This window comes from Arvicola amphibius, chromosome 13, assembly GCF_903992535.2.
Source record: "Arvicola amphibius chromosome 13, mArvAmp1.2, whole genome shotgun sequence".
NCBI lineage: Eukaryota > Metazoa > Chordata > Mammalia > Rodentia > Cricetidae > Arvicola > Arvicola amphibius.
In genome coordinates this window covers 57,134,252-57,256,147 of record NC_052059.1, presented here as the reverse complement: position 1 = coordinate 57,256,147, position 121,896 = coordinate 57,134,252, and the positions used below count along the sequence as shown (strand labels likewise).

The 121,896-nt window shown below is 40.6% G+C and overlaps 2 protein-coding genes across 9 annotated transcripts; both read right to left on the bottom strand.

The window, feature by feature from the left end:
- Positions 1-1,119: 1,119 nt before the first annotated feature.
- Positions 1,120-58,664, bottom strand: Pspc1 (paraspeckle component 1). The gene is given in 12 exon segments (XM_038310069.1): positions 1,120-3,617; positions 3,619-3,642; positions 5,658-5,716; positions 5,719-5,826; positions 8,954-8,978; positions 8,980-9,011; positions 29,742-29,851; positions 40,650-40,734; positions 44,979-45,175; positions 47,698-47,793; positions 53,027-53,328; positions 58,106-58,664. Coding segments are annotated over 12 exon segments (1,569 nt in total). The 5' UTR covers positions 58,475-58,664; the 3' UTR covers positions 1,120-3,455.
- Positions 58,665-69,389: 10,725 nt separating this feature from the next.
- Positions 69,390-86,563, bottom strand: Zmym5 (zinc finger MYM-type containing 5). Of its 8 annotated transcripts, none has more exons than XM_038310642.1 (9): positions 86,420-86,563; positions 85,388-85,443; positions 83,036-83,235; positions 80,812-81,269; positions 80,539-80,629; positions 75,453-75,735; positions 73,327-73,489; positions 72,387-72,593; positions 69,390-70,881 (listed from the first exon to the last, which is right to left on the bottom strand). In XM_038310642.1, the coding sequence occupies exons 4-9, from the start codon at positions 81,190-81,192 to the stop codon at positions 70,144-70,146; spliced, it is 1,863 nt and encodes a 620-aa protein (XP_038166570.1). In that variant the 5' UTR covers positions 81,193-81,269; positions 83,036-83,235; positions 85,388-85,443; positions 86,420-86,563; the 3' UTR covers positions 69,390-70,143. The 8 variants fall into 8 exon arrangements, with proteins under 8 accessions (XP_038166570.1, XP_038166571.1, XP_038166572.1 ...); XM_038310643.1 differs by lacking the exon at positions 86,420-86,563 and adding an exon at positions 86,215-86,244; XM_038310644.1 differs by lacking the exon at positions 86,420-86,563 and adding an exon at positions 85,740-86,045.
- Positions 86,564-121,896: the final 35,333 nt, after the last annotated feature.

Below are 121,896 nucleotides of genomic sequence, written 5' to 3'. Positions count from 1 at the left end.
TCCTTCCACCATGTGGATTCTCGGGCTGGAACTTAAGCCGTGAGGCTTGGTAGCAAGTGCATTTATCCAGTGAGCCATCTGCCAGTCTTAAGATTACATTTTACTACCAAAGAAGCCCTAATGAATTAGTATCCAGAGGACATTTAACCACCACTTGATTCTTCAGGAAGCCTTCTCCATTTACCCTAAAAGACACACCCCACATATCTGCATCGACAGAAGAGTTTACTGTATTCCAACTGGTCTCGTAAGCAGCTGCAAAACAGTCTAAATGGAGTTGTGAGAAGAATTCTGAGTGCTTGTGAGGAAGAAGAAGAAAAAAAAAAAGAAACAAGAGTCTTGTGACCTCTATGGAAAAACCGTATTTCTGTCATGTGGAGCTTGTCTGCCGCAAGCTACTTGTGACAGGACACTTTAATCATGTGATCCTCTTAACCCTCAGATACAAACTGTCTGATCCTCTGACAATGGCTATTGCATGAGACTTTAGTTCCCCTCATTTATCAGCTCAAATGCCCAGGTCCGCCGGCTCTAGAATGGTAAACAAAGGATAAAGAGTTTTGATTTTGGGCTAGTGTCATCTGACACTGCATTTCAGTACCTTTAAAGCTTCGACCATACATCTGATCATATTTCTTCACAAAATCTCATCCGTTTGATAACACAGTTGCATCCTTTTCCTCGTTTAAAATCTACACTGTAACTGTCAATTTAGCTTCGTATTATTAGTCACTCACAGTGATACTTTTATATAAAACTTACAATCAAATAAAAATAAGTTACTCTAGTATTCAAAGATATTTCAGAATAAACTTTAAGCTACAATTTAGTGTTTGAGAAACAAGAGCCAAACAAAGCCTGGCCCCTGTCCATATATCGTATTGCTAGTAAATACCAATCACAGCTAACATAATGCCCCAAATACACTGATATCTAAAAAAAAAAAATTGGTATTTTACTGAATGTTTGGTGCTGAGATAGATTATAGAAATACCCAAAAACATCAAAAAATAATATTTACAAAATACAGATAATCCAAGCTTTTTTAAAAAAAAATATCATCTGTCAAGAAAATTGTGTTTACTTACAAAATAAAAGCAAGAAATTCCAAAACAATGATAAAATTGGATGTTCCTTTATTTTATACGAACTACAATTAGCATACGCATCCTGAACTCTGCAAGACCTTAAACTTGATTATTTCAAGACAAAAAAATAAGACTGTAGTATTCTAAGATTAAAATAATATTATGTTAACTTTTACTGAAAGAATTATGATAGCATACATGACAACTTCACACTAAATCAGAAAGTTGAAACTATTTTCTATACTGTATTTTTCCTACCAGCTTTAAGCAAATCACCAGTGGTATGCTAATTAATGAGGCAAATGGAATGAGACAGCAGTGACACCAAAAGCACTGACAACTGGGTAACAAGGAGTTCATGGGTTGTTCCACTTGACTGTCACTCAGAGGCTGACTCTTCTGGGGAACCTTCTAAGTACTGGAACAGGGTTTTCTTGATGTAGGAAAGGAAGTCTGTGTAGACTTTTCTTGGAGCTACAGTTGAGCCTGAACACTAAGTTCTCTCAGGAGACTAGGACCACTCAAATGTTCTTCAATAAATTACACAATTTCACAGCCTTGGACAAAGGCAGCTTGGTTATTAACAACAAATGATTAAGCATCTTGGAATTTAACTCAGAATTAAATCAAATACTGGAGGAGAGATAGTATCAGACAGTTAAAATATTAAAACAAATCAATTAAAATTGCAATTAAGAACTCATTAATTCCCAAATTAATGATAGAAGTTAAAACAAGTTCCACTTCCTATCACCTTATACTTATGAAAACTGTAATGGAAATTAGAGTGGCTATTATTTTACAATCTCAAATTTATTATTTTCAAATAATTGCTAAACACAAAACTTCTGAATATTCCAAGCATTTAGAAAATACCCCTCTGCTGTGTCTGAAAAGAATAAAAACACGAAACAACAAAATGAAATATTATTTGGTACAAAAGGTTACATCTTAGTCATGCTTTACAACCAATTGCTTTTATGTAAGATTTAGATTGACTGAAGTCATCTTTCCATGACATACCTTCCATCAAAAGGAGGCAGGAACTATTACATAAATACCACCTACTCCAGAGCATGCTACTCTGCAGACAGGTGTTCTGTAAATGGACAACATACGAATACACAGAAATTTTATGTGTGAAAAAACAGCTATGATCATTAGCTGGTCAACTGGATATGTTAAATATGAGAATCTACATGTATATATGAAAATTTAAATACTATGGAATGAAAACAACAATATGGCATCAGTTTCTCCCAAGTACTGAAAATGAAAATTCAAAAATGGACTTTCCTAGAAGAATCTACTCAGATGCTACTGAGCCTACCAAAGGTGGGAGGGAACATGAACCAGCATTTGAACAGTACTAACATCAGACAGGATTACTGGGCAGGATTAACACAAGGAAGTATTTCCAACACAGCAGAGTCACGCTACCTTTTAAAATACTTCTAGAAAACAAGAAGAAATGCTTCAGTGGCTAAGCTAACTGTTGGAGAATAAGAGAAACCCCACTTTCACTGACATTCTAGTGATGGTGTCTGTTTGTGGTTGACTGGTCAGTTTAAAGGTTAACACTAACTCGTTCAAGTGACAATAGGGGAAATATAGGTGCTGATACTAAATAAATGATGGCACAAGATTAAAACCAGGAATTATTTTATAATCAAGAGAGATTTACCTTCAAACATTTTTGTTCAAGATTCAAAAGATTTATTTGGAAAAATCAGCACAAAACAAAGAGATCCTTAATAACCTTTCTCAGAATATATGAATAGTCAGAATCTATATGAAATGTAAGCAACAACTTCCCTAATTTTACACAGTTGGATGGTTTATACAATCTGAAGCCCCCATGCCTCCCACCCACAGATACACTACAACACTACACTATTGATCCCCACTGACATCAGCTTTCACTAACAGTCTGACTTCGGGGTTATTGGAACAAACAAAAAAGCAAATCATTTCCACTTTTAAAAAGGATTAGCTAAAGCAACCACAGCAAGTTTTATAAAGTCATGAGGGAATACCACTAAGAACATTTTTAAATAGGCAAAATCATTCTCTTTATTGATATTAAGTAACTAACATAGATTTAATGATAATGTGGCATAGTTATTCTTAGCTATGATCACAACACATTTCAACATTCACAATGATGGGCATCTTTATCACTAACCTAATCTACAAAGCTTATAAAAAAAAAAAAAAACAAAAAAAAAAACACCTCAAGCTTTACAAAAGAAAAAATTCAATCTACGTATGTTAACAATAAAACCATTTTTTTTCCAGGTAACAGATAACGTGTGAAGGCATACCATTGAAAGTGTTTTTTCTAAACAGCCGGGAATGAAAGAATATTTAGTATCTCCGACGCTTATTAGGGCCTTCAAAGTTGCCCCCTTGACTTCCTCTACCAAAACTACCAGGACCTCCACTCACAGGACCTACACCACTCATTGGTGCCTGTGGAGTTTCAGAACCTGTTCTATTTCCCATAGGCGAACCCATCTGGGATGGAGGGTCCTTGAGGAAACCTATCATTGTGCTATAATGACATATAGTAAAGTCCATTTGGAACACGCCAAATATAAGTGACAAGAAAAATTGGCAAAATCCCAAGTGGGTGATGTCAGGAAGTTCAGCAGAAAGTCCAGCAGAGTCAGGATCAAACATAGAAGGAAGAAAGGAGCAATTTTAATTAGTTCCTGTTTTTAAAAAATAAATAATAATAAGCAGCATCTGAAGATTTACAAGTTGCTAAGCTATGCCCCATTTGGTGAAAAGAACTGATTCTGACATAAGCAAATGCCTCCTTATGCCCAATCACACTGCTCTGATCCCTTTTTAAAAAGTTTATGCTACATGAAACTATGATGTAAAAAAAATATATATATATATTATCATTTTTGCTCTAAGATGGAGTATCTGTTTGTAGCCCAGGCTGGCCTCTAACTCATGATTCTGCCTCCACCTTTACCTCCCAGGTGCTGGGACTATAATATAAATATGTGCCATCTGTCCTGGCAAGAAAGATACTTTTTAAAAAGAAATCAGAGATGTAAAACTGAGGAGCAGCATCATACTATTTTAAAAGTAAACACTATAAAATTGAAAATCAATGCTTTTAAAACACAAAGCATTAACATGAACATCAGAAAAAACTGGGACTTAATATGGAGACATATGAAGTACTTTCCTTTAAAGACTAGTATTAAGGAAATAAGATTAAGTTTCAAGAACTGTTTAAATAACAAATTATTAAGAACACATTAAACATCTGAATCATTTAGTCCGTGAAAATTTATAATAGTTAATCTCAGGTGATGAACAGAATTTTGTCTAAAAAAAAAAAAGAAAGAAAACAACCACCAAAGATGACATTTAAATTAAATTTACAATTTTAAGTAATGTGTAGGAATATAGGTCGGTTATGTCTATGTTATTGCTAACGATTAAATACTAAAGAGAAATTTAACCAACATACTTCAAGTTTCAGGAGTTACATTGCAAAAATGCTGCCTCTCCTAAATGCATCAACTGCTTTATGTGCCATCTGTCTGTCCTAGATACTATGACCCTGCTTTTTTTTTACCTCCTTGTACAATAAATTTTAAAATGATATCAAGAAAACCACTGCATGCTTCATTTCTGCAATGCACAATGTATTCCCTTTTAGTCCCTTCTGATCACCACAGAAGTAGAATGATGGCATGTCTAAGTTAAATGCTAGTGCATCTTCCTTCTTAGCCACCAATGGAACTCTAACTTTTGCTTTGGTAATCCAAACACCAAACACCCTTTTTGAAATCTAGTCACCAATTTTATTTTTCAGAACAACTATCAACAGGCATTATATGAGGAAACATTTTCCTACCAGAAAGCCTCAGAAACGGTAAGAGGCACCTTTCCTGCTAATTGGTATGCAAAGATGACAGAAATTATATCTGAGAAATCAATTTTCATGTTTTACCCATACAAAGATATCTTCACACTCTTGGATCAAGACCAAAAAACATCTGTATTTTTAGTTTACTAATAAAAGCAATTAATACTTTTATGAAAAGAAGATAACAGTGTACCTTTAGAAAGCTTTAGAAAAATAAAGTTTTAGTGTTAACTATTTTCCAGTGAAGAAAAATGGTCTGAAATAAATTCCATTATGTTTTCATAAAACTAAAATCTGTCATTTCATACATAGTAGTTTTGTTTCCAAAGGTAAATAGTCTACATAGAAAAAGCACAATATAAACTCTTAGCATTACATTCATACAGTCAAAGGCGGATGTCAATTTAAAAAGTACTGAAGAACAACTGCAGTGGCAACTATATTCTATACTGAGGTAGCAAAGTAAGTAGTGATGACAATACTAACATAGCATCTGGCCACGTAAACTGTCTCAAATAAACAAAAGTTTAACAAAGTTGCTTTCTCTTCGTTGGCTGTACACCTGTACTGCCAAAAGCAATGATGTCTGGTTATAGTAAGTGTGAAGTTACCTTTGGGGTAGAAAAATGTTTAGTTATAAAATGAAATCAAAAGTAATTTTAGTGATACGTTACCACTGTGCCATTATCGGGTATCATTGGAGTTCCCATATTTGCAGCTCCTTCTGGTCCATGGCAGGACCAGGGCCCATTGGTGGGCCAGGTATAGTTCCTCTGTTGTTCATATTCATACCCATCATTGGAGGAGGCCCTTGGGTACCAGCAGGTGCTGGGCTAAATGCATCTATGCAAAACAATCTACACTTAGAGCTGTCCTATCTTAGTTTAGTGAACATTAACAACTTTATAACTCATAAAAACAAAACTATCATAAAAATAATTTTCCCTTCCTTGAGAATGGAACACTAAACCATCAACAATACAGCATCATATACACAGTAAAATTTTCTTTATTAAAACAAACCTATAAGAAATAAGTAAAGCCAATGTCAATTTTTTAGAGCAATTGAGACTAAGATATGCAACAAAGTTTCAAAAATCAGAACTATTAAGTGTAGTTTAATTAAAAAAATGACTCTTAATAATTTTACATTCCACCAGCCTTAATAAATAGTGTTGGTACTCAAAAACCAAATACAGCTAAAATATTAGCATTTCAAACAATGAATCTTAAGAAGGAAAATTAGTCCAGGGAATTACACAATATTAGCTATAAAAAAAATCCTTGGCTTTTACAAAATTGTTAAAACTTAACCAAAAAATGGTTTTTCAATTTTATATTAAAATAATAAACAAAAAATCTTACTCTCTGGCCCAAACCAGGTTTTAAAACATCCAAACAGACAAAATGATTAGGCAGTACTTCTAAAAAGTGAAATTCTGAAAAGAGGCATAATCAGACTTCTAATTTGGTCATTAAGATATCCACCTGAGTTATATTACAATACTGTCTGAGCTGTACTCCAACACGTATGGTAGTCTGAAATAAAACATTTTAAGGGATGATTTTTTTTTTAAATCTTAAAACTCCAAAACTAAAAACTAATGCCAAAATCAAGGTTTTTCTTCTACTATTTCAATACATAGCCAGTTTTCAGATATTCAGAACTGACTTTCTTAAGAACACAGTAAGTCCATGGCACAGTACCTAAAGCAGCTGAACACTGCAGTGTCAAGACTAAGGAGCAGGAGAAAGAAGGAAGTCACACTCCTTGCCAATCCATGGTGTCACATGCTATTGCTCTTTGAACTCTAATCCAAGAAACAACCAATTTCAAAGGCAACAAGTTCCTTAATCCCAACATATTCTTTCTAATTAATCAACAATTAAAGTTAACCAATTTCTACTTCCTCATTATGGTTACAAACATGCATATAACAGAAAAGAAAGGCAGATGGCAACATCTACAAGCCCTCTAGTTCAATTTTTCCTGAAAAGAACAGGTTAAAGGCCTTTGTTTTCCCCTCATTTTTTTTAAAAGGGAGGGTAGATGGGTGACAAAGTCTTGTGTGTAGCCTAGGGGTTTTGTTGTCACATACTCCTGCCTCAGCCTCTTTGATGCCAGAATTATAGGTATGAGACCCCACGGCCAGCTCCCTTCTTTTTATTAGTATTATGAGAGTTCAGACAGTTAATGATACAAGTCGGAACATGTAAAGTAATACTCCCAGCTATCAGTGACGTGGACCTATTTTCAGTCTTGTATCTCCTACCTGTACAAACCTAAGAATGTTGGCATTATTTGGTATGTCCACTTGTAATACAGCAAAAATGATGATGCCACACTATCAACAGCAATAGGATTTGTGTGGTGCAAATACAGGGCCTTGAGCACAACACTGAGCTACAACCCTAGCCCATTTATGAAACTTGATTGTACTATGACAGTTTTAACAACTCAACAATTCAACAAGATGGGAACTGCAATAAACCATCAAGTCTAACACTGACTGAAGATTAAAGAAATAAACCAAACTTTAGGAGAGTTAAGTGCCTAAAAGGCATATTATGATTTCCTAATAAATGTTGCAAAATTTCTGTATTTTTTCTGAATTAAAGTAATATAAAAGGGTATTCTATCATAAAGGTGTTAAGCAAAAGAATGTTTTCAGATCTCTCTGCGCTACCAAAAAATGCTTAAAATTTCACAAGTTAAAGTTTGATTCTGAGGTAAATGACAATAATTCTTTGAAATTGAACTTCATAAACTTCTTACTCTTCTTAAAAAATGCCATTTATTACCTTATGCATTACCCATAATTTACTATGAAAAAAATAACTGAGTCATATCACTATTGTATACAAAGCTTCAACTCAGAAATCCCGTTATGCTAATGATTCCACGTGTCCACACACTAACTGCATAGATAGATTCATGGGGCAACGCCACGTTTCATGCTTCCTTTGCATACCATAGTTGCTAAGTCACATGCTGAAGGCCAAGAAAGTGACCAAAAAGGACAGTAATAAACTAGATAATCTAGATATCCTAGATTATCTGACTAAGAGTAAAAGAACTAGAAATTACAAGTATTTTTTTTCATGGCTAACTTCAGAAAATATTGATACAATTCCTTATTTAAGTTTTATCTCATATGCTATAAATCTTAAGGATATATTAGTTGGTAATGCATTATATGTTGATAGTATAATTGTTAAAACAGCATGCACATATGAATTATACAAGTTTCAATTTCATGATGCTTCTATGGGACAATTTAATATAGAAATTATGTAAAATGTAATTCATTGGCCAATGATTAAAGTATACCACTTGAAATTTTAAGTTTTACTAATAAGAGTCATGATATCTATACACTTTTCCCTTGCCTTTATTATGATACTATTTCTGACAGCTACACCTTAGTGAAAATTTTAATATCACTACTTTCTTAACAATTTTGCAACTCCTCTAAAGACATGTAAGGCATCTTATTTCCTCAACAAGCCATAGAAGACTGTGAAGAAATACTGTAGCCAAGAAAAACATTTAAAACATTTTGTAAACTAAATAAAAAGGTTCAGTCTCAAACAAAAGTACAAATTTAAAATAGGAACCTCTAAAATCAACTGAAAATACAACTTAGAAACTGTCAATTTCCAAGGGAAAATGGCATTGGTTTGTACAATATGATAGCATTGTATGTAAGCAAAATGGTTAGGACTGTTGCACCCTGCATCAAACCTAGTGTAGAGGCTTCTTTCATGGAATATATCAAATTGTATTTTTCAGCTATAAAATATTCTTCCTAGACACTTTTTAATCCATTTATTAAATATAAGAAATATCACCCTTCATAATTGGTTCCATGTTTCAGGTTCTCAGCATACAAATACCATGAACAGCATATAGTCCCAAAAGAATTACAAGTAAGTTAAATTACATCAGTCTTTTGCTTCAAATCCCTACCTCCCATGTTTATTGCTCCTCGGGGGACCCATATCACCCATTCTCATTTTCCTGTTCTCTCTGTAAGTAAACATAGTTGTCAGAGTCAACCTATCGATCTTATGACTTGAACATTCCCATCTAAATCAAACAGAAAAGAGTGAGTTGGGATATCACTTTCCATAAAAAATTCTGAAATTTTCCAACATTATTTACTTAACAAGACTACTAGAAAAGAGGAAACAAAAGGGAAAAGTAAAAAAAAAAAAAAAAAAAAAAAAAAAAAAAAAAAAAAAAAAAAACAAAAAAACAAAAAAAACAAAACAACAGAAAAACTCCAAGCATCCAAGGCTTAATAAGCATTAAGTGCTTAGAATATCACTTGATACAGGAAGACCAGGTTACAATGAACCAGACTACATAAAATCTGCTAGCATTTTAATGCTGTCACTCCAAAGAAACTTTCATCAAAGAAACACCTAGCATGAATAACGCCAATTATATTTAACTTCCAGGTTACAAAATTCTTTAGGTTATAGGCAGTTTTTATTATATAAAACTTATGAAAGATCCATGAGTTTTTATTCAATTAGTCAGGCATTATTCCACCTCTGGTCTATATATACACCCTAAGTCTTCAGTCTATACTAGCAGTTATAAAGAGATTTATGTAATATTGCTTTCCTTTAAATAAAGCACTGGTTTTATTTAAAACATGAATAAACTGTTTTCTCATTTTCCAAGTTCTGAAATGATGCATTGTAGAATTATAACACAAGAGTCAGGTCATATAAATTAACATTTGAAACTTCATTACATAGCTACTTCATAAGAATTATTTACTACCAGTTACTTCAAAATTAAGCCAGTGAAATTAATCAGTAACAATAAAATTGCAACACCACTTTAACCAAAATATTAAATGCTGAAACCATGAAAAGTACTCTGGCACAAAAGTATCAATGAGTGTTTCAATTCAATCCATGGCTGAATGAACAATTATTCTTGGGAAAAGTAACTGTTGTTAAACCTAAATGCTTAATGATGATATAATACTGGAGAAAACAGCATATAAAATCAAGGGTCTAAAATGCTATAATGGAAAAATAAATGGCATTAAGTAGTAAGTAACCTCTTTAAAGACATCCCAGAGTGATAGGGTGTAGCACTCAGTAGCAGAACACCTTTCTACCAAACAGAGTCCGAGGTACGATCCCCTAGCACAGGTATGAGGAGGGAAAAGTCCTGCCCGCCTAGAATCTAAGAAATAAATATTTTAATAAAGCAATGTGAAATGAACAAAGCTACAATACAGCCAAAAGGAATGTTTTACCATATTATTTAGAAAATATAAATACAACTTCCTAAGAAATATGGTTTTTCTTCTCATAAAATTTATGTGTTAACAGATACTATCACTAACATATGAAAAGGCAAGAATAAGTAAGGCTGGACATGTAGAACATGCCTTTTGACCCAGCACTCTCATAAGGCAGAGGGAGAAAGGTATCTATCTGTGAGGTGCAGGTGAGTCACGTCTATGTGAAATTCTGTCTCAAAAATGAAAAACGCAAGATCATAAGATCAAAATGATGACCAATCAGATGTTATACAGAAAAAACTTTAAACACGTTAAGTATTTATTAGTTAAGTTTCCTTCTCGTGGCTTCAGGAGACTGTTATGTTCCAAATCTATTGTCACAAACCTCTACTGAAATACAACAGCACAGTAGCATAATAACCTGAAGTGAGACTCAGGGTACTGTCTATTCACACCAACCTAAAGAACTGACAACTGTGTGCTAACCCAAAACGCAAGAGACCCTTCTCCTATAAAAAATTTCTTTTAATAATGTTGGAGATGAAATTCAGGGTCTCAAGTAGGATAAGCAAGAACTGAGCAATAGCCTCAGGCATGAATAGCTTTTAATGTATTTTAAAACAGATAAAAGTTAACATTTTCTTAGATATTAGTGATGTTTTAACTTTGTCCTAAGTATTCATTATAGTGTAAATTGAAAAACCGTAATCAACATCTCAACAGTCTTTTAATGGTGACTAGAAAAATGGTCCAATGTTAAGAGCAATTGCTACTCTTCTAATGACCTAAGTTCAGTTTCCAGCACCCAAATCAGGTAGCTCATAACCATCTCTAACTTAAGCAGCAAGGGATCTGGTGCTCCTTTCTGGTCTCCAAGGTACCTATATATATATGGCACACATATATACACATAAATTTAAAAAGAAAAAAATCTTTAAATTCATGAGGTATAGAGAGATGACTCAGCAGTTAAAGAGCATACAAATGGATGGCTCACACTGTTAGTAATTCTAATTTTAGGAAAACTGGAAGCCTCATCTGGTCCCTGTAGGCACCTGCACATGTGTGGTGCACATTAATTCATGTAGGCAGGCAGAGGCGCACATGCGCACGCACGCGCACGCGCGCGCGCGCACGCGCACACACACACACACACACACACACACACACACGGAAATCTTCAAGATTTTCATGCAATAAAATAAAACTACAATGAAAACTCAAGTTTTAAAATAGATTCAACCCTATCAGGCAGAATGATCTTTGTGTGTGTATACATGTGTATCATATGCAATGTTCAAATGGCACATCAAGACCCAACTGGTGTGCTTTCTTGATTCCTTTCCATCTTTTTTTTTTTTTTTTTAATTTGGGGGTGAGGAAAAGACAGAGTTTCACTGTGTGAACCTGGTTGTCCTAGAATTTGCGATTAGAAGAGACTGGCCTCAGACTCACAAAAATGCCAACTACCTGTCTCCTGAATGCTGAGATCAACAGTGCACGACATCATGCAAAGCCTTCCACCACTGTTTTTTTTGAAACCCTGGCTGGCCTGGAACTTACTATGTAACCTTAGCTGGCCTCAACCTTCTAGGAATCAGTCTGCCTCCTGAATGCCTGGGATTAAAAGCACACACCATAGCACTAGGCCCAGCGTTTTATTTTGAGGCAGAATCTCTCACTGAACCTCAAGTTCATCAAGTGTGAGAGGTTTGGAGTCTCAGAAACTGAGCCCCAATGTTCATCATGTACACAGACACCAAGGTTGGAATTACAGGCTTACATAACTATTTATGACTGCAACGCCTGGCTTTGTAGATGGGTTCTGTGGTCTTGTGCTTGGAGAGCATGCACTTACCAACTGAGCCACTCCCAGGGCTATTTCTACAACCATTGAATTGTAGCAGAAGATATAACAGATACAGAGCTAGTAAATAACTTGCTCAAGGCAATACAAAGGCAAATACAAAAAAAATACAAAAAAATTTTATGAAAATGACAGATTTGTCATAAAATTCTGCTAACAGAATTCTTAAAATTTTGCTATTACAAGATGCCGCCATTCAATAATCCCAACAGTAAAAACCCTAACTAAAATTAACTTAAACTGTAAGACATTGTCTTTCCATAAAAGAATTATAAATTAACAGATGACAAAATAAGAAGCAAAGTACAACTGTTTTCCAAAGCCAAGTACTGAAAGAAGTAATCCCACGGTAGCAGAAAAGTACTTTCAAAAAGTACCCATTCAGAAAACATACAAAGTAACATTAACATTGAAAGTTCTAATACTAAATTTATAATACTGAATTTTATCAAGCATTTTCACAATATCAACATTTATGACGTTCCAATATGGCAAAAACTATGGTTATAAGAAAATCCTGGTGTTTCAACACAATCAGGGGAATTGAGCCCACTGTGTACTCATAACTACTGTATTAATGACATACATCTAACTTAAAGTATGATTATGAAGATCTAAATGAAGCAGCAAAAAAAAAAATCAACTAACTTTATTAAACCCATCATAGACTTTATTACTACCCTGTATAACTGAACAGAACACACAGACAGCCTTCTGCTACATTATAAAAGAGTATGATTGGGGCTGGAGAGATGGCTCAGAGATTAAGAGTATTGCCTGCTCTTCCAAAGGTCCTGAGTTCAATTCCCAGCAACAACCACATGGTGGCTCACAACCATCTGTAATGAGGTCTGGTGCCCTCTTCTGGCCTGCAGGCATATACACAGACAATATTGTATATGTAATAAATAAATAAATATATAAAAAAGAGTATGATTATTTCAAAAATAGTTTCTGTGATTGTGTCACACAATAAACAAACCACTTTGAACACAAAGTAACATTTTTACCTAACTTCAACATCTGATTGCTGACATATTGAGAAATAAAGTTTCTGTGTAAAAGAGAGTAAAAATTAGATGATTTGCTTAAAAGACCTATAATTTTTTACATGATGCCTATATTTTTTTTTTCATGGCGGAAAGTTCTACTCCAAGTTCAAGGCAGACCAACAGGCTTTAGTTCAAAAGCATTTCTAAGATACTGCCATCAAAGTATTATCCATGTAAGAAATTCGTTTTGTTTTGTTTGGTTTTTTGCTGGTGGGGGAAGGGGTAGGTGGCAGGGAGAAAATAAAAGTCTCCCTGTATAGCGCTGGCCAGCTGCTAGGAATAAAGGTATATATAAGCACATTTGACTTCATGGATAGTTTTGCAATTCATGAAATACAAAAGCAAGCATGGGAAGATAACTATTTGATATGTCAGAACATTAAACAAATTTACAAATTTACCATTTACTCTACACTTTACAGAGTTATTCAACATTAAAGACAGAGTGGAAATAAGACTCCATTCCTTAAGTAGCCATGTAAAATTTTTAATTTACTCTATACTATCTCTTTGTGTGTCATGTGTGTGCATGCCCACAGAAGTCAGAAAAGGATGTTATGGGTGGCTGTGAGCCACCTGATAAGGGTGCTGGGAGTCAAGCATGGGGCCTTGGGAAGAGCAGCAACTAAGCACTGGACCATTCATCTCTACAACTGCAACATGTTCTAAATCATTGCTGTAATTTGTAAAATGGCAACTACAAATAAAACTAAAAAACTCCTCAAGTCTTGAGTAAATTTTAATTAGTATAAAGGGACCTAGACGTCATAAAGATTAATAACCCACTGCTTTGTTGCTGTATATCTTTGTTTTGAAATAAGGTCTCATTTAGAAGAGCTGAACTGGACCTTACTAAGTAGCCGAGGCTGGTCATGAATTCCAGACACTCATACCTTCAATTCTTGAGTGATGCAGTACAGGCATATGCCACTAATCTAGCTTTAAAAAAACTTTCTTTTGAGAGTAGATATTTATTTATTACTATTTTATCCAGAGAGAAGTGTGTTTCCTACATAAATATCTATGCACTACTAGCTTGCCTGGTACCTGCAGAGGTCATAAAGGGGCATAAGATGAACTGAAACTGGAGTTACAGACAATTGTGAACCACCACGTGGGTACTGAGAATCAACACCTGGTACTCTCCGGGAGCTGTCAATGCTCTTAATTGCTCAGCCATCTCTTAAGCTCCTATTTTATCTTTTACCATGTATATATCACATGAGTGTGAGTTACAGGTGGTTCTGAGTCACCTGACATGGGTGCCAGGAATCAAACTCTGGTCCATTGGAAGAGTAACTCATACTCTTAAATGTTAGCCCATCTCCCTAGACCCAAGAGAACTTTATTTTTATTATTATGCTTTCAGTGTTCAGTCTGCATGTATGCCTGCAAGCCAGAAGAGGACACCAGATCTCACTACAGATGGCTTTGAGCCACCATGTGGTTGCTGGGAATTGAACTCAAGAGCTCTGAAAGAGCAGACAGTGCTCCTAACAACTGGGCCATCTTTACAGTCCTCTCCCCCGCGAAGAGAATTCTTTAAAGTTCTAATCATCCTTCCTACCTATAAAAACATATAAAGTAGAAAAAAAAGTCTACACCAACATATATTAGTCTATTCCCAAAGCATGGTAAATATGTTGCTATTGGCACCTAATACCACTTTTCCTTTAATATGTAAGACAGAAGTATGATTTTAAATATACATTTCACATACTCAAATGGTGTGGTTGTTTGTGGATTTTACAATTACTCTGCATACATTGAGTGTGTATGTACTTATAAAACAAAGGACTTGCAAAAAACTGGTTCTTTTCTTCCATCAAGTATCCAGGATCAAGGGCCAGGCTTGACAGCAAGCCCCTTTACATACTGAACCATAATACTTACTGAGTGCTGAGTATTGCTAGCTTGGTGTGTTTTATCTTAAGACAATGTAATTTAGAGGAATCATAGAATTTGCAGGACAAAAGTTAAGTATTTTTTTCCTTTGAATGCAATCTCAATGGCCATAATCAACAATCTTAAGAAGTTTCTAAGAATTGTCTAGGGATCAACTTGCGACACTTTTAAACATTTGAACACATGCAACATAGAAAGAAAAGATAGTTCTGATAGTTAACAAGATCCAATCTTATCCATAAATATTTCTAAACCTAAATTTATAATGTCAATCATACCTACAATTTCTTTTCTCTGCTTTAGTAAGGAAATTTGTGTAACAGGGTACTAACCAGTCAAACTTCCATGAAAAAACAGTAAATATTGTCAGTAAGCAAAAGTGTTAGCTAAAATACTCTTCCTAGGCACAAAGAATAGCACAAAAACTATCATCATGTAAGCTATCAACCAAACAAAAATAGGAAAGGTTTTGCAGAGATTGACTGTTGCCAACCTAATCAACATAGGAAAAGCTAGAAAAACCTGGCACTCTCCAGTCTCTTCTCTCGCCAGTTTGCTTTTCAAGCTAGCCTCAGCCTGGCCCAGATTAAATCAATTAAATCCCATTAAATCAAGCTTCCAGCGTCAGTCTCACAAGTGCAGGGGTTACAGGCTCAAGTCATCATCCCTAGCTAGTTTAACACTTTTAATTTATATCATTGAAAATGACATCCAAAATTCCATATAATGCACAATTAGAGAAGGAGTAAATACACGGCGAAATGTAAACTCCCAAAATATAACTGTGACTTTCTGCCTTCAATTTGAATACATGCATTCTAAAATACTCGTACTACAGGTAGTGGTCCTGAGTTGTTTTTCCTCTCTCTCTCTTTTTTTTCTTTTTTGCTTTGTTTTCTTAAAGGAACCGGAGTTACAGACAGTAGTGAACTTCCATGTAGGTGCTGGGAACTGAATCCAAGTGTACCGGAAGAAAAGCCAATGCTAATAGCTACTAAGCCATGTCTCCAGCCTCAGTAGTCCTCAGTTTATCATTATTAAATGAAATTCTAGCACATTATCATTATAGAATCAAAATTTAAAAGAAAGAGGCCGGAAAGATGATTCTGTTGTTAAGAGCACTGGCTGCTCTTACCAAGGACATAGGTTTAATTACCAGGACCCACTATGGCTCATACCATCCATAGGGGATCCAATGCCCTCTTCTGGCCTCCCCAGGCACCAGGCACACCAGACATACATGCTGGCAAAAGATTCATACACATAAAACAAAAATTATAAAAGACAAAAAAAGAGGAGGAAAAGGAGGACAACAAAAGGATTCAAATAGTAAGAGAATGAGAAACAGAGAAAAAGTATTCAAGTATTCAAAGTCCAATAATCAGTGACATTACTAAATGTTAGTATAGATGAGAAGCAACTGGAGGAATCATCGGTCATTATTGGAGAGAAAGCAAAATAGCATAAACACTGTGAAAGAAGGTCTACTGGTGACAACTCTTACTCTTACCATAGGATTCAAATCACCTCCCTGCATTTAGCCAAGGGAGTTGCAAACAAAACTGTCCATTAATGTTAACAGCAGCTAAACCTTGAAATCAACAAAAATTTCTTCAAATAAATTATGTTAAATCTAGAAAAGAATTATTGCTCAACACTAAAAAGAAATGACCTGTTAAATTTTTAAGATCCAGAGAAATTTTAAATCTTAAATGAGGAACAACAAAACATGAGCACACTAAAAAGATCAGAAAGTGTAAAGGATAAGGAGGAAAAACTAAAAACAAAGCAAAGGTGTATGTATAGGTAGGTAGGGGTGTGTGTGTGTGTGTGTGTGTGTACACGTGTGTGTACGTGCACGCACACGCGCGCACGCAAAAATACTCTGTCCAATATCAGAATGGTAAAAGTCATACATTTTTCAAAACCCTCATAATCATAACACATGGAATGAACCCTAAACTAGTGGCTATAATTGTTATTGATGTGGCAAGTTGTGCTCACCAAACATCCCATGCTAGTACGGAGATAGTGGAAGGATACAATAGAGAGGCATGAGGGAAACCTCCATGCCTTCCCATCAGTGTGGCTAGGAATTTAAAACTACTTTTAAGAATCTAACAAAAAAAGGAAGAAAGCAAAGAGGGAAAATCAGAGAGAGAGAGACGAGCAAAAGTTGGATAGGAAACCTACCCTCCAAAATAAAATTTTAATAATTATCAAGTTTATTCTATTACTCATAAAAATAAAAATATTGCTTTGTCCAATCAGAAATTCAAGTAACAACAAGCACAGAGATTACTTAAAACATAAGAGCTTTCACTCAATAATAGATTTTTAAGCTTTAAAATGCAGCAAAATAGTTATTTTTTAATACATTGTATATTTCTGAGACTGAATTGCATATAACCATATAAAATCAATCTAATAGGTATCAGCAGACAAGAGGGAATACACATTTTACATAAACTAATATATGAACACATATATTGCATTGAGAATATTTCAATGCACTTAACATGATATATATTCATGACATAATTTTCAACTGTCATACCAAATTCACTGAAAAAAAAATCTGTTTTGTTTCCTGAGATAGGGTGTTCATGAAAAATCTTCATCTTCCTTTCTGATCCTAACTACTGGGATTACATACATGTGCCACTGAAAAGAGGCTTTTGGTTGCTAGACTATATCAGCAATACTTAATAATTCTTCAAATTTAATTTTTTAATACCAAACTACTAAGGATATGATGCCAGGTGAAATTATGAAAGATGAACTAAAGAACAAAACATAAACTGTACAAGAGACAATGTGAAATTGGTCCCATGGAAAGGCAGTAATGGAAGAACGCAGCATACAGTCCAATGTTATGAAGAATTATACATATACTTCATGAAGGAGAAAATCTTTATCTGTTTGCTGTTTAAATCATGCCAATAGTTTCATAGAAGCACAAATACATTTTTTTCTAAGTAGGTAGCTCAAAGTAACAGATTTTAAAATTTTAGATTTTTAAGTACTAAATAAAAAATCAGTTATATCAAATTTGAAGTTGCAAAAGACAAGTTTAAAATGCAGAAGACATAAGACAAAAAGCAAACTTACCAAAACACTTTGTTCTTTCAAATTATTCAAGGTCTTTGAAAACACAAGTATAATTATCAATAATATAACTTAAGCATATCACCAGTAGAGTATGTTTACAAATCAAGGTTTGAAGTGCCAGCCAGCAGTGAATATTAAAATGCTCATTTATCTAGTTGAATTTAGAATTCTTAACATTTGGGTAATACTACATAGCTTTATGCTGTCAGTATTAAAGCTAAAAACACTTAAGAATATAATTACCAAGTAAAATAATTCCTGCAAAATGGCTCTACACTAAAGTCACAGAGCAGAAGTAACAAGCTTCTTCAAATGTTACTAATTGAAACACTTACTAAATTAAAGTATTAATTATGTTACAGATATTAACAGCATTTCCAAAGCATGTTTAGCCCAACCATTTTTTTCTAATGCTGTCTCTCGTCTCCACTTACTCAAAAAAGGTAAATATTTGTTTAAAAAGATCTTACCAGATGAATCAAAAATTATTAAGACTTACCATTTCAAATGAAAAGACATACAGTACACCTACAACACAGTAGAATAACAAACCAATTTTATCAGTGAAAATTTTAAAGAAAACCGTGAAAATAAACTCTTCCAATAGAGAGAATGCTTCTCTAAACCAGGAAGAACACGTTAGCTATACCTCTTAAAGGTCCTTCCCTGTATACATACTCTGTACCAAAATTTCTCTAGCACAGGAAATAATGGGAATTTTCCCCACCTAAATGAAAAAAATCTTTCTTTCTGTAATGGAAACCAGTCTTCAAGTAAGGTGAACAGAATCGTCACATTAAAAAGTTAGGTATGCTGAAAATCAAGCACACAGATAAAAAAAGTTGACTGACAGTTTTTTAAAAAATTATTTATTATGTAATTCCATTATGAAAACCAATGAGTCCAGTAGCTTTATCTCAGTGCCATTCTGTGTTTTTGTAACAATTTACAAAGGACTTAATCTAAGAGACAATACACAAAGGCACGGTGACTCATAAAGTACAGCTAAAACTATGATTGCAGATTATCTACCTAACTACTTACTTACCTACCTTTTTTTAAACAATTTTATTTTCTTTTATTTATTTTTTGCTTTTTTTAATTTATTGGGGTTTCTTTTGAGCTATATATTTTTCTATGCTCCCTTCCTTTCCTACCCTTCTACCCTCTCCCATGATCCCCACACTCCCAATTTACTCAGTAGATTTATTCAGGAGATCTTGTCTTTTTCTACTTCCCATCCTACCTATCTTTTAATCTACAACATCTCCCCATGTAGTACATACCCCCACAGTGGCCTCAAATCTGTGATCCTCTTGCCTTACCATAAGAGTACTAGGGCTACAAGCTTGAGACCCTATGGCCAACACTGGTATGTGCACATAGGGAACATAAACACAAAAGAACTATTTGATTCTTTCAGGTTACATCTAACTAACTATAATACAAATGAACAAACCCTAACCTCTAAAGACTCAGCATAACAGCAAACAAAAACATTTTAAAACTTAGAATCTAAATTGTAGGCACTAAAAAACAAAAGAAGAAGGCTGGGTTGAACAATCAGAGGTAACATACAAACTGTGTTCATACAGAATTTATACTATAGACAAACTCCAGGAATATGAGAGAGCGGGGGACGAGAGAGAATATGCATGTCTAAAACACCAAGTTGTACCTTGATACGAGGGAGAATAACATATAAATAAGATATTTAATAACTTCCATTAGATGTGTTCGGGGAAAAAACTTTTATATATGAATCATAGAGCAAACAACTCCATGTTCATTAGGCTGGCCATGTGATTCTTCTAACAAAGCTAATTTTGTATCTTCTATTTTTAAAAGTAATTTAATGCTGGGCGCGATGGTACATGCCTTTAACTCCAACATTTGGGAGGAACAAGCAAGCAGGTCTCCAAGTTTGAGGACAGCTAAGACTCTCTCTATGTATGTATGTATGTATGTATGTATGTGTGTGTATATATACACATATATATGTATATATATATGTATACACATATATGTATATATATAATTTGTGGAAACGTGTAAGTAATTAGCTATTAAATCAATATTTTAGCATAATTAAAGAATTAACTATCTAAATAAAAATGATCAATATGTTTTACTGGATGTTTTCCTGCAAGTACACCACATGTATGCAGTGCCCTTGGAGACCACAAGAGAGGCATTGGAACCCCTGATACTGAGTTACAGGCAGGGCAGGTAGCCTACCATATAGGTGTCGAAAAATTAAGATCTAATTTAGAAGAGCAGCCAATGCTCTTAACAGCTGAGACATCTCTCTTGCCCCCGACCAATACTTTCAGTCAGATATATCTAATCATCAAAATCTTAAAGAACATTTTCAATAACATCAGCATATACAAAAGCTTAGACTAGCGGTATTTTTATTTAATTCAGCAAGTCTGTTTCAATATGTACCCCAAGATACAGGTGGCATACTAATTAACAACCTAGACTCTGTTCTTTTGTTATGTACACAATAAAAACAATTCCTGAAAATACTGTATATCCTCCCTAATATTTACAAGTCTTTTGCTTATAGAAAGAACCAATTAAATAAGTGAAAGCGTAAAAAAACCAAACTGGTCTAGCAGTGGTGGTGCACGCCTTTGATACCAGCAACCAGGAGGCAGAAGCAGGCGGATCTCTGTGAGATCGAGGCCAGCCTGATGTACAAGAGCTAGTTCTAGTATAGGCTTCAAAGCTACAGAGAAACCCTGTCTAGAAAAACAAACAAAAAATTGTCTATTTAATTGGAAGTATGGGTACCATGGAAGAGGGTAGGAGGGGAAGGGAGAGGAAGGGAGTTGAGTGAAGAAAAATATATAGCTCAATAAAACAATTTTTAAAAAAGCCAAACTGGTTACAAATACAACATTACATTAAGACCATTACAATCACTGTATCATTTGTTTATAGAGTCTTATCAATATGTTCAAGTCTGTTGACTAGCTGACCTGTAAGTCAGATCAAAGTCCAAACCTTCCAGTACCATCCCTTCAACTGTTCCCACAGAATGAAAAGCCATGGAAACTAATAGTAGTACATTCCTCTCAATGGTCAGCTGTTTGACTCCTTTCCAATCCTCTAAAAAAGGAAAACCTTTTATTGCAAGCCAATCAAATTAACTCATTAAATAATTTAGAAGGAAAGAGGAATAGCCATGTAGAAAAATACAAAATTACAACTTATTTAAACATGCATACATCATTTTCAGAAAACAAATGTGTACCTACCAACCATATCATTAATAAGAAACAAAAGGTGTCATTTCTCCTTGTTAGCTCCGATTAATGACTTTTATTATTCCCAAACCTCCTGTTTTGGTAAGCACATGTTTTCATCACCAGGGCAAATCAATTTTATAAATAAATCTGGAGGTAATGGAAAATATCCATACAAAATACAAAAAAAAAAGACTGACATGGAGGCATCAACACAGCAAAGTTAACACTAAAGATTAAGAAGAAGCAACATCAGAAGAAAAATTGTTTAAACCTCTACTGACAAAAACTAAAAAAAAAAAATTTGGAAACCCGAAAGATAGCGTTTGGCAGTATCACGTTAGCCGTTGCTTCGTTAAGTCTTGCACTGACTTATAAATAAGACTATCATGAGCCTAATTTGGATTCCTCAGGAACCTTGGAGCTTACGATATGAGCAGATCTGCTCAATAGGCCTTCTAAAAGCACTGGAAAGGAAACATAAATTAATTAATTTGCATTGTAATTTACAGACTGTTGAGTTTGGATAATCTGAGCCTTTTCTTTAAGATTCCCCCAATTACCATACTGACTTTAGATTAGGAATCAGCAAACAGTGGCCAAGTAATAAATATTCTAGGCCTTGCTCGCCATCCACTCCTGATGTAATATGAACATTGTTCACATCTAGTCACCTTAGACTCTGTAGGGCAAAGCAGATGTTAACAAAACTAACCAAAGTGTTTCAATTCATTTACAAAAGCAGAAAGCATGCAGATGAACCTGACCTTTCTCTAATCTGCTGACCCCTAGTGCAGATGAAATCACTAAAAATCTTAAAGTACCATTACTTGAGATCATATCTCCTGCATATATACAGTAAGCAAAGACCAATTCATGGTTGGCATCCAATTCAAAAAGCACTATTCATAGAGAACGCTGTACTATTTAAGTTGGTATATATGAATTCCCCAACTCTGCATGTTTCCTCAGACCCATTTACTGCTTAAAAACTTGAACTATACTAACCAGTGATTTCAACATATTTAAGTACGCTTAAGCATCACTAAAAAAAGTTGTCCAACATTTTAAAATCAGAGCTGTTCGTTCCATCATAACCTGATTCAGAATATTGAATGGATCTCAAATACTATTCAATAATTTCATGGAGGTATCACACATTGTTACCTACTAATTTAAGCAAAACTATATTTCCAAGTACACAATGGCAGAATCTTCTCTAATCAGACAAACATAAAATTATTCCTAAGTAAAAAAAATGTAAGGATTTACTAGGCAAAGTGGCATGCACACTCTTAATCCCGAAATAAGGGAGGAAGAGAAGTTGGGAGATCTCCTCTGAGTTGAAGACCCGCTGTCCTAAATAGCAAGTTCCTGGCCAGTCCAAGCTATACAGAGCAAGACCCTGTCTCTAAAAGAAACAAAAACACAACCAAAAAAAAGGTATAGGGAATCACTCTGTATATCAAGTACTCGGTAGAACTATGAACCTTAAGAATGTTATACAGACTGTCACTAAACTATTTCTAGGCTAGCTTTGAATTTGTATCCACCAGTTTCATCCTCTCAAATTACTGGAGGTATAGACCCCGAGCCAGCACTTATAAGGTCACTGTGGGAATATTTATTTGTAACTGTGCACAGTTGTATTTGTTGTGACTGGGTGTAATGAAAAGCTGAACGGGGGGCTGGAGAGATGGCTCGGAGGTTAAGAACACTGGCTGATCTTCAAAAGGTCCTGAGTTTGAGTCCCAGAAACCACATGGTGGCTCACACCTCCCTATGAGATCTTGTGTTCTCTTCTTGGCCTGCAGGCAGACATGCAGGCAGAACACTGTATGCATAATAAATAAATCATAAAAAAGAGGGAAAGCGTGTAATAATTTTTAAAATAAATAAACAAAACAAACAAACAAACGAGTCAGCCAAGACCAGGCCAGGAGAGAAAGAAAAAGAAAGGAGAATCTAGGCACAAGAGGTAAGACAATATGGAGATATAGCATGAATAATAAAAACCTAGAGACAGATACTGGGGTGCAACCTGAATATCAGAAAAGCAAAGCAACCAGTCACTGGCTCTTACCTCTACCTCAAAGTGAAATGAAAGATCCTGCCCTCCTGGAATCCTCAGATTGAGAGACTGAGGGTGAGACCTGTCACCTCCCATTTTATATTACTCTCTAGTGCGGGGATTAAAGGTGTGCACCACCACCTCCCAGCCTCTATGGCTAACTAGTGTGGCTGCTGGGATTAAAGGTGTGTGCAACCACTGCCTGGCCTGTATGGCTGACTAGTGTGGCTGCTTTGCACTGATCTTCAGGCAAGCTTTATTAATGAAACATAAACAATATATGGAGAGGAAACAGGAAGTACAAGATGGAAAGGAGGTAACACCTCATGAGAGAACGTAGATTCATATAAACTGGGTTAATTTAGGTTATAAGAGCTAGTCTAAGCTATAAGTTGAGCTTTCAAAATTATTAAGTCTTTATGTCATTATCTGGGGGCTGGCTGGCAGAACAGAGAAAGACACGTTACAAGGTAATACTCATAATTTTAAAGAGTTCTTCCTAGCTTGCCAGGCGTGCCTTTAATCCTAGCACTCAGGAGGCAGAGGCAGGAGGATCTCTTGATTTTGAGACCAGCCTGGTCTACAGAGTGAGTTCCAGGATAACCAGGACTAGTTTCTAAAACCCTGTCTCCAGAAATCAAAGAGTTCTTTCTAAGTGATTTGAAAAATAACGTTCGTGAATAAATATTAAATCATTGGCTGGCTATATTTTCCTCTTCCAACAACTGTTTGGACGTGTGGTTTTTTCGGTGTTAGAGACATGCTTGCCACTCAATTATAAACAGTCTATCCCTGGGTTTTACTCCCCTTTTTTTGAGTCACAGTTTATGTAGCCTAGGTTGGTCTCCAACCTAGTATATAGCCAATAAAAACCTTGAAATTCTGACCCTCCTGCATCCACCTCGCCAGTGTTCAGATTACAAACCTGTACCATCATGCAGGTTTGCAGTGTGGGATGGAACTCAGAGCTTCATGCATGTTAAGTGCGCTCTTGGCTTAGCTTCATTCTCAGCCCTATTTCAAGCCTTGATACGGGTGTTACAATGGAAGTCCAATGTTAAAGAAACACAGCTTGAATAAATAGTTGACATAGCATATACTATTTCCAAGTTCACTGTGTGCATGTATCGTCAATTCCAGGGAAATGATGGTATATGTCTATAATCCCAGCACTCCAGAGGCAAATGGATCTCTGAATTCCAGGCCAGCTTGATCTACAAAGATCCAGGACAATCAGAGCCACATAGTAAAACCTTGTCTCAAAAAAACAAAAAAACCAAGTAATGTATATATTTAACTCTGAAATGCTATCCCTTTCGTTAACGAAAACCAAGCATTAATATTTCATTGTTAGAAAAAAGAACTTCATATTTAAGTCTGATCCTATATAAATTATTTCAGAAAATAAGACTTATGATATCCTACACTACTTGACAGCTTAATTTTCTTAACTTACAGCATATGAAATGACCAAATGTTTAAAATCACAAAACCATTATAAAAAATAATCTCATAAAATTCCCACTGATTCTGAAATATGGAATGTATAAATACTGTACATCTATCATATTTTAACCTAAATACTCTTCACACCATGGTCAAATACATTCTAAACTGATAAATTAACATATATATATACACACACACACGTGTGTGTGTGTGTGTGTGTGTGTGTGTGTGTGTTGGCTGTAGAGATGGATCATTAGTTAAGAACACTGGACGCTCTTTCAAAAGATCTGGGCTCAACTAGACAGTAGTAGTGCACGCCTTTAATCCCAGCACTCAGGAGGCAGAGGCAGGTGGATTCCTGAGTTTGAGGCCTGCCTGATCAACAAAGTGAGTCCCAGGACAGCCAGGATATTATGCAAAGAAACACTGTCTCAAAAACAAAAAACAACAACAACAAAAGCTGGGCTCAATTCCTAGCACCCATATAGTAGCACCCATATGGTAGCTCCAAACTCCAGGGAATCTGAAGTCATCTCCTGACCTCCATAGGCACCAGGTAGTCACATGGCACACATAATACATTCAGGCAAACACAAGTACATGCGAAATTTAAAAATTTAAATGTATACATATACATGTTCGCTCTTTTTCTCTCATACACACACATACACACACCAGATGCTGAAAAGAAAGACTATTACAAGACTGAAACTATCATAGTTAATTATAGTAACATAGCTATTCTATTATCAAAGAGTGACAGTTTCTAAGCAGAAATTAAGTACAAAATAAGAATGACAATTTATGTTAACTATATCCCCAGAATTCCAAAAGACATGTATGACAAAAAAATAATTATTTTAAGGCTGACTTATCATATATCTAAATATGTTTAAGTTCTGTCTTCCATCCTATGCTACACTATTACTTAGGGGTTGTTGGCACATGCCATTAATCCCAGCACTCGGAGACAGAAGTAGGTGTATCTTTGAGTTTGTGGCCAGCCTGATCTACAGAGTTCCAGGACAGCCAAGGCTATACAGAGAGACCCTGTCTCGAAAAAGAAAAGAAAAACAGAATTACAAATATTCCAACCTATGGTTCAACATAATTCAAGTATTTTACATGAATCAGAATTAGTCCTCAAGTATATTTCTTCCATTTTATTCCTTTTCTTGTTCATCCATTATGTATCTGTGTACATGTTTATATACTTGGAAAAACCACTTTTGGGAGCTGGTTCTAACCTACTGTGTAGTCAGTCTAGAGAATGTAATTAAGGTCATTCGACTCCAAAGCAAATGCCAGTTTTACTTGCTGAGCCATCTCATCAAGCCAGCTTTCTTCTTTTTCATTATTTTTATTTATTTATTTGCTTACTTATTTTGTGATAGGGTTTCTTCTGTATAGCCCTAGCTGTCCTGGAACTAGGTAGATCAGCTGCCTTTGCATCCAGAGTGCTGATATTAAAGGCATACGCTACCACTACCTAGCCTACAACTTTTTACTTTATGTTTTTTTTGAGACAGGCTAGTCTTGAAGTTGCAGTAACTATCATGTTTTGACCTACAAAGTGCTTGGAATATAGGTATTATGCCACTATCTCCAACTTTCAACAACATGGGCATGCGTGTGTGCGTGCACCCCTGCTCATGGGATACCATGGGAAGGCCAGAAGTTGTTGGGGAAATGTCTTCCCCAATTACTTCTAAAACCTAGTTTATGAGACAAGCTCTTTCACTGAACCTGGTGCTCACCTAGCCAGCAACCCCTGGAGATCCTGCAGGGATTACAAACATGCCTGGTCATGCATCAGATTTTAAGTTCTCATGCTTGCACAGTCAATATCTTACTCTCTGAGTCACCTCCCCAACACCACAGTCCTTTTGTGTTTTTTGTCCACATGTCACAGAGCATGTGTGGAGGTCAGAGGACAACTTCTGAAAGGTGGTCATGTCCTTTCAGTGTGGGGCCCAGTAAACTTAGGTCTTCAGGCTTGGCAGCAAGTGCTTTGACACAATGACCCATCTAAAAGTACTACTCCCCAAAATCTTTCAAAAACACAAGTAGCATGTTTGTCTTTAAGGTTTGGTAGGATAAAAAGGGACAGTGGTCAAAGACTATAATTTGCTATTCTAATCAGACTTTTGTTATATGGCTGTAAGTATACAAAACATACTTTTATTAATAATTTGAAAAGTAAATGTTTAAATTAAACTAGAATTAAATCCAATTCTAGTCTAGTAAATAATCTTGTGAAGTAATAATCTACTTTAGAAATGACAATAAAACCAGCATGAGTATTTTATGACTAATTCACCTATTCCCAAAGTTCACTAGATAGCTATAAAATTTTAGACTAATTTAAAAGATTTCTGAAAGAAAATGATTTTTTTCTTATGAATTTAGGAGCTGAAGAGATGGCTCAGCAATTAAGAATACTTGCAGTTTTTCCTGAGAAGCAGGGTTCATATCCCAACAAATATGTCAGCAAGTTCACAACAGCCTACAAGTCCAGCTGCAGAGAATGCTAACCTGCACACACACTCTACTGTCACACAGAAACATACACCTACTTTTTTTTCCTTTTTGGAAAAAAAAACAAAAAAACAAAAACAAAAATTTACATGGCCAGCATGATGGCTCATCAAGTAAAAGCTCATGTACAACAGACAACTGAAGTAGGTTCCATATGGTGAAAGGGAAGAGCCAGCTCCCAAAAGCTGTCCCCTGATCTCCATACCTGGCTACCCACATTAACTCATAACACCCCACACACACATAAATTTTACCCTTCCAAAACTTAAGGAATTCATAATTCAATTTTAAAATAGTTTCCAAATTAATTCTACAAGCAGAAAAGTAAAATTGAAACTAGTCATTCATCATTAATATCTATGTAGATATTATATTAACATATATTAATTTCCACTAAGCAAAAAATGTAACTACTTCAAAAAGTATGCAACTGCATTAATGATGCAACCAACTTATGTTTAAAAATAAGAAAATTCTTTAAAAGCTTAGAAATGTAATATTTTACTTCTTTCTAGTCCACTAGAATGACATTATTAATAGCAGCACAAATGATTATGTTCATTATAAAACATGTAAAGTTCATGTCAGGAAAAACACCAACAAAGTTAGTATATAACTATTTTATTATGAAAGAACCCTTTAGTAAATATTCAGGTAAATAAAAAAAGTAGGTATAATTTTTTAATCCTCAGTGGAAATTCGAAGTTTATCAGATATGGCTTACACATGATGATTATTTGAAGAGTGATAACAAATATTAGTCTGGAAATATGCTAAATTCTACTTCCTTTTACATTAATACACAGCATCTTCACATTGTTAAGACCAATAAATTTATGTTGAAAACTACTGAGACTGCAGTTTAAAATAAGTCATTAAATGCTTAGTATCCAAGAAGCAAAAGATAACTGAAAGATAAAGCTACAAATTAATAAATAAAAATTCAAAAGGCTTTCAAATTTTTTCATTGGTTAATTTGGTGATAGAACAATTACAGGCATTTATCTAACTGAATTTAAATGGTACGTAATTTCCATGCAAAGAATACTTAGGTGATAGTACACTTCCTGTTACTATAAGATTCCTTTTACTATGTGTTTCTTCATTCTATTAAAAAGCAAAAAGAAAAAAAAAATCATTCCCAGATACAAAAGAATGAGAACAGAGATTTGAAAAAAAGCACCAAAGACGTAATATTTTCAGACTCAGAAACTAATTAAGTTTTAGTTCTTCAAGTCTCTGGCTTTTGACAAGAGAAGAAAAATAACAGTGGATATTTTTCAGAATTCAAGTAAACAGTGAAACTCCTGCTTAATTATCATTAAGAACTTAAGAGAATTTAGTATTTTTGAAGTATTCATGGAGCCACCTTTATTGTGAAATAACAAACAAAAAACATGAGCCCGGCGAGAAGTCATTTGCTTAGAGCAAGCCTGAAGACCTGAGTTTGATCCACAGAATACATATAAGGTATAAGAAGGTTGTCCTCTGACCTCCAAACACAACCACAGCACAAGCTCCCAAGTCCTAATAAATAATTTTTAAAAATTTAAGCCTGGACTACTGTGAAGGAAATTCAGGAACAGAAGAGTTGTGTCGAATAACCTATAACCAGAAAAAGCCCATAGAGAGTTGCTCTAGTCTACATAGCGGTGCACAGTGTGAAAAGGAAGGAAGAAAGGAGGAGGAAAGCTCCTACAAATTGTAGCTAATGGGAATACATCAGACAACATGAAAGGCCCACTCTACAGATCCACTTATAAGACCTTTTCAGAAGTGGGCTTAATAGTAACAGAATGATTAACAAAATCGAATAATGCTAAGTATTTTATACAAAATAATTCAGAAAATGTACAAGAGAAAAAGTTCAGCTGTGTTTAGAGGTATTATGGTGGACACTGCATATATCTAAAACTTTCAAAAATAAATTCTTGAAATGGTACAGTGCAAACATCAGGTAGAGATGATGCCTGTATCAAGGTGTCTTATTGAAGAGCATGTATTCTTACCAATCAATTAAAACAGAAGAACTATAACAGCCATTTTATTAAGTTATAAATATTACTTCAATGAATGTACTACTTAAAAGACATTACAAAATCACTTGTTTAACAACCATAAAAAAGTCAAGAATCGGAAAGTATACTATTAAATACTACAAAATCTAAAAAACTTCTAAATGCACACCATCCTACTAATAAAACATACTAATAAAATCATGTTAATTAAGCAGTCTTCTACTTACATTTTCCATATAGTTTGGTTTAAAGCCTTCCTGCTGTCTCCTCAACTCCTCTTGCTCTCTGTGTCGGATCATTTCTTCTTCACGACGACGATGCTCCTCCTCATGTCTGCAAACATTTTTTAAAATTTCAGCACTATGACATTTGAGCCACTAGATTCTTGATTCATTGAAGAAAAAATAATTTGAATAAATTCTGAAAATTACATTATGTATGACAAGTTTGTGACTAAGGACATCCTAGATTTCACCTTCTAGTTTGTTACAAGCCTCCAAATCAAGAACAACTGAAAATCAGAGTCACAACATGTACCTATGCTTCTATCAAGGAACTCCAGCCAACTTGGTGGCAAAGCTCTGTGATCTCATCAGTGGACCACTGAGACATAGGATCACAGGATTGAGTCTAGCATGGACTAGCATGGAGCTGTCTGAAATAGATCAAGGACAAGAGATGTAGCTAAGTGATAGAAGACTTGTCTAGCATGGACAAAGAATGAACTGAGAGGGGTTCAATCTAATCCAACACTAGGAGAAGGTAAAAGTGAGGAGAAAAAAAGAAAACTCTGTATCTATAACCTACATAGCAAAATTCACAGACATTCACAGATGAAAAAAGGGAAACAATGGGAATAAAAGGGAAGCAAGGGTTAAATATGGACAAATTATACTACATACAGGTGAAAACGTCATAATGAATTGTAATATATAATTAATATGTGCTAATAAACTTTTAAATAAGGAAACTATAAGAACATTACCACAAAAAACCAACACAAAAATTCAATTATACATAGGGGGCATTATAAAGCCTTTTCTCTATGTTCATCAGCCCACTAAAGAAACTCCCTGGAATAGTCAATACAAAACCTACAGATCAGTCGTTTTCTGTCTTAGATAGTTTGAGGCCACAGTAGCAAAGCAGTTGAACTACACACCAAGACCTAACATAGTTACTATTTTGTCCCTTTCAAGAAACATTTATGACAGGCAGCAGAGGCACACACCTTTAATCCCAGAACCTGGGAGACAAGAGGCAGGTGGGTCTATCTAAATTCAAGGCCAAGCTCCAGGACAGCCAGGGCTGTTACATAGAGAAACTATTTCTTGAAAAAACAAAAAAGAAAAAGGAAGGAAGATTTGCTGTGTCTATAAAGATAACTCAGCAGTTAAGAGCATCAGCTGCTCTTACAGAAGACCAAATTCAGTTCCCAAAATCTACATGGCAGCTCACAACCATTTGTAACTCCAGTTCCAGAGGATCCTTCTGACCTCCAAGGGGCACCAGGTATACATGTGGCTCGCTCACATACATACATACATACATACATACACACACACACACACACACACACACACACACAAACACATACATACATACAGGCAAAATACTAAAACACATAAAATTATACACACAGACACACACACACACCAAACAGGGTTTCTTTATGTAGCCATGGCTGTCCTTGAACTTGCTCTATAGACCAAATTGGCCTCAAACTCACAAAGATTCACCAGCCTCTGCCTACTGAGTGCTGGCACCACCACCACTCAGTTAAAAAATATTTTTTGAAAGAAAAATGTTCACTGACACTTTCTAAAAGAAAGTAAACTTCACTATTTTGTATGTATATAATATTAAAATAATAATTAAGCTACAAAATGATTAAAACAATAAACAGATGATAATACTAAAGTAATATTCTCTCATGGTATTGGCATTAAATCAGGTCAAATTGAAATATTTGTCACACACACAAACAAGAAAAACACTACTTTAAGCCAGGCAGTAGTGGCACATGCCTTTAATTTCAGCACTTGGGAGGCAGAGACAAACAGATCTCTATGAATTTGAGGCCAGCTTGGACTAGAGTGAGTTCCAGGACAGGCTCCAAAGCTACAGAGAAACCCTGTCTTGAAAAACCAAAAAACGGTAATTTAAGTAGTGGATTAAGCAGTAAAAATACACAAGTCATTAATCTAAGCATCAGGAGACAGTGGAAGGCATCTCTCTCTAAATTCAAGGCCAGCCTGATCTACAAATCAAGTTCTAGGCCAGCCAGGGCTACACAGTGAGAACCTGTTCCCAGAAAAGTAAAATACATGTTCCTATAGTATATTGCCAATTTTTATAGTACTCTTTTTAAATCACCTTTCTATATTAAGAATCTCAGCAAAATTCTCAAAATGCAACATACTACTGCATGGTTTATGTACAATTTTACCACAAAAATGCATGTTTACTGGGGGCTGGAGAGATGGCTCAGAGGTTAAGAGCACTGACTGTTCTTCCAGAGGTCCTGAGTTCAATTCCCAGCAACCACATGGTGGCTCACAGCCATCTTTAATGGGATCTGGTGCCCTCTTCTGGCATGCAAGCATACATGGAAGGAATGTTGTATACATAATAAATAAATAAATAAAATATAAAAAAAAATGCATGTTTACTAAAGTATTTCTTCCACTACCAGAAGGAAAACTCGGGAGTTCATGGCAAATTTCTGGGGCTAGAAAGATGGCTCAGCAGTTAAGAGCATTTCCTGCTTTTGCAAAAGATATGAGTTCAGTTCTCAGCATCCATATCGAATGGAACACAACTGCCTATACCTCCAGCTAAAGAAAATCCAATGTCCTCTTCTGGCCTCACCAGGCAATCATAAACATACTCATATTCACTCTTTCCCTCCATATCTACACACACACACACACACACACACACACGGGGAGGGAGAGGGAGAGAAGGGGAGAGAGAGAGAGAGAGAGAGAGAGAGGGAGAGAGAGAGAGAGAGAGAGAGAGAGAGAGAGAGAGAGAGAGAGAGAGAGAGAGAGAGAAGGTAGAGGAAGGAGGAGGAGGAGAAAGAAAGCTAGGCTGATACAAACCTATAATCTCAGCACTAAGTAGAGAGAGGAAGGTTTCAAGAGTTAGAGAATAGCCTGGGATACATAGTAACCTCAAAACTAGCCTGGATTCAAAGCTAGACCTTGACAACAAAGCAAGCAAGCTATAGTAACAAAGTCAGACAAATGGGTTAACTTCTTATTACTGACATATTAAGTTTTACTGTCAAAATAATACTTTCAGCTTGACAGGATGGTACTATAGTTAAAGAGCTTGTTATTCAAACACAAAGACTCCAAATTCTAATCCACAGAACTAAGGAAAAACTGAACAAGGTGGCATGAGTCTATAATCCTAGTGCTCCTACAGTAACATGAGAGGCAGAGACAAGAGCATCCCCAGTAACAACAAAAGAGATTCTGTCCTAAAAAAGATGGACGGTATGGATAGACACTCACAATTGTCCTCTGACCTCCACAAACACACCATGGCTGGAGAGAAGTGTCAGCAGCTAAGAGCACACTGACTGCTGTTTCAGAGGTCCTGAGTTCAATTCCCAGCACCCACACAGCAGTTCACAACCATCTGCAACTGTAGTCCCATGGGATCTGATGCCCTCTTCTAGTGTGCAGATATACACACAGATGAAACACCCATATACATAAAATACATACATAAGTAAAATCTTTTTTATAAAAAAGTACACTGACATATATCTATCTCCCCACTCACAAACCCAAACACACTTTTTTATATTTTGTTTTGCATTCTTTCTTTTTTATTTTTCTTTCTTTTTTATTTATTTTTCTTTCTTTTCTTTTTCCTAGTCTGGATTTCTCTGTGTAGCCCTGGCTATCGTGGAACTCTTCTTTGTAGACAAGGCTGGCCTCAAACTCTGCCTCTGCCTCCCAAGTACTGCACTTTTAGGACAGCCAGACTGACCATACATTCATGACACAGTAGCCTCAGTTTCCGGAGTGCTGCAATTACAGGCAGAAGCCATATGCCCCAATTAAAATTTCCCATATTAAACGACTGTAAGAGCCAAAGGCAGAGACAGTCTCTGTGCATTCAAGGCCAGCCTGCTCTGCATAGTGAGTTCCAGGATAGCCAAGGGTATGACAGAAAAACCCTGACTCAAAAAAATCAAAGACAACAGGAGCAAGGGTATTTTAATAGCATTTTTTTCTAATTTTAAAATGTCAAGACCAGGGGGCCAAAGAAATGGCCTAGTGGGTCAGATTAAAATTACTTAACACCAAGTCCATGCAAGGCTGAAAACCTAAGGTTCAATTCCTATAACACACACAAGGGTGGAAGGAAAGACCCAGCCTTAGAAAGCTATCATCTAGCAGCCACAGGACACATGTTTACACACCTACAACTTCCTACCTACCCATCCACCCCCTTTCTCTTCTCTGGAACAATTTTTTTTTAATTCAAAGCTAGGCATGATAGTACATACTATAATCACAGCACTCAGGAAAATCAGGCAGGGGGACTGAAACCAGCCTAGGTTCACAGCAAGACAGTCTTTTAAAAAAAAAAAAAAAAAACAGAATGAAGAAAAATATAGTAAAATATGACTTCCATTCCTTGTGAAATCTGGAGCGGCACCCCATATAATCAAACACATGAATTTTCTACAGTGAAATAAATATTTATACCCATTGAAAAGAACAAAGGTATCCCATAATTACATGAGCTCAGGTCACTCCTTTCCACAAAGCTTATGTCGGACTCTGCCAAAAATGATGTAAGGGGTTGGAGAGACAGCTCAGGCTGCTATTCCAGAGAACCTTGGTCTAACTGGTGATTGCCAGCTCACAACCATCTGTAATTCCAATTTCAGAGGATGCAAATGCCCTCTTCTGGCTCCTTGAGCACAGAGCATGTATGTGATGCACAGACATAAATACATAAATGTAAAGATTTTTAAAAAAAAATAAAGAATATATTTTAAAAGTTTGGTTTGGGAGCTGATAATGTGGTATACCTAGAGTTAGTAGAGTGCTCTCGCCTAGCATGTATGAAACCCTGTGTTTGGTGCCCAGCACTTCATAGATGTGCCATGGTACTTGAGTGTACCCCTAGTACTGGGGAGGTGGAAGCAAGAGGATTAGAACTTCAGGGTCACAAAAAAAGGAAGAAAAAAAAACAGTACTCAGGAGGCAGAGGCAGCCTGGTCTACAGAGTTAGTTCCAAGACAGCCAGGGATATTACAGACAAAACCAAAACCCCCACCCCCGTCCCGGCGCCGCCACAAAAAAAAAAAAAGGATTTCAAGGTCACCCTGGCATAAATGAAAACCCATGTCTGCATAATCAAGCTTGGTGGCACATGCCTTTAATCCCAGCACTCATGAGAAGGCAAAGGCAGGCAGATCTCTGTGATTATCTACATTGCAAATTCCAAGGTAGCCAAGGGATACTACATAGTGAGACCATTTCAAAATATTAAAAAATAGAAAAGTGTTGATGTGATGCCTCAACCGGTAAAGTGACTATTTTACCAAGTATGAGGACCTGAGGTCAGATCTCCAACACTCTCAAACAGATGGACACACTGGTGTACATCTGTAGCCCCAACAATGAGGGAAGGTGCATGTGGAGAACAGAGGATGAATGACATCAGGTGTCTTCCTTCCTTAATATCTCTCAATTCTTTCTGCTGAGAGGCAGGGACTCTTGACTAATACAGAATTCATTTATTCAGACAGCATAGCCAACTTGCCACACTGATTTAGTTAATGCCTTGTTTCCACTTTCGGCATTACAGGCCTTTCTACACTGGGAGTACAGGAGAGCTGTACAGTGCCTGCCTTCCATCTGGAAGTAAAAATGCAGGGATTACAGATGTCTGCCACCTTAACTAGCTTTCCATCTCGGTTCAGGGATCCAATTCAGGTGGTTAGGTTTGCACATCAAGTGTTTCTGACCCACTAAGAAACCTCCCTAGCTCTTTCTTTATTAGGTGTTTTAAGACAGAATTTCTCAGTGTAGCTTTAGAGCCTGTTCTGGTACTCTCTCTGTAGGCCAGGCCAGCCTCGAACTCATAGAAATTCCCTTGCTTCTGCCTTCCAAGTCTGGACTTAAAGGCATGCACCACCACTGCTCAGCCTCTTTTTTTTTTTTTTTTTAAGATTTATTTACTTTGAAAAAATGCTGGATAGTAATGGCACACACCTATAATCCCAGCACATAGGAGGCAAAGGTATGTGAATCTCCATGAAGTTGAGGCCAGCCTTGTCTACAGGGAGTTCCAGGATAGCCAAGGCTACACAGAGAAACCCTGTCTCTTGGGGGGGGGGGGGGGGAGATTTATTCATTTAGTCAGGTGTGATGACACAATTTTAATCCCAGCACTTGGGAAGCAGAGGCAAATTTCTGAGTGCAAGGCCAGCCTCGACTACTGAATAAGTCCAACACAGCCAGGGCTACACAAAGACAAAAACAAAAAACGGTTTATTTATTACTTTATTGAGTATGAGTGCTTGCTTGCCTATGTTTGTATGTGTACATGTACAGAAACATGTGCATGCATGCAGAGGCCATGGGAGGGCATCAGATACTTTGGAACTAGAGTTACAAAGAATTCTGAGCCATCATGTGAGAGCCAGGAGCTGATCCCAGGATCTCTGTGGAAGTATGACATAGTTCTTAATCACTGAATCACCTCTGCAGCCAGTGTTAGCTTCTTTTTAATGAACACTGAAGGCCACTGAGTCTGTTCAGAATATACAAGTGCTTGCCCCTATGAGCTAGAGAGACCCCAGTTTAATCCCTGGACCTCAGAAAATAGAAAAGACTCCAATAATTTATCCACCTAACTCTACAAGATCACCATGGCAAGTATACACAAACACATTATACATACACATATACACACACATATACATACACACACAGACACACAAACACATGGGGCGGGGAGGGTTATTTTAAAGAGAATTTATTATTTTGTAGACAATCCTTTAATTTGTACTTGTCTAGCTTTTTGTCCAGACAAGGGGTTATGCATACTTGGCAAGAATGTCTGAGAAGATATCATGTGCTATATCCTTACTGAAAAATATCAACAAATGCATGATATGAAGTATCTCATTAGGATAATGGAAAATTCTGACATTTAGTCAGTGCTGTCTACTAAGAATCTCTACTTTGAATTTACTATTTTTCCACTTAGCCTTAACAGAAAAATTTAAGATTTGTTTTTAATTGTATATGTAAATGTCTATGCATGAATATCCATGAAGGCCAGAGCATTTTGTTCTTCTCTCAAGTTAGACAGTATAAGTTGCTTGACGTGGGTGCTGGGAGCAATTAAGAGCACTGGCTACTCTTCCAGAAAACCATTCCCAAAACCAACATGACAATACAACCATTTGTAATACAGTCCCAAAGAGTTTGGTTCCCTTTTCTTGAATCTAACGGCACTCCATGCATGCATGCATGCATATCATACGTAAACATGTAAGCAAAACACCCATGCACATTACATAAAATTTAAAAATAGTAAAAAGAAAAACTTTAAAGAGAGCAGTAAATGCTCCTTACCACTAATCCATCTAACAATAATATACAATTAAAATATTTTTTTAAAAAACATGTATCTGAGCCGGGCGGTGGTGGCGCATGCCTTTAATCCCAGCACTCGGGAGGCAGAGGCAGGCGGATCTCTGTGAGTTCGAGGCCAGCCTGGTCTACAAGAGCTAGTTCCAGGACAGGCTCTAAAAAAGCTGCAGAGAAACCCTGTCTCGAAAAACCAAAAAAAAAAAAAAAAAAAAAAAAGGAAAAAAAAAGAAAAAAAAAACATGTATTTGTGCACTGTGTGCATGCAGTGCCTGAGGAGGCCAGAAGGGGGAACTGTGTAACTGTATAACTGGAGTTAGAAAAAGTTGTTAGCTGCCTTTTAAGTGTCTGAATGGAACCTGGGTTCTCTGAAAGACCAGCCAGTACTTTTACTCTCCGAGCCAACTCTCCAGAATCCACCATATAAACTGTTAATGATGTCAATTTTATTTGTATTAACACTATGCAAAAATCCTGTTGTTCAAGAATTTTCCCACTTTTCACATTCATCAGTAAATCCTATCTTCTAGGTATGGTAAGGCACACCTGGACTGTCAATCATAGGGAAACTGAAATAAGAGAACCTCCATGAAATACATAGTGAAACAAAAAAAAGAAAAATTGTCTTTTCTATAATTATTACTATACTCTTTACTTATCAGTGATTTATCACCTTTACTTTTTAATTTGATACATGAAATTCTACTGAAAAGAGCTGCTTTTTTCCTGTTATGTATTTAACTGTCTGATACTTTTAGCAGTATGGAACTTATACAAATTTTGTTCTATGGTTTGAAAGCTAATGATCTCATTCTCTGTTTCTCTGTCTCAACCTCTCTACCTTTCTCCCTCATTTTCCCTTCTTTTGGTTAAACTGTTGGCCAAGAGAAGCTGTCATGTTGGATTCCAGGTTCTTCTGACATAATCTACCCTTGTTAAAGTCCCCTTATTAGTAGGTACTTCCTTACTATTAATACAATTTCTTCAAAAACCATGGCTTGTTTTATTAGGGAAATGCATTTACAAGAATGTGAAAAGTAGGTGTGCTCACTTCTGCTGACATCACTGCTTCTGGGGTCATTTAGTGAATAGTGCTATGAAAACATTAGTTTAATCACATACTTGTACTTCTGCATCTACCTATCAATACTAAAACCCTTTGATCTCACAGTAGTGAGTCTAATACAACATACACCATTCATCTTGTCTTTCTTCATTCTCCAACAGTGATAACCTGGGTCTCATACTACAGTTCCTAAATTGTTCAGAATGCTCAATGTGGGAGCACACACCTATGATCTCAGCAGCTGAAAAGAGGAAGACAAGACAGCCTGTAGCATAGAGACCCTGTACACATTCAAAAGTGCATGCTGCCCCCAATACAAACACAAACACCTATATCCTTAAAACTAGATTATACACAATGAGACCCTACTAAGAACAAGAAAAAACAAGGAGTTGGGCAGTGGTGGCGCACGCCTTTAATCCCAGCACTTGGGAGACAGAGGCCAGCCTGGTCTACAAGAGCTAGTTCCATGACAGGCTCTGACTTCAGGGAAACCCTGTCTTGGGGAAGGGAAAAAAAAAAACTTAGATTATGGAATAAATGTATGGCTTGTCCTGCATGCATGTGTGTGTAACTATTTTTTTCTTTTAAAAGCAGTTTTGTGTGTTTTCTTTTTTGTTTTTGAGGTTCGTAAGAAAATTGAGTAATAGATTGTATTCCCAAATACTTCCTTCCATACGGAAATCAACATGGATGTATTGACAGTAGGTTGTTGATTTCCGTAGTGTTCTGTCTGTGCGTATGCCTGAAGGCCAGAAGAGTGCATCAGATCTCATTACAGAGTCACCATGTGGTTGCTGGGAATTGAACTCAGAACCTCTAGAAGAGCAGTCAGTACTCTTAGCCACAGAGCCATGTCTTCAGTACCCTCAAATCACTTTTCAATGTGACCATGTTATTCATCTCTATCAGACTCATGTGTTAAATTTTATGTAACAATTAGGATTTTCTCTTCCACACTCTATTTGGTTTTGATTAGTTGTGTTCCTTGCTGGGGGGGAAGGGGTGGTGGCAGTTATCTATTTGATTCATTACTATACAAAAAGCCTAGCTGACAAATTGGGATAAAAGAGAAAGCTGGATTTAAATAAGGTTTTAAATTTGGAAAGAAGTTTCCTTTCCTTTGAGAAACTAAGAAGATCTGGACCAGTTTCCATGAAAACAAAAAACTGTTTACATAAAAAGAAAAGGTGTGTCCTTTTCCTGATGAGGAAAAACACCTCAGGAGTCTCAAACTGTGAAGGTACACTGAAAGTATAAGAGTAGCTCTCAACCGGGCGATGAGATTTTGTCGGCATGTGTGTCTGTGTGAGGGCATAGAATCCCCTGGAACTGGATTTACAGACAATTTTGAGTGCTGGGAAATTAAACCTGGGTCCTCTGCAAAAGCAACTAGTGTTCTTAACCTGAGTCATCTCTCCTACCCCTTACTATTTTATATGAAAAAAATTCAAATTTGTTTCATCTATCATAGCTTTATTTAAAACATTGACTTATGCCAGGCGGTGGTGATATATGTCTTTAATCCCAGCACTTGGGAGGCAGAGGCAGAGGATCTCAGTGAGGAGGAATTCAGTTAAAGGCCAGCCTGGTCTACAAAGTGAATTCCAGGACAGTCAGGACTGTTCCACAGAGAAACCGTCTTGAAAAACCAAAAAAAAAAAAAAAAAAAAATTTAACGTATGATTTTTGAAGCTTTGAAGACAGTGATTTTTAATGCCCATGCCCCTGAGCAGGGGATGTGGCTCAGTTAGTAAAGTGTCTCTCTACCACACAAGAGCCCAGGCACTGTATAAACACAGTAGCATGAACCTATACGGTTTTTTGTTTGTTTTGTTTTGTTTTGTTTCGTTTTTCCGAAACAGGGTTTCTCTGCCTACCAGTCCTGGTGTCCTGAAACTTCCTTTGTAGACCAGGCTGGCCTTGAACTCACTGAAATCCACTTGTCTCTGCCTCCTAAATGCTCGGATTAAAAACTGCTTCAGGCTCCCAAGAGTTAGGATTGAAAGGGTGTGCCTCCATCGCCCAGGGAGTCTGTACTTCTGGCGTTTTGGGAGAGTAAGGCTGGATGTTCTAGACTTTGAGGCCAACCTGGTAGACAATAGCAGTGACAAGCCAACTCAGGTTACATAGTGAAAACCTATTTTAAAACAAAACTAAAGCAAAATAGCAATCTAAATGTATCTATCTCTGGAAAAAGTCTGGCAAATCACTGAACATTCTTACAATTAATTACATGCAACACTTAACCTCAAAATCTGTGCAAAGAGTGCCCTTAACCAGCAAAAGAATAACAATTCTAATTTCCTATATGTGGATAAAAAAAAAGGTTTCTTCAGTATTTTTACTATTTTCACAACTTACAAAGGATAAGAGAATTTTAATCAATAAAACATACAACGAAATACATTTATGTTAGGTATTAATTTACCTCAGTTGTATTTGCTTCCGTTTTTGCAATTCTTGGTTTCTGAGTTCTTCCAAGCGTCTGAGTTCTTCTTGACGTCTCATTAGATCTAAAAAAATTTTACTAGATATTAGAATTTTTTAACCTTCCCTTTCTGAGTTTTCACATCCAAACGTGAAATGTCTATTACTGGAGCATATAAGAGCTAAGAAAATACTGGTTCTACTGCGCTTTCTATTTTTGTTTCAAAGATTTATTTTTATTTTCTATGTATGAATAGTTTGCCTCCAAGTTTGTGTCTACAACATGCATGGCTGGTATCCAAGGATGCCAGAAGAGGACATTAGATCCTCTGGAACTGGAGTTACAGACAGCTGTAGGTAATAGGAATCAAACCTGGCTCCTCTGGAAAAGCAGTCAGTGCTCTTAACTACTGAAACATCTCCCTAGCTATGTCTTTTTGGTTTTCTTCCTAATTTTTTTGTGTGTGTGTGTGTGTTTTTAAAGAATAGGGTCAATCCATTCGCAGGAGTCATCAAAGACCATGGGAAAACCAATATTTACATTACAACTCATAAAAGTAGCAAAATGAATTATAAATTAGCATAGAAATAATTTTATGGTTGAGGGTCACCACAGCATAAAGAACTGCACTAAAGAATAACAGCATTAAGAAAGTTGAGAATAACTGCCCTAGAACAAACTAGAACTCACTATATAACCCAAGGTGGTTTCAAACTCACTACAATCCACCTTCCCTAAGCTTCAAAAGTGCTGGGATTATATACATGAGCAACGACATCTGGGTTTTTAAGATAATGCTTTGATAAACTATGTAGTCTTGGTTGACCTCAAACTTGGAATCCTCCCAACTCCTTGCAGAGTTCTGCCATTGGTTACAGGTACACAATACCACATGCAACTTCTATGCCACTTTAAAGAAATCAATAAAGGATAAATATCAGACAGTCAAACAATGATCAAAAGTGATACTAAACCTAGGGTTAATACTTCTATACAGGTGTGGTGTGGTGGCACACTTTAAATCCCAGCATTCAAAAGGCACTCTGAGAGTTCCAGGCAGCCAGAACTACATAGCATAGAGACCCTGCCTTCAAATTAATGAATAAATGAATGAATGAAATAAATAAATAATGAATGAATGAACGAACGAACAAACAAACAAACAAACAAATAGTTTCTGCGTGGGAAAATTATGATTGGAGAACATTACATTAGTTGGGCACTTGGGAGGTAGAGGCAAGAGGATCTCTGTGCATTCCAGACCAGACTAAACTATATAATGAGTTTTAAGCCAACCAGTACCAAAAAGAAAATAAACGAAGTAAGACATACTAACATACATACATAGTCACAGAGAAAATCAAAGAATTGGACAGCAGACATGACTCAGTTTAAGGGTATAGCATATATTGCTCTTGCACGGGCACTGAGTTTCATTTTCGGTACCCACATGGAAAATAAGAAACTCTGTAATTCCATTTCCCAGGGGACCTGACATTCTCTTCAGGACTCCCTGGGCACATATGTATTTGGTGCACAGATATACATGCAGACAAAACACCCATACACACAAAAATCTTTAAAAAAGGAAAACTAGCCACTAGCCAGGGGTTGGGAGCACATGCCTTTAGTCCCAACACACACTAGTGAGAATCAGAAGATCTTCATGAACTGGAGACCAGCCTGGTCTACAGAGTGAGTTCCAGAACAGCTAAGGGTACACAGAGAAACCCTGTCTCAAAGTGAAAAAAAAAAAAAAAAAAAAAAAAAAAAAAGACTGCTTTTAGGGGCTAGAGAGAGCTCAGAAGAGCACTGGATGCTCTTCCAGAGACCCCTATGTTTGAATGCCAGCACCTAGGTCCCAATACTATGACAGCTCACTACCACAGGTTACTCCAATTCCAGGGGATTCAATGCCCTCTTCCGGCTTCCAAGACAATAGGCATACTGTGTTACAAAGACATGCATGCAGGCAAAATACATATGTATTTTTAAAAAAAATTTGTTCAAAGACTCCTCTTACAAACTGAGTTATCAGTTTCATGTTCTTCCCAGTATTTAAGAACCTATTCTTAGCAGAGCAGTGGTAGTACATGCCTTTAATTCCCTGTACTCGGGAGGCAGAGGCCAGAGGATCTCTGTGAGTTCAAGGCCAGCCTGATCTACAAAAGCAAGTTCCAGGACAGGCTCCAAAGAAACCCTATCTCAAAACATCAAAAAATAAAAATTAAAAAAAAAGGACCTAGTCTTTCTGATTCCCCAAAGTTATCTGAACACATAAATCTTTTTATTCTCTACCAGTTATCATTTGATACTCCCTCCTCCCTCCCTGAGGTCCAACTGGGGATTGAATCTGTAGCCTTGTGTATGCTAAAAAAACGTGCTCTACAATTTAACAAAAATCATAGCTCCATTTTGGTGCTCTTCTAATGCATAGTAATAACCTTAAAGCCAGCACTTAATCATAATCTTTCTACCAAATAAAATTTTACATGTGGCTCTGGGAAGTGGTGGCGCACACCTTTTATCCCAGCACCCTGTGAGTTCGAGGCCAGCCTGGTTTACAAAGTGACTTCCACAAAAGTCAAGGCTTCACAGAGAAACCCTGTCTCAAAAAAAAAAAAAAAAAAAAAGAAAAAAAAAAAGAAAGAAGAAAGAAAGAAAGAAAAAAAAAAAGAAAAAAAGAAAAAAAGAAAAAAAGAAAAAAAGAAAGGGGGAATTTACATGTGGCCTTATTTCATTCCTATCTTACACAAATTGTATACTATGCTTCCCTTTCTGTCAACAGAATGATATCTGTATTACTACTGCTAAAGTTAAACATCCTTGAACTACCTCCAGCAATGCTACTCACGTAAGAAGCTCAAAAAAAAAAATTTTTTTTTTCAAGTGTCTTTTGTAATCTAGGCTGCCCTGGAACTTGCTAACCAAGGTTAACCTTGAAATTCCTATTCTCCAGCTTCACCCAAGTCCTAGAAGTACAGGCATTCATCAGCCACTTCCACTTCAAATATAACCCTGGGCTTTATTCATTCTAGTCATGTAACCTACCAACAGACCCAGCCTACTAACACCTTTTCCCCCCTTATTTTCATGTGATTGGATGTTTTGAGAGCATGTATGATTGTGAACTATTTGCATTCAGTACCCAAGGAGGCTAGAAGAGGACGTCAGAATCCCTGGGACTAGAGTTTTAGACAGTTGTGAGCTGCCATACGGGTGCTGGAAATCAAACCTGGATCCTCCAGAAGAATAACCAGAGCTCTTAACCACTGAGCTCCCTCACACTTTCAGAGGCTGACCCAGAAATCCAAATCTGAAACAAATCTATTACCAAGCTTTCTGGATAAGGGATACTCAATACTACTAAACTTCTGGGGGGTGGGGGTGTTTGTTTGGTTGGTTGGTTGGTTGGTTTTTGTCTTTATTTTTTTTTTTAAATATTTATTTATTATGTATACAATATTCTGTCTGTGTGTATACCTGCAGGCCAGAAGAGGGCACCAGACCCCATTACAGATGGTTGTGAGCCACCATGTGGTTGCTGGGAATTGAACTCAGGACCTTTGGAAGAGCAGGCAGTGCTCTTAACCTCTGAGCTAAAAATCTCATCAGAGCCAGGTGGTGGTGGCGCACGCCTTTAATCCCAGCACTTGGGAGGCAGAGGCAGGTGGATCTCTGAGTTCGAGGCCAGCCTGGTCTACAAAAGCTAGTTCCAGGACAGGCTCTAGAAACTACAGGGAAACCCTGTCTCAGGAAAAAAAAAAAAAAAAAGAAAGAAAGAAATCTCATCAGGAGGGGCTGGAGAGATGGCTCAGAGGTTAAGAGCATTGCCTGCTCCTCCAAAGGTCCTGAGTTCAATTCCCAGCAACCACATGGTGGCTCACAACCATCTGTAATGGGGTCTGGTGCCCTCTTCTGGCATACACACAAGACACAATATTATATTAATAATAATAATAATAATAATAATAATAATAATAGGATAAATAAATATTTGAAAAAAGTCTCATCAGGAGTTGTGGCTTACATCTACAATCCCAATACTCAAGATGATAATCAGGAGTTCAAGAAGAATCTGAGTTACCAGGTAAGACTCTTTCTTTAAAACAATCACAAAAGTTCTCATGAAAAAGTTTTAACTAATATATTGAATCATAACTTGTTTCTGAACTCCTAATTGGCAAGTTAATGCTAATACACAGCACTCAGAAGGCAAAGAAAATCAGAACTCTAAGTTCAAAGCCAGCTGGTATACATAGAAAGATCCTATCTCCAAAAACACAATCACAACAAAATACTAATACGTATCAGTGGTACATCTCTTACCTTGCCTCATTAGCATTAATTGATGTTCATGTCTAGCTGCTTCCATCTCTGCCTCCAGTTTCTCTTTGGCTTCTCTGATGTTTCTATCAACCTGTTCACGCTGCTGCTTTTCCATTTCATCGAGAGCCTTCCATCGAGATGCATATTCAAATTCAAATGTCCCGGGTTGAGCAAACCGTGGTGGCTGTTCTCTTTCCCTATATTAACATTAAAAACATACAAAAATGTATGCTTAAAAGGTAAACAACAAAAGAGAAAAATAACTATGACTTATCACTTATTGGACATTTATAGTATTTATGGCCTGAACAGTGAGGCATAATACATTGTCTCATGACAATATCATGAGTCTATATACATGAATTCATGAAACTTCCCAAGAGTATCAACTAATAATAAGACCATGATTCAAACTTACAAAATACAATACTCTAACCCATGTTACCATTACTACCTCCCATAAAGACTTTCTCAGGTGCTGGAGAGATGGCTCAGAGGTTAAGAGCATTGCCTGCTCTTCCAAAGGTCCTGAGTTCAATTCCCAGCAACCACATGGTGGTTTACAACCATCTATAATGGGGTCTGGTGCCCTCTTCTGGCCTGCAGGCATACACACAGACAGAATATTGTATACATAATAAATAAATATTTTTTTAAAAAAAGACTTTCTCATTTTCATTCAACTACTATATATAATGAAACCTGCAACATACAAACTCAGTGAGTCTTAGAATCAGATTTTCTTAGTTATAAAAATATTTTGTTGTGTACCAAGTTAAGTAGTTGGGCTAAAGATAACAAACTGAATCACTCTGTCTGTAGTTACTTACATATTTAACAGCTGTGCTGTTGTAACAATTTATGGCACAACTAGGTATATACTAATTTTCAATACTCAAATAATAAATGAGAAAACAAATAACTAAATGAAAAAATGGGCCGAGCATAGTGGTGCATGCCTTTAATCCTAGCACTCAGGAAGCGAGCCAAGAGGATCTATCTATATGAGATGAAGGCCAGTCTGGTCAACACACCGCGTTCCTAGCCATCAGGGCTACATAGTGAGACCAATGTCTCAAAAAAAAAAAAAAAAAAAAAAAAGGCACATCTTTAATCCCAGCACACAGGAGGTAGAGGCAGGGGGATCTCTGTTGAGTTTGAGGCCAGACTGAAAGTGAGTTCTAGGACATCAAGGACAGGCTTCAAAACTACAGAGAAAAAAAAATAATAATAATTAATAATGGCACAATTTTCATCTCTTCTACAGAAACCTCACAATTGGAATTTTCATTTTACTTGTAATGAAAGGGAAGATGAGCTGAAGCAACATAATTCCAAGCACTAACACCGAAAGTTATCACAGAGCAAAAAGAGGCAAATAATAAGAACCGTATACAAGGACCAGGAATTTAGGTCAATAGTAGGCACAGGATTTGATACTGGGAGGGCATGCAGAGGATAAGAAAGAAGGGAAGGCTAGATGCAAAGGCAGGCAGCTGTCTGAATTTAAGACCCTATCTCAAATTGGGGTGGGGGGAAAAGAGGAAAGAAAAGAAAAATAAGAGGCATAATGTTACACAAATTTAACCCCAGCTTCCCTAAAGCAGAGACAGGGAGAGTCTAGAAGTTTGAAACCAGCCTGGTCCACACACAGTGAGGTCCAGTCCATCCAGGGCTACACAGTGAAACCCTGACTCAAAATTAAAATAATAACAAGAAAATTTAAAGAAAGAAATGAGAAGAAATGGCTCAGCATGTAAGAGCACTCCCTGCTCTTACAGAGGACTAGGGCTTCGTTCCTAGTACCCATGTCAGGCAGCTCAACAACTAAGCCTCTATCCCAGCTCCAGGGCTCTGATGCCTCACCACTGGCACCTGCACTCGTGTGCATATACCCACATGCAAACTCCAGACCGGCCAGAACTACACAGTGAAGATTAAAAAAAAATAAAAAGGATTAAATAATAAGTAGAAACTTGCTGGGTGGTGGTGGCGCACACCTTTAATCCCAGCACTTGGGAAGCAGAGGCAGGTGGATCTCTGTTCAAGGCCAGCTTAGTCTACAAGAGCTAGTTCCAGGACAGGCTTGAGAAGACTCCAAAGCTACAGAATCACGAAAAGCCAAACAAACAAACAAACAAACAAACAAACACAAAAGTAGAAACATTTCTAAGTAAAACTAGCATGTTTTACCCATGTCTAAAAAGGGGAAATAATGTGGCTGAAGAAATGGCTCAACAGTTAAGAGCAATTACTACTACTGCAAAAGACCCATGTTTGGCTCCCATAAGCCAGCTCAGAACCATCTGTAACCCAGTTCCAAAGAGCTCCAACCCTTCTTCTTACTCCTGCGAGCTCTTGCACACATGTGGTGCATATATATAGCCTTAGATACATACACATAAAATTAGTTTTTAAAATAAAAATAACATTCCATATAGACCAAACCACTCTATCATCCAAATTATGCTCTAATAGTACTTTAGAAAAACGTAATAAACCAAATTGGGCGGGGGTGGAGTACGCCTTTAATCCCAGCACTTGGGAGGCAGAGGCAGGTGAATCTCTATGGCCAGCCTGATCTACAGAGCAAGTTCGAGGACAGGTTCCAAAGCTACAGAGAAACCCTGTCTAGAAAAACCAAAAAAAAAAAAAAAAAAAAAAAGTAATAAACCCTAAACAGTACACATCTAAAATAACTTTATTAATCAAGCCTTACTTATGATATTGTTGAGTCTTCTGCATTAGCTTCTCTGGTAAGCCATCTTCATCATCAAACTGCTCCATGGGTTCCACAATTACTGGACGAGGTGTTCTAGGTTAAGTATAAAGGCATTAATAAAAATTAATTTCATGACTACAATTAGCACTCTCATAAAATTTATAATAATGGCTGGGCGGTGGTGGCGCAGGCCTTTAATCCCAGCACTCGGGAGGCAGAGGCAGGCAGATCTCTGTGAGTTCGAGACCAGTCTGATCCAAACAGCTACTTCCTAGACACCCGGGCCACACTGAGAAACCCTGTGAGTTTGAGGCCAGCCAGTCTACAAGAACTAGTTCCAGAACAGGCACCAAAAGCTAGAGAGAAACCCTGTCTCAAAAAAACAAAATAGATGAATAAATAAATTTTATGATAAAAATATTCACTTGAAAAATGTCACAGTAAAGAAAAATGTCCCAAGAATCATGCACGTTCATATATAGAAATAAAGCCAGGTGTGAGAGGTACTGGAGAGGCAGAAGGATCTGTACATGTTCAAGGTCAGCCTGGTCTACAACCTGAGTTCCACATGATAGCCAGTACTACACAGTGAGACCCTGCTACAAAATCAGTTAATTTTTAATAACTGGGTCAAAATAGGTAGGCAAGATAGCTGTGTTGGTTAGTTGTTTTGTCGACTTGACACAAACTCTCTAATAGTGGTTTAAAGGAGATCTACTGGACTGCAGGCATACATGCAGGCAGAACATTGTATACATAAAATAAATAAATCTTTAATTAGAGCTACTTCCAGGACAGCTAGAGACTTACTCAGAAAAACCCTCTCTTGGGAAAAAAAAGAGGGCGGGAAGAACTCATTAGAAAAAAGGGGGGATGGGGCTGGAAAGCTGGCTCAACAGTTAAGAACACTGATGCTCTTCCAAAGAACCCAGTTGAATTCTTAGGACCTACGTAGTGGCTCACAACAGAAATCTGACTCCCTTTCCTGGCTCCACCAGTCCAGACATACATGCAGAAAAACACTCATACACCTAAAAAAATTTTTTAATTAAATAATTTAAAGAATTTAAAGTAAGAACAAAGATGAGGGCAGATAGGTTGAAAAAAGAACAAAGAAAAGGGCAGAAAGGTTGAAAATTATTTCTTGCGGGGCAATGGTGGCAGAAGACTTTCATCTGGAAGGTAGAGGCAAGTGGATCTCTATGAATTCAATGCCAGCCTGGTCGACAGAGCAAGTTCCAAGACAGCAAGGGCTACACAGAGAAACCCTGTGTTAACTCCCCCATATGACAACACCCCCTCAAAAATTTTTTTTTCTCAGGCTAGAGAGATGGTTTAGCATACTTAGGAGTACTAGCTGGTCTTCCAGAGGACCCACATGGCAGCTCACAATTGTCTGTGTCTCCGGCTCCAGAGTATCTGAACCTTCACACAGACATAAATCCAAGCAAAACACCAAAGCACGTGGGCGGGGGGTGGGCGGTTCTCAATGGTTACTATGATTAACCTATAATCCCGGCACTAGGAACTACGAGACAAAAATGATCTCAAGTCCATGTCAGCCTGGGCTAGAATGAGTTGTAGGGTAAAGGACCCACAAAAACTGAAAAAACAATCACACTGCTTCAATAACGAAAGGCCAAACCCATCTGTCAAAATAAAAATTATTTAAATTTTTCTTATGTGTATGAGTCTTTGCTTGCATGTATTTGAGTACAGTACATGTATGTCTGGTGCCCATAAGTCAAGAAGATACCAGATTTCCTGGAACTGTAGTTAGGGATGGTTGTGAAATGCTATACATGTGAGGGAATTGAATCTGCGCCTTCTGCAAGAGTTACAAGTGCCCTCTGTAGTCCCATTTAAAAAAAAAAAAAAAAAAAACACTTTTTTTTCTCAAAACAGGGTTTCTCTGTAGCTTTGGAGCCTGTCCTGAAACTCACTCTGGAGACCAGGCTGGCCTTGAACTCACAGAGATCCACCTGCCTCTGCCTCCCAAGTGCTGGGATTAAAGTCGTGTGCCACCACCACCCAGCTCAAAAGTTTTTTAGAGACTCAAGAAGGAAATACACTAAGCACCTCTGACAACACATTATACAATTCAGAAATGACAAGGTTAACTATATTAAGTCAAAGGATAACGAGAATCAAGTTCAGACAGATACAATATACAAGTCAGATGGACCTCTGTGAGTTTATGGCCAGCCTGGTCTACATAGGAAATAGTAGGATAGCCAGGGTTACATAGTGAGAAACAGTGAGATCCTATAAAAAAAAAAAAAAAGAAAAAGAAAGAAAAAAAAGAAGGAAGGAGAGAAGGAAGAAAGGAAGGAAGGGGGAATGGAGGGAACAACCAAGCATGTCAGGTACTATAATTTAACCTTTACCACTAGATAACTGGTAACATTAAGGAAGAAGGGAAGGATAACCTTCGGGAACAGAACTTGCCAAATAAAAAATTTACAATGTCATCCTAATTCTCCCTTTTGTTGTTTCTAAATAGTCTCAGAAACAAATGAGCAAAAATTAGTCACAAGCCCCATTATCACATCACATACCAAAAAGAATGAGGAATATGTGGTGTGGAGTAAGCATTTAAGGGACGTCTTATCTTTAAAGGTAAGGTCAGCACCTGTGGTTTCATTATGCTTACCACTCCTTATGGAAGCTTCCTTTGTCTTTTATCTCACTTTAACTTCAATTTCATCTTACATATTGACAAAGGTTTTTAAATCTTGACTTAAATTCCATTTATAGGCACAATTGATATTTATTTTATTCATTTTTTAAAAATATGGGAACATATAGAGAAAATGACTGAAAAATACAAATGAAGTGCCCAATTGATGTCAAACCCAGAGTTATGGGACAAGAGAAACAGCTCAGTCAGTAAGGTGCTTGTCATACAAGAATGATGATTTGAGTTCAATCCCCAGCATCCATGTAAAAAGCCAACTGGGGCAGGCACCTGTAATTGCAGAGCTGGAAAGATAGAGATGGAAATACACCTGGAGCTCACAGGCCAGCTAGCATAGCTAATCATAACAGTGGGCCTCAGGTCCCAGTGAGAGCTTGTCTTAAAAACAAGGAGGCTAACTCCTGAGGAAGACAAGCTTTGTTGGTATTATACAATCACACCTCAAAACAAAAACCTATGGAGCTATGATTTTGTAAGGCTTCCTCCATCCCATTTTCCCATCAAATGCATTGTTTGTTAGCAACTTGAAAAGTATTCTATTGTGGAGAATAGTGCAGGGCTCAGTTTAAATAAGTCGCCGGGGTAGAGACAGGACTCTGCAGTTAAGCGAATGTACGGCTGCTGCTCTTCCAGAGGACCCCAGTTCAATTCCCAAACCCCCATTGGGTGGCTCACGAGCACCACTAACACCGACTAGTGCTGTTCTTTGAAAACCACTATTTAAAAAATTAAAATGTGCCTCTAGAGCAGTGGTTCTCAAACTTCCTAATGCTGCGACTCATACTGTGGTGACCCCAACCAAAAAACTATTTTGTTGCTACTTCGTATCTGTAATTCTGCTATTGTTATGAATCGCAATATAAATATCTGAGATGCAGGAAATCTAATATGTGACCCTCAAAGGTGTTGCAGCCCACAGGTTGAGAACCACTACTCTAGAGATGGCTCCGTGGTTAAGAAAACATACTGGTCTTGCCAAAACTGGAGTTCAACTTTCTAGCACCCATATTAGTAGTTCACAACTATGTAAAACTACAGTTTGAGGGGAATCTGATGCCTGACATTTCTAGTCTCCAAAGGCAACTGCAGTCATATGTACATATACCAATACATATATATATACTTAGAAGTAAAACATAAAATTAAATAATTTAAAAAGAAAATTAAGCCAGGCGGTGGTGGCACACCCTTTTAATCCCAGCACTAGGGAGGCAGAAGCAGGAAGATCTCTGTGTGTTCAAGGACAGCCTGGTCTACAAGAGCTAGTTCCAGGATAGGCTCCAAAGCTACAGAGAAATCCTGTCATGAAAAAAACAAAAAACAAAAAACAAAACAAAACAAAAATTAAACTACACACTACAGGACTGGGAAAGCTCAACTACTGAGCTATCTTCCAAGTGCTATCTTCCCCAGCACTGCCCATCCTTCCTAAAGCACAAGCCACAAGCTGGACATGGTGGTGGCACATATCTTTAATTCTTCAGAGGCAGGCAGATCTCTGGGAGCTCGAGGCTAACCTGGTCTACGTAAACAGCACATAGTAAGACCCTGTTTCAAAACAAAATGAAAATGCAAGCCACAAACTAAAAGAAATATTTACAATACTCATGTGTACCTAGATTACATAATTCAGGAAAAGAAACAAACAACACAACTTTTAAAGGGGGGGGCACAAAAATTTTTACATACTTTATGAGGAGATACACTGACCAAAAAAGCACACAAAACCTTAGTTATCAGAAAAAAAATTAATTTAGCCAGGCAGTGGCAGTGCACACTTTTAATCCCAGCACTCAGGAGGCAGAGACAAGTAGGTCTCTGTGAGATCAAGGTCAGCGTGGTCTACTGAGTGAGTTCCAGAACAGGCTCCAAGGCTATAGAGAAACCTTATCTTGAAAAGCAAAGCAATCTAATTTAACCTCCAGTGAAATATAAAGCTGTCATTCATTGCTGACGAAATAGAAGAATGAGAAGTGACACGACCACTCTGCAAAACAGTCTGACAGTTATTATGCTGAAAAATCAGCAATTTGTCCCCAGATGGGGCATGGACACACACCTGTCATTCCAGCACCTAGATAAGTTGTTCTAAGTCATCCTCAGCTACACAGTAAGAAAGACAGACAACCTGTCTATATAGTAAGATTATGTCTCAAAACAACAACAAAAACTTACTTCATTGAGCCAGTGAGGCACCACACATGCCTTTAATACTAGTACTTGGGAACCTGAATAAGGAGGATTATAAATTCAAGGATTGTTATACATAGAGTTCCAGGCCAGGTGGTGGTGGTGCACACCAAAAATCCCAGCACTCGGGAGGCAGAGGCAGGAGGATCTCTATGAATTTGAGGCCAGCCTGGTGTACAGAGTGAGTTCCTGGACAGTCAAAGCTACACAGAGAAACCTAGTCTTGAAAAACCAAAGTCAGACCTGGTGGTGCATGCACACCTTTAGTTCAGAGGCCAGCCTGTCTCCATAGCAAGCTCTGAGTCACCCAGAACTATTCAGCAAGACCTTGCCTCAAAAAAATTAATAAAATAAAATAAAGAAACCAACAACCATCAGAATTACAAACAGACACACTCTATATTTAAGAGGACATAGGAAAAGAAAGTTAAAACTTACGTTGTTAGCAAGAAGGCCCCATCACCACATCTCTCCAGAGCCTTTCGTGCAGGAGGTTTCGCTGCAAATTCTACAAAACCTTTTCCTGTAGCTCTACCACGATCATCCACAACCACAACAGCTTTCTCTACTGGACCAAACTGTGAAAATGCTTGTTCTAGAAGCTCATTGGAAACAACTGGAGAAAGGTTCTTGACCGTGAGGGCTGCTCCATGTGTAGCGAAGCGAATTCGGAGAGGTCTGCTCTTCAGTATGGTGCCATCCAGCTCTGCTTTTGCAATTTCAGCCAGTGTTCTGGATTCCTTTTTAAAAGGAAAAGTTATTTTTAAAGTCGAATAACAAAAAAATTAAACTAGTGGTTTAAGCTCTAAGGAGACTGGTTAACACTGGGTCCCTTTTATCATCAACTTGCTTTTTACTAGGTATTAAAAATATCACTGTAAACATTTCTAAGCTAAAAAAAAAAAAAAAAAAAGTCAGGATGTGTGTTGCACACCTTTGATCCCAGCCAGCACTTGAGAGACTAGAGACAGGTGAATAGCTGAATTCAGCCTGGTCTACAAAGTGAGTTCCAGGAGAGCCAGGGATAGATACACTGAGAAACCAGACTCAAAAAAATAGATGATAGATAGATAGATAGATAGATAGATAGATAGATAGATAGATAGATAGATAGATAGATACAAAAATGAGTATCAGTTTCTAGAACTACCACGCAAACCATAATTCTTTATACATACCTCAGTATTTTAGACACTGGTTGGTTGGTTCATTTATTTATGGGCTTTCTTTTTTGAGAGTCTCCCTATGAAGCCTGGGCAGGCCTTAAAGTAGCCCCCTCCACAATCCCTGCTTCTATTTTGTGAGTGCTGAGATACAAACATGTGCTACCATGCCTGGCTGATACAGCATCGAATCCCCACTGTCAGCCTTATTCACATTATTTGCAAACACTACCATTAGCTCTTATGGGGTTTTGATTTTTTTGTTGTTGTTTTTGGTTTGTTGTTTTTTAGATTTTTTTTAAAAAATTTTGTTTTGTTTTAGTTTGATTTTTCGAGATAGGGTCTGAATAACCCAGGCTGTCCTGGAATTCTGTAGATCATGCTGGCCTCAAACCAAAGAAGTCCACCTGCCTCTACTCCCAAGTGATGGGGTTAAAACTATAAGTCACCACCATCCAGTTCACAATTGCTTCTTTCTTTTGTAAAGACGGATCGATCGATCGATCGATCGATCTATCTATCTATCTATCATCTTATCTATCATCTATCTATCATCTTATCTATCATCTATCTATCTATCTATCTATCTATCAATCATGTATATAGTGTTCTACCTACATATGTAGGCCTGCAGGCCAGAAAAGGGCACCAGATCTCATTACAGATGGTTATGAGCCACCATGTGGTTGCTGGGAATTGAACTCAGGACCTCCGGAAGAGCAGTTCGTGCTCTTAACCTCTGAGCCATCTCTACAGCCCTCACACTTGCTTCTTAACAGGACGGCAAGAACTGTTACAGTCCACAAATTACTTGCTACTTGATTCTCAATGAGACCCTCTCTCTCCAAACACTGAACTAGTAAGATGGCTCAACAGGTAAAGGCACTTGTTACCAAGCAAAATGACTGATACTTGATTCCTAGGACCCACAAAAGGTAGAAGTGAATAGACTTCCAAAGGTGTTCTTTGACCTCTACATGTGTGATACTACTGAGAGCATGTGTGTGCACATGCGCATACACAAATTTAGCAAAAAATCCAAACAGAGGCCGGGTGGTGGTGGTGCACGCCTTTAATCCCAGCACTCGGGAGGCAAAGGCAGGCGGATCTCTGAGTTCGAGGCCAGCCTGGTCTACAAGAGCTAGTTCCAGGACAGGCTCTAGAAACTACGGGGAAACCCTGTCTCGAAAAAAAAAAAAAAAATCCAAACAGAGGGTTGGAGAGATGGCGCAGAGATTAAGAGCTGCTTGTTCTTCCATAGGTACTGAGTTCAATTACCAATAACCAAATGGTGGCTCACAACCATCTATAACGAGATCTGGTGCCCTCTTCTGGCGTGCAGGCATACATACAGAACATTGTATACATAATAAATCTTAAAAAAAATCAAAAGAGAAAAAATTTCCTCCTACTTGGAGATTTCACATGGTACAAGTATAAATAATGAATAAATGATAAAACAGAAATGTTCTTCACTGTGCCCTGGGACTTCTTCAGGAAGAACCACAAAGAGCTATTAAGAAATCTATCTATAGGCCGGGCGGTGGTGGCGCACGCCTTTAATCCCAGCACTCGGGAGGCAGAGGCAGCCTGGTCTACAAGAGCTAGTTCCAGGACAGGCTCTAAAAAAGCTGCAGAGAGGGCTGGAGAGATGGCTCAGAGGTTAAGAGCATTGCCTGCTCTTCCAAAGGTCCTGAGTTCAATTCCCAGCAACCATATGGTGGCTTACAACCATCTGTAATGGGGTATGGTGCCCTCTTCTGGCCTGCAGGCATACACACATATTCAGAACATTGTATACATAATAAATAAATAAATATTTAAAAAAAAAAAAAAAGCTGCAGAGAAACCCTGTCTCGAAAAACCAAAAAAAAAAAAAAAAAAGAAATCTATCTATACCAGGCACTTACAACTGAAAAGAAATCTAAAAAGATTATTTTTAAATAATAGTAAAGGCTGGCATGGGCAGGGAAGGGGACAAATAGCAGGAGTGGGGAAAGGGAAACTGCGGCTGGGATGTAAAGTAAAATGAACTTACTTAAAAATAAGTAAGTAAATAAAAGGCCAGCAAGATGGCCCTGCAGGTAAAGGTAATGTCACCAAGCCTGATAACCGGGTTCAATCCCCAGAACTAACTCCTACAAGTTGTCTTGTGGCATCTACACTTGCACCACGTTTATATGCCCAAAACATTTACAAACACACAAATGAATGTAAAAAATTAAAATTCTCGCCAGCCGGTGGTGGCACACACCTTTGATCCCAGCACCCAGAATGCAGAGACAGGCGGATCTCTGTGAGTTTGAAGCCAAACAAACAGAAAAACTCTGTCTCGGGGGAAAAAATACACTCCTACAAATTCTCCTAAAAGTAGATAAATGTTTGCAATCTAAAAACTACATTCTTCTGGAAAATCCTATCTATAAAACTATTTTTATAAAAACACAAATAAGTCCAACTTATTCAGAGATAACCAAAACATTCTTTACCTTGTCTTAGTGGTTCAGGCCTGTAATCCCCACTACTCAAAAGGCTGAGAAAAGAGGATCACAAATTCAAAATTTAAAATTATGTGTGTGGGGGGAGGGGGCTAAAGATGGTTAAAATATTAAGCGTGTATACTGTTCTTGTATAGGATCTGTGTTCAGTTCCCATCACCTACACCAGGTATATTACAACCACCTCTGACTTCAGATCCAGAGAATCCAACTCTTTTGGATGGCAGGGACACCTGCATTCACATACCCCCACACAGACACAAACACACGTAAGTAAAAATAGTAAATCTGGCAGTGCAGTGGCGTACACCTTTAATCCCAGCACTTGGGAGGAAGAAGCAGGTGGATCTCTAAATTTGAGGTCAGCCTGGTCTACAGAGTGAGTTCCAGGACAGTCTTCTCTGTGTGGACAGAGAAACTGCCTTGGGGGCTGGATAGATGGCTCACTAACAGCCCTTCCAAAGGACCTGCGATCAATTCCAGTACCCTCAAGACAGGTTACAACTCTCTGTAACTCCAGTTCCCGGGGACCCAGGGCAAAACACCAATGCACATAAAAATAAACTCATGCACAAATACAAATACCAAAAAAAAAAAAGAATTTTAAAAGAAGCGCCAATGGAAAGCTTCCACAAGACCTCTCAGTAGCGCGTCTGGAACTCCAGTACACACAAGACCAAGGTCAGAGGATCCGGAGTTCCAGGTCGGTCTGGGATGTATACTGAGGCTCTCTCAAAAACAGATAAAAACGTATACAAATTGCAATTACTTATATTAGACATAGCTGGGCAGTGGCGGCTCACAGCTTTATTTAATCCCAGCACTCAGGAGGCAGAGGCAGGCAGAATTCAAGACTAGACTGGTCTGCAATGACTTCCAGGACAGCCAGCTCTATAGAAAAACAAGCAAAAATCAGACACAAAGGTCTAACCATAAAAACAAAAAACACTTCTATGTATAATGCATGCCCCCATGCACAAATGGTTGTTAGTGTGGTAGTTTGAAAAGGAATGGGTTTTGAGGTTTCAAAAGCCCAGCCATTCATTCCCAGTTAGCTCTTTTAGCCTCCTGCTTCTTGGATCAAGATGTAAGCTCTAAGCTACTGCTCCAGCACCATGCATGCCTGCCTGCTGCTGCCACGCTGCTCACGGTGATGGTCACAGACTCTAACCTCTAGAACACATGCTACAAATGCCATGGCATGCATGTATGCCCCCGCACACACACGCTAATAATAAAACTGCTCCAAACAGATAAACTAGGAATAATCTTGCCTTACATACTGACATTTTTCTTATTTAAAGAAGCTGTAGGATAATATTTAAATGCTGGATTAAATCATATACTGCGTAGCACCCATTCTTGCCCAATTACTAATGTCAGGAGTCTGCAGATCTGGGTGACTTAGGGTAGACTGTAGGCAGTGCAGGGGGAGGGGGAATCTTGTTAAGATGCTGGCGATGGACCCCTGGGCCTTGAGCATGCTAGGCCAACGTTCCGCCACCGAGCTACATCCCCTGTCCTTCAACACACATCCCCTAAAGAGCAAAAAGATGAGGTGGATCATTCTTTTAAGGAACAAATCCGCAGCTCAGATTTCTCACCAACTTCGTTCATCCCCCCCCCCCCCCCCCCCCCCCACCCCCGCCCCATTCACCTCGTGACACTACTACTAACTACAGTCTGGCCAGACCGTCAACCGGGACCCCGCCCCCCTGCGGGTACCTGGGCGCTCGCAGCGACAAACCTGAGGCTGGCAGGGGACAGAAACGCTGTGGCGCCCTCACGCCGAGCCGCAGCCCCCGCAGCCTTTTTTTTTTTTTTTTTTTTCTCCTCGAGCCCCGCCGCAGACTCACCAGGCGGATGAAGCCGAAGCCTCGGTCGCGGTTGATGAAGACCTCGCTGGGCTCGCCGTAGCGCTCAAAGAGCCTCTTGAAGTCCTCCTCCGTGATGTCGGTGGGCAGGTTCCCCACGAAGAGGCGGCAGCGCTGCGTGTACGTCTTCTCGCCCGGCTTGAGGAAACTCTTGATGTCGATGGTGAAGCCCATCTCCTCGTCCGGGTGCTCCTCCGAAGGCGCGGGTGGTGCCGCCTGCTCCCCGGCCAGCGTCAGCGCCATGGCCGCCGCGGCCACCGGCTCGCTCTCGCCGGCCGCCGACTCCAGGGCGCGAAGGCGAGCGGGGTTCTTCTCAATGCGTACTTGCTTCAGGTTTCCTCTTAACATCATCGTAGCGACTTCGCCCCGGATGCTGGTGCGGCCTAGACGTCAGTGCACACCCGTCTCCACATGTATCTATGGAAACGAAGCAAGGAAAGCCAGGTAAAGGAGGGGAGCCCTGCCTCCCCGCAATCACGCCCGCGGTGGCCGAAGGCTCAAAATGGCGCTGCTTCAAACTGCGGTTGGAAGAAGAGACGCGGGCTAGAGGCCCGCCCCTCCGCAACGCGCCTGCGCAAACTCCGAGCTCGTGGACCGTTTGCAAGCTCGGCGCGTGCGCACACGGGGGCGAGCCGAGCCGTGTAGTCCACCCCGAGGGCCCTCGCAGCCAAAATCAGTGGAGACTTTGGGGGTGGGGTTTGATTTCGGTTTATGCTTTTTGAATCTGAATGTGTCTGAGGCTGGCCTTGAACTTTCGATCCTCCGGCCTCAGCCCTGGGACACCAGGTCAGAAACTGCATGTAAGGAACAAATTATATGTGTACTACAGTGCGAAAATATAATAATTTCGGGAATGTATTTACCCTTTTGAATATTGTGGTATTTATCCTTGGACAGGAAAGTGAAAATTTGCATGTTTTCAGCACTGGGTAAACTGGGGAAGAAGGATACAGATTTCAAGGTCAGTTTAGGCTGCAGGGCAAAGTGGTATAAAAAAGAAAAAGAAAAAAAATGCCTTCCTACCTTTTTCTTGAGACAAGGTTTCTCTGTAAATCCCTGACTGCCCTTCCTTCTTTAGACCAGGTTAGCCTCCAACTCATGATCCACCTGCTTGTGCTGGAATTAAAGATGTGTACCACCATACCTGACACCACGGGCCACCACCACCCTGCAATTTAACTTAACATATTTGTAAACAACGTTTAATAAAACAATACTTCCGGCTGGGTGGAATCCCAGCTCGCAGGAGGCAGAGATAGGCAGATCTCTGTGAGGTTGAGGCCGGCCTGGTCTACAGAGCTAGTTCAGGATAGGGATGGCTTCACAGAGAAACTCTGACTCAAACAACAACAAAAATATGTAAATAAAGCAATATTTTCAACAAATAAAAAACACCTTTTGACATGAATGGTAGCTCACAACCGTAATCCTAGCCAGCTCTTCAGAAGCAGAAAAGCGTGACAAAAATAATAAAATTGTTAAAATATAATTTCCTAATTAAGCAATCCAATTTTATTTTTTCAGAGCTGTGACCTAAACCCAAATCTTTGCATATGCCAGCACTGTTTGTCCAAAGCCTTACAATCCAATTTTCTGAAACAATTGTGTTTGGGTTTTGTTTTATTTGGGGAGGGGTTGTTTGTTTTCTTTTCAGTAGCCCTGGCGGTCCTAGACCACTCTAGAGTAGACAAGGCTGGCCTTGAACTCACAGCAACCTCTGCCTCCACCACTGCCTCTGCCTCTGAGAGCTGTGGTTGAAGGCTTGCACCACCATGCTGCTGCGTTGTTGATTGTTGACTTCAGACAAGAACTCCATGAAATTACTTAAAAAATTAGTATAATCAGAACCTGGTGGTGGTGGTGGCACTCGCCCTCACTTCCAACACTGGAGAGGTGCAGGAAGGAACACACTGTCCCAAAAACTGAAACACAAACAAAAACAGAAACAAATCAGTATAAGCAGATCATAAACTTCTATGGACCACAGACTTAAGCATCACAAACATTCTCTAGGGATGCTAGGAGCAAAACTTTAAGATTTGTGAGCAGTTCTGAATCTCTCAACTCATCCCTATCATATATACTTCCTGCCACATACAAATGGAATCCTCAAAGGCCATGAAAACTAAGCTCACATGCCACCCTACAAGAACTTCAGCAGCTTCTCATTAAAGTTAATTTTTTTAAGATTTTTATTTATTACATATACAGTGTTCTGTCTGCGTGTATGCCTACAGGCCAGAAGGGGGCACCAAATCTCATTACAGATGGTTGTGAGGCACCATGTGTTTGCTGGGAATTGAACTCAGGACCTCTGGAAGAACAATCTATACTCTTAACCCCTGAGCCATCTCTCCATCCCAACTTCAGCTTAATATTTTTTTTATAATATGAAACTCAAGAGAGGGACGAGTTCATTAGGCATCCTGCCGAGCAGGTGGTCCCAAAGTCAGGCGCTTCAGGCTGAACCCTGAGATGCGCTCCGTGGAGGTGGGAGTGTCAGGAACGCCTAAAGGATGTGTTTGTGACTTAGGTGGCTGTGTCTCCTCTGGGTGTGCTGCAAGCCTGCCAGCTTTGGGAGCCTGTTGCGACCCTGGTTTGTGGTTAGGGTGTATGATTGTGTGCTTGCCTGACTGGAGATGTTTTTTTTTTCAATTTTTTAAAATATTTATTTATTAAGTATACAATATTCTGTCTGTGTGTATGCCTGCAGGCCAGAAGAGGGCACCAGACCTCATTACAGATGGTTGTGAGCCAACATGTGGATGCCGGGAATTGAACTCAGGACCTTTGGAAGAGCAGGCAGTGCTCTTAACCGCTGAGCCATCTCTCCAGCCCTGGAGGTGTTTCTGTGACAGTGATTGTGTCGTCACCACATGTGTAGCGGAGGAAGGGTGCTGTTGTAACCAGGTGGTTGGATGTATGTGTGTCACTTTGAGGTTGTTAGCCGTGCCTGGTATCCTGCGCTTAACTGGCTTGGCTGTGAAGGCGGGTATGATGGCAGTGGCGCTGAGGTGGTAGTTACTGGTTTCCGTGGCCTGTGACTTTCATGTTTTTCCCATCTTGGTGATTGTCTGACGTGTGTGTGTGTGTGTGTGTGTGTGAGAGAGAGAGAGAGAGACTGACTGGGGGTTGTATGTGCTTGTTCATGAATGTCAATAAAGTAGAATTATACCCTTGTTAAAAAAACAAAGAAAGACACTCAAGAGCTGGAGAGATGGCTCAGTGGTTAAGGACTCCAGCTGTTCTTTCAGAAAACCTAACTTCCAACATGACTGCTCAGGATCCAGTTGCATGGTTCTGACACCAGGTCCTAGGCACCAGGCATACACATGGTACACGTATATACATGCAAAACAGTTATTTTATTTGTGTGTGTGTGAGAGAGTGTATTATAGCAGCTTTTTAAAAATTAGTAAAAAGTATAAAATCTATTATTTTATTATTCTTAATTAAATTTATTTCTTTTACAATCCGACTAAAGATTGCCCCCTCTCTCCTATCCTCCCATTTCCTCCCCTTGCCTTCCCCCCTGAAACCTATTCTTAAATTTTTATCCAAGTAAAATAAAGAATATGTTCATGGGAATCTTTTATGCAAATCTTCTTAGGAGCTTTATTTGTTTGTGGCAGGGTCTCCTACACTTTAGGCTGACTGTGTAGCTGACAGTGACCTTGAAATCATGATCAGTATGCCTTCACCCTTCAAGTACTGGCTTCACAAATGTGTATCATGATAGCAAGCTGCAGAGGGTTGGGGACACACTTGTACTTAAGATGAAATCAACAAAAACTGTAAACAAAGCCTGCACTGGTAGGGGATTAAGTATTGTGCTTAGTGGTGTGGTTGTTTTTTTTAATATTTATTTATTTATTTATTTATACAATACTCTGTGTGTATGTCTGCAAGCCAGAAGAGGGCACCAGACCTCATTACAGATGGTTATGAGCCACCATGTGGTTGCCAGGAATTGAACTCAGGACCTTTGGAAAAGCAGGCAATGCTCTTAACCTCTGAGCCATCTCTCCAGCCCCAGTGGTGTGGTTTTGTTCTTGGCTTGTTGTGGTTCTATTTTAAGACAGTCTTACTAGTAGCCCTGACTATTCTGGAACTTGCTATGTAAATCAACCTGACCTGGAATTCAGTGAGATCTACCTGCTTCTGCCACCCAACTACTAGGATTAAAGGTGTGTTTCTAAAGGTAACAGAAACAGAGACACTTTATTAAAAATTTAAAAAGTCACCAGGTGGTGGTGGTGCACACCATTAGTCCCAGCACTTAGGAGGCAGAAGCAGGCAGATCTGATTGAGTTCGAGGCCAGCCTGGTTTACAGAGCGAGTTCCAGGACTTTCAGAGCTACACGGAGAAACCCTGCCTCAAAAAAGAAAAAGAAAAGGGCATTCCCAAAGACAGGAGTGATCTTGAGAATGGGAAGGGCACCGGCTTAGAAACCTAAACAGCATGTAATTTTGGTGAAATACTACTCAGAAATAGACTACTGGCTCATGTAGCACAGTGACTCAAGCAGCTCCATTTTAGCGAGGTGTGGTGGCGCACACCTTCAATCCCAGCCCTGGGGAGACAGAGGTAGGCGGATCGCCCAATTCCTGGCCATCAGGGACTAAAACACTGATTCTGTGAATGATTGTTAATCCCACCGATCAGGAATGAGACTACTACCACAGCTGAAACCCAAATTTGAAGCAAACTTTAACTACTGACTAGGTGCATGGGCTCTGGGCTACTCCATACCCAGGTTCTTGGGAAATGGACTAGAATCATGTATGGCAAGGAATTAAGTAAAATCCATAATTCATTGCATTTCCCATTAGGTTCAATCAGGGGCAAGCATACATCCTGACATATATTTCCTGCCTACATAGCTCTTGCCCTTGTGATCAAGCACATCTGGTGCAGGTACTTATGGGACTGAAAACATGTGGCTTCTTATGGCCCATAAACAATAGCCTCCCAGCATCTCATCTACTATCTGTCCTTATACAGGGGGCTTGCAGATCAGAGGCTTGTTTAATGGATTTCTTTGGTTTTTCAAGACAGGGTTTCTCTGTGTAACAGTCCTGGCTGTCCTGGAACTCCCTTTGTACACCAGGCTGGCCTCGAACTCACTGAGATCTGCCTGCCTCTGCCTCCCGAGTGCTAGGATTAAAGGCAAAGGCGAGAGTCACCATAGCTCTGAGATTCTGTTGAATAATCTTCTAGGTGCCAGTGAATCCAAAGCTCAGATGGTTGTTCCTCATGGTACAGTCAGTGTCACAGTTCTAGTTACCCTGTTGGTTATTCCTGTTCCTGGAGATAGCTCAGTTCTCCTGTGATTTGGTCTGCTCCCTTGGAGTTTGCTGTCTCAGGGCAACTTTGGCTTAGGTTGCTGGCTTTGACCTGTATCTGTAAATCCTGGTCTGGATTCCCTCCTGCAGAAGTTCCTGGGTTGGAGTTGGACCTAAGGTTTCTGGTTCTGGTCTATTGACTCGGAGGTCCCAGGCTTGGATGCCCCTGAACCTGCAGAGGACCTGCTTACTTCCTCAGAGGTCTCAGACTTGCCCTGGGACCCGCAGGGGTTCCAGGTTCCTGCCTATTCCCTTTGATGTCCCAGACCAATGCCCCAACCCACAGAGGACCTGGCTTGGGCCTACTATCTCTGCGGTCCCAGACTTGCATTTGGCCCCTCTGAGATCTCTGGTTCTTGCTTATTCCCTTGGAGGACCCAGATTCACTCACACCCAGGCTGACAGTGGTCCTGGCTCCGGCCTAGTTCCTGGGAGGTCCTAGACTCTCGCCCAGACCCACTGGGGTGTTGGTTTAGGTCTACTCCCTTGAATGCCCCAGATTCATGTCTGGACCCTCAGCAGTCTCTGGCTCACTCACTCAACGTTACTCCCTTGTACCTGTTCCGGTGGAGATCGCTGACTCTGGATCTGATCACTGGCTCAATCCTGATCTGCCCGTGTCCCGGGACTGGGTTTGCTCCTGGCTTCTGCTCCTGGTGGATCTTGTTCTCTCTGTTAGGTAACTGGTTCAGTCCCACTCTGGTTCAGGTGGAGATTGAAGACTCTCTCAATGATTTTTTTTTTAAAAAAAAAGAGGTGAGTTGTGGGGCTGGAGAAACAGTTTGATAGTTAAGAGTGCTAACTGCTCTTTCAAAGTACCCAGGTTCAATTCCTAGCATCGACATGGCAGTTTACAAGTGTCTGTAAACCCAGTTCCAGGGAATTGAACACCATCATGTAGACATATATGCAGACAAAGCACTAATGCACATAAAATAAAAATAAAATAACTTAGAAAAGAGATGAGCTATGAAGGGGGTCTTACACGCTTACAGACGGGACAAGACCTGCCAGAACCAACACATTCATTATTATCTTTTTATTTTCTGTTTTTTTCAGACAGAGTTTCTCTGTGTAGCCCTGGCTGTCCTGGAACTCACTCTGTAGACCAAGCTAGCCTCAAATTCAGAGATGTACCTGCTTCTGTCTCCTGAGTGCTGGGATTAAAGGTGTGCACCACCATGCCCAGCTATCATCTCCTTCTTCATCTTCTTCCTGCTCTTCCTCCTCCTTTTTGTCCTCCTCTTCATCTTCCTGCTCTCTGCAGCCCTGACTGCCCCTTCTCTCTGCATCAGGTTTCCCTAGCTCTGCCGGCGGCGGCGTTCTTTTCATCCTTTTCCTATAGCATCCCAGCCTTCTTTCCACTGGGCTGCTTGGTATCTGCAGGAATGTTGTTCCACATTGTTGAATGACAAAATTTTTCCTGAGGGATACAACATACATGTTTACTCACTCCAGATAAGGAGCCCACAACAGGCCAAAGCACAGACACCACCCAAGTCTAACTTGGTGAACCAGAGTATTGTTGTGGTTACCTACAGGAATATGAGTGAGGGGACACTTGTAGGAGCAGAAATGACTCAAAGATGGCTGTATCACCAAGGCTCTCTTCAGGTTGGGCGATAGTTCACAAAGCAAGGAACCTAGAGCACAGTGCACAGCCTGTAGGCAGCTCAATAGATTGGAGAGTGTCCTTTCCTGGTGCCTCAGTTGATCTAAACCGCTTCCAGTCAGCTCAGCTGGTGTCTGCTCCTTCCAGGCAGCTGGTCTGCTCTCAGTCTTTGCAGCCCTGTCCCTTCAGTCTCCCAGGAACTCTCTGAAGCTCCTTTGAGTTGTTCGCCTTTCTGTTTAAGAAGCATCCTGCAGGATGGAGTGTTTCAACCTCAGAGGAAATTGTCACAGAATGCTCATCTCTTCCAGTTTCTTCACGAGGTCATCGATGACGAGCCAGGATGTGCTCGGCTGGTCTCGGGGCAGTATTCAGAACAGAGCAAGAAGAAGGCCTAAAAAAATTCTTAGACCCACTACGGCCCTTGCATCTCTCTCTCTCTCTCTCTCTCTCTCTCTCTCTCTCTCTCTCTCTCTCTCTCTCTCTCTCTCTCTCTCTCTCTCTCTCTCTCCGTTTCATCTTGAAGGCAGAATATAGGTTTTCTTTTTTTATTTTTCGAGACAGGGTTTTTTTTTTTTTTGGTTTTTTGAGACAGGGTTTCTCTGTGGCTTTTAGAGCCTGTCCTGGAACTAGCTCTTGTAGACCAGGCTGGTCTCGAACTCACAGAGATCCGCCTGCCTCTGCCTCCCGAGTGCTGGGATTAAAGGCGTGCGCCACCACTGCCTGGCTCGAGACAGGGTTTCTGTGTGTGTTGCCTGTCTCAAAAAGCAAAACAAAACAAAACAAAAAAAAATAAGGGGTTTTAGTTAGTATTGTGCTCAAAATTGATCAGTATGGGACAGATGTATCATCTCCCAATCTAAGAAAAATTGTGTATTTCCCCTCTATTATTTTTTAATGATTTGTGTGAGTTGTCTTCATTACGCTTTGGGCACCATGTGCATGCAGTACTTGAGGAGGTTAGAAGAGCATCAGATCCCCTGGAACTGGAGCTGCAGAGGGTTTTGAGCCGTGTGGTGGTTGTATTCATCTGCATAGCTATCTCTCTATTCCTATTCTTAACCTTTTCTTCTGCCTCTTTCTCTTCCTCCTATTTGAGCCAGAGTTCTCACTATGGAGTCTAGAACTGGCTATGTAGTGATCTCTAATTCAGAGAATTGCTTTTCACTTCCTCCTAGGTGCTGGGGTTCAAGATTTGCACCATATTATTTATTTTCTGTTTTTGTTGTTAGTTTTGCTTCTCCAAAAAGGGTTTCTCTATATTCCTGACTGTCCTGGAACTCACTCTGTAGACCAGGCTGGCCTCGAACTCACAGAGATCCGCCAGCCTCTGCCCCCCGAGCCCTGGGAATAAAGGTTGACACCACTTTATGCTTTCATTTTTGCTTTTTCCAAGTTTTCTCTGTATAGCTCTTTCTGTCCTGGAACTCACTCTGTAGACCAGCCAGTTGAGTAACTTCAGTTCCAGGGGATGTAACACCTTCTTCTGGACTCGACAGGCACCAGGTACACACAATATACATACAGGCAAAACATTCCTACATGTAAAATAAAACTAAAAGAAATGTCGTATTTTCTAAAATACCCTCATAGGCCTCTGAGAGTAACATGATATTTTGGAGACATCTCAAAGCTATATGTATATTTATATCAGTCAGCTTCTACCTCTTTATTTTTTGGATTTTTGAGGCAGGGTTTCTCTGTGCAACAACCCTAGCTGCCCTGGAACTAGCCCTTGTAGACCAGGCTGGCCTCGAGCTCACAGAGATGGGCCTGTCCTACCTCTGTATCTTATATAACACAATAGCTCATGTTTGACTGGAACTCATTATGTATCCCAGGTTGGTCTTGAATTAACAATCCTCCAACCTCAGCTTCCTTAGTGCTGGGATTACAGGTATAAGCTGCCATCATAACTGATTTAGACCCAATCCTAAATAATTAAAAGTAATTTTTCTCTTTTTGAGACAAGGTTTCGTATACCCCAGAGTGACCTGACCCTTGCCGAGTAGTGAAATTACAGGTCTACTGCCACACATGCTAATGCAGTGTTGCAAGACCAAACCCAGGACTTTTTGTGTGCTATGCAAGCACTCCACCAATTGAAACTGCATCCTTGGCTTGAAACAAGGTACAATTTAACACAAATGATTTAGTGGGTATTCTGACAAATGCTCTCACGCAGTAGCATCATTGAATGTATAAGTGTTCCCATGCAGAAGGAAGCATCACTTAGGTCATTGTTAATAAAGACACGGTTTCACAAGAAAAGCCCTGTCTTAGGGTTTTATTGTTGTGAAGAGACAAGACACCACGACCATGGCAACTCTTATATTTAATTGGGTCTAGCTTACAGCTGATCATGGTGGGAAACATGGCAGTGTAGTCAGACATGGTGCTAAGGAGCTGAGAGTTCCACATCTTGATCCAGAGTTTCTGAGACCTCAAAATCCACCCCTTAGTGACACACTTCCTCCAACAAGGCTACATCTTCTAATAGTGTCACTCCCTGTGGGTCAAACATTCAAACATGAGTCCATGGAGGCCATTCCTATTCAAACCACAAGCCCCAAAGGTAGGAAAAAAACAACTCATACATCCTAAGAATTTAATAGAAGATAAAAATTACTATCAGAAATCAGAAGCAAAAGAGAAAATTATCAAATTCAGAGTGATCAGGAACCTAGATGGCCATCAAAAATTTTAATTTGCTTATTCTTTGGGAAAATAGCCAATGATAGATGATGCTGGTGCAGCGGAAGGGCATGGAAAACCCTGGGGTCCAGGGTTGGGGGAGGCTCCGGGAGTTGCTGTAGTGCTTGTGGCTGTGGTCCAGGCTTCCAGGATTGTGGAGGTGAAGCCGAAGACAAGGAATAGAAACACATCACCAAGCTAGGCTGTCTAGTCAAGGACATGAAGTCTGTTGTGAGATATTTGTACACTGTCTGAAAATTATGTTGCTGTGATTGGTGTAATAAAGAGCTGAACAGCCAATAGCTAGGCAAGAGAGAAGAGGTGGGATTTCAGGCAGAGAGAAGTCAGAGGGATGAATTTAGAGACATCAGGGACACCAACGGAACAAGTCAAACATACATGGCAGGAGAAAAAAACCAAGCCACGTCATAGAATGTAGATGAATAGAAATAGAAGAGCTAGTTTAACAGTATGTGTGGGCTGGCAGTCCCAACAAGAAAGCTTACTACCAAAGTCCTTGGAGATCTCGAGATCTCCCTGTTCTCCCTGCCCATTAAGGAATCTTAGATTACTTTTCTCCTGGGTTCATTCCTAAAGGATGAGGTTCTAAACATCATGCAGGTGAGGAAACAGACTCAGGCTGGCCAGCAGACCAGGTTCAAGGCTTTTGTCACTTTTTTTTAAAAAAAGATTTATTATGTATAGTACTCTGTGTGTGTATGCCTATATTCTAGAAGAGGGTACCATGTGGTTGCTCGGAATTGAACTCAGAACCTCTGAAAGAGCAGGCAGTGCTCTTAACCACTGAGCCATCTCTCCAGCCTGTCACTATGTTTTGGGGACTACAATGGTCATGCTGGTCTTCTTAAGTGCTCCAAGAAGGTAGTGGCTGCCACCCAAGGGGCCATCACCTTGGCCAAGGTTTCCACTGTTCCTATGCAGAGAGACTACTGTGGGAACAAGATTGACAAGTCCCACATGATTCCATGAAAAGGTGACAGGTCACTGAGACTGTGCTGGTATGTCTCATCCCTGTTCCCAATGGCACTAGCATCGTCTCTGCTCCTGTACCCAAGAAGCTTCTGATGATGGCTGGTACTGACTGCCTAAAATCAGCCAGGGGCTGCCACCCTGGGCAACTTTGCCATCTCCAAGACCTACAGCTACCTGACCCCCAACGTCTGGAAAAATACTGTGTTCACCAAGTCTCCTTATCAGGAATTCACTGGCCATAGTGTGAAAACCCATATCAGAGTCTCTGTCTGTCCCAAGCTCCAACTATGGCTACCACATAAGGGTTTTCATACAAGAAAAAAATACAATGAAATTAAATCTTGAGAAATTTTTTTGAGATTCATAATTTTTCAAATTTCATACATGGAATATACTTTCACAGGAAAAAGTATACCACTGAAAAGTTAAATATACACACACATTTTTGTTTTGTAGACAGGGTTTTTCTGTGTAGCCCTAGATGTCCTGGCTTGCTATGTATACCATATACCAGGCTGGCTTTGAACTCACAGAGATCTGCCTGTCTTTTGCCTCCTAAGTGCTGGAAAAAAAGGCGTGTGCCACTACCATGCAGCTACACACACAAACATATGTATCTTGTATTCATACTAACATAAAAATAGCTACATATTCTTTATAATTATAATTCTCATATAACAAAAGCTAAAACATTTACAGATTAAATTGAAAACGAAAAATATAAAGCCAATAAATTCAAATTACCTTTATTTAGTGTAACAAATGAACTGATTTGCACAAAGAGAAAAACATTAAAAAAAAAACACAAGAATTTGGTTTACTAGCAAATAGCTGTAGCTGCAGATTCTATTCTGTTCTTAAACTGTTTGAATTTTTTTTTTTTTTTTTAGTTTTCCAAGATAGGTTTTTGTTTTTTTTTTTCTGTGTAGCCCTGGCTGTCCTGGAATTTGCTCTGTAGACCAGGCTGGCTTCGTAACTCACAGAGATCCACCTGCCTCTGCCTCCCGAGTGCTGAGATAAAAGGTGTGCACCCCCACTGCCTGGCCTGAACATATTTCTTTAACAATGTCAAAAATGCTTATTATGTATGTATCTTGTATTCTTTGGCTCTTGGGCCATTAAGTGGGAGTCCTCTGAGAACAACTTTAACAAGGTGAGAGCCCACATAGTAACAAAACTCAAACTGCTTTTAATTATCACTCCAATTGCCTTTGCATCTGGACAGGAATATTTTTACTACTTATTTGCTATTGGACATACTGGAGATGAACCCCTGTAAGAGTTTCACTTAAGAGTGCCACAGTGTAATGGTACTGGCTCCTGGTACTAAACTTTTCTGGGTGATGCTGACACTGTCATGTCTAGAGCAGACAGGACATTATGTGTACAACAGCAGCACACCATTTTCCCCATCTTCATTAAGTCTGTGGTCTGTAGCGTCATCGGTTTTACTTTCCAAGTTAGATTTTAACTTTGAATACTTAACGCTGTTGTTGACGTGCGTTTCACTTTCTTCATGTTTACTAAGAATATGGGATAAATGCTGCCAATCTCTGCACCCGTTCTCATTTCTCAGTTGATTTTTCCCTTCCCCAAACAGTCTGCAGTACAGGCAGAACACCGCATCTTTAGAGGCTGAGTAGAGCAGCCAGGACCTGCAGGCCTTCTCACCGCTGGGAAGGATCCGTGTGTAGTACGCTTCGGAAAACTTCCTTCCCGTGTTGTCCTTTGGAAAATGAAAATTTCTTATTTGAGGTGGATCATTTTTGACAAGACTATCACGTTGTTTCATATTCAAGATCCGGGGCCAGGAGCCTGGATCTGAAGATAGCACACCTGACGTACCAGAGTCTGAACTCCCGTCTCCCAGGTGCTCTTGAACTGTATCAGGCACTGCTGTCACAGGGGCTGAGTTCACATGTGACTCCCTTGATGTGTCTAAGCTACTTTCTGCTGCAACTTCTATTACCTCTGAAATCTTCTCCTTTTTTTCTGGTATTTCTCCTATTTTTTCTGAAAGTGTACTTGATTCATATAATCGTCTTTCATTTTCTTCTCTGACAGCATTCCTTTTTCTGTTTTGTAAAAGTGATATTTTTAATTTTGTTTCCATTATCTGTAAAGAAAGAGAGATTACCATTTTATTGACATTTAAAAAACTGAAATACAGCCGGGCGGTGGTGGCGCACGCCTTTAATCCCAGCACTCGGGAGGCAGAGGCAGGCGGATCTCTGAGTTCGAGGCCAGCCTGGTCTACAAGAGCTAGTTCCAGGACAGGCTCTAGAAACTACAGGGAAACCCTGTCTCGAAAAACCAAAAAAAAAAAAAAAAAAAAAAAAAAAAAAAAAAAAAAAAAAAAAAACACCACTGAAATACAGAAATAAGATAGGCATTGGCTCACGGTTAGCTATCAAAGAAGTAAGGTAAACCAAGGTCTGCACTCAGTGTACAGAGATACATGAAGCAGAGCACTCATACTGCCAATCTAAAAACAAGCAGAACTAGGCAGAGCACACCTATCAGGAGGCTGCAACTGACAGACAGAAGTGGAACCATCACAGGGACGCAGTGAAAAACAACGAAGTCACTACAGCTCTGGTGGGAATTTCACAATGTGCTCTGAATTGGGAAAGCAGTTTGGCAATTCATCTGACACTGTTGAAACATTATCCATACAGATGAGGTATATTAAAAAAAAATAAGTATAAAGCCAGGCAGCGGTGGGCAAGCCTTTAATCCCAGCACGTGGGAGGCAGAGGCAGGTGGATCTTTTCAGATTGAGGCCAGCATGATCTACAGAGTGAATTACAGGACAGCCAGGGATATGTAGACACACCCTGTCTTGAAAACCCAACCAACGAAACAACAAACAAAAAACTAAGCATAAACTGGCAAAGACAGTAAACACCTTAAATCACAGCACTAAGGAGGCAGAGGCAGGCAGATAGTGTGTATTGCTTTTGAAGAGGGCCTGAGTTCCCAGCACCAATGCTGTACAGCTAGCTCCTAAATGCCTGTAACTCCAGCTCCAGGGGATCTGATGCCTTTTTCTGACCTCCATGGGAACTGCTATCACATGCACACAATCTCTCTCTCCCTCCCTCCCTCTCTCCCTCTCTCTCTCGCTCTCCCTCTCTCTCTGTCTCTCTCTCTCTCTCTCTCTCACACACACACACACACACACACACACACTAGGGGCAGGGCTGGAGAGAGGCCTCAGCGATTAAGAGCACTGGCAGCGCTTTCAAAGGTACTGAGTTCAATTCCCAGCAACCACATGTTGGCTCAACCATCTGTAATGAGATCTGGTGCCCTCTTCTGACCTGCAGGCACACACACGGGAAGAACATTATGTACATAATAAATAAATCTTTTTAAAAAAAAAAAATTAGGGCTAGAGAAATTCCATCAACAGTGGCTGCTCTTCCAGAGGATCTGGGTTTGATTCCTAGACTCACATGGTAGCTTCACATCTGTCTGTAACTACAGTTCCAGAACCGCCAACATTCTTTTCTGGCCTCTGAGGGCATCAAGGATACATACGATGCACAAACAAACATGCACGCAAAACACCCATGTACATGAAATAGTATTACAGAAACAAATGAAACAAGAAATTACCTCTTTATATTCACTGGCACAACTCTGGCAGCAGAAGCTCTTTTGCTGACCCGTAATCAGAACCTTGTGTCCAGTATTCTTGGGAATATACTTGCCACACTGTTCACAGCAGTTCATTATTAGACCATTAGTCAATCTGTATTCATTAAAGCAATTGTTACTACACAGTTTATGTGTTACACTGTTAATACTGATTTCATGACGAACCTAAAAGAAAACAAAATTTCTTAAGACAGTATTTTACAATTTATTTGCCCTACAGTATTTGAATCTTTTTAAAAATATTTGGGAGGTGATGAAGGGAATCATCATCCATGCGTAAAATGGAGTCTGTGCCTTTAGCAGTAAGGTGGTTCTAAAGCTGTAACTAAAATAAATTTATGTCTTTCATTTGAATGGCCCCCAGTTACTCAACATCAGATTTAGCTACTGAGGATAATGTAAAACAAAGGACTGCCTGAATAATACCTGGCTCCTCGTCTTCAACATGTATCCAACTATTTATTTACCCCACACATTCTTAGGATCTGTTGCTTTCTTCACTGTCCTTAAATTACTGAATTACAATTAATTCCACAGAAAGAAATGTACTTTCTACACTATGAAAATGGTGTATATCTATCTCTATATGTAAGTATTTTTTGAGAGAGACAGGTCTCACTATTATATAGCCTTGGCTCTCCAGGAACTCACTATACGTAGAGCAGTTTGGGCTCAAATTCAGAGATCTGCCTGTTCCTGTTTCTCAGATGATGAGATTAAAGGTGTGCACCACTACTCAGTGGTAAATCTTTTTAATAAACAGAATTCTAACATCTTATAGTTTTCCAACCTAAGAATCTAGAATCTAGATATCATGTAGATGACAGAGTTTACAGTGGTACTTAAGACCCAGCATTATGCCTATGAGCCTAAATAATAGTTGTATAAAGAGTCAGACCTCTCCTAACTTATTGCACATGATACATCTTGACTTCGTAAAAGCGTCTTTTCTGAGATCCTGGTAGTATTCACAGGGAGACAGAGATGCAGTATAAAATTCTGATGAGGACTTGCTTGACTCCACTGGAAGAATAACGGTTGCAGTCTTCATAGGAGAATCTCTGCAACACAGGGGAAAACAAACGTCTTAAGATACCATGATTTAAAATCCACTCTCAACTTTACTTCCACTATTCCCTAAATAATACAGAAGAAAATTCAAGTGTAAACTCTTTAGAAATGCACTAAAGGCCAGGGAATGTTGGCAGACGCCTTTAATCCCAGCACCTGGGAGACAGAAGCAAGCAGATCTCTGTGATTTTGAGGGCAGTCTTGTCTCAGAGCAAGTTCCAGGAGAACTAGGACTTCATAAGGAAACCCTATCTTGACAAAACAAAACAAAACAACAAAAGCACTAAAATTCTTAGCATTCTAGAAAGTTTAAAAAATGCTGCTCATTGGGGCTAGAGACAGCGTAGTGTTTAAGGGCAATGGCTGTACTGGGTGGTGGTGGCCCACACCTTTTATTCCAGCACTTGGGGCAAGTCAGGCAGATCTCTTTTGAGTTGGAGGCCAGTTTGGTCTACAGAGTGACTTCCAAGACAGCCAGAGATACATGAAGAAACCATCTTGAAACCCCGACTCCTCCCCAAAAAAGGGTACTGGTTACTCTTGCAGATGACCTAGGTTTGATTCCTAGCACCCCCATGGTGGCTCACAACTGTCCATAACTCTAGTTCCAGTGAACCTCACATCTTCTTTGGGCCTCTGAGGGCACCAAGCATGCACGGAATATACTTAGACACAGGCAAAACACTCATACACATAAATAAATTCTTAAAAAAACAAAAGCAAAAGCAAGCAAACAAACCAAACCGCTGGCAAGAAAAAGCAAAACCAATGGTGCCAAACAGATGGCTCTTGGGTGCATGTACTACTGTATAGAGAACCTAAGCCTCCGTGGGGCAGTTCAATACCACCTGTTAATCCTAGCTACTGGGTGACGCAACATCTCTGAATTTTGGGGCACTTGTACCTACACACCCACACACACTTAAATTTTTTTGTCTTTATTTTCGTTTTATATGTATCGTTATTTTGCCTGCATGTATATTTATCACATGGATGCAATGCCCATTGGGGCCAGAAGAGGGTGTTGGATTCCCTGGGACTGGAGTTAACTATAGTTAACCTGATGCTGGAAAAATCAGAGCAGCCAGTACTCTAAAGCACTGAGCCATCTCTATAGCCCCATGAAAATAAATTTGAAGCTGGCGGTGGTGGTCCAAGCCTTTAATCCTGCACTCGGGAGAACAGAGGCAGGTGGATCTCTGTGAGTTCACTATGTGCGACCAGCCTGGTCTACAGAGCAAATTCCAGGACAGGCTCCAAAGCTACAGAGAAACCATGTCTCAAACAAACAAAGTAATATATATAAATATATATTTAAAATATATATTAAAATAATATATATAAACAATATATATATTATTAAAAAAATAATAAAAAAATAAGCGGGGCGGTGGTCATACACCTTTAATCACAGAGAGGCAGACAAAGCTCTGTGAGTTCAAGGCCAGCCTGGTCTACAGAGTGGATTCCAGGACAGGCATCAAAGCTACACAGAGAAACCCTGTCGCAAAAAAACCCCAAAAAAACAAAAACAAAAACAAACAAACAAACAAAAAAAAAAACAAAAACAAAAACAAAAAAAACTAAAAGAAAGGGGGGGGCAAACGTAGCACCTAAGAGAAGGGTACTAAGCACCCCAATTTTTAAAAACCTGAAAATGGGGCTTGGGGCTGGAGAGATGGCTCAGTGGTTAACAGTGGTGGCTGCTCTTCCAGAGGTCCTGAGTTCAATTTCCAGCAACCAATTGGTGGCTCACAGCATCTACAGTAGCATCTGATGCTTTCTTCTGGTACAGGCAGACAGAACACTCATATACATAAATAAATCTTAAAGGAAAAAAAACAACTTGAAAACATCTCTGCAACACCTACTAGTCTAGCTTACAGTTATACCCAGAGTATTTATTCATATTGGTGGCATTACCCACATGGAGAAACGCTGAGGTCTGCTTACTTTTTACATGCTACATTCCGTGTCTTTCGAGTCCGCCTATGAGAGAAAGAAGAAAGGCAGGTGGTCGAACAAAAGAGGTGAGCTGATCCTTTCCGTTGATAAGCTGTCTGCCCCTTCTGTAGAGGATTTTTGCAGTTTGCACAAGTGATTTTAACAGGTTTAGTAAGATGCTGGTTTGAGGGCTGGAAGATCTGTTTAGGAAGTGAGGCCACTGGTGATAAAGAATCCACCCCTTGTTGTTTCTGGTTACGAGGAAATGATGCTGACTGGGAGATCCAGGAATCTAAATCAAAATGCGTAGGAAAAAGTCATAGAATAAATAAAAATACACATTAGGACACATTTGAATTTAAGGCTTTAAGAGACTCATAAGCATGTGGTTAAGGTAAAATACTTTGACAACCAATCCAGGATTCCTCCTACTGTTTAACTGGGTACGAAATGTTTCCCGTTCATTCACCTGTTTCCACAATTGTCTCCATCTGGTGGATACAGGGCCTACCTGGTAGAGACAGGGGCTAAGGGAAGGGCAAAGGTTACAGCACTATAGCCTGGTTCAAGCTCCTGCTCTCTGCTGTACCGTAAGAAGCAAGTGTTATCCTGTATGGTGGCATAACCTATAATCATAGTGTGATGGAAATATAACAAAAAGGAAGACCACAAGATTAAGGCTAGCCCGGGCAAGACTATCTCCAAAAGCAAGCGTTACAAGCAGCTGCCTCTGGCTCCTCCAGCTTTGGAGCTACTTGTCATCTTTCCCTGCTGTGATGGACTGTATTACCTCAAACCATGAGCCAAAATATGTCCCTCCTACCTCAAGCTGTTTTTCAGGTACTTAAACACAGCTATTTTTTAAGGTAATTAATAAAGAGATAGCCCAGAGGTTAAGAGCACTGGCTGCTCTTCCATAGGTCCTGAGTTCAATTCCCAGCAATCACATGGTGGCTCACAACCATAACAATTGAGATCTGGTGCCCTCTACTGGTGTGGAAGCATAAATGTTGGCAAAACACTATATATAATAAATAAATGTTTTAAAAAAATAAAAAACATAAAAAAAAACAACTTCTTAGCCGGGTAGTGGTGGCTCATGCCTTTAATCCCAGCAGAGGCAGGTTTATCTATAGAACGAGTTCAAGGTCAAGCTCCACAGCTACGTTTTGAAAAATAAAGAACAACATCAACAACAACAACAAAAAACAAAGAACAACAACAACAACAAAATCTTAAAAATGTACCTAATACAAATTTGAATTATCAGGAATATTTTCTTTTATCAGCAAAAAAAAAAATTCCTCTGGCTAGCCTTTTCTGTTATATACTGGGATTATACCTAATTCCCTAGTGCTGTAAGGAATAAATGGAATACATAGTCAGCTGTAGGGTAAATAGAAGTTACACTGGGATCACTTCCTCTGCTTACTTAAACTTAAATAGCCAGCCAGATTTAAGCAGCAGCAGGAAAAAAACAGTAATTTTAACAAGATTTGTCATTGCTAAGGCTATGGGGGAAATAAAACTCAACTCCCAAAATAGTTGTGTTTTGTGGACTTACTGATATTTAAGGAAAGCACATTTTTATATAATTAGGAAACAAGGATATCATTTTTTAAAAAAACTTTTATTTTATGTGCATTGGTGTAAAGATTCCGGGGAACTGGAGTTTCAGGCAGTTATGAGCTGTCATGTGGGTGCTGGGAATGGAACCCAGGTCCTCCGAAGAACAGCAGTGCTCTTAACTGCTAAGCCATTTCTCCAGCACTAAGAAACCATTATTATATTGCCTAAGATGATAATTTATCTGATAAAATCACTTTGGCACATACATAAAGTGTGTACAATTTTACAAGGTAAATATTTAAATACCTAAATAAAAACTTCTGGCTGGGTATGGTGCTGCTGAGGCCAACATGACTGGCTGAGATCTAGGACAGCTTCAGTTCCATATATCCTATCTTTATTAATTTACCGACTGGGAGAAGGGAGAGGGAGGTATTAGTGTTTCTATTCTATTTGAAGTCTTAGTCAAAATTTCTTATGCCACATGTTCGGGATGCATTTTAAGACCAGAAGAAGCTGTCTTAGTCACTGTTCTACTGCTGTGAAGAGACATTATGACCAAGACAAGTTGTTTTTTTTTTGTTTTTTTTTTTTTTTTTTTTTTTTTTCGAGACAGGGTTTCATTGTAGTTTTAGAGCCTGGCTTGGAACTAGCTCTTGTAGACCAGACTGGCCTCAAACTCACAGAGATCATCTACCTGCCTCTGCCTCCCAAGTGCTGGGATTAAAGGTGTGCGCCACCACCACCCGGCTCCAAGACAAGTCTTTTTTTTTTTTTTTAAAGATCAGGACCTCTGGAAGAGCAGCCAGTGCTCTTAACCTCTGAGCCATCTCTCCAGCCCCAAGACAAGTCTTATAAAAGAAAGCATTTAATTAGGTGCTTGCTTACAGTTTCAGAGGATTAAGCCCATGAATATTATGGGAACCAGACAGGCATGGTGCTGGAGCAGTAGCTGAGAACTTTATATGTGGATCAACATGCAGCAGGCATAGAAAAAGAGCCTGGACTCAGACATTTCCATATAATATAACCAAGGGAAAATGGGTACGATGGTGCACTCCTTTAATTCCTGCATTTGGGAGGTAGAGGGGTGTGGATCTTTGTGAGTTTGAGTCTCTCCTATTCTATATAGTGAGTTTCTGAACAGCTAGAGATATAGTGAGACCCTGTCTCAAAATCAAAAAACAAAAACCACACTACACACTATACACTATACACTACACACACACACACACACACACACACACACACACACACACACGGGAAATTAAGACTTAGAGGTTAGACAGTTCATCCAAAAGTTTAGCAAGCATTAGAATCACTGTAAAATCTGTGGCCATTTCTTCCGCTGACTGAATTCAGTTAATCTGGCTATCTAGTTTGCTCTAGAGATTGCAAGATTCCATTTCCCATATGTTAGGATTTTAGGGAGGCTGCCACGCCCACTCAGTTTTTATGTGGAGTCTAAGCATCTGAACTACAGTCTCCGTATGTTTTAATCTTTTTTTTCTTTTTTGAGAGCGTTTCTCTGTTTAGCAACCCTGCTGTCCGAGAACTCACTTTGTAGACCAAGCTAGTTTCGAACTCACTAAGATCCACCTGCCTCTGCTTCCCAAATACTGGGATTAAAGGCATGCCCCACAACCGCTCCTTAGGCAGCAAGCATTTTACCTATGAGCTATCTCCCTGCTGGATATTTTATTAGTTTTTATCTTATTCCTAATTAAGTTTCAGGAGAGACAGGAATTACCTAGTTACTAAAAGCATAATGTATTTGAATCATTACCACAGGAGGGATGGGAGGATGAGGGAGGAGAAACTGTGACTGGGGTGTAAAATAAATAAATTAGATAAAATCATTAACATAGCTCCAAGTGTTTTTAAAGCAAGACAAAAACAACACAAGGATGACAAAAAAAACTCTATAGATTTCTTTTGAAGGCAACAGAATCCCACCATGCAGCCCTGGCTGGCCTCAAACTTGCTATATAGACGAGGTTGATCTTAAGCGCAGAGATGCACCTGCTTCTAGGTCCCACTGCTGGAATGAAGGCCTATGACACTGCACCTGGACTTTTTCATCAGTTTCTTTAGATAAGGCTGCACGTGACAACAGCTACCCATGAAGTGGGTGCTAGGATTACAGGTATGCACCATGAACCTAAGTTTGAGTTGTTAGGTCCTTTACTTTTTAGTTCTTAAAATTCAACACCTCAAAAAAAGCACTAAATATCAAACCCCAAATTCGTCCCCACCTCAGCCTCTTAAACCCCACATACATAACTTTAGAAAAGCCCTAAGAGTTACTGATTCAGCCCTTAAAAACAGTTAAGACATACATTACTTTAGATTTTACAAAAACTAACCTCTCCGAATTGCAGGTACAAAAGACTTCAGAAGTATATTAAGTAACATTATCTTCATCTGAAAGCCAATAAATTTTTTTATATAGAATATAACAGATATGAGTTCTAAAAGGAACAGCTATGGGAGCTGCAATGGCATATCTAATAAAATGCTTGTCCCACACTTTACAAGCATGAAGACCTGAGTTTGATCTCCAGTACCCATGTGAAACTAAATAAAACAAATCAAGTGGGAAACAGAATAAAACAAATAAACAAAACGCAGGCCAATGAGATGGCTTAGTGGGTAAAGTCACTTGTAGCCAAGCCTGACAACTCGAGTTGCATACTCAGATCCCAGAGAGTAGGAAAAAACTGATCACTGCAAGCTGCCCTCCTGACCGCTGCATGAGCTGTAGCAAACATGCAAACACACACAAACACACAAATCTAAAGTTTTCTTTTTAAATTAAACCAGTAAGCCAGGCAGTGGTGGCGTATGCCTTTAATCCCAGCACTTAGGAGGCAGAGGTAGGCAGATTTCTGTGAGTTCCAGCCCAGCCTGGTCTACAAGAGCTAGTTCCAGGACAGGCTCCAAAGCTACAGAGAAACTCTGTCTTGAAGATAGTAATAATAACATTATATATATACATACACACACATATACACAAATAAATAGATTAAGCCAGTAATGGTGGCACATACCTTTAATCCCTGCACTCAGGAGACAAGAGACAGGAGGATTTCTTTGAGTCTGAGGCCAGCCTGATCTACATAGTGAGCTTCAGAGCAGCCAATGATTACATATTGAGACCCTTAAAGACATTTTTTTTTTAAGGTTAAAAAGAAAAGAAAAAGATCTCTGAGTTCAAGGCCAGCCTGGTCTATAGAGTAAGTTCTAGGATGGCCAAGATTACACAGAAAAAACAAACAAACAAACAAAAAAAAGCATTCATCTATAATCCCAGTGTTTGGAAGACAGAAAAACAGATCACTGGGGCTTGCCAGGTAACCAATCTAAGTGAACTGGTGAGCTTCAAGGTCAGTATAAAAAAAACTATTTCAAAAAATAAGGTAGAGGCCAACAGAGGAAGACAGCCCTGACCTCCAGGCACATTGAGTAGACTCACAGAAATCTAAATGTACTCAATACAAGGCAAATAATACCACTTACTGCTTACCAGGGTTGGGATGTGCTGCACATCTTCCATTCTGGAGCGCATCTGCTACATCCAGCCTACCAGGATTGAAAGGTCCTACTCCAGGCTGGGTCTGTGAAGTTAAAGACGAGGATGTTTGTACATTAACACTAAATCCTTGAGTGACATCTCCCAAGTTGGTACAGTGATGTACAATCTTTACGTTCCTATCTCACCCAGCGTCTAAAATTGTAACATTAGAATTAGTAGAGTCAATTCTGTAGTGATACTATTCGTACCCATTCCTGAATTTACCTTACTTCTTGATAGACTGGAAATGAAGAAATCCAAATTTTTGGTACTGTCTTTGTTTCCATGAGGTCCCCATTCAGTAAAATTGGTAGGATTTTTCTCCTCCCCTCCATTTATTTCTGTGTCCCCTTCATCATCAATAACAATTGTTTCACATATATTTCCCTTCTGAGAAGTTAAATCTCGTAAAGGAGGAATTATGGAGTAATTTCCTTGTGGATTTTCATGTTTTGAAGATGCAACTACAAAGTTTCTTTCCTCAGCTACTGCTGGAGCACAAATTGGAGGCTGTATCGAATCAACAAACACAACATCATCATCTTCCACTGGTGAGCTTCCAGATGCACTGACTGAAGAACCCACATCTGTGAGGTGAGCTGCCATGGCCAACTTTCCTAGGAAAGCATGAGCCTGAACTGTCAACTGATCTTCCCGCTGAGTCTTTACTCACACGGAAGAATCTGTAAGAGACAGAAAAGAGCATTTTCACTTTACTGCAGTAATAGCACTGATAAGATTGTAACAAACAACTCAAGTGATACTCATTCAGTTTTCCTGTTCACCACTTTGTTAAATTCTACTTCTTTCTGGTGTTTGATGGGAATTATGCAATTTGATACTAACCATGATCACTTTATGCTACTCTCGACTTACAACAAAAATAGCCTAAGTTTCTTTAAATTTAAAATAAAAAAAAAAAATAAAATAATTTAAATTTAAAATAAAAAAAAAGATTGCTTGGCAGTTAGGAGTTTCTATTGTTCTCTTACATAAGACCCAAGTTCGGTTTCCAGCACCTCTATCAGGAGGCTCACACCTGCATTTAATTCCAGCTCCAGGGGTTCTGACACCCTCTTTCTAGACTACATAAGCACCTACATCCACAACTGCATATGTCCACACAGACACACAAGTAAAAAAATAAACTTGAAAAACAAAAAAAAAAAAAAAATGTATCAGCCAAGCATGGTGGCACACACCTTTTTTCTTATTTATTTATTTATTTATTTATTTATTCATTCATTCATTCATTCATTCATTATGTATACATTATTTTATCTGTGTGTATGCCTGCAGGCCAGAAGAGGGCACCAGACGCCATTATAGGTGCTTGTGAGCTACCATGTGGTTGCTGGGAATTGAACTCAGGACCTTTGAAGAGCAGGCAGTGCTCAGCACTTGAGAGGCAGAAGCAGAGGCAGGAGGATCTCTCAGTTTGAGGCGAGTCTGGTCTATATAGCAAGTTCCAGAACATTCAGAGCTAAACGAAGACACTGTCTCAAAAATAAAAAAAAAAAAAAAAACAAAAACAAAAAAAAAAAAAAAAACAAAAAAAAAAAAAACAACCAAAAAAAAAACCCTGAAACCAACCTAACAAGAAAATAAAATTATTCCAGAAGCTGGAGAGATGGCTCGGTAGTTAAGAGCACTGGGCTGCTCTTCTAGAGGACCAAGGTTCAATTGCCAGCACCCACATGACAATTCACAACAATCTGTAAATCCAGTTCTAGGGAATCCGATACTTTCACACCAATGCACATTAAATAAAGTTATAAATAAATTAAAAAATAAAATTCCACTAAATACCAACAGCTGAGGTGTTGTAGTAAGACCGTTTGTTCGTTTCTTGGCTGCCCAGCAGCTCAGACCCAAAATAATCACACAGAAACCGTATTATTTGCAATACTGTTTGGCCAATAGCTTAAGCATATTTCTGGCTAACTCATATCTTAGAAATTAACTCATCTCCATTAATCTGTGTATCACCACGAGGCTGTGACACCGAACTTACTGAGATCCACCTGCATTTGCCTCAAGTGCTGGGATTCAAGGCAAGCACCACCACTGCCTGGTTCAGAAACCTTTCTTTTATTGAGATTCTCTACTAAATGATGCTTCTAGTTTGTTGACATGAAACCATTTACTCTGCTCAAAAGAGAAAAGTTACTGTTTGACCACTTGGTTATGTCACACTGAGCAAGTTACTACATCTCACTGAATTAAGTTTTCTGTATTATAAACAAAATGGGGATATAAAACGAGATTATAGCTTAATATGTTCCAAGAATGATGTTAGAACCTTATACATGCTAGGCAAGTGCCATATGCCTAGTCTACATCTCCAGCCCTAGATATTTTAAATCTTGACGGTTACTGTTCTCTGATTTTATTTTTCCAATAGAAAATTTTACCTATAAACAGTAATATTTTTTAATTAATAGGATACCTCGCTAATAGATGATAAATGGAAGATTCTGATTTTTTTCAACATAGTGAAAGCTGCCATTAAAAAATGAATGAATCGGAGTTTGTGTGGTGCACTTCATTGATCCCAGCGCTCAGAAAGCAGAAGCAAATGAATCTCTGAGTTCAAGGTCAGCATGGTTTACGTTGAGAGCTTCAGGACAGCTTAGGACTACAGAGATGCTGTCTCAAAACAAACATACAAAAAAAATGAGTTGCAGCATTAGGAAGGTTGAGAACCACTGACTTACCAAGTTCCAAGACAGTTAGGTCTAGATAACAAGATCTTGTCTCAAAAAACAAAAAAAGCAAAAAACCATGAAATGGTAAAGTCTCTAAATGTATACTGGCAATGTATAGGCAAATACTTAAAAATTTCTATCTCATGAGGTCCAAAGGAAACTGTGGATCCATGATTAACAAGTGGCCCCTCCAAGCATACCAAAAACGTCTGCTGACCTCTGGGCTTTAGGTTTCTGTGGATCCTCTCTCCTCTAACCCTGACCCCACCCTAAACTTTACCTCATGGCCTCCCATCCCAAGTTCTCATATGCCCTCTTAGTCCCGTCTCTTTGGTCCCCCTCTAAGTCCATGATACAGACCATTCTGAAGGCCCTGCTCTGGACTATTCCAGATGCCTCTGCCTGTACTGTCCTCAAGGCTACAATAAAAACCTTCTCCCTCAACCATGGAGCAGTCACATCCTCCATTCATTCAATGGGAAGTTTTACAGTTGTTTAGACTTTGGGTCAATTTAATTTTGTTTTGTGGTGCTTTTATATGAAAATTAAAAAAATAATAAAATTGGCAAATGTTCTCCATCAGATGGGCCTGTAGGCAAGTCTGTAGGGCATTTCCTTGGTTGTTGAACAATGTAGGAGGGCCTTGCCTGGTGTGGGTGGTGTCACCCCAAGGGCAGGAGGTCTTGGGTTATAGAAAACAGGCATGGGGAACAATCAAGCAAGTAGCTAGAGCTTCTGCCTTTAGGTTCCTGCACCAGTGTCCCTTCCTGATGAACTGTAAATGTAAGATAGAATGAGAAGAGAAATGTAGTTGGTAGCAGCCTGACTTGTGAAGTTTCAAAGGGAAGCAAAGGCTGACACAGTCATTTTTTTCCCCTCCTTCCTTTTTTTGGTTTTTTAAGACAGGGTTTCTCTGTAGCTTTGGGGCCTGTCTTGGAACTAGTTCTTGTAGACCAGGCTGACCTCGAACTCACAGAAATCTGCCTGCCTCTGCCCCCCCCCCCCAGTGCTGGAATTAAAGGAGGGCGCCAGGCTCTCTGTCTAGCTTTTAAAAATGGAGACTGAACTGTGTGTGGTGGTGTATTCCTTTGATCCCAGCACTCACAAAGCAAGGGCAGGAGGATTTCTGAGTTGGAGGGCAGTCAGATATATAGAGAAAGTTCCAGGACAGAGAGGGCTACAAAGAGAAACCCTGGTGGGTTGCTAGAGGAGGTAGGAAGGAGACTGGGGAACTAGAGAGGCTCAGCAGTTAAAAACACTAGTTATTCTTGTAGAGTGGAGGGGGGGCGGGTAGACCGAGAATTCTGTCTGATACTATACCCTACATCGGGCAGGGGCTAGATAGATAGATGTTCAGCAGTTAGGAGCATTTGCTGCTTTTCCAGAGGACCAGCATCTGCTTCCAGCACCCAACTGACCCTACTCGCAAATACCTGTAACTCCAGCTACAGCAGATTCAACACCTTCTTCTGGCTTCCTCAGGAACACAAAGACAACACACACACACACTTTTAATATTTTTTTAAAAATAAAAAAGTTATGTCTAACAAGTACTACATGAGAGATCACAGAGGCTGGAGAGAAGGCTCAGGGGTTAAAATAATTGGCTGCTCTTCCAAGGGTTTAAGTCCCCACAACTCTAGAACAGCTCACAACCTGCTGTCTAGTTCCAAAGGATCCCCTGCCCTCTTCTGGTCTCCCTGAACACTGCATCCAAACGGCATAGACATACAAGCAGAACACTTTTACATGGGAAATAAAATCTTTCAAGAAGGAAAAGAACTGTAATTCGCTAATCTGCTCTTCCTCAATCTTAAAACATTTGTCAGTAATTTTTTAGGTATTTAACTTTTACTTTAAAACCTCATTTTAATGAATTGGAGCTTAGTCTCATTAAAGAATTCTAAAAAAACAGCAGCGTTAGGAGTACTTACTTACAGATGTGTCTCTTGACACAGATTGCACTGGCTCGGCTTTCCGGCCAGAGACCACTCACTCAAGCAGCATTTTTTCGAAGTAACAGAAAAGCAAATCTCATATGGAACAGTCTATCCTAGTAAGTTTAAACAGGAAAGCTACCCAAAATGACTCACAAAGGAGATGTTTTCCTTGCTTCTGTCAAATGCTTCACCAGATTGGCTTGAAGGTTCTAGAATAAGAGAAAAAAACCAAAAAAAAAAAAAAAAAATCCTTTAGCACCAATAGCGAGGAGGTAGCACCAACCCTGACCACCAGAGGAGGAAGTAAAAAGGTGAAATCATTCCAGAGCTATTCTAGCAACCTTTTCCAAACAGAGATCAACTACTAAAAAACTATTCCTTCCAGTTTCAGAATTAGGAAGAGTGCACAGCTGCGCAGAAGGATAAGCGCGTCCTCCAAGCCAGCAAGAGATTCGAATCCTATTTCTCCCAAGTCCACCCTGCGTCACCGCCATCAATTAAGTACCAAGAAGGTGGAAGGGGTTCAACAACTGGTTCCATTTGCCGCAAGCACTTGCCCGGGACCTAAGATTCCTACGCCTCTGGAGCCCACGACAGGCACCAAGTCAGACATAAGAAATTGCTCCACTAAGACTAGAAGCTGCTGCACAGCGCGGTGGAGAGGAGCGAAAGAAAAAACGCCACAGGACTTAAGCGGCTCCCCCACCACAGAAAACTTGGAAGCTAGATCAGACAGACGAGGTGAGAGTGCAGCCACTAGGCGGGGGGGTCTAACGGGCTCCTCACCCGATTGCCCACCCGCCCACGCGCTCACCCGCCCGCTGCACAAAAAGGAAAACACCCCGAGACCTCTGGCCGCCGCCACCCCCACCCTAAGTCCCCCGCGCCCCAGCATCCGCCCCACCCACCCGCTCCCCCAGCCCCCAGCCTTCGGGTCGCACGCGAAGCCGCCCGGGACATGAGCGCGGCCCCCAGCGCACCCCGAGGCCCCAACGCAGCAGCGGCGACACCGGCCGCCGCGGGCTGCTAAGCCCGGGTCGGTGGGAGGCTCCCGAGGCTGCCCTCACCCATCTCCGCCTCCCCAGTCGCCCCCGCCTCTGCCTCCTCCTCCCGAGGCTGCGCTGCTCCCAGCCACCCCCACTCTCCGCGGCCCTCGACAGGAAAGACAGCGGGGATAAGCCTCACCCGGTTCTGGCTGCAGCTCCGCGGAACGAACCTCCCCTCCCCCGGCCCACCCCGCTTCAGCGACACGCACAACTCCGCTCGGTCCAGTCCCGGCTTTAGCGCTGGTGAGGAGGAGGTAGAGGAGGCGGCGGCACGGCGGAGCCCTGGGAGGCCCCGCCCTCCGCACGCTCATTGGCTGCTGGCGAAGGCGGCCCGGAATGCCTCGGGCATGTCTATTGGCTCCGTCGGCCTTCGTTCAGGACCCTCCTAGGTGAGGTAGTCAGACCGGCTGTCCGTCAAAACCGGGCCACGCCCTCGTGCCTGCCGTTCCCTCACCCCCCCCTCACCCCGCCGCCAGCCTCGGGCTCAGTCCTCCCTCCCTCCCTCCTTCCCTCCCTCCCTCCCTTCCTCCTTCCCTCCCTCCCTCCCTCGGTGCCCCCGCCCCGCCCCCACTCGCCGGGTCCGCCGGGGTCAGGAGCCCGAGAGGCGAGGCCCGAGGTACGGATCGCCGCGCGGCCTCGGGGCGGGGGAGTCTTCGTCGAGGCTTCCCGCGGGGCCGGGATCGGGCCACCGGGCCTCGGCCTCCAGACGGTCGCCGCGGTCCCCCGCGACTCTGCCCGAGGAGCGACGCGGCCTCGATGCCCCGGCGTCCTCCCTGTCCAGGTCGCCAAGACCCGGGAGACGGCCGAGCCCCGCAGTGCCTGCGGCGGGCCGAGGGGGCGGGCCGGGCCGCGGCTGCAGGGGACTGGCGCGCTGGCGGCCGTGCGGGCGCTTCCACCTTGCCTCGCCCGTGGGAATGGTCCCCCACCTCCGCCATGGCTGCGGCGGGAGGAGACGTCGTCCTCCATTTTGTGGGATCTGTTGGGACAACTTGGTGCCCATCAGAACCGAACCCCGTGGGGCCGGGAAACTTGGCGCTGACAGCCCTGACCGCGCTCTGCCATCGGCCGTGCCCTCGGCGGCTAAGGGCCTGCGCGCCTAGGTTGCGGCCGGGCCACACGACGGTGCGCGCCCCGGGTACCCGGGCTGTCCGGGCTCGGCCGTCGGTGCCAGGCAGAGCGCGCTCTCCCGGGCCTGCCCAGCGCCTGTGCCCTACATTGACGGGGCCTGGGCCACCGCGCCTTTCGCTCCTCCTGCCCGACGTGGCCCCGTGGGCAGCGACCCTCGACCGGGAGCCCGGCCGGGCGCGTTCGGAGCGGAGCCGCGGGAGGGCGGCACGAGGGTCTTTTGTTCCCAGTCTACAACTACGTCTGCTGCAGATGTCATGGTGCGGGATTTCCAGGACTCCCTGTTAAAACCTAGCAGATGAACCTCGCCCTGGCGGTTTGTTGGGATTACAGCTGATGCTGTTGCATTAGATCGAAGTAATGGGTGATGGACCAAGTTGCTGTATGATGTGCGAAAATATATAATTCTTTTTTTATATTTTTTTATACATAATGTTTCATTAACTAGCATAGTCTGGCCTCAAACTGTAGATCCTTTTCCTGCCTCTGGAGTGTTGGAATTGTAAAAATTACACCACCGCTGTTTTGCTTTTGCCTCAGATACGATTTCAAAACAAACAGATCCCACATCACGGGACAACCAACATTCAAGGGGTGGAAGTGGCAGGATCAGCCAAGGTGCCCTGGGATACCTGGCATTGTCTCATATACAGGAAGCTGGGGAGGAATGCGATAGAGAGACATCTCAGCAGTTAAGAGTGCATACTGCTCTTAGAGAAGCAAACCAGAGTTTGCATCCTCCTGTGGCGTTTTCCAAGTGCCAGCAACTCCAGTTCCCGGGGAGCCAGTGCCCTCTACTGGCCAACCTACGCACATAGGTGTGTGCATACATACAATCACGCATTTATTGGATGCATACTTTCGACGTTTAAAACACATGTCCAATTCCCCCCTTTTTTTTCTGAAGTACCATAAAAGCACATTTATTCAATAACAAGCATATAAACCTCTAAGTCATGTTCTTGTCTATGTAGTGATGGGAGAGCTAAATAAGCCTTTCTAATGCTTTACATCGTGGACATTCCCAACATCAGCATTTTATTAAGTCTTCAACGACTGTTTGAAAATAAATGTGATAAAACATTTCAATAATTGCTGAAGATGATAACTATCTTTTTATGTTTAGGTATTTGGAAATACGAAGCTGTAGGTACATTAAGTTGATACACAAAAGCTCCTTAGATTTGGAGAGATTTAATGTTAGGTTTGCCAGCTACAAGTTGTGTATTTTCTGAAAATCCATCTCCGCAATATTTAGCATTAGTACTATTAATAATTAAACGTTAAAGTATGTTTTCCCCAGTAATGACAAAAATAACAACTGTTCCTTTAGTATGTTGATATGTTGAGTTTGATGCTACTATAGAAGAGTGCCACACACAGTAAGTTAGAACTACAGGAGTTTATTTGACTAAGGGATTGCTGTAGGAATTCCTACAGCCATAAGGGATTGCTGTAGGAATTCCTACAGCCAGTAGTAGCCTTTAAGTTACCTGCCTACACGGGTGTGGCCTTTTATCACTATAAATTCCTAGGTAAAGCACATGTCTGGCCTCTCTTCCAACTGCAGTATTCAGTTGCTGTTCCCCCATTCAAGCAGAGAGAACTGTAACCTGTGAGTCTACCCCTAAATAAATAACACTCTATGGTTCTCAGTTCTGAGCTAGTCTGGGAAGTGTCCATCTTCACCTGGCACCATGTTGGGCACCAATTGTGAGAGGCGACCACTTGTTTCCCAACCACCAGGCAGCTTAGACCCAAAAATAATCCCACAGAAGCTATATTTTTTTTAAATCACTGCTTGGCTCATTAGCTCTAGCTTATTGGCTAGTTCTGATGGAGGAGGGTCATCTGTCTATGTGTTACTTTTATTGGTTAATAAAGAAACTGCCTTGGCCCTTTGATAGGACAGAAAATTAGGTGGGTGGAGTGGGCAGAACAGAATGCTGGGAAGAAGGCAGTGAGGCAGACGCCTCAGGCAGTCGCCATGCTTCTCCTACCCAAGACGGACAGTGGCTAGAATCTTCCCGGTAAGCCACCACTCTATGGTGGTACACAGATTATTAGAAATGGGTTAATCAAGATGAGAGAGTTAGCCAATAAGAGGCTAGAGCTAATGGGCCAAGCAGTGTTTAAAAGAATACAATTTGTGTGTTGTTACTTCAGGGCATAAGCTAGCCAGGCATGCGGGAGCCAGGCGGGACGAAAAGCAGGCCTGCCTGCAGCTCCTACTACATAGCTCTTTTCTTATATATATATTGATTTATTTATTATGGATACAATATTCTGTCTGTGTGTATGCCTGCTGGCCAGAAGAGGGCACCAGACCTCATTACACATGGTTGTGAGCCACCATGTGGTTGCTGGGAATTGAACTCAGGACCTTTGGAAGAGCAGGCAATGCTCTTAACCTCTGAGCCATCTCTCCAGCCTCCATGGCTCTTACATATTAATTTAACCCATCTCCATTAATCTGTGTATCACCACGAGGCTGTGGCTTACTGGATAAAGTTCCTGCATCTGTCTCTGGTGGAGCTACATGGCTTCTCCCTGACTCTGTCCTTCTTTATCCCAGCATTCAGTTTAGTTTTCTCTGCCTACCTAAGTTCTGCCCTATCAACAGGCCAAGGCAGTTTCATTAATGGTAATCACAGCACACAGAGGGGAATCCCACTTAAATGGATTTATTTATTTATTTTTGGTTTGTCAAGACAGGGTTTCTCTGTGTATCCTTGACTGCCCTGGAACTCACTCTGTAGACTAGATTGTCTCGAACCCACAGAGATCCACCTGCCTCTGCCTCCCAAGTGCTGATGAAAGACTTGCACCACCACTGCCTGGCTAATGGTTTTAGAGACTGGAAAATTCAACAGTGAGCCATATCTGGTGTGCAACTCTTAAGTGTCATAAGTGCTAGACAGAGACGGCAGGAACTGAGCACTACAGAAACTCATGTCCATAATGAAGCCACTCCTTCAATAGCTATTTGACTCAGGATTTCTCTAGCAATCCACCTAAAATGGTAGAATGCTCATGATCCAGGCATCTCTCAATGTCCTGATTTACTTGGAAATCTCAGCAGCAGATAAAATTTAATATATATTTTGGAGGGAGCATTCAAAGTGTAATGGAGATTTGAAAATCTGGAACCATGTTTTCCATTACTGATAAGTGATACTTTGATAAATTTAATGTCAGTTGGTGCACACTTCTTTATTTCCAGAACTCAGTAGGCAGAGGCAGACATATATCTGTAAGTCTAAGGGTAACCTTATCTACACAGTGAGTTCCTGGCTCACAAGAGCTACATAATGGACCCTGTTTCAAAAAACAAAGAAAACAAGAGTCACAAAACTTTTTAAAAATCACAAAGACTCTATTAGAGAAAACTGCAGAGACAGTATGATACAGCTAAATTAGACTGAACTTTCCATTAGCAGTCTGCATTTAGAATCTTTTGTGTGTGTTGATGTATGTCCATAGCACCAACACTTGGGACCATGAAGCAGAAAGATTGTGAGTTCAAGACCTACCAGGGTTTCATAAACCCTGTGTCAAAAGGACAAAAACAAATTAGAAATGTATAAGATAAAATTTTCACAGTAAGCCCCAGGCAGAAAGGCACTTGCTTGCAACCCAGACCCTTGAAGACTAAGGCAGGAAACTGGAATGCTGATGTAATACCTGTGCAAAGGAATGAGTTATTGTTTCAAAAATAAAATATGTTTCCTCAGTAAAATACTGAAATGTTACAAGAGTTAAAAGATAGCAGTTAACATAGCACATAGACAAGAATTTTGGAGATTATGTTTATTAGACATCGCAGAAGTAAGCCCTGGAGTTGATGTGCGACAACATTAATAAAGAAAGTTGTAGAGGATTTTCTAGAGTGAATGAACGACACAGTTCAGAATGGAAGCACACTTAATTCAAAATAGGGTAATTAAAAGCAAATTCCTTTTCCAGGACAGCCGTGATAGCATCAAGTGACCCTGCTTCAAAAACAAACAAACCCCAAACAAATCTTTACAACCATGTCCAAATGGCAGACTATCCAAGACAAAGGAAGAACTTTGTGCTTTGATACAGGGCTCTCCCTGTGCAGCCCAGGATGATGTGCAACTTGTGGTACCCCTGCCTCAACCTCCCCATTCTAAATTGACAAGCGAATGTACCACACCAAGCTAAAAGAGATAGGGAAGAAATGATAGAATTTTAATCATTACAAACTCATGAGATGCAGGCAGATCTCTGAGTTTGAGGTCAACCTGGGCTAGAGTGAGTTTCATGACAGCCAAAGCTACACAGAGAAACACGGAATAGAGAGATGACTTAGTTATTAAAGGCACCTGTTACTTTTGCATAGGTCTCAGTTTCAGTTCACAGCACCCATATGGCCGCTCAAAGCCACTTATAACAGTTTCACAGAATTTGACACCCTTTACTGGCTTCTAACACTCTTGCAAAACACGGATACACATCTTTTGGGAGGGGGTTGGTGTGTTTTTGGTTTTTTGTTTTGTTTTTTGTTGTTGTTTGTTTTTGTTTTGTTTTGTTTTGTTATTTTGAGACAGGGTTTCTCTGCAGCTTTGGAGCCTGTCCTGGAACTAGCTCTTGTAGACCAGACTGGCCTCAAACTCACAGAGATCCGCCTGCCTCTGCCTCCCGAGTGCTGGGATTAAAGGTGTGCGCCACCACCGCCCAGCTGCAGCTTTTATTTTCTTCTGAGTTTTGTTTTGTTATTCGGGCTCCTACTATGTAGCCCTGGCTATCTTGTAGACCAGGCTGGTCTTGAACTCACAGAGATATGCCCTGCCTCTGCCTCCCGAGTGCTGACATTAAAGGTGTGTGCACTCACACACCACATTTTTAAAAAATATATTTTATTTTTAAAATTATTATTATCTTTTTGTTTATGTGTGATTTTTCAAAACAAGGTTTCTCTATAGCTTTAGAACCTGTCCTGGAACTAGCTCTTGTAAACCAGGCTGGCCTCGAACTCACAGGATCCACCTGCCTCTGCTTTTGCCTCCCGAGTGCTGGGATTAAAGGCATGTGCCACCACTGTTCGGCGTTTTAAAATTATTTTTATGGGTGTGAGCATGTGTGTGTTTTTGTGTCTGTTCAGAGAAGCTAAAAGAGGGTGTGAGCTCTTCTGGAGCTGGTGTTCCGGGTCTTTGTAAGCTGCCTAATATGGATGCTGGGAGTGGAGCTCAGGTCCTCCAGAAGGTCAGCACTCTTTCTTTTTCCTTCGGTTTTTCAAGACAGGGTTTCTCTGTGTAACAGCCCTGACTGTCCAGAACTCACTTTGTAGACCAGGCTGGCCTCCAACTCACACAGTTCCACCTGCCTCTGCCTTTGCTACCACCTCGACTGAAGATCAGCAGTCTTAACTACTGAGCCATCTCTCCAGCGTCAAGTTATTTTATTTATTTTTAAATATAAATTTATTTATTTATTTATTATACAGTGTTCTGCCTGCATGTATGCCTGCATGTTGGAAGAGGGCACCACATCTCATTACAGATGGTTGTGAGCCACTCTGTGGTTGCTAGGAATTAAACTCAGGATCTCTAGAAGAACAGCCAGTGCTCTTAACCTCTGAACCATCTCTCCAGCCCCAAGAGTTATTTTATTTTTGATTATGTATATGGCTGTGTATGTGTGTGCACATGCATGTGGTACCCACAGGGGTCCAAAGAGAACATCTGATCACACAGAGGAGGAGTTACAGGTAGTTGTGAGCTGTCATTAGTGGACATTGGGAATCAATTTCAGGTCCTCTGAAAGAGCAGCAAGTGCTCTTAATTCCCGAACTCTCTCCAGCTCCCAAAAATCACTTTTAAAAAAAAGTTCATTTTCACAGGTTCTTCACTATCCCTTGGTGTCAGGATTCAGGTCCCGACTTGTGAAAGAAAATCCACTGCATGCCCTAAAGCAAAAACAGCAGAGTGTTAACTTCAAGCTTATGCACATTGTCCTATATACTTTGAATTATCTCTAAATGACTTATAATAGCTGGTACAATATAAATGCTATGAAAACAGATGCTAGACTGTGTTAGTTAAGGAGTAACAACATGGAAAGGCTGTATAAACTTGAGATGGGTCCATTGCTTTTTCTGTTTTCCATTTGGTTGAATCCACAGATGCAGAACCTAAGGATATCAAGGGCCAGTTGTACTGTGGTGAACATGAATTTTAAACAAGACCCAAAACGGAATTCAGGAAGTGATGATTAAACAAAACCATGTGTGTCTACATGTTGGAAAATGTGTTGAAACATGTTGAATAATTACTTGCAGAAGTGAATAATTACTTAAGTTGAAGAGAATTAAGATGATCCCTATCAAAATAAAACATGTTGTTAATCATTGATTCAGTGGGTTTTGTTTGTTTGTTTGGGGGGGTTGGAGCAGGGTTTCTCTGGCACTTATTTTGTAGACCATGCTGGCCTCAAACTCAAAGCTATCCACCTGCCTCTGCCTACAAAGTGCTGGAATTAAAGGCGTGTGACACCACCACACGCCTCATTGATTCATTTATTTTTTTCTTAAAGATTTATTTATTTAAGTATATGAGTGTTCTATCTGCATGTACACCTTTATGCCGGAAGAGGATATCAGATCCCATTATAGATGGTTGTAAGCTACCATGTGGTTGCTGGGAATTGAACTCAAGGCCTTTGGAAGAGCAGCCAGTGCTCTTAACTCTGAGCCATCTCTCCAGCCCCCATTGATTTGGTTTTGTTGTTTTTTTTTTTTGTTTTGATTTGTTTTACTTTTGAGATAGGGTCTCTGTGTATAATAACCCTTGATTTCCTAGAACTCTCTTTGTGGACCAGACTAGCCTTGAATTCACAGAGATCTACCTGCTTCTACCTCCCAAGTGCTGGAACTAAAATTGCAGGCCTTCCCCACCTGGCTCATTAATTCAGATTAATATCAATGGATAATAAAGACACTGATATTGATAAAAAAATGTTTATGATTGTTGGGCCAAGCTGATAGCAAGAACCTGGGTCAGTTATGAATTTATTGCCACTCAGCTCTAAATTTGTTTCTTTTGCTCCAATTTTTTGAAAGTAGATCTGGGTCAGGCAAGATGGTTCCAGGTTCCAGCATTTGGGAGGCACAGGCAGGAAGATCTCAGTGAGTTCTAGGACAACTAGAACTACATATCCTGCCTTCTCCCTAACACAGTAGGGAATTCAATCAAAGTAATTTTATCAGAGTAATCTCTGTTTAGTGGAAAACATTGGCCTATTCCAGGGACTAAGTCTGATATCTCTTGGGGGCCATTATTCATCCTGCTCAACTTGGTTAGTGAGACATGAGAGTGCTCTTTAAAATATATTTTTAAAATTAGCACCTTATACCATTAGGACAACTATTCCATATGCTGTGCTCGCTCTCTCTCTCTCTCTCTCTCTCTCTCTCTCTCTCTCTCTCTCTCTCTCTCTCTCTCTCTCTCTCGGGGTGGGCACAAACACATCAAAGAAAGCATTCCATTCATGTCCAGGTTCACGAACAAATGAGTTTTCATGGGTTACAATTCAGAGACATCTGTACACTGGGAAGCTCTACTGGATCATGACTGACTTTAGCAGCAGTGTACCCTGGAGAGTCCTCACACCCATGGAGAGAGTACTTGGTGAAGCTCCTTGGTCTCTCACGAGCAGCACCCGCACCCCATCATCAGGTGAGAATTTTATTAGTCCATATCACGTGTGAGTTATTACAACTGCAAGTCATGTGATGTCCTACTAAACTGCTCTTCCAGAGGACCTGGGTTCAATTCCCAGCACCCACATGGCAGCTCACAGCTGTCTATAACTCCAGTTCCAGGGGACCTGACACCCTCACACACTCATGCATGCAGGCAAAACACCAATGCACATGAAATAAATACGTTATTTAAAAAAATGATAAAAAAAAAAAAAAAAAAAAAAGCTGCCGGGCGGCAGTGGCGCACGCCTTTAATCCCAGCACTCGGGAAGCAGAGGCAGGCGGATCTCTGTGAGTTTGAGACCAGCCTGGTCTACAAGAGCTAGTTCCAGGACAGGCTCCAAAGCTACAGAGAAACCCTGTCTCGAAAAAAAAAAAAAAAGCTACAGAAGAAGAAGGGGAAAATGATGAGGCAGAAAAGGAAGAAAGGCAGTGTGGAGGCCAAGAACGACTCTGTGTTATAGCACTTGCCTATCATTTCTGGGGCCTTTAGTTCAATTCTCAGCAATGTGCTGTAAGAAAATAAAAAGCAAAGGGCTGCCGGGCGGTGGTGGCGCACGCCTTTAATCCCAGCACTCGGGAGGCAGAGGCAGGCGGATCTCTGTGAGTTCGAGGCCAGCCTGGTCTACAAGAGCTAGTTCCAGGACAGGCTCTAAAGAAGCTGCAGAGAAACCCTGTCTCGAAAAAAACCAAAAAAAAAAAAAAAAAAAAAAAAAAAGCAAAGGGCTGGAGAGATGTAACAGTGGTTAAGAGCCCTGGCTGCTCTTCTGGAGGTCCTGCGTTCAATTCCCAGCAACCACTTGGTGGCTCACAACCATCTGTAATGAGATCTGGCGCCCTCTTCTGGCGGGCGGGCATACATGGAGGCAGAATGTTGTACACATAATAAATAAATCTTTTAAAAAAATAATAAAAAGCAAAACCAAACAAAAAAGTTTATCTTTTAAAGCAAAAAATGCAGTCCTGGTGTTACGGCTCAGCTGATAATGGTGCTGGCCAACTGGTCTAACATCTTCAGTTCAATCTTAGACATCTGTAATGACAAATGTAAAATTGCTGTGGATTCCTGAGTGGCTGCAGTGGGCAGCGGGCCATGAGACCATGCTGCAGGTCTCCGAGCGGGGACAGGCAGGGGGCAGGGGGTCCCGAGAACAGCCAGTTCCAAGCAGTGAGAGCACAATTCCCTGAGTGGCTTCTGCAGGCCACGAGGAGAGACAGACAGATGAGCACACCATGAGACCATGCCACAGGTCTCTGAAGGCTGCTGGTCCCGGGCAGGGACATATGTGGCAGCAGGCAAGAGACAGAGACATGGATAGGCATGCCATGCAGGTTGGATATTTGTTTAGTGGGTTATGGAGGGGAGAGGGGAGAGGGAAGAAGGAAGAAGAGCAGAAAGAGCAGAGAGATAAACAGAAGAAGGGAAGGGGAGAAGTGGGGAGAGACAGAAGCTGCCTCTTCGAGAAGGAAATGGAAAAGGAAAGACTCTGGCTGGAAGCTGAAAATCAGGTTGCCTTGGCGGGGGAGGGGGGAGTGGGCTTGGTTTGTCTCTTAAAGGGACAGGACAGATCATTACAACATCTACATGGTAGAAGTGGAGAAACAACTGCCACAAGTTGTCTTTTGGCTTCCATACATGTAATATGGCATGTGTGTGCAAACATACACAAAACAAGTAAATGTGATAAATTCAAAACAAAAACATATAGTGTAGTAAATAAATAAACTGGAACCATCTTTTCTGTTAAGAGTTTATTATCTTTATCAAGTATTATGTGCTATAGACAATTTTATATGCTATACTTGTATGTGAATGGCACTGCAGAATCAGAATCACTACAAAAGCATGGGTTATACAGTTGCCCTGGGTGATATAGCTGGGGAGTCATTGGTGACAGAACGCTTTCAGCTTCATTATAATATTAGGGACTCTACTTGTATATGAAGTCTGTCACTGATCAAAATGCTGTTCTGGGTGGCCAGGAAGATGGCTCAGCAGTTAAAAGCACTAACTGCTCCTGCAGAAGACCCAAGTTCAATTCCCAGCACCCACATGGTGACTCACAATCTTGTGTAACTATAGTTCAAGATCTAATGTCTTCTTCTGCGTTCATGGACACAGTAGGCATGTGATGCATGGAAATACATGTAAGCAAAACACCTACACACATAAAACATTTACATATTTGTATAAATATGTGTATATATGTAAATCATGAAAAAAGTTTTGATGTGAATGGGAGCTCTTGCACAGGGGTGGTAAGAAGGTAAAAGGGGCATCGTCTGTGAAAAACAGCATGGCTAGTTTTTTTTAATTTTTTCCCCTCACATAATATATCCTGATTACGATTTCTCCTCCCTGTACCCCTCCCAGCTCCTCTTCACTTCTCCTCTCATTCAGATCTGCTCCTGTTCTGTCTTTCATTAGAAAACAAACAGGCTTCTAAGGGATAATAATATAAGAAAAATATAATAAGATAAAAACATAATCTAAGCACTCGGGAGGCAGAGGCAGGCGGATCTCTGTGAGTTCGAGGCCAGCCTGGTCTACAAGAGCTAGTTCCAGGACAGGCGCTAGAAACTACAGGGAAACCCTGTCTCGAAAAACCAAAAAAAAAAAAAAAAAAAAAAAAAAAACATAATCTATTACATCAGAGTTGTGTGAAGAAAAAAAAAACCCCAAGAGAAAGCCTAAGTATCAGAGACTCACTCATTTGCACGCTCAGGAGTCTCAAAAAGAAACCACCAACATGCTGGGCAGTGGTGGCCCTCACCTTTAATTCCAGAACTCAGGAGGCAGAAGCATGCAGACTGTGAGTTTGAGGCCATCCTGGTCTACAGAAGGCTCCAAGCCGGGCGGTGGTGGCGCACGCCTTTAATCCCAGCACTCGGGAGGCAGAGGCAGGCGGATCTCTGTGAGTTCGAGACCAGCCTGGTCTACAAGAGCTAGTTCCAGGACAGGCTCTAAAGCCACAGAGAAAACCTGTCTCGAAAAACCAAAAAAAAAAAAAAGACAGGCTCCAAAGATACATAGAGAAACCTTGTCTCAAAAACAAAACAAAACAAAAACAAAAAACAAAAAAAGAAAAGAAAAGAAACCACTAACATATTATGCCTTATTCAGATGATCTGGTGCAGAGTTACGCAGGCCCTGTGCATGCTGCCTCAGACTCCGTGAGTTCATACAACATAGCTTTTCTTCAACACATTAAAATTAACGTTAAAATGGCAGTCATGGTGGCATATGCCTTTAATCCCAGCACTCAGGAGGAAGATACAGGCAGATCTCTGAGTTCTAAGACAGCCTGGTCTATAGAGTTCTGGGACAGTCGGGGTTACACAGAGAAACCCTGTATTAAACAAACAAAAGTTTTAAAATGATAATATGGTCTGGCAATTCCTCTTCTATGTACATACCAAAAAGAACCGAGAGCAGAGGCACAAAGAGGTATCCTTATACATGCATTCATTGTCTGTCACTGTTGACGTTAGGTGAAATGTGGCTATAACAGTCTCTACTCAGTGGTATTTGGTAGAAACATACACCGGATCAATAGTCACCCATTTACAAAAGGGAGGGGGGGCTTCTGACCCTGTTACAACGTGACGAAATCTGAAGATGCCACATTAAGTGAAATATGAATCACACTGGGACAAGTACTGTAAGGTTTCATCCTTACAGGATATTTAAAGTTTTCATTTTCAGAAAGAAAAAAGGTGGAATGGTGGCTGCCTGGAGGTAGGAATGGGTGCAAATACACAGGAATCAACTACTCAGAGGAAGTGTGTGAACCGAAGTTACAGTTTAAGTTTTAATTACTATGCTTTAGAGATTCACGAAACAAAAATGCCTCTGATCTGCCAGCCCCTTGCTCAAGGACAAATAGTTCCTGAAATGCTGGGAGCTGTTGTTTATGGGAGATAAAAAGACTCGTGGTTTCCACTCCCCTAAGCAAGTTTGGTTGACCCATCTGCACAGGATGTACTTGATCACATGAGGGTGGGAGTTTCAGTAGCAGGAAGAAAGAAAGGTTTGCTTGCCCCTGATTGGACCTAATAGGCAATACTTTAAGCCCCTGCAAACCATGACTCAGGATCTTTTTCTGGGAAACCAAAGATGAGTCTGGCCAGAGGGTCCATCAACCTGGCCAGTATTTAATTAAAGCTTGCTTTGGCTTTAAACTGTGGTCTTTGAAAAGTTTCTGCACCCCAGTAAGTCTCTCTGCCCACACAATAATAGGGATCAGACCAAATCAAACTGAATTAGAAAAGCCCGGGTTTAATGGATACAAATGCTGCGGATGGCTTTCCAGCCCCCCCAGAGGAGACTAGAAAGGAGGACTGGAAAACTGTTTGTTCTTGGGGGGGGGGGGTTGGGGGGCGGGCTTAAATACCCTTTGGGAGTGGTCTTGAGTATCTCTGGGGAGGGGTTATCATTTGGCAAGCTTTCTTCGGGGCGGAGTCTGGACTGAGGCAACTCCCAGGGTATGGGGCTTGTGGTGGAACTTCCCCCTGAAAACATCCAGACTCTGGATATATGGATGCAAGGGGCTGAAGTGAGGCCTTCACCCAAAGAGGCTTATGTTTGACTATTATACTTGGGGGGCTTCATCTCAGTCCCCGGCACCCATCTTTGGAATGGAGCAGGAAGCTCCATTTCAAGCCCCCTCCCCTGGGGGTTGCCTTGGTCTGGACTCCACTTCCGGGAAAGCTCACCGAGCGGTGACTCCTCCCCAGGGAGGGTCAGGACCACTCCCACAGGCTATTTAGGAAGCCCCCCCCAACACAAGCATAAACATGTGGTCTCCAGGTTCTGCATGGTCTCCCCTTCTCTCTCTTCCCCTTGTCATGATTTCCCTGTGCCATCCTGGAGCGCTGCATTAAACATGGGCATCTTTTATTTGGTCTAATTTGGTCTGATTGGAATTATTTGAGTCAACAGAGAGACTCCTCTAAGAATTATTCCTAACATTGACTAGTGTGATAAACAAGGAAGAGTGGAGACAAAGAGTTGCAAACCAAGATAGGAGCTTTGTGGAAAATGAGCAAAATGCCAATAGTAAGTTTTTATCAGTAATTTCTTTAAAATTAAACAAATCACAAGTTTAAATTCCTGATTAATGGGAATCCGCCGCTGCTGATGTAATAAGCCAATCAAACCAAATTAATAAATCCTGGTTTATCCCGAGCAAAGCATTCCTGGGTGGTCCCAGGGGAAGTTGAGGAGACTGGGAGGAGAAACCACAATGTGGGGGGCTTTTTTTGTTTGTTTGTTTTTTGTTTTTTTTTCCCAAGACAGGGTTTCTCTGCAGCTTTAGAGCCTGTCCTGGTGCTAGCTCTTGTAGACCAGGCTGGTCTCGAACTCACAGAGATCCGCTTGCCTCTGCCTCCCGAGTGCTGGGATTAAAGGCGTGCTGCGCCACCGCCCGGCCTGTGGGGGGCTTTTAATACCCTCAGGTATGGAGCCTATGATGGTGGGCTTTCTCGGAGGCGGAGTCTGCACCGAGGCTACTCCAGGGATGGAGGCTTGGAGTGGAACTTCCACCTGAACATCAGACTCTTTGGATATATGGTGCCAGGGGCTGGGGTGAAGCTTCCACCAGAACAACAATCACCAATTAAAAGCCACAGACTGGCATCCAACGGTTGGGTCCTCAGGCTCAGAAGCTGGAGAGGCTTGAAGATGGCTCCTCACCCCTTGTATTGGCAGGCCTGCATATTGAGAAGTACTCCCACAAATTCTGTACAGCACCTCCCACCCTATTAGAAAGGCATAACAGGGCTCAGCCTGGAAACAGCCATTTCTGGTTTAACCTGTTTTGTCTTCAGAGAAAATGACTGCTCCCAACATCAAGTCAGCTCAGAAGACCAGGCTGTGGGAACAACAGCTTTTCCACCTCTTTCTAGTTCAGTAAACAAATACTGACTCTAGAAATTGCTTTGCTTCTCTGAATTTATTTTCTTCTCCTTCACTATTTATTATTTTATCCTAAGAGACTAGGAGTTAGACAGCTAGGTATGCAGACAGATAGGGAGAGGGGCCATGACCAGGTAATAAAGGTGTCGAATTTCCAAGATGCAATGTCTGGGGACTCTAGGGACCTCATGTGTCCTTCCCCTGTGATTCCTATTATTACTTTCTATAACCTAACTTACTGTGGTCATGTGAAACATTTAAAAAAAAAGTACCTAGAGGCTGGTCTCAAACTTAGAGATCCTCTTGCCTCTGTCTCCTGAGTGCTGGGATTAAATACACACACCATCACGCCAGTCTAATTTATAGAAATTTAATTTATACATTTCGTTTGGTAAGTGTGTTGATTTGAATAGGTATGGGCCCAATATACTCATGTGTTTGAATGCTTGGCCCATAGGGACTGGCACTATTAAGAAGTGTGGTCTTGTTGGAGTGTCATGACCAGCCAACTTGTTTGCACATTTCTGAAAAGGGGAGTGAAGATTGAGGAAAGAAATAGACAAGAGACAGAAGAGAGAGTTCTGAGGGCATCCAGTGAATACTGTAACAGCCTCAAGTTTATTATTCATAGTGCTTATATACACCAATCACAAGGGGAGAGCACAAGACTTTCATGATACAAAGAAAAGGCAAGGGTAATTACCTCCTTACATCTCAAAACACCTAGTAACCATGCCCTAAGTCAAACATCCTTTTGTTAGGCTTTTAAGGAGGAAAACATTCAGAAGCCCCCACCTTTGGTCAAACATCCTGTTATTTGTTCTTTGAGAAGCAAGAAAGGGTTTGAACTCTCTGACCTTTAGTCAAGACAGAGCCTTACCGACAGAAGGGGGGGTGATGTGGGATTTCCCTCTATATGCTGTGAATACCACTGGTTAATAAATAAGCTGCTTTGGCCTACTGCAGTACAGAGTAGGGCAAGGCAGGAATTCTGAGCAGACAGAGGAGGAGAGAGTAGGCAGAGTCAAGGGGATGCCATGTAACCACCACAGAAGACAAACGTTGGACAACAGACAGAACCTTACCAGTAGGCCACAATAACGTGGCAATACACAATTCATAGAAATGGGTTAATTTAGGATATAAGAGCTAGCTAGCCAGGTAGTGGTGGTGCATGCCTTTAATCCCAGCATTTGGGAGGCAGAGGCAGGCAGATCTCTGTGAGTTCAAGGCCAGCCTGGTCTACAAGAGCTAGTTCCAGGACAGGCTCCAAAGCTAGAGAGAAACCCTGTCTTCAAAACAAAACAAAACAAAAAGATAGCTCTCTAGCAATATGCAAAAGTAATTGGCTGAGCAGTGTTTTAATTAATAATAATAATAATAAAAAGATGGGATGGATACAAAACTGTGGACTCTGACATTGTTGAAAGAGTGTCACTGGGGAGGAGGGGGCTTTGAGGTCTCTTATGCTTAAGCTATGCCCAGTGTGATACACAGTCTCCTTCTACTACCTGTAGATCAAGATGTAGAACTCTCAGGTCCTTCTCCAGCACCTTGTTTGCCTGTACACTGACATGTTTCACACCATGATGATAATAGACTACACCTCTGAAAATAAACCAGCCCCAAAATGTTTTCCTTTATAAGAGTTTCCTTGGCTATGGTGTCTCTTCACAGCAATAAAATCCTAACAAAGACAGTAAGTAAATCAAAAGTAATATCAGAAATAATATTAAAAATTATATTAGGAATAGATTAAATGTACTTTATGGGTACAAGTATTAGGTAACTTTAATCTTGGAATAATATGTGTTAGCATAAGATTTGATGGATGACCTTAGCTGCATGAATATGTAACTGTCAACCACAAACATTTTCCTTCACGGGCTAGAGAGATGGCTCAGAGGTTAAGAGCATTGCCAGCTCTTCCAAAGGTCCTGAGTTCAATTCCCAGCAACCACATAGTGGCTCACAACCATCTGTAATGGGGTCTAGTGCCCTCTTCTGGCCTGCAGGCATACACACAGACAGAATATTGTATACATAATAAATAAATAAAATAAAATAAAATAAAATAAAATAAAATAAATAAAAAACATTTTCCTTCACTTTTAGGACCTGATTTTGCAGAATTTAAAATTACATTTCAGGTATACTTTCCTGTTTAATAAAAAGATTTTCCATGGGAGGGTTGTTATAAAAATGTTCATCACAAAGTAGATAACCCACAAAAATGGGTTAGAAACCTACCAATAACAAATCATAAAGAAAGAAAATATCTTTACAAATCTATTATTAGTAAGGAGATTAAACTAATTATTAAAAAATGTGGGCAAAACAGAAAAAATTCCAGAAATCCTTAGATCTTTCAAATGTTTTCACGGATAAATTCTGCCATGCATTTGTGGAATAATAAATCAATATCAATTTTTCTATAGACTCTTGGAAATGGTTGAAATGGAAGGACCACTTCTCCATTCTTTCTTTGAAGATATTAGGTAAAGTTAGCATCATAAGAAAAAAACTATGAACCAAAATTTCTGATTAGTTCTGATACAAAAATATTTAGCCAAATATTACAAAATAAAATTCAGCTTCATCATAAAAGACTGGAAAGACAGCAGCACAGTGGGTAAAAGCACTTCTTGTTGCAGAGGACTTAGACTTAGCTCCCAGCTCCTACATGGTAGCTCACAAACTCCAGTTCCAGTGGACCCAATGTCTTTATCTGACCTCCATGGACAGCAGACATGTATGTGACACATTGATATATAGCAGAAAAAAACTGTTATGTGGTATAGGAGTTCCTTCTGTTTGTGGAGAAGACAGAACAGAATTCTGGGTGGAAGAAAGCAGAGTCAGAGAGTTGCCATGGAGCCGCCAGAGTCAGACATGCTAAATCTTTCCCAGTAAGCCATGTGGCAATATACAGATTAATAGAAATGTGTTAAATCAAGATGCGAGAGTTAGCCAATAAGAGGCTAGAACTAATGGGCTAAGCAGTGATTTAATTAATACAATTTCTGTGTGGTTATTTCAGGGCTAAGCTAGCCGGGTGGCCAGGAAAAACAAATTGATGCATGGCCCCCTCCATGCATCAATTGGCGCCAAAGTGATGGACTAAATCCACTTAAAAACCTGAGAGAGCTTAATTTTAAACACAAAATACAGAGTTTAACACAGCTTTTTGCTGATTGTTGGCAGCATGCCATAGCTCCTTGAAGAGAGATTTTCATGACTCAGCCACAGCAGAAAAAAAAGGAGCAGTTTTAAAAATACTGGCTTTCTGGGCTGTGCCACCAGCGCGACCTCTGACTCTTTTGGGAGACAGAGTATTTGGATGGGATTTGTGAGCAGATTGCTCCAGGTTGCTGATTGCAACTTGGACCAGCTGTATGCCTGGAAGTGAGGTTGTGTGTGTGGCTCGGAGGTGCAAGCAGCTCCACCATGCTGGACTGGGCCGGGCAAGCAGGCACTTGCTGTATTACCTGTGCAAAGATGCAGCTTAAGTTTTTAAGAAGCGCTTAACATTTTAAGAAGTACTCCTGGACAGTAAAGAATTACAGAGACACAGTAGGACAGATTCAGACATAAAAGACTTATAAATGAGTCACAGTGTTGGATAAATGTATGTAGGCTTGGAAGAGAGAAGTATAGAGAGTCATAAAATAAAGTTAACGCTTTTTAAAAAGGGGGTAAAGTCTTTAAAGAGACAGCGTAAGATAGTCATAGATTAAAGGAGTAAAAATGATTTATTTTTCTTTTTTTGAGATAGGGTTTCTCTATAGCTTTGGGGCCTGTTCTGGAACTTGCTCTGTAGAACAGGCTGACCTCGAACTCATAGAGATCTGCCTGCCTCTGCTTCCTCAGTACTGGGATTAAAGATGTATGCCACCACTGCCTGAAACACAGGATTTTTTTTATTGTGTGTGCAACACATGATCTTAACTGCAGAGAAATCTCTTCAATTCCCCAGGCCTGTAATTCTTGATATTCCACAAGAGGGATTGCTTTGCTCCAAACTGCTACCATTGCCAACTCTTCCTTTGTAGCTGTTCTTTATTTTCATTGATGCCTGTGATAAGAACCCCCCCCCCCCATTGTGGGTAATGCTACCAATGCAATAAGCCAATCAAACTGAACTAAAGTTCAGGTTTTAATCTGAGCCAAGCATTCCTGGGTGGTCTCTGTGTGTCCCTGGCTGCCCTGGAACTCATTTTGTAGATCAGGCTGGCCTCAAGCTTAGTGATCCACGGGCCTCTGCCTCCAGAGTGCACCTCTAGGCACTTTTTTTCTGTTTCATATGACCACAGTAAGTTGAGCAGTTGGAAGTAATAATAGGAATCACAGGAGAAGATCACATGAAGTCCATAGGGTCCAGAGAGGTTGAAAAAAAAAAAAAAAACCAGCTTGGTAATGTTGGAGCACATCTTTAGTACCAGTACTCGTGAAACAGAGACAGTCAGATCTTTTTGAATTTCAGGACAGTCCAGTCAACTTGGCAAGATCTAAGACAACCAGAGCTACATAGGAAAACTGTCTCAAAAAAAAAATAAAAACAAAGGAGACCAACCTTGTTACCAGAGGCCTAACATTCTAGTTAGGTCTCCCTTTCCCAGTCACGTAATCCAATTCTGGCATTTGAACCCAGGACTTTGTACTTCTAGACAGGTGTTTTGCTGTAATACACATCCCTAGTCTTTTAAATTTTCTTCCTGCTTTTGAGATATGGTCTCCCCAAGTTACCTAGAGTGGTCTTGAACTCTTACTAGTTTGCATCTGCTATTAGATTATCTGGCATTATAGTCCTGGGATACCAGGCCTGTCTAGTTCTATAGACTTTCTTACTTAGACTATGGGTCAATAAAACCACTTGGCTTAAAACAGTGGTGGCTATGTCAAGCCCAGAGGAAAACAGCTGTGCCACAATCATTCTTCCTTCCCTACTGTGGTGGATGTCACATTACACACTGCAAATCCTAATTCTCTGATAAAATATTAGGGAGTGAAAGCTGAAGGATCAGAGAAGCACAACAGCCAGCCGCTAGGGTTCTTACCTCTAAAAAATCCTGAGAGTGAAAAGGGTTGAGTTCCTGTCTCCTCCTGTCTTATATTCCTCTCTCCACCCAGGCATATCACTTCCTGTCTCCACCACCCTATCTCCTGTCTCCTCCTCCACCACAGGAATTAAAGGCTTCCGATCCCAAATGCTGGCATCAAAGATGTGGACTCTGTCTCTCTTTTAGACTGGTTAAATCTCACGTAGCCTAGTGTGGCCTTGAACTCCTGATCTTCCTGCTCCCACCTTTTAAATTCGGGGATTAAAGGTGTGTACCACCATTGCCTGGCTTTTATGGTTAACTAGTGGTTAGCTCCACCCTCTGATCTTCAAGCTAACTTTATTTACTAGCACACAAAATATCACCATAACATTAGATTATAAATATTTCTTTTTAAAAAAAATAAATTTAAGGGGCTGGAGAGATGGCTCAGAGGTTAAGAGCATTGCCTCCTCTTCCAAAGGTCCTGAGTTCAATTCCCAGCAACCACATGGTGGCTCACAACCATCTGTAATGGGGTCTGGTGCCCTCTTCTGGCCTGCAGGCATACACACAGACAGAATATTGTATACATAATAAATAAATAAATAAATATAAATTTAAGATGTTATTTTGTGTGTACACATGTGTTGGCATCAGATCCCCTAGAATTGGACTTACAGACAGTTACAGGCGGCATGAGCTGCCACATGCATGCTAGGAACTGAACCCAGGTCTTCCACAAGAGCCTTGAACTCTCTTGACTAAGGAGCCACAAACCTTTATAGTTTCTATGCTTCTTGGTTCTATGGTCTGGTCTATAATTTTGGAAAATAGCACCTATTTTCTGCTGAGTTTCCACATACAGAGGCGCAAGACTTTGTCTATATCAGTTTGAAACTGCTAGAGGAAACCCACTCCAAGATATAGGAACAAGCAAGAGTTTTCTTCAAAGGACCAAAGAGCACAGGAAATGATTCTAAGAACTGACAAAAGGAATTGCATGAAACAAAAAAACTTTTCTACATATTAAAAGAAACGTTCAACAGCATTAAGAAAATGGACTGCAAAATCAGGATTTCTTTGTGTGGCTCTGGCTGCTCTAGAACTCACTCTGTAGCCTAGGCTGACCACAAACACAGAGATTTGCCTGCCTCTGCCTCTGGAGTGCTGGAATTAAAGGCATACACAACCACGGCCTGGCAAACAGTTCTCAAAGGAAGAAATACAAATGACCTACAAAAACTTGAAAAAGTATTTGACATCCTTAGTCAAAAAGGAAATGTAAAGTAAAACTACTTTGAGGTTCTATTTCACTCTCTTTAGGTTGATTTTCATCAAGAAAGCAAATGAGGCTGGGAAGATTGCTGGTTAAAAACATTTGCTGCTTTTACAGAGGACCGGGTTCATTCTTCACCCCAGCTCACAGCCACCCATAGCTCTAGTTCCTGGGAATCTACCAACTCTTTGTCCTCTGTGGGTGCCAGGCGCAAACGTGGTACAGAGACATGCACACAGGCACAATCACTCCTACACACATTAAAAAAAAAATAGAAAATGAACAAATCTTTTAAAAAGAGGAAGACAATGACAACCAACGCTGGCAAGGATGAAGGAAAGAGAAGCCCTCGTCACCGAAGAGATGTAAATTTGTACAACTCCTAAGGAAATCAGTGTGAAAGTTCCTTAAAAAGCCAACAATAGAGCCACTGTATGGCCCAGTTACTCCACTTATTACCTATATACCTTGTGGACCTTAAGGCAGTCCTGAAGGTACTTGGACATCCCATGTCCATGGCTGCACTATTCACAGTAACCAGGAAAGAGAACCACAGAGATGTCCATCAAAAGACAAACAGATAAAGAAAATGTGGTACTGTATTATACATACAGTGGAAATTTTTTGTCAGCCATATGCATATGTACATATATAAAATTTTTAATTTTTTGTTCATTGGTGTTTTATCTGCATGTATGTCTTTGGGTTGTGTTTGTGTGTGTGTATTTTCCTGAAACAGGGTTTCTCTGTAGCTTTGGAGCCTGTCCTGGAACTAGCACTTGTAGACCAGGTTGGCCTTGAGCTCATAGAGATCTGCCTGCCTCTGCCCCAGAGTGCTGAGATTAAAGGCCTGTGCCACCACTGCCTGGCTAAATTTTTTGTTTTTGTTTTTGTTTTCAAGATAGGGTTTCACTGCTTAGTTTTGGAGCCTGTCCTGGGACTCACTCTGTAGACCAGGCTGGCCTTGAACTCACAAAGATCTGCCTGCCTCTGTCTCCAGAGTGCTGGGATTAAAGACATGTGCCACCACTGCCTGGCAGTGTAGGTCTTTGTGAAGGTGTCAGAATCTCTGAAACTGGAGTTACAGACAGGTGTGAGCTGCCAGGTAGGTGCTGGGGATTGAACCTGGTTCTTCTGGAAGAGCAGCCAGTGCTTTTAACTGCTGAGCCATCTCTCCAGTCCCAATAAATAATTCCCTAAAAAAGACTTGAACTAAATATAGCCTTAAGGCCAGCAAAAATTGGAACAGCTTTCTACCTTTGTCCTCCCAAGGCCAGGTGCACCCCATACCAAAAAGGTGTCACCCCATTTGAAAGTATGTTTGGGAGACCTTCCCCAATCCCTAAGCTCAGAGATGTTCATAAGGCAAAAATTATCACTATCTGCTCAAATTCTTACAGGCTCTGCAATAGACCTCTCTCTGTCTCTCTCTCTCTCTCTCTCTCTCTCTCTCTCTCTCTCTCTCTCTCTCTCTCTGTGTGTGTGTGTGTGTGTGTGTGTGTCTATCTGTCTGTCTCTTTTCTTCCTTCTTTTATTTTTAAAGACAGGATTACACTTTGTATCCCTAACTTCTCGCAACTGCACAGACAAGGAGTGAGTGCCAGCATTAAAGGCATTGCACACCACACCCTACCCATTACTCTTGGCAAGTGTTTAACCACTGAGTTATTCTCCAACTTTGATTTGTACTTTCTTTGTTCGATTTTTTAAAAATATTTCTTTTATCGTGTGTGTGTGTGTGTGTGTGTGTGTGTGTGTGTATCACATTGGAATGTCCCAGGAAGCTACAAGAAGGCATCAAATCCCCTGGAGCGAGAATAACAGGTATTTGTGCCTGACTTGGATTCGGGATCTCAGCTTGGGTTCTTTCAGCCAAGAGTGCTTTTAACGGCTGAGCTATCGCCCAAGACCCCAATTTTTCTTTTGAGACAGACTCTCGTTTAGGGCAGGCTGACCTTGAATGTACTATGTGGTTGAGGATGAACTTGAACTTCTGATCTTCCTTCTTCTAAGACTTTCCAGGTTTAAAACCATTTTTAATTATTTTCTTTTCAAATTAACATGCAAAGTTTTAGTATTATTGGACCTCTTTTGCATCCACTCTTCTCCCCATAGTGCCCTCCCCTTTCATTGTTCCCCCTTATACCATTGCTCTTCCTTCTCTGAAATCACCCTCCCTTCTATGTTTATGTCATATGCATTCTGTTACAGTCTTGCCCCACCCCTTCCCTGTTAAGACCTCTTTCTCCTCTCTCATGGTCTCCATTCTGCTTTTATCACACACACACACACACACACACACACACACATACATTAAGATATATATGAGAAAAAACATATGGTATTTGTTGTTCTGAGTCTGGCTTATGTCTCTTGACATAATTATTTCCAGTTCCATCCGTTTTCCTGAAAACATATGACTTCATTTTTCTTTATGGCTGAAAAACATTCCCATTCGTAAACCACATTTTCTTCAACCACTCATCCGTTTATAGTCATCTGGGCTGGGTCAACTTCCTATCTAGTGTGAATAGTGCCGAGTTAACTTGGATGTCCACGTGGTCTGTTGATCTAGAATCTTCAGGTATGTACCAGGTCTATAACTGTTCCTACAGTAGCACTACTGTTAGGTTTTCTTTTCTTTTCTTTCTTTTCTTTTCTTTTCTTTTCTCTTCTTTTCGTTCTGTCTTTTTTTTTTTTAATACAGGGTCTCATGAAACACAGGCTGGACTCAAACTTACTCCGCAGGCAAGCATGAGCTTGAATTATTGAGTGCTCTGCCTTCGGCTTCCTTGTGCTAGGACTACCGATGTACGTCACCATGCCTGGGGTAGGTTTAATTTTTGAGGAGCCTCTACACTAACACTTTCAGCAGCAGCGAATGAGCATCCGTCTTTCTCTACATCCTGCCCATCTCTGCTCATGTATATTTGTGGCTCTAAATACACATGTTCCGATAGTCATTTCTTTCTCTAGATTAGAGAGATTTTCTGCTATAATTTCATTGAAAAGATTCTCTATGTCTTGGGTTTTAATTTCAGGTCCCCTTGTATCCTATGGATCCTTCAGTTTGGTCTCTTGATCATACATACCCCAGAGTCCTGGAAACTCTGATGATATACAACTTTTCCTTTGTTCCTGTTTGTTAAGGACATTTTTTTTTCTTTTTTTTTTTTTTTTTTTTTTTTTTTTTTTGGTTTTTCGAGACAGGGTTTCTCTGTGGCTTTGGAGCCTGTCCTGGAACTTTGTTCCTGTTTGAATGTAGTGTCCTTGCCTTCCGTACCTGATATTCTTCTGCTTGGTCAAGATTATTGGTAATTCTTTCCAGTGACTTTTCTTTTGATTCATTGAATTTTCATCTCCAACATTTCTATTTGTCTTCAAAATTCCAGTTTTCTGTCAATCCTTTTCTTCCATGGTGCTGATCTTTGGGTGATAACCCATCTTCTGATTCTTTTACCTCTCTGTTACTATATTTCCTTTCTGTGTCCTGGATTGCATTTATCTCCCTGTTTGTGTCAGGCAAATATACACATCCCTTTGAGGAAGTGATTTTTTTTCCTAGTAAATGATTGATCTCTTCTTGCATTTTGCCTATTTTTTAGTATCTTTGAGTCCAGTAGTTGAAGAGGTCTGATCATTTGGAAAAGTCATGTTACCTTGCTTTTTCTTACTTCCTGGTTTCTATGTTGTGACCTACTCCTCTGTTGTTTGACTATGGCTTCAGTTTTATAGAGAGGTCTTCTCACTGAGGAGCCTACTTGTGTCATCTCAATTCTCAGCAACTCCTAGGGAAGAAAAAACAAGTTGCCTAACAAGAACAACATGAAACCAATTAAAATACATTTAAAATCAGTGAGAACCCACTAGTTCATCATCAGAAACCATAGACTTAACATAGTGAAGGGAACCCTGATGGCTCTTTGTCTTGGAGAGGGGTGGAGTGGGGGTTTGGGTGGAAGGAAGGGGAGGGAAGGGGGAGGAGGAGGGAAAGAGATGGAAATCTTTAATAAAAAAAAATAGACAGTAGTAAAGCTGATATAGAGTGTGCTATGAAGTCAAAATTATTTAAAATAAATGTAGAAATAATAGGGCTGGAAAGATGGCTCAATGATTAAGAGCACTAGCTGATCTTACAGAGGTCCTGAGTTCAGTTCCCAGCACCCACATGGTGGCTCACAAACAACTATAGTGGGATCTGATGCCCTCTTCTGGCATAAAGTCATACATGAACATGTAGTGCTCATATATCAAATAAACTACTCTCAAAGAATGTGGAAATAACAACAGAGACAAAGGTAGAAGTCAGGGAAAGGGGGAAGCAGTATAAGCCAGCAGAGCAGAAAGAAGAAGAGGTAAAGACTGTTCTGGAGGGGAAGAGGAAACAGGAAGTGGAGGCTCTTGCCAATAAGCACAACATCTGGGACATGAGGGTGAGAGTTCAAGTTCAATTTGAGGCCAGTCTGGTTCCATGAGAACTTTTCTCTGAAAAAGCTACCAAACAAATGACAGCTATGATGGCTCACATTTGTAGCCCCAGCAAAAGATTGCGTGAGGTCAACCAGGACTACATAATGAGATCCTCCGCGCGAGCAGGGGGGGGGGGGGACGGGGACACGGGGGACAGGGGACGGGGGACGGGGGACGGGGGACGACAACAAAGCAAATTTTTTTTTAAAAAAATGAAAACTTAAAATCCTCCCAAAGCTAAAAGGGTGGGGTGATGTATAAGTAATGAGAAAGAGTACGTATAAGTAATGAGAAAGTTTGAAAGTAAAATTCGATAAATATAAGACATGGCATGAAAAACCAAAACACGAAAACCATGAGGCTGAAGATATGGTGCAGTGGTTAAGAATGTGTGCTCCTCTTATTGAGGACTTGAGTTCTATTCCTGGCACTAGCATTGAGTGGTTCACAATGACATGCAACTCTCTAGTCTGACTGTAATGACTTCAGCCACAATAAGGCTGATACTTCTGGGTTCTAGGGACCATGCACATGCAGACAAGCCCTCATGCAGAAGTTCCTAACAACACCCAGGGAGGTTAAAGGGCCCCACGTGACCTACCTGAGGCGTGGATTACATCATCCACATATGACAGCCCTTGGGCGCATACATGAGACTAGTCATCTGCTTATGACTTAGCCATGTCAACCCCCTGTGCGCATGTGCTAAGCTGCTTTTAAAAGTTGGACTTGCCATCTTCCTTCCTCTCTCTGCACACTGACTTCCCCAGGCCTGTGCATGCCCCCTCTAATAAACTCCTAAGCAGGTTTGTTGCGTGTTCTATGTTTCCTTCTCACTCACACCAGGTAATTTCACTGACACCTTTGACATCTGTGGGCAGGGACACACACACACACACACACACACACACATACACACACACACAGGCATAATTAAAAGTAAAATAAATCTGTGGCTGGAGAGATGGTTCCGTGGTTAAGAACTCTTTTTTCTCTTGGTATGGACCCAGGTTTGGTTCCCAGAATATACATGGTGTTTCAGCCAGTGATAAACCCAAGTTCAGGGGGTCCAATGTCTTCTCTTGACCACCATGGGCTCCAGGTACTCATGTGGCACACATACATACACTCAGGCAAAATATGTACATACATCATACACCCGTGCTGGGGTTTGCAGTCAACTGTAACTCCAGCTCCGAGAATTCTGACGTCCTCCCCGCGCACTCACACACGTGCATACATAAATTTATTTTAAATTAAAAAACAAACAAACAAAATATCGGGCCAGGATATGGTGGCACCCACCTTTAATCTTGGTACTTGAGTGGCAGAGTTGTGTGGATCTCTGAGTTTTGAGGTCAGCCTGGTATACAGAGCAAGGACAAGGACAGCCAGGGGTAAACAGAGAAACCCTGTCTTGAAAAACCAAAAGCAAACCAAACAAACTAAATAAAACCCAACAACAACAAAGAACCAACCAAACAAAAAACAGCAGCAACAGCAGTAACAGCAGCACAGAATGGAGAGATGGCTTAGCACATACCAGTTTCTCAGCAGACCAAAATCCAGTTCCCAACAGCCACTTCAGGCAGCTCACACCCACTGTGAATCCAGCTCGAGGGGCATCCTACTGACCTTTGAGGGCACCTGCACTCACATGCACATATCTACATAGAGACACACACATACACATCATAAAAAACTTTTAAATTAGGCCAGGCGATGGTGGCGCACGCCTTTAATCCCAGCACTCGGGAGGCAGAGGCAGGCGGATCTCTGAGTTTGAGGCCAGCCTGGTCTACAAGAGCTAGTTCCAGGACAGGCTCTAGAAACTACAGGGAAACCCTGTCTCGAAAAGCCAAAAAAAAAACAAAAAACAAAAAACAAAAAAAAAAACACTTTTAAATTAATTAATTAAAAAAATTAAAAAGCACAGGAACTGGAGAGTAGCTCAATGACTTCTATTCCAGAGGACTTAGGTTTGATTCCCAGCACTCACATGATGACTCACAACTGTCTGTAGCTCCAGTTTCAGGGACCCAAGTCCTCCTTTTGGCTTCCTCAGGCACCTGACACACACGGTAGGTACACAAACATACATGCAGGCAAAATATCCATATACATAAAATAAATAAGATACTTTAAACACACACACACACACACAGAGAGAGAGAGAGAGAGAGAGAGAGAGAGAGAGACAGGGGCTACAGAGATAGTTCAGTGGTTAAGAGCATTGGGTGCTTCTCTAGAGGTCCAGGGTTCAAATCCCACCAACCACATGGCAGCTCATAGCTCCAGTTCCTGGGGATTCACAGTACCAAGCATGCACGTGGTACATGTAGGCAAAATACCCATACACATAAAATAAATAATTTGTTTTTCGAGATGGAATTTCTCTGTGTAACATCCCTGGCTGTCCTGGAACTCCCTTTGTAGACCAGGTTGGCCTCGAACTCACAGAGATCTGACTACATTGGGAACTGCTTGCCTCTGCTATCCAGTGCTGGAATTAATGTGTGCACTATTGGTTTTTCTTTTTTGTTTGTTTGGGTTTTTTTGTTTTTTGGGTTTTTTTTTTTCTTTTTTTTTTTTTTTTTTTTTTTTTTTTTGAGACAGGGTTTCTCTGTTGCTTTGGAGCCTGTCCTGGAACTAGTTCTTGTAGACCAGGCTGGTCTCGAACTCACAGAGATTCGCCTGCCTCTGCCTCCTGAGTGCTGGAATTAAAGATTTGTGCCACCTCACCCAAAGGTATTGGGCTTTGAAAGAGCAAACTTGGACTTTTAGAATGATGAAATTTTTAAAGATTGTGGAAAGTTTAAAGTCCTACTATGCTTTACGATGCGATAAGAATAGGAGACCTGGGGCTGGAGAGATGGCTCAGTAGTTAAGAGCATTGCCTGCTCTTCCAAAGGTCCTGAGTTCAATTCCGGGCAACCACATGGTGGCTCACAACCATCTGTATTGAAGTCTGGTACCCTCTTATGGCCTGCAGACATACACACAAAATATTGTATACATAATAAATAAATAAATATTTTTAAAAAAGAATAGGAGACCTTGGGGAATGAACTAAGAGGAAAGATTATATTTACAGTAATATCTTTGTGTGCCAGTACAAAAGGATACAGGATCAGTGGTGCTGCATAGCTTTTTGTCAGCTTGACACAAGCTAGGATGAAGGAACCTCAATGGAGAAAATGCCTCCAAAAGACTAGCATTTTCTTTTTTAGTAAGGGTCCAACTCTGATGCGGGAGATTTGAAATAACCAAAAATAGTCCTTTTAGAATAAATCAGTTTTAATAAAAGGAGAAAGAGGGACACTTACAAAGCCAAGGCTCCAGCGAAGCAGAAGGTCAGGTAGGGAAAAAACAGGGCAGCTATCCCCAACCCGGTTCTTTTTAAAGGTACCTCTCTCCCCTGGGGCAGCCACGCCCCTGAACTCAGGGATTGGGCCAGCTGCCCCAATATCTCCCCCTTTTGTCTAAATAAGGCAGATTCAGAAACCAAATACAACTATATACAATGGGAATAGATCATACAAAATTACAAGAAGCAAACAATATTAGGCGAGGAACATATAACAAAATATTTTACTAAACATTCTACTTCAGGAAGTCTAAATAATGTAGAAGGTAGCTACAATTATCTAATCTTCAACCCCATCAAAGATCTGATAAGGGAAGTAATATTACTAAAGCAACCAGGAAGCACAAACGAGAAACTTCCAAAATGTGCAACAGAAGACAGAGACAATTGACTACCTTGGCAACCACACGAAATCTTGTTAGCAATGTTGAGGCAACCAACTTTGGCTGAGGCCTGATATAACCTGACATACCATTATTAAATGGCAAGGAACCTTTAGTAGAACTATCCTATCCTATCTTGGCAAGATAAGACAATTCTGTTTTATCCACTTATGGATATTTTGTATCTTAGTCAGTAGTGGAGGTATGGGCTTTTCTTTGCCCAAAGGCCAGTTCTGCCAAGAAGAAGACAAACTCCCAGTGGAGTGTCTTTGGTGCTCAACGTTCTCTCGGGAGTAGAGCATTGTTGCCAGGAGTGATTGTGTCTCATAAGTACAAAACTCTAGGTTAGATTAAAGGCCATGTTCTACAGCTCTTCAAAGAGGTCAAAGATTATGCTATCTATACTAAATACAACCTCTATGTGTCTAAAAAACCTGATTATCCTAAATATAAATATGACAAACATATAATTCTCAACACTTATCTGTATAACTAATAGAATAGACAACTGTGCAATAAATGAAGACAATGATTTGCAAATGTAAACAGGATCATTACATAAATAATATCTGAGGTAGAAATGTACATTGCAATATAGTAAACAATGTCATTACATAAATAATATCAGAGGTAGGGATGTACATTGCAATATGGTATACAATGTCATTATATAAATAATATCAGAGGTAGAGATGTACATTGCAATATGGTATATATCTCAATATAACAATTGTTTCAAACAGAGGTAGGATCATACTCTCATACAATGTTCAATATATCAATATACAAGAATTAACATCCATATAGTTTTCAAAAAAACAATAACTCACAAAAATCAATCATTCCTTCAGACCACCAGTTAATCCCTTCCCCCCCTTTTTTTGAAATAAATATATACATATACATAGTTTATACCCCTGAGTCCATATAAAGCCTTCCTCAACCCCTCAACCCTATACCAGCCACCAATTAGTGTCCCTAAACCTGAGGGTATACTTTGTTGGGGGGGGGGGGGCGTCGTCATCTAAGATTGCTTCCAGCTGACATAGGGGCGACTTTTCTTCTCAGGGGGTCCTGTGAAAGCAAATGATGGTAAAATACCCAGGGTAACATTTCATCTAGGAAGAATGTGTCTAGCCTCTGAATATTTTGAGAAGATCCGGCCAGAATGTTGTCAAAAATGTGCACTATTCAAAAGTGTTCTGTGCAATTGGTACCAAAAACAGGCCAAATATTAGCGCTACAAAAACATGACGTCATAATAACCAGTTGGAGCCATCTCTGGGCAGTTAGTCTTGGATAGTATAAAGAAGCTTATTGAGCCGGGTGTGGTCGAGAATGCCTTAAATTACAGCACTCGGAGGTTGGTCTTTGTAAGTTTGAAACCAGCCTGGTCTACAGAACGAGATCCAGGACAGCCAGGGCTACACAGAGAAACTGTCTCAAAGGTCCTTCCTCCCCTGCAAAAAGATCTCGTCTCAAAACACAAAAAACAAGGCAAATCATAAAAAGAAAGAAAGCAGGTTGATCACCCAGTAAGCAGTGTTCTTCCTTGGGCTCTGTTTCTGGTCTCACCTCCAGGGTCCCAACTTGAGTTCCTGCCCTGTCTGTTGTGATGGACTGTGGTCGGGATGTGTGAACCAAATCAACCCTTTCCTCCGTGTGGTAGTTTCTGTGTCTTGTAGTCGTCGGCTTTATCAACTGCAATAGAAGTAAACTAGGATTTTCATCTAGTCTGGTGAGCTCTTTATTGTGGAAGAATTATCAAATAAATGCTTGAGAAAAATAAATGAACTTCTATTTTGGTAAACTGCAATCTCAAAACAAACAGAAATAATTTTATTAGCTGTGTGTGGTAGTGCACATCTGTATTCTCAGAACATAAGAAGATCAAGTCAAGTTCCAGGCTAGCGTAGTCTTTATAGCAAGTTTTGGGACAGCCAGGGCTACATAGCATGATCTTGTTTCAAAGCTAAAGAAGAAAACAAAAAAAACCTTGTAGATGCTCAACATTTGGAGACTAGAAAATTGTCAGCCCTTGACCTTACTGCTGAGGGGAAACGGCGCTGGGCACTTGAGCATGTGGCGCTGGCAGGCCTTGCCCTTCTTCCTTAGTCCCTATGCCTTGCTAAAAACCGTTGAGATTTCGTTCCTAAAGTGAGCCACCAAGCTCTATTCCATTGTTTGGCCTCTTCCTCCTCTGAAGGTTGACTACCAAAGTCCAACCATCAGAAGCCCCCTTTGGCTCCCCTAATTAACATGCCCAACTAAAAGTAAACACCTGATAGCAACACCCTTACCTTTATGACCACCATTTGCCTATGTGTCACAGTCTGTCTCCTCTGTCTCCAGAGGCAGACCTTTGTCCCTCCAGGGCAAATATCCCTGCTCCTTTCCCATGTCCCCTTCCCCTTGTCTCTTATTTCCTTTACCATGGCAAGCACCCCATCCCATTTTAACATGGACCTTCCCTTCTTTTTCTCCTTTTTAAGAATGACACCTGCAAGGTCGTTTCCTGCTGTTTTTCTGTCTGAGTCAGAAAGCAGCCACTTTAACTTTCCTTCCCCACTTAAAAAAGGAGCTCTCTGTGAAAACAGGTGGTTGGGTGTGGTCTGTGCCTAATTCGGGGAGCCCCTTTCAGTTACTTTCTTCACACAAGGCCTCTAGTGTTATGATCTGCTGGCCTGGTCTGTCCCCTGGGAACCCTGTCCCTTTAAGAAACAAGCCCTGCCCACTTCCAACCCCTCCCTTTCTGCTGAGGCAAGCAGGATTTCCTGGGTCCTCCAGCCTGCAAGCTCTCTCTTCCACCTCTCTCCAGAAGAGGTAACTTCTGCTCTTCTCCCTCTCTGCCTTTCTCTCTCTCTGCCTTTCTCTCTCTCTGCCTTTCTCTCTCTCTGCCTTTCTCTCTCTCTGCCTTTCTCTCTCTCTCTCTCTCTCTCTCTCTCTCTCTCTCTCTCTCTCTCTCTCTCTCTCTCTCCTTCCCTCTTCTCTCCTCCTTTTCCTTTTCTCTCCATAACCCACTAAATAAACTCATACCCAAACTCTCTCTGCATGGTGTCTGTCTGTCTCTCACCCCTGCAGAGGTCTCCCACCTGCCCCATCCACCACCTAGGAAAGAATAACATCTAGTAAACAAAAGAAATCATACCTAGATTGTGTTGACATAATACCACAGCACAGGATAGTAGCTTAATTCCTCACAAAATTGATTTCAGAGGAATTTTAAGACTCCACAATTCTGTTTAAAATGCTTTATTCTGGTGACTGCGAACGTGGCTCAGGGGTAGAGTACTTGCCTCACATTCATGAAGACCTAGGTTTGGTCGCCAACACCAAATAAACTGTGCCTGTGATCCCCAGAAGCCTAGAGATGGAAGCAGGAGGTTCAGAAGCTCAGGATCCTTCTGCCCTGAATCATGAGTTTGAGGCCAGCCTGTCTCAAAATACTAGTGTGGAGCTGAAGGCATGTGCCTTACATGTCTAAGACCCTAATCTCACGTCCTTCCTCAGCAGGCTGTGGCAAGAGGCTCATAGGTTCAAGGACACATGTAAGGACTCAGATCAGTTCACAGGATAAAAGGTGACAAGGCCTGGGAGTACATATCAGTGGTTGAGCCCTTGCCTAGCTCATGAGACTCCAGACTCCATCTGAGTACACACGAGCAAGCATAAGAGAAAGACTTTTTTTTATACTAGAAGATGGAAAATCTTAAGACAGTCAGGAGACACAAATGCTAGTCCTTTAAAAATTGGTGACATCCTGCCGGGCGGTGGTGGCGCACGCCTTTAATCCCAGCACTCGGGAGGCAGAGGCAGGCGGATCTCTGTGAGTTCGAGACCAGCCTGGTCTACAAGAGCTAGTTCCAGGACAGGCTCCAAAGCCACAGAGAAACCCTGTCTCGAAAAATCAAAAAAAAAAAAAAAAAAAAAAAAAATTGGTGACATCAACTTCATTGAAGTCTTTTGAATTTGCTAACAAAAGACTCAATAAAAGACAGTTTGCCAGGCTTGGTAGCACACAAATGTGATTCCAACCTGAGAGGTTGATCAAGCCAGCTTGGGGTACATAGTGAACACCGGGGCCATCCTTGGCTAAAGAATTAAAACTTATCTCAAAAGAATGAGAGCCGGGCAGTGATGGTGCATGCCTTTAATCCCAGCACTCTGTGAGTTCAAGACCTGTCTGGTCTACTAGAGCTAGTTCCAGGATAGGCACCAAAGCTACAAAGAAATCTTGTCTCGAAAAAAAATTAATGAATAATTAATAAAATAAAGAATAAAAAGCACACGTTGCCAAATAAGACTGTGGACGAGAAGCCTCCGCCAAGTATTAAAAAGAACATCCAGTAAAGTGGAAGAAGAGACTCTGTTCAAGACAGAGAAGAGGGAAGAGCTGTGGAAAATCACAAAGGCTCTGAAAACAGCTGCAAAGGGGGATGGGGGTGGGGTAAAGCTGACTAGAGTTCCAGCCAGAGGGCCCCCCCGCAAGGGTAAGGGGGATGCAGAAACCTCATCCACGAGGTAGACCAGGTAGCTCTGGTGAAAGATACTGGTGTCCTACAATCAGACAGGCACCAGCCCTCGCCAGCCTCAAAGTCAGTTGTGAGTTTTGGGGAGACAATGATTCCTCCAGTGGACAGCTGAAGGAGGATCCATCAGACTTCATCCTATGAAGGATCTGAAAGCCTAAAACTGAGCAATCCGGGGGGACCAGAAAAGAAAGAATCACCATGAATCGGGAGCCTGAATTTAATCCAGAACACCTCCAAGCCAGAGACAGCCCTGGGAAGAGTAGAGCGCTAGATGCAAACAAGCCAAAGCCAGCAGGCTGCAGGAGGCTCAGTTCAGGCTATGCATTGCATAACAATGCAGCCTCATTAGCTGAAAATGGGCCAGAGTAACTTTTTGGTTTGGTTTTCAATGTCTGGGTGCTCACAGGGTTCTGAGAGTGTGAAGACAACCTCCTCAGGTGGTGTGATCTCCTTTTCTGTTTCTTTTGTCATTCCCAACCCCTACACCCCCCCCCCCTTTTTTTTTTTAAAGACAGGGTCTCACTACGTAGCCTAGGCAGGCCTGGAACTCACAGAAACCTCCCGGGCTCTGTTTCCTGAGCACTGGGATTAAAGGTGAGACTGAAAATGAAGCAATTGCTGTCATTACAAACAGAAACTACAGCGCTAGTTTCTACCGGGTCGACTGTTGTAAGGAAGGGGGTCAGCGCCGGTGCAAAAATCCCAGTCAAGCCAAATCACAACCAGCCGGAATTAAAGGAGGGGTAGGGGAAAGGCCACAAAGGGACTCTCCAGGGAGCAGTTTAAATAGACTGGGGGAGGAGTCAAGATTTGGTGGGCACAGGGCCTCCAAAGATGGAGACCAGAGACCCGAATTTGCAGTCAGTTTTCCAGAATTAAAACTTGTGTTGAGGCTGGGCGGTGGTGGCGCACGCCTTTAATCTCAGCACTCGGGAGGCAGAGGCAGGCGGATCTCTGAGTTCGAGGCCAGCCTGGTCTACAAGAGCTAGTTCCAGGACAGGCACTATAAACCACAGGGAAACCCTGTCTCGAGAAAACCAAAAACAAAAACAAAAAAAAAAAAAAAAACTTGTGTTGAGGGCTAGAGAGATGGCTCAGCGGTTAAGAGCACTGCCTCGTCCTCCAAAGGTCCTGAGTTCAATTCCCAGCAACCACATGGTGGCTCACAACCATCTGTAATGGGGTCTGGTGCCCTCTTCTGGCCTGCAGGTATACACACAGACAGAATATTGTATACATAATAAATAAATATTTTTTAAAAAAACTTGTGTTGAATAATAATTTTTCCTTTCTTTCTTTCTTTCTTTTTTTTTTTTTTTTTTTTTTTTGGTATTTTGAGACAGGGTTTCTCTGGCTGTTCTGGAACTAGCTCTTGTAAACCAGGCTGCCCTAGTCTCTGTCTCCTGAGTGCTGGGATTAAAGGCATGCACTACCACCGCCTGCCTAATTAATATGCATAAACCTTTATGTTCGATGATGAACGTTACACAGAACAGTAGTTGCAGCGAGGCAGCAATGGCACGAGTCTTTAATCCCTGTACTTCTGGGAGTAGAGCTCAAAAATGTAGAACCCAGCCATGACAACAAGCACAACAGGCACCCTAGTCTCAGTTGTTTTCCCTAAGGCAATACCACATTCAGAGAAAGACCACAAACTGAGACAACCTAGGCACCACCCAGGAACAGACCATCCAAAGGAAATTCCTAACGTGCCAACCATTGTAGGTAGGATCACCCGCCAGCACACACCCATCACTTTTCACCAGGACACCCCCTAG

Excerpts from the sequence above, each read along its gene's own strand:
- Zmym5 (XM_038310642.1), bottom strand. The coding sequence starts at position 81,192 with ATGGCAGCTCACCTCACAGATGTGGGTTCTTCAGTCAGTGCATCTGGA. Across the intron at positions 80,630-80,811 it reads CCAGTCTATCAAGAAGTAAG|ACCCAGCCTGGAGTAGGACC; the intron begins GTAAATTCAGGA and ends TTAACTTCACAG. Across the intron at positions 72,594-73,326 it reads TGTGCAATAAGTTAGGAGAG|GTTCGTCATGAAATCAGTAT; the intron begins GTCTGACTCTTT and ends GTTTTCTTTTAG.